The sequence below is a fragment of the Lygodium microphyllum genome, chromosome 22 (genome assembly GCF_053477565.2).
Source record: "Lygodium microphyllum isolate KBCC chromosome 22, Lygodium_microphyllum_v1.1.10, whole genome shotgun sequence".
NCBI classification, from domain to species: Eukaryota; Viridiplantae; Streptophyta; class Polypodiopsida; order Schizaeales; family Lygodiaceae; genus Lygodium; species Lygodium microphyllum.
Genome location: NC_141156.1, coordinates 51,462,555 through 51,606,733, shown reverse-complemented (window position 1 = coordinate 51,606,733; position 144,179 = coordinate 51,462,555). Strand labels below are relative to the sequence as shown.

Sequence of the window (144,179 nt, the reverse complement as noted above, 5' to 3'; positions counted from 1 at the left end):
CACAAACATTTGAATGAAAAAGAGCCAAAGACTTACCCACACGCATAGAGCTAGAATTTTTATGAAAGTTATGTTTATTTGACATATAAACAATTATCATAAGAGCCAAAAAATGAGTATTCAAGAGGTGGAAAATATTGCAAACAAGTGAGTACTTTCATTCTTTTAACGAACATATGCTCAAAACAGTGATGCCAAAGAGATACATGAGGAAGATCAATCATGGCCAAAATGTGATCGAAAAATCCAGATACAAGCAAAGGATAGATGCTACCAACCTTGGCACCTCGAGCGAATATAAGACTGCCATGAGTAATTTTCTATATAAAAACTTCAAAAGTGACATGGTACCTATCATTATCTAACTATCATCTAGAAATAAGGCTTTAAATCAAATCCGGTACATGACATACATCATGAAGCACAAATGGAGCACCAATACTAAATTATAATCTTACATTACTTATGCCAATAATATCCAATGCAATGTCATCTCCTAGTCTAACTGAACCTATAATAGTATGGTAGGTATAAAATTATTGATGATGGAGGGTAACATGAAATGAAGCCTCCAAATTAAGAAACCAACACTGAGAGTAAGAAGAGGGATCCATCGGTCAATTGAGTCGCATCATGTGATGAAGCATCAAGTATGTAAATCATCTAAACTATACTCCAAGGCACTTATCTCTTCTATCTTAACACTGGACTTAAGGAACATTTCCTTTTTCGTACTATCATTGTGCATCTTATGGGTAACTTGCTCCCCACAATAATGACAAGTAAGAGAGAACTTAGAACCATGGGACTTATTGTGTGATTACCCATAAGACTTAGACTTGCCCTTGTTGGGATGTGAGTCTCTATAATAATTATTATTCCCATTACCACCTAGTCTATCTCTCATTGTAGATGCATGAGAAGTGAGACTTAGACTTGCCCCTGTTGGGATGTGAATATTCAATATGTCTTTAAGCCCACATGTGAAATCACTAAAGCAAATGGGCATTGCAAAATGTGATGAATCAAGCTCAAATCCAAGATGTAGAGATCAACGTAAGCATGTCCAAGCATAAACAACAATGCCAAGCATCAACATAGCCATGTAGCATACTTGAATAGCATGTATGTGTTCAATACATAGGCATTCACTGTGAATGCTTGTTGTCCAAAATTTGTTACAACAATAAACCCTTCTAAGGTCAAGCTATTTGAACTCTAATCAATCCAAGAAGGTTTCCATGCATCAAATCAGTATCTGAGAGTTGCAAAAGTGTCCCATAAGCATTACATGAACATGAGGCATTCGAATGCATGCTGCCCACAATGTATTGCAACAAACTTGATTTGTTTACATAGACAATGTGGCTGAGCATAAGCACCTCAAAGGGAGCTCAAGACTATGCCTCCAATGTTAGGAGCAATGCCCAAGAGTAGGAGCAGCACCTAGAACCCAATAGAGGACAAGAGGAGGTGCTATATACTAGAGACAAGATGCTCAAAAAATAGGTGCAAACAACGTGGGATGTTCTTGGGTTTTCATAGGTTTGAATGACTAAGAATGACACAATAGGGCACTTACCAATGACCAAGCACTCCTTAGAAGGGCTCAAATTAAGTTTGGAACAAGCTAGAGTAGACAAAAGCTTAATGGAATTGATGCATACCTCAGTGTGTGGTTGCCATGAAAGCTTCAAGCAATCTCTCTTCCTATGCTAAATGCAGTGTAAGTGAAGAAGCTCCTCAAATACCCACTTTGATACTAGTTGAAAGGTGGAGAAGAAGTGGAAGAAAGAGCTATGGAGGTTCAAGAAAGAGAGAGCAAGACGATGTGTGGTGGGAACTCCAACAGTCACAATGTGTGACCTACCTTCTCTTGTTCTATTGTCATGTGAAAATATATGATGAAGTGATAGTGATGAGTGGCCACCACCTACAATGTACAAGTGTGTAGGTAGCAAGTACAAGTAAATGTAGGTGGCTAGGTATAGGCAACCATTAACCCCCAACATCTAGCCACCTCTCAGAAATTTCATAGGCCTCAACCTGACCACAAGGCCATAAGGCCTTGACCAAAGTTTTATAAAGTCTCGTCCTTATCCACCTCAAGCCATAAGATTTAATGCTCCTTCATTGTGGCTCAACTACACATGATCATAAGCCCTTTATCCCTTTGGCCCTTGGACCCATCCTCCCTCAAGGTCTCCAAGTTTTGATCTCGATCAATAAGGTTGATTGCATGCTAGTTGTTAGTCTTGATGGAGAGTCGAGTGGCACACCTTGGCCTCTAGGTTGCCTTCTCCTTGCTTGGCCATCTCCTTTGTCCACATGGCCTCTAGGTTATTTTCTCCCCCATTTAATCATGATATTTTGTGCCCTCTCCCCTCCCTAAAAAATCACAACCAACATCTTCACTTAGGAGCAACCGATTGATTGAAATTTGCACCATTCCTAGCTTGGCACCCTTGACCGTTGTCCATGTCATGCCTTGTTCTCTCATCATGCTTAGCCTCCTTCTTGGCCACAACTTCTTGTGCCCTTCCAGCTTGTTGTTGTAGGCCAATGCCAATTAGCTTCCACCATGACCCCTAGATTGGCTGCCATATTCCCTCATTGACCTACTCCTCATCCATACTCTTCTCCTTGGACCCACCCGACTGCCCAAAAATGGCTACCACCTGTTGAGAAACCTGACCTATCACAAAAAGACCACTATCCTTTGGCAAGACGATCATGATCTTATGATTGGTCCATCATTTAATGATTCGGCCAACATATTACTGCTAATTATGTGCTTGATCAACACATGATCACATGTGCTTAACTCCAATGTCATTTTTGTGCTCAATTGGAAGAAAACCATGTGATTGAATTGAAGGTATAATGAGCTTGATTAGGGTATTTGAGGTGGCCAATTCACCAATCAAGTGCTCAAGTCAGACGATTGACTCAAAGTGGTCATGTGAGCATCATAAGCATGAGAATGTCTTATAAAAAATGTGTGCCTGATGAGCCCTATGCTTGAGTTCTCAATGAGGAGAACCATGTAAGTACAATTATTGTGCTCAATCTAACACTCATGCTCTTGAGCGGGATTGTGTTCATGTGATTGACAAGCCCTTAGCATGCTTGAGTTGTGAAGAGAGGGTGTGCTTGACTAGTAGGCCCGCATGCTTAGCACCTACATGCTTGATCAACATTGATCATTCATGCTCAACTCCATGCTAGCCACATTCGCAATCCATGTTAATATCATGTACTCAACCTTGTGGTGCTCAATCAGTCCACCATGTGCTCAATATCATACAAACCATGCACTTGCCTAAGATGCTCCACATGCTTGATTGGGAGGATATCAATGTGTTTAATTCTACATATAATAGGGTACGGTGGCTAATAGTTGGTGCCTATCACACACACACACACACACACACACACACACACACACACACACACACACACACACACACACACACACACACACACACACACACACACACACACACACACACACACACACACACACACACACACACACACACACACACACACACACACACACACACACACACACACACACACACACACACACACACACACACACACACACACACACACACACACACACACACACACACACACACACACACACACACACACACACACACACACACACACACACACACACACACACACACACACACACACACACACACACACACACACACACACACACACACACACACACACACACACACACACACACACACACACACACACACACACACACACACACACACACACACACACACACACACACACATTGTGACTAATAACAAACTCAAACTCGAGGGTCAAAAGTTATGAACACATAATGCACCCTCACACTCATAGATTGCAAGTGTATAATTCTTGAAACATCAATAACTTGGGGGTCATTGGGATACCTTAAATCCACTCTAGGATCTTGGAGCATGGTGAGCTTGTTGAAAGTCACATTATTGAGTGTGGGAGGGGCTATAGCAAGAACTAGGATCTTCTTGCAGTTGAGGTTGCAAAAGAAAACTTGTGTGCATATTATAACCTCATGACCTTGCCATGATGCTTTGGAGACAACCACCATAAGCCATCTGACCTTTGTACTATTACACCTCATTGTTCAAAACATGAGGCACACTTGTATCTTTGGCATTTGGCCTACTCACATTTTAACACCACAATCAACTACATCTAAAAATCATAAAAAGGTTGCTGGCATTTAGGACTATTAGCACAAAGGGAGGACCTAATAACAACATAATCAAACAAGAATAGAGAGAGCCTAGAGATTATAACAACACAAAGATGGAAGAAAAGTAGCAAAAATCATAAAAACAAGTGTCCTAACTTTTAGAGGGAGACATAAACTAGTGCTACCATAGCTAAAGAAGGGGAACCACCTCTACAAACCATCAAGGGTACTTGACAAGCATCATCACATCAACAATCTACACCTTGGATCACAATTCTTTTATGTCATGTATACTAATGGAACATATTGTTGCTTCACATGAATAGCGTGGATAGAGCCAAGCATGTTGAACTTTGACCTTCCTAGGATAAGGGCTTTAGTTGCTTGAGATAAACTCACTTGGAATATTACTTAAGGAATACTCGAAGGCTCATTAAACTTTGTACCACATCCCTTGGAATCTTGGCCTTGCCTTAGAAGGAGTTGCATAAAGAGTACCTTGTGGAACTAAAAACATTGCACTAGGAGAGGCCATGTACCCTTGAATGAGCATGCTCAAGACATTATCATTCCAAGAACCCTTGCCAAGGAAAAGTGTTGTGCTCACATAATGGAGGTGCCTCACACCTCTTGCCCAGAAGCATCTCAACTTCTCCAAGCTTCAAGAGACTAGTTGGATGAAAGGCACTAATTGTGTTGCTCCCACCACAAATCACAATATTGATTGAATCTAATTTTCACATAGAATCCCTGAGCTACCTAGCTACTTGAGCAAGTGATGCATGATCTTAGCTTGAGAAACAATCCCTATCTAGCAGCAAGTAGAGAATCCTTGGTGTGGGGCTGTGATTGTGGCAACATAGCATTTCACTCAGCTAGGACACAAACTCTATGAATAATCATAATCCCTTTGAATTCACTAAAAACCAAGGCATGCTAAAATGATTATATGACACTAGAAGCATCAATATCTTGGGGGGTAATTGAATTAGACTAGTGAATGTGGCAAGAACATTGGAGAGAAAGGGAACTTGTTGGATCCACATTAGCACAACAAAGCGGGAATTTCCATAGTCATAGGGACTATTTTGCAATTGAAATTTGTTTGAATTAGGCAAAGCCCATGCCTCATTGAAGAGCCACACTCAAAAGTCAAACTTCTTGAATCAAAAATTACTTGCATGCCAACAAACACTCCAAAACCCCATGCTAGAATATCACCATCATCAGTAGTGCTTGTAACTAGGCTTGATTGTTTTAACTAGCCAAATTAGGCTTGGGGGTGTTGCATTTCAATGAAGATTTCTCAACTACGACCAAGGGGACCGCACTCAAGTGAGAAAAAAAACATGTTTGGAATTGAGGACAATAACCACATTATACAATGCTGAAAATTTGGTCATGCATAACACAATATTGATAAAAACAGTGGAAAGTCAAGATGAGCATGAGTTGCAACTAGCATGCTTGAATTGACCCAAATGACTTGATTAAGAACAATGAAAACCCTTTTTGTACACACAAAATTATCATAGGAATCAAGGGAAAAAGAACGATAAACATCACATGTCTCACAAGAGAAAACATAACAAAGAGCACAAAAGAGAACGACTTGTTATCACATCAAACAAAGCAAGCATGGAAAAATAGGATGCACAACTACAAAATGGCAACAAAGGAACAACAAGCCATATTGAAACCCACATAGTTACAAGAGAGACGATGGCATCATTAAGAACACACAAGGAGAATGAGACAAATAATGACTAGATTGGAAAGAAAACAAACCTAGAGATAAGTCTAATAGCTTAGATAGAATGCAAAAGGCCAAGAAACATTCCAATACAAAGGAAGCCTACACACAATGGCTAAAAACAAAGACCATAATAAGCCACACTAGCCATCAAGCAACTAGGCCATGTAAGAACATTTGCACACTGCAGTCAGATTACGCTTAGTCTAAATAGAATGCAACACCGTCGGAAGAACAACATGAAGATGGTAAAGGAAATATTCCTTGAAATATTCCCTAGTCAACTAATAAAGGTTCATAATATGGTTGAACATGTCAAGTAGACTATCTTCTTGGGATATAAAAGGAAGACCTCTCCAAAGCCATCGTTAATCTATCTTTCAACCAGTTAGAGCTCTTCCAGCTAGCCTTAAGCTCTTCACCTATCATCTATCTAGATCACCATCTAAGGTTTGCAATGGAAGCACACGAGTGGGTAGAGCCATCTAGTTAATTTGAAATTAAAATAGTTTCTATTCTGCTCATATTTGTTGTATTCTCTACTCCTTGCTTAGATTTTGTCCATTGCACTGTGTAATTTCTACATGGTATTAGAGCCCATGGAGCTCTGAGGAGTGAAGAGTACACGAGAGGTAAGAGCTTTAAAAGCAAAGAGGAGAAATATTTTCTATTATATTAGGTAGCAGTGCTAGTGTATCAGGTGGTGCTACTGATGTATTGACCATTCAAGCACTAAGGATTCATCTAACAGACTTCAGTGAAAGGCAAGTTAGATAGTAGACCTTTATATTCTGACCTATGAAGCATGGATTGGAATAGGCCAACTAGAGCTTACTTTGACCAATGCAATCCTCAATCCCTATGAGGGAAAACCATATTCTCTAATAGGAAAATGAAGAATCCTCACAATTATTGAGACTAAAAGCTTATCCATCCTATTCCATATACTCTTAAATCATGAGGACATAGAAAAGGAAATACTTCTTACTAGAGCTTTCAAGAGAACAACAAAATGCAAGGTTGACTAGAAATGCAAAAAATACATTTGAAGCTCCTAAATATGAGGATAATTATAACATTTAGCAAGGGTAATCTTGATAGTCCTCAAAGGAAAGGTGAGAAGTAAATCTTTGACTCAAAAGAGTTGTCAATTAGTGAGACAAGCAGAGAAATACTTGAGGAGTTGCCTTGAACACACAATGAAGAGAGAGAACTTGTTAGCACAATCCTTCTTGAGATAAAAAATTTGGAGAGAAATACCAATGATACAAGGTAGACTTACAAAAATGGTAGGAAACCATGAAAAAGCCCAAACTGCATTGGCAAAGACATCGGTGGAGAGCTAGTATGCATCGATGGGTTTCAGGATCCCTTCTGCTTGCTATGGATACACAAACCACCTACAAACCACCTTCATCACACCATACATAAGTGCCTTCTCAATGGAAAAAGCAAATCTAAATGCAAAATCAAGCCTAAGAAGAAATACTTGAGAGAGGCAACATCATCTGTGGTCCCTAAAGATTGTAAAAATGTCAGATCTAGAGCATGGCAGGAGCTATGGATATTAGAAGATGAAGACTAAATTCATGTTGACATGGATGGATCTAGAGCATGGCAAGAGCTATGGAGATTGGAAGATGAAGACTAAATTCATGTTGACATGGATAATGAATAGACAATTGTTACACAAGTGAATTAGGTTCCAAGTTGGAAGCTTGGACTCATAAAGACAATCTTGTGTATTGGACTGACAATGACAATGACACTAACTGAAAGAGGAAAGTATCATTATATTGCATTCATTGTTATGGAAGTGATAGTCAAGTACAATGCTTTATAGAAGTTGGGTTGTTCCATTCTCTTCATTGTGCATATGGGATTCACGACATCTCTTCCTGGAGCATACATCATTTGTCTCAACACCCCCCCTCAAATGATGATCCCCACACTTGCTAGCGGCCCCCCCCCCCCCCCCCCCCGCGAGATGTTAAAAGCTAGTTATAGAACTCACGATTATACTCTAGTGTATCATATGCATTGAGAAGTCATGGAATCTTTGCTAGAAAGGATAAGTATTGTGCAACATTGAGTAGTATCATTCCTTGCCCTAATTTGGTAGCAACATGGAGCTCCTCTTCTCTTAGAATTTTGTCAAGCAAGGGATAGTCTAGGATGGGTCCTACATACCACGAAGAGTAGCAATTACAAGGAAGGAAGAAGGGGCTACATACGTTGAGTCTTTTTGAGATTGCCACATGGCATGTCACTCCTTTGAGATAGTCATTAGGTGGCCTCCAATGCTTCTCAAATTGGCTTTGTCTCGTAGCTTGTTGTTTGAACTCGTCAATCCCAAGAATACACCATGCTAACAAATCCCTTTGCTAGACATAATTGTTAAGAAATGCTCTTTGGTTTTCTCATCTAAGATGTGTCGTATAAGATTATCTAGAAGCCCATCATAGTGCTCACCAAGATGTTCTTACTTCTCCCAAGTAAGCAAATATCCTAGGTATTCCTCGTGTTCTTTAGGAAACGTACCCATGTCAGTGTGGAGCAACTTCAACCTAGCATTGAATTTTGTGAGACACTCAATGGCATTCCCATTTTCTAAGTGTAATTGCTCTATTGCCATTTCTTCTAGGATTCCTCTATTGCCATTTCTTCTAGGATTCTAACAGTTCCTTTGGGCTTTAACAAGGCAAGAGGTTCAGAGAGAAATGGGCAAGATTGAAGGAGTGTAGGACCACTTGTGCTCTTGGGATTCTTTTGATTATCTAGAGGCTCTATGGTCACCATGTCTTGTTTCTAAATTGCATATTTTACAAGCAAAGGATTGTCGAAATCAAGGTGACTAGAATCAAGGTCAAGAAAAATGGACTCAAGTGGTACTTCTTTTAATAATAGAGCTCTACTTATGGAGTTTGAAGCATGCCAATTGCATGTACTCTCATATTTTTACCAAATGAATGCAAGGTAATACATGTCATTATGTGGATTGCTAGATCAAATGTTCAAAGCCATCAAGGACTAGTGTTCCCTAGAAGAATTACCAAAAGCACCACCCAACAATGAAGGCCTACCCAGAACATAACGTTGGAAGAGATTGCAAGGATCTACCTACAAAGATCATGCTCCATATACAAGTGTGCCTCCATAGGCATTCTCTACCAAAAAACAAGGCACACAACCAAAATGAGAAGACAAGCTTATATCGATGGCAAAAGCTCCTTCATCAACCAAGCCATAAGTTTGGTAGTACCTTGCATTGAGTCCCATGAACCACTTCATCACTACTTCTTCGATATCAATTGGACTATCCCTCCTTATAAGAGAAATCTCTATCTCAAGTTAACAAGCTCCATAATGACCAACTTCAACTATTCCACTTAATTTTGACCCTCTCTCCCTAGAAGACTCTAATTCGATGAGTTGCATGTAGTCCCCATTACTACAAATTTCTTGACATCGAATGTGCAAAACAACTCCAATTCTCATAGTGATCTCCCAGCAACCTGAATATCCAAATAGGTCTTCAAGGATGGCAATTATTGTCCTTGTTGCAAAGATCCCACAAGCATCCCTAACATTCCTTAACTGTCGGTGTAAGTTGAAGCATGAAAAACACAAAGAGTTCCATGGAACCATCACTCAACTAGGAGGGGGTAATATTAACCATAACATGAAAATGTGAAAGAATGGAAAATAAATTACTAAAGGAGAACAAAGGCAACAAGATCAAAGAGAAGTGTAAATCATGAGAAAGGTATAAGTGTAATAATTTTAGATCGAATCCACAATTATACAATTATTTGCTATATTATTTTGAGGTCGAGGCATAGTGCCCTTGCAAGTTGTAATATTTTTTGCCAAGAGCAAATACCCACAATTCAAGAAGGGTGCAGGCAATAGCTTTAATTCACTTTGGTAACAATTGATGTAATCTAAATATGTATGCATAAACCAAAAAAGACTGGCCAAGAGCCAAATAGGAGAAATGAGTGCGCAACTTAAGTGGTGGAAGCCCAAAATCCAAACCCCATATGTAAAAAGATCGGCCAAGAGCCAAATAGGAGATATGGGTGCCCAACTTAAGTGGAAGCCCAAACTCCAAACCCCATATATAAATACTAAAAAGTGAATGGATAAGCTCATTCTTATGGTGTGCAAACTTGAGGGTACGATTCTTCTTCTTGCTTCTATTCTATCTACTTGTGCTGCATCTTGAGAGTGAGAGAGAGTACGAGTGTGAGAGTGAGGGACTTGAGAGACGAAGCTTCTTTCTTGCATGTACTCTTCTCTTCTTCCCCTTCTTGGGTGAGAGGTGGATTGGAGGAGAGATTGGGTGGTCTTTATTCTTCTTCACGTGAGCTTCACATTTCCTCTCATGGATTGGGATCGGATCAAGAGATATGGAGTAGAGGATGTGGATGGAGTACCACTGCATAGATCGTGGAGCCACCATTGAGACTTGGCTTCGTGGCATTGAGGAGAAGGTAAGTCAATGAGTTCATTACACCCTTGTCAGTTTGTTTGTTCTTGCTTTCCATGTGGTTTGGGAGAAGAATGGATAGATCGATGAGTTTGGAGGATGTATAGGCTATGTAAGATGTAGTCATTGCCAAATTGAATGAAGTGCGTGAAAAAATAAGCATTCCATCATCTGACGGTCAAGCTTGCAAAAGCTTTGAAAACTTCTTAATCCACAATTTCAACATCATTGTACTAAGGTAAGACAAACGACCAATTTTAAAGCACGTTATTTGCAAAACATTTCAAGCAAGCATTGGCATTACTTGCCCTTTCAATATTTAAAATCAATTATAGCTCATTGAGTTTGCTCAGTAATGTTTGGGATTTTTGCTATTTTAAGTAATGCTAATAAGGCTAAATTTGTTGGTTTGTAGATCCTCAAGGTTGGTTGGCTAGTGACCAGAGCTTTTTGTAATGGGCAAATGGGAACTAGGACCAAAAAAGTAACTAGTTTTGTGCACTCTAGTTGCTAAATGTTCCAATTGGGGTGCTCCTCCAATGTAGACGAGGTGAATAAATGTGACTTTCTGCACTAGTTGTGGATGGTATTTCTATCATTTTATTACTTAAAACTATGCTACTTATAGTTGGATCTGTTTTGAATGAGAGTGTTCTTGATCAAATGATCAAAACAAAGTTATGCACATTTTCATGAGCAATAGTATTTGTAGTCAAGGAGAGGATAGTTGCAATCATTGAGATGATTTTGATTACTCCTACAACTTATCATGGATTTTCTCTCTATATTTAATAGTTTTAACTTGTCCAAGACATAGTTGGATCCATTTTGAAGCAAATGGCTCTTGAATCAGATTGATGGATTAAAAAATTACATCCATTCTTGTGAGTAGGGGTCACTATATTTGAGGAGATGGTAATCATAATCGAGGCACAAGGGTGGGGACACTCACAGATATGTAAGTGTATCACATGGATTTGACATAATGGAAATTTAAAGTCTCTTTCTAAAGGTAAATTTTACACACAAAAGCTTATCATTTATTAGGGGTATTCATAAATTGAATATGTAAAGGATATGCTTTAGATGTGAACAATTAAAAAATAAGTGATTTTTAAATTAGGCCTTGAATGCACATGATAGTAAGGGGTCTACATATTCTAAGCCCCCTAATAGTTGAGGAGATGATTTGATGACTCTTAGAAATTGCTCTGAATATTCTCTCTACACTATTATAGCTTTACTAGTAGAGGATTCAACCCACTTTGTTTCGAATCAGATAGCTCTTGAATTGGACTTTTGGATCAAAGGGTATATTTGTTTCCATGAAAAAGGGCACTCAAGAAGATGACAACCATAATCAAGGAGATGTTTTGGGGTCTTGTGGCTCTAGATGTGGATCTTGCTACTAGACTCTCATTACTTGGGGAAGTGGTGGATACAACTAGCTAGGTCTTAGTTTAAATGGTTCCTCAATTGGATCCCTAGATTGAAAGTTATGGCCATTTTTGTGAGATATGTTACATACACTCCTTATTAGTCACAGTGGTCTCCTTGGATCCACACAACATGACTTGAAGACCATGTCCTAGTCTCTCGATGGGGTCCACCTTTTGTGTCTATTGCCTTGAGGTAGCAATAGGTAACTTGGTATGCTATGGATGGATGACACTTAATTTGGCTTCTCCTTATGAACTCTAGAGACAATTCTATATGATAGGCCTTGTTGATCAACATGGCCATGAGAGCCAATCAACATGATTGAAACTTAATCCTTTGTAGCTATTTTTAGGTTCACTAGTGGTGTTTGAGATTATGAGCCTATACTATCCATTAATTGTCCTACTTATATTTAGATGGCTCCTCGATTGAACTCTCAATTAAGACTTAATCCTTTGTAGCTATTTTTAGGTTCACTAGTGGTGTTTGAGATTATGAGCATATACTATCCATTAATTGTCCTACTTAGATTTAGATGGCTTCTCCATCGGACTCTCAATTAAGACTATAAAGACAAACTAATCATATAGGTCTTTGTGAGTCTCACACATCTAGAAATGTTTACGAATTCACTTGATCTAGTCCACATATCGTGTCTTTGTCACAAGATACAATCAATTTAGTTGATTATGAATAAGCAAGATTATAGTATGGATAGTTTAGGCTACTATAATCCAAATAGATATGAAATCAAACTCTTAGGGAGGATTTTGAAGAATTTCTTGTAAAGTTACTCTTGAGCTAACGTGTGGGATTTTACAATTTAGCCTTCTTTGATGGCATTTGCTTTATTATTGAGCTGGTTGATCTATTGTTTACCCTCTAAGTGGTTTAAGGTTAGTATTTGAGTTATGTATGCACACTAAAGATGATATATGGGTCAATCAAACTATTTTTAGTCAAATTTAGACTCCTCAAATGAGGTAGGCTTTGAGTCAAATTTTAAGTGCTTACACTTTGCTCACTATAGATGGTCTCCAGTGTTAGTTTCTAATTGCAGATATGACTTGGATATATCATATCTCTAATCATCATGGTTGGCTGCTTCTAAGACTTAGTCAAGGTTACTTCCATGCTCCCATGATACAATCATGAAGATAAAAATATTGCAAGATTGGGATTTTTGATCTATGGATTGATAGGTCTAAGTTGTATGCATACAATAAGAGAAGGCTTGGTGAAGAGCCACAAAGTAAGGTATGGTTAGACTAGCTAGTCATAGTGAAATGACTTAAAATTTTATTTGTAACAACTTCTAGCAAGTGCAACAAATACAATCTCATGTATTAAATCTTTTCATTAAAATTCAATAGCATGCATCAATCTACAAATTGCATACACTCAATTGAGATTATGTTTTTTTTTGGCACAATTATCTCTCAAATTGATGCATGTATGATTTTGAGATGCAAAAATCTTCACAAATGATTCCACAAGAGGAAGAGAATAGTTCTTTATGTAGTTGTGATTATTCAAATGCAAGGAAGCATGTAGATACAATCAATCTACACACATGCAAAGGCTCCCATTAATCAAGTGATTCACTTCTTTACCGTTTCAATTGAAATTTAATAGTCATGACATAGCTATTAACAAAATAGGTTGCAAATAGCTTGATACATAAATCTGGTAGACAAGTTTCTTGTAGCTTATTATCTTGTGTGTAAATGATCAGAACTATGCATATAGGTTCCTACAAAAGTAGTCATTTGCGGTCTCAGTTGAGCTCTTATGAGAAGGGTAAGATGTAGAGAATTGGATGCCACAACTACCTTTTGCTTTATTTCAACTTTTTAATTAGTCCTTGGGACAATGAAGGTGACAATGTGCTAGTGGTGGAGATTTAGGACTCCTTTTAGTCTATTTTGGCTTCTTGATCAAGTGGTATACATGCCATTCTTTACCACTAAGGTCCAATAGTGTCCTATGTCTTTAGATTTGTTAGTTTGATGCACTAGAGGTGATTTGCTATGCCCAAAGATGGCAAGGTTTATATTCTTTAAACAAAAAAATGTAGCAAAAAGATGAGGCACCTTCCAAAGGACTCTTTTGGCTTATCCTAGTTGAAGGGTGCTCTCTTGAATGCAAGATATTTGCTTACAATGATTGTCTATTCTTCATTCTTAAACTCTAGATGTAGTAGAAGTGCTTAAAGTATCTTGGGAAATTTTATTTTTAAGGTCTAAGATGCTAATTAGTGTGATTTGATCATCTTCCAAATGGCATAGAAAGCTCTCCAAAAAGTGGTTTGCACTTAATGGATGTAGGTGAGGCTAAGTAAATACAATGTGCTTGTTTAGAGTTGGTCCTATATGCATGCACTACGCCTCAATTGGAAAGTTCCAAGTCAAGATGGTTATGCTTAGTGTTCGGAAACCTTTCATGTGCCTATGAACGCCTTCCAAAAAGTAGACAACTCTTATAGGAATGTGATGAGCTTTGATAAGAGTGAAGTTTCTATAATTACGAAGCTATCTAGGTAATGATAGAGATGATGGCCCCGGTCAATGTCATCAATAGCCTGATATGAAAAGTACACTTGAGATGGATCTACAATTTAGGTGTTAGAGTCAAAGACATGAATCTATCACCTTGAGTGAGGTCCTAAAATGGTTTATGTGGATTATATGTCCCCATATGTGGGTCACTTTGATGGGTCCAAATGCAATCAAGGAGATGGAACTCCTTAAGTGGGAGTCAAGTAGATAGAATTCCTTGAGTGTAGTATACAGTGTGCAACTAGTCTATGTGATGCAATGGAAGAGGTCCAATGTAAACGGTAAGTCATAATCAAGGAAAAGGATCATTGAAGGTAATAGATAGTCAAGGTGTTCCGATCGAAAGAAATCGACATGTTCCAACTTACGATTTAGACATGTTCCTTTTCCATTAGATGATCCCCATTGGGTTGGTGGTGGTTAGTGGGAGTTTCCAAGATATTTGCTATATGTAGTGAGTGTCAGTCATGCATTAAAAAAGTATGTATGTCAAAAGTTGTAGCCGAGGAGATCAACCCTGCAATCAAGGAGATGAAATTCAGCCTTTTGGATATAGACAACTTTCAAGCATATGCATGTATGGTGTTTGATGAGTAGAATGCACTATAGTGATGGTTCCAAATACATGAGAAAACCCAAATAATGGTCAGTAGGTGATTTTTAAGCCAAATTTCAATGATCAAGGAGATGTAGACAACACCCTCTGGCATGATGTAAAAATAACATTCATAAACTCTTTGTGCCAAGGTGCTTTATAATGTTTGTTCAAGTGCAATAAGTAATTCTAGGCACTAGGTTGTGATGTAGAAATCAAATGTATTACTAAAATCATGCAATCAAGGTGTTGTAAGTAGCAATCAAGGAGATATAATTGTTGGAGGTAAAGGTGCATGTGCCTAACTGCTCATGTATTAGTTACATTGATAGTACTTGCACTGTGTATTAGTTACCCGCACACCTGTACATTGCAAGTGGCAAGCATCCATCACTGTTACTTCATTCTTTATTCTTTCAGTGATATTTGAATAAAGGGAAGGCCCATCACACATTTTGACTATTGGAGTTCCCACACCTTGTGTGTGTCTCTCTCTTGCTCTTTCTCCTTCCACCATCGCTCTTGCTTCTGCTTTGTGCTTCTACTTCACAGGGCTTACTCCCTTTAGTTGGTATCAGAGCCATCTTCCTTGAGAGCTTGAGCCCCCGACCTGGCATTGCTTTAGCTTGTGGAAAATACCTTTAACTCACACTTTTAATGGTAGCCATGGATTCTTCAATTTGAGGTGAGCTTTTATCTCCTGCTTCCTCCAGCTTGTATAGGCTTCTTCTTCCAAGCCACATGTAGACTTATTTAAGTCCTGTGAGGTGCTTTCCCAACCTCATTCCCATCTCAGCAGGAGTAGCAACAAAAGCAGTAGAAACATCATGAATTGCACCTTGTTGTCCACTTCCTGACACTCTCAAGTATATCCTTCAGCTCCTGGTATTGCTTCCACCACTTGGTAATCTTGTGGACTCTTCCCCAGCATTGGTCTTGTGATTCTAGGCATCATTTGAAGCTCCTAGGATCAGCCATTGATTCACATTTTGTGATAGTTTGCTATCACATAGTTCATGACAACACTTACCTCATTCTTTGGAAGTCACTTATGCTTCATGGGATGTCTATTTGATGTAGAGTCATTTGGGGATGCTATGCCAATGTATTGGAATGCTATGGGACTGATTTGAGCACTCATTTGCTTAATTTTATAGAGTTTTTATTAGGGATCTTGTATGCCTATTACCATTGGATGCTTCCTGACCACTTTGGATGTTACACTAGGATATACCATTGATATTACATGCTTGGTTATGCTCTTTACATACTCTTAAACTGAGATTGGAGCTTTGACTCTTGATATTGGTTGTCATTCACTGTTATGTATGGCCATTTGATGCTACAGCAAGAGCTTCGCAAGTTACTTGGGTTGGATGCTCTCAGATATATGCTACTGGGATATTGGATGTATGGATACCTTCCACGTGATGTTTTGAGCTTTGTTTGCTTATCTAGCATTTGAATTTTGTTCCAATGGGAGCTGCTACTTGACACTTGGATGTTACATTGAGCATTTAATTATGAAATTAAGCTTGAGGGTCTTACATTGAGACTATGGGACTTGGTGACATATACATGCTCTAGTCATGCTTTATGCATGCAATTGATGCTTAGTGGGCTGATCTGACATTGCTTTTGCACTAACACCTATCTGTGTCACATTGTTGTTAGTGATGTATGCATCTTGGTTCTCTATGTATTGAGCTTTCATTACAATGCTCAATCTGTTATGCCTCTTTGATTGGTCTCTTTTGTTACCTATGGGACCTACTCTTTGATAGTTCTCGATCTAGTCATATATTCACTCACTGCCAGTTTGCAGCTATTCCACAATGGTTGCAGTTTGTCTTGTATGACGACCGATTGCCCCTCTTTGGCATTGATTTCTTATTGTTGTAATTCATTTTCAACATACTGTAATTGTAGTTTACCACATTATTTATGTGAGAAATAGTGGTTTTGGGTATGATTTGTAGGTTATTATAGCAACCTATTTTTCCATTTTGTTCACTTTTCTTGGTCTTATTCTAGCTAGTGGTTCTAATGATAGTGCTAACTTTAATACTAGCAAGTTGGATGGCACTAACTACAACTATTGGAAGGCCCAAATTTAGCAAGTTTGAGTGCAAAAAATACAAATTAAGCCTTTGAAACATGAGGATGTCAAGCCCAAACATATTGATGCAGAGAATTGGGCTGAACTAGATGAGCTATGTAAGTCCATCATTATTTTGTCCCTCTCTAAGCATGTTTTCTATAATGTTATCTCTAAGATGGGCAATTCGCCTGGGATGTATGGGATAAGAGTCCCGATGTCTATGACAAGCAAAGCCCCACTTCTTAGATGTATTGGCTGCTAAAGCAACTCATGGACCTTCACATAAACAAGGGCACTTCCATGTTAGCCCACTTAAACAAGTTTCATTCTATTCTCAGCCATTTATCTTCCTAGGCGATTGAATTCAAGGGAAATTTTCCCCCTTTCTTCCTCTTGGTTACACTACTTGAATCATGGGATACATTTCATACTGCTATGTATGTAAATATACCTACTAATGGGTTGAAGTTACAAGAGGGTGCACTCTTGAATGAAGAGGATAATAGAAAGAATATCAATGCTTTCGAGACCTCTCATGCTTTGACAATTAGAGGAAATAATGGCAGGACCAATAATGACTGCCGTGGGAGAGACTCTTAGCAGTCTCATTCTTAGTCACGTGGATAGTCTCCCAGTAAGTCCCATGGTTGTAACCCCTCATTGGCTTGTCATTACAATGGGAAAGCATGACATATTTGGCCACAGTGCCATAAAATGCACAAGGAGAAGCACAAGGAAAAGGGCAAGGGTAAAGGTACATGACAAAAATGATGATTATAGCATTGTCCCTAGCAAGTCCAACATCAAGATGGAAGAGATGAATGTCGTGCAGACTTATTGTGATGATGATTTCATACTTGCAGCTTCTTTCCTTGATACTTCATAGCTTACTAATGCTTTCTCATGGTATACTCGGTGTTGGCTGATAGATTTAGGGACTTCCTTTCATGTGACCCCTCATAGAGAATGGTTCCAATCCTATCATAGTTTAACTAGATTTGTCTGTTTAGATAAGGACATGGCATTAGAGATGGTTGGTATTGATTTAGGTAGCATGTTTACTCTTCATGATGTATGTCATGTATTGGCTCTCAAGAAGAGCCTTATCTTTGCTGGCACTTTGGATGATGTAAGTTATTTAGTTTCTTTTGATAATTCTTCATGGAAGATTACCCATGGGAATCTTGTCATTACATGTGGTACTAAGTCCAACACTCTCTATCCTTTGCTTGTATATGGGCCAGTTGACCATGTTTTGGAAGTGAATGCAGTTCCACATGTATCTCTTTGACATCGTCGCCTTGGGCACATATTCTTGAAAGAAATAAAAATGAAGAATTATAACTTGAATTCTCTTTATTGTTGTCAAAATTTAATTAATAAACCCATTGGACATGGATAATCATTTTGGTTCCAGAAAAAAAGATTCACTAGCAATAGTGAACATTTATAAAAAGACCACAAAACACTATAAGTTACTAAGATGACAGCAAACCAAGATTTTGATAATAAAATATAAGGTCAGGTGCCTGCCTATAAGTCCCTTTCATCTAATGGTTAGGACATCACATTTTGTTATGAGATGGTTGTTTTCCATGAACCATAAAGATATAGGTACTTTATATCTCATTTTCGGTGCACCTAACTTCAAGCCAGGTGGTTAGAGATCCCAATACACCTAGTGCCAGATAACTAGTAGGGGCCAGATTATGATCCCGAAATAAATAAAAATCCTCATGTCTGCGTATTTGTTTGGACATAAAATGAATTTGTTATCTATTTGCAATATCTTCTACCCCTTAACTATAAGTGCTTTGAGTCTTGCGATCATTGTTAAAATGGCAAGCAGACACATAATACACATAACAAGTTTGGTATGACAAGCATGAGTGAGCCTTTGGCTCTTGTCCATTCGGATGTATGTGGTCCCATGCCCTGCAAGTTGTTAGGTGGTGCGAAGTATTTTGTTACCTTCATTGATGACTATAATCATAAGGTCTCGGCATATCCTATTAAGCAAAAATCAGAAGTCTTGGATACCTTTAGTGTTGGATCACTGTGGTTGAGAACCAATCTAGGTAAGGCTAAAATACCTACAGTCAGATAATGGGGGTGAGTATGTCTCTAAAGCCTTTGAGCTTTTTTGTAATGAAAGTGGTATTAAGTGTCAGTTGACCATCCCATACACCCCACCCTAAAATGGTATGGTTGAGTACATGAAAGGATAATTCAAGAGCAAGTCCACAATATGCTTAGCCAAGCAATCTCACTATAATATTTTTAGACTAAGGTAATTACTATTGCCATACACTTGATAAATTGGTTCCCATGTACTGCTCTTAACTATCATGTTGCAGAGGAGGTATAGTTTGAAAAACCTCCCTCATATGCTCATTTGCGTGTCTCTGGTTGCAAGGCTTTCTACCATGTTTCCAAGGACAATGCAATAAGCTAGATCCTAAGTCTAGGAACTGCATCTTTCCTAGTTATGGAGATGCAGGTGAAATGGGATATTGCCTATGGGATCCACAAGCTCAGAAGGCTATCCACAGCCATGATGTTGTTTTCCATGAGGATAAAATGCATAAGCAGCTTGAGCATGCCGTTGAGGTATGTAGAGTGATATTTCAGGAGGAGCCTCCTACTACCGTACAACTAGCTAGAAAGGCTACAACAAGGACTCATGCTCCACTGGCCCAGGACCCTGATGCTCAATAGGACATACAAGCCCCATAGCCTATTTTGGGGTGGTCTACTAGAGATAGACGACAGCCTTTGCATAGTTTGCATCCTCTATGGATTATGTTATGGTGACTAATGTTGGTGAGCCTCTTACCTATGATGAGGCCATGAGTAGAGGCAATAGTCACTCTTTGGAGAGGGCCATGCAGTCAGAGTATGGCTCACTATAGAAAAATCATATGTGGGACTTGGTTCCTTGCTAGTGGAAAGCACGCTTTACCATGCAAGTGGGTGTATAAGTTACCCCTAGATGCCCCAAGTTAGCATACAAGGCTAGATTGGTTGCTAAGGGTTTCAAGCGGGAGTATGGTGTGGACTTTGATGAAGTCTCCTACTATGAAGATGAGTATCCTATGCTTGGAATTGGCTTTGGTTGCTCATCTTGACTTGGATCTTTATCACATGGATATCAACACGACTTTTCTTCATGGGGACTTGCATGATGAGATTTACATGGAGCAACCTAAGGGATTTACATAACCTAGCAGAGACTACCTAATATGCAAATTGAGAAAGAGCCTTTATGGCATTAAGTGGGCACATAGGAAATGGTACCACAAGTTTGATGCTTTTATGCATTTACATGGAAATTCCTATAGTGATATGAATCTGTGTTTATACACAAAGAGGCTCGTGATGGCAACCTTATGATTTTGATCCTCTATGTGGATAATATGTTGATTGCCGAGAGTACTCATGATGAGCTGGATATCTTGAAAGGTCAGCTCAAGAAGAGTTTTGAGATGAAGGACATGGGACATGCCTCACGTATTCTTGGAATGCACATTACGTGCAATCACTCTAAGGGGCTCCTTCACTTGTTACAGAAGGAATACATCTAGAAGGTCATTGAGCAATTTCATCTACATGATATTAAGCCCATTGGCTACCCTTTACCTTCTCATGTGAAGATTAGTTAGGCAAATTGTCCACAATCTAATGAGTAGAAGCCTGAGATGACCTAGATCCCTTATGTATTCACAGTGGGGGCAGTTTAATGTAGGCCATGATATCTGCTTGTCCTAACATAGCATTTGTAGTGGGATTTGTGGCATGATATATGGTTACACATGGCAAATGACATTGGGATGCCGTCAAGGGTATCATGAGGTACCTAAAGGGCACAACAACCATATGGATATATTATGGTGGCTAGGATACAAGAGTCGTGGGGTACATAGAATTTGATTATGCAAGACATGCAGACAGTTGGAAGTCCACAACAACTATATGTATCTGTTATGGTGGCTAGGATACAGGAGTCATGTGGTACACTGACTTTGATTATGTAGGACATGCAGACAATAGGAAGTCCACCTCTAGCTATGTCTTCACCTTTGTTGAAGGTGTTGTTTCTTAGATGTCTAGGGTGTAGAAATGCACAACCCTATCTACTAAAAAGACAAAGTATGTTGCAGTCAAGTAGGCACCCATCATTGCCACTTTATTCTTTATTCTTTTAGTGACATTTGAATAAAGGGAAGGCTGGTCACACATTGTGACTATTGGAGTTTCCTCTCTCTCTCTCTCTCTCTCTCTCTCTCTCTCTCTCTCTCTCTCTCTCTCTCTCTCTCTCTCTCTCTCTCTCTCTCTCTCTCTCTCTCTCTCTCTCTCTCTCTCTCTCTCTCTCTCTCTCTCTCTCTCTCTCTCTCTCTCTCTCTCTGCCATAGCTCTTGCTTCCGCTTCAGGGCTCGCTCCCTTCAGTATTTGGAGACCTTTCAAATGATAGTAAAAACAATGCTTTATGGCATGATGACCTCATATGCTTGGAAATAATCTCTACCATGCAAATTGAAGTGTTTCAAGTGGATGAAAAAGTGAAAAATATCAGCAAAAAAAGTAGCGATCAAGGAAATAGGAGATGGAATTGAGGAGAATGTGAAAAATATGCTCTTGCAAGGATGCAATGCCCAATGATTGTACTTAATGCCTAGAAGCAAAAGTGATACTTTCTAAGTGTAGAAGGATTTGCAATCCAAGATTTTAGGTCAGAAAATTTGCAATCAACTAGATGCCACATGCATTTTAGGACATAGAATGAGCACTTTTTGTGTTGGTTAGATCACACAACAAGCATCTAGAAGCACTCAAGCAAAATGAATAGTCACTCTACTATATGCAAGCACCATCTTTGTTAGTTTCTCTACCATGGAGAAAATATCAAGAAGCATAAACAATAGATCACACAAATTCTTACATTATTAAGGTTCCATATTCTTTCGATTCAAGCTCTATAAGCAAGGTGTACATGAAAGTGCTACAACCCAAGCATCTAGAAGCACTCAAGCAAAATGAATAGTCACTCTACTATATGCAAGCATCCTATTTGCTAGTTTCTCTACCATGGAGAAAATATCAAGAACCATAAACAATAGATCACACAAATTCTTACATTTGTAAGGTTCCATATGCTTTCGATTCAAGCTCTACAAGCAAGGTGTACATGAAAGTGCTACAACCCATGCAATTATCCAATCCGATGGATGTACTAGGGAGCATAAACTCACCCTAGATTAAAAATGGAAAATCTTATAGTTTTTAATGGTTTCCTTGAAGAAAATAACAAGAGGGAAACTCCTAACCTACTCTCTTTCCTTATCAATGTATAACGAGCTGCTTGTATCCCAACTTAGCCTTTCTATCGAGCCCTACATGTTCTAGAAGGAGCATCTATTTTGAAAAGCAAGAGCTTCGATCCTTTCATCTAGGTCAATTTCTTAATGCGCTACTATAGGTTTTCCTAATTTAATGATGTATATTTTGGATTAGCGATAACTTCTCTAATTAGAAAGCAAGGCTTAATCCTTTTTCGAGCAATCATGACCTTCTATTCTGAGTGGGCACCCTTGCATAAGTACATATTGTACAATTATATATAAGTGAAGATAACAAAGAATAAGGGTACCATTCGCTCACCGTGCCCTAAACTCTCTTGTGTGCTTTTGCACTCCGTAGCTTCTACATTGCATCCCACCATTGCTTCCCTCTTAACTAGTATGAGAGTAGTGTAACCTCATGCTTGGACCAAGAAGGAAACAGATCAAGCTTCATGATTCTCTTGCAAAATTCATGCTTGTTGTTTGAATTTGAGCTTTTGTTGAAACATTCATGCTTGCTGTCTACATCTCTTGAAAGAGGTACTATTCTCATTATTGAGATCTAGATCTAAATCAAATGGGCATTTCAATTTGAGGAGCCTTTGAAGCTCAATTTGGAGGTTACCATAGCCCATGTAGATGTATTTGGAAAACCAATAGTAGCCTGATTCAAGGCAAAATAGCTTGGTTTTTGAATTCTTGGGAAGAGGTTTTGGTTAATGTACTTAATATATGTAAGCACAAGGGTAGCTTGTTCTTCATAAAGTAGAGGGTCAACTTGTTCTCATAATTTAAGCAGGGGGCTACTTGCTAGATAAAGCAAGAGGCATGCTAAGTTCAAGGTCTAGTTGCATGTGGAAGCACATGGCTTGCTTCTTTTTTTGAAAATTTTAGGAAATAGAAGAGATTGAAGATTTTGATACTTATTGTGACTTGATAAGTATTTTTGATTCTCAAATAGAGCACAAACTTCTTCTTGGATGGCATGGATTGTTTTCTATAAGTTGCTTGTTCTCCTTTTCATTACCTTTATCTTTTTACTAAACCTTTACACTAAGGTCTAAACCCCTTGTTTAATTTTCCAACTTAAACCCCTTGCTTTATAAGCCCCATTTACACTCAATTTTTGAAGTGGTTGTTTTTGGAAAAACTAGTTCAAGTGTATTCCATTACATTATAGTAAGGAAACTGGTAACATTGGAGACAAAAAGGGGACTCATGCACGATTATTTTGGGCTATTTATTTATGGAAAGTATAGAAAAATTACAATAAATTCATATGACTTTAGGTGTAGTCAGTTGGTCTCTTTTGAGCTTGTAGTTGGGTATATCTTGGTATTTTTTCCATAGGATATATTGCAATCATTATGGATTCCTCATCTACTTCTAAAATTGTATTATTTAATATTAAAAATTTGGATGACACCAATTTTTCTTATTGGAAAGGGCAAATCTATATTGTATTGGCTCAAAAGAAGTAGATATAAAGAGAATTAAATGCAATGGTATGAATCCTTAGGCATTAATTAGATGTATGGGAAGAAATGGATGATTTGGCGTGTTCCACTATCATGTTGACACTCTCAAAGTCTATTTGTTTTAATTTAAAAGACACTGTAGAAGGTGCAACATCTAGTGTATGGAAGAAGCTTTGTGATGACTTATATGAGAAAGAAAGTGCTACTTTGCAAGTTTATGGCTTATATGAAAGAAGTTTTGTGGCTTACATGAGAAATAAATTGGTACTTTGCATGTTTGTTGGTGGTTGAAAAAACTCATTGATCTCCGCATGGAGGAGTGAACTTAGTGGACTTCTATGTCCAACCATCTCAATAAGTTTAAATTCTGTTCTTAATTAGTTGATAGCAAAGAATATCACTTTTCACATTTAGTTAAGGCTATATTTTTTTTAGTCACCTTGCATGAGAGTTGAGATACTTTTAGGATAGCCATTAGTAGCTCTATACCTGTGGGTGGTCTTACAAGTACTAACATTGAGAGTAGTTTGCTCACTAAGGAGGTGAGTAGAAAGAACAAGGAGGTGAATAGAAAGAACAATACATATTCACCAATTAGTTTGTTCTTTCTATTCACCAAGGAGGTGGATAGAAAGAACAATATATATTCAAAGAACTCTAGTGCACTCACTGTGTGAGGAAGATCAAATGACAAGGGGAACTCTCTTGAGAGAGGCAAGTCAAGGAGTAAGATTTGTAGCAAAATAGATATGGAATGCTTCTTTTCTAATAAAAATGGGCATATAAAGAAGGATTTCTATAAGTGGAAGAAGGAGCAAACTATGCAAAAACTATAATGAGAATGATGGCAAAAAGGAAGAGAAGTGTCTAAGGCAAAGATAGAAGAGACTAATGCATGCAACAATGATTATGGAGATCTCTAGTATGTATCCTATTTTTGTGATGCATTCTTGGTTGCCATGGATAATGGTACTTGGAGTATCATTCCATGTCACCCCACATAGAGAATGGTTCAATAGTTATGATGCTAAGAGATAAGGATGCATCTATCTTAGTAACAACTATATGAGTGGCATTGTTGGCATAGGGAATGTAAATTTCTCACTGCTTAATGGATCTTGTTTTGTTTTATAGAATGTACTAACATGTACTAAACTTGATTAAGAGTCTAATTAGTATTGGATACATTGATGATCATGGCTACTGGAAATATTATACTATTATCCTTGGAGATACATGTATGGTTACAAAGAGTCTATTGTTATTTCCAAAGGACATGAATCTAGTACTTTGTATCATTTGCATATTTCTAGGGTTAAGGACCATATTGTAGCTATCACCAAATAGCCAGCAATTTCTTTATAGCATCACCATTTGGGGCACATGTTAGTTACATGAATGAAAGATTTGTGTTTTTTAAATTATGTTCTATGTTTGAACTTTTCTAATCTTGGTTTTTGTGAAAATTTTCTTTTTGGTAGAAAAACTAAATTATCTCATAAGAGAGGTGATTGTGCTAGAAGATCGGAGTGATTGGATTGGTTCATGGAGATTTGTGTGGGACAATGCCTACAATCTCATTGGGTGGCTTATCCTCTTTGTAAGAAGAGTGATGTGCTAGATATATCCCAAAAGTTATTGGCATTTGTAGATAATCAATTGGGCAAGAAAATGAAGTGCTTAAGAATTGAAATGGTGCCGAATGCTCTTCTCATGTCTTCACAAACTTTTATGCAAGCCATGGTATCAAAAGAGAGATGATGGTAAAAATACTACTCAAAATGGTGTGGTTGAATAGATGAATAGGATCATTCAAGAAAGGGTTTGTAGTATGCTTTCTAATGTTGGTCTCACTAATGGGCTTTGGACTAAAGCTATAAAGACAACAATGCACTTGATTAAAAGGTCTCCTAGGAAGCCATTAGATGGAAAGTTTCCAAAGGAATTTAGGGCTATAAAGAGACCTAGTTATGATCACTTACATGTCTTTGACTATGAAATGTTTATATATGCACCTAAGGACAAGCGGAGTAAGCTTGCTCTTAAGTCCAAGAAGTATATCTTTATAGGGAGTCAAGAGAAATAGGCTATCATTTATGAGATCCTGAGCCTAAGAAGGTATTATGTAGCCATGATGTCATTTTTAGTGAGGATAAGATGCATAGGTAGCTTATCAAAACACATATGTAGGGTAGTGTTCCAAAAGGATGAACAACCATCATATGAGCAATAGTGTAGTGTTCCAGAAGGATGGGAAACTATCACATGACTAGTATGTACGGCTTGTTCCATATGATTCGAGGCTTGAACAACTAGTTAATGTGGAAGTGGAAGTGCTAGAAGTAGATCGACAACATGATGCATTACAAGATAGATAGGTGGCGTAGCTAAAGACTTCTATTGAGTTGGTTTTACTATTATCTATGAGGATTTCTAGACCACCAAAGAGATATGCATTGTCTCTAGAATATGTATGTTGTGGGGTTATAGATTGTGGTGAGTCTTCTTACTACGCTGATGTCATGGTTGGGATGATAGTCCTAAGTGGAAGAAGGCTATGTAGCTAGAGATAGATTATTTGGTGAAAATTTACTTCTTGGGACTTAGTTTCTTTGCCTTGGGAAAAATATGCATTGTCAGGCAAGTGGATTGATAAGTTAAAAATGTATCTCCATTTGATACATTGCCTAAGTACAAGGAAAGATTGGTGGCCAAAGGATTCAAACAAGAGAACAAAACTAAGTTTGATGAGATATTCTCACCACATGGAACCCTATGTTTCATGCACAGACAAAGCACATTGAGGTGAAGTATCACTTATTAGAGAGATGCTTGAGGACAAGCATATTGAGCTCATCAAGATCCATGCAAATGATTATTCTACAGATCTTCTCATGTAGAGTCTAGCTTCTAAGCTCTTTGCACACTACAGAATGTGGGCATTGATAGGATCTTCAATTTCTTATTATAGTTCCATAAAGGCACATTGGCCTTTAAGTGGAAAATTTTTGGGGTAAAGGCCATTGGCCAATAGCCACACAACCCTTCCTTGTATAAGTACACATTGTACAATCATATATAGGTGAAGATAACAAAGACTAAGGGTAACATTCATTGTACCCACTAAACTCTTTTGCACAATTCTCTCTCTTTCACCCCTCTTGTGCTCCATAGCTTCTACCTCACACCCCACCATTGCTTCCTTCTCATAGTGAAAGTATGAGATCTCTCACAAAGAGGATCCTATCCTTTGTCTAACAATAAAACCAAAAATATTAGGTTCAAAGAGAGCTTAGCAATGTGGAACTTTGGAAGGACACATATTCTTTCGTGTGCCTACTCTATGCTTGAGACAAGACTACCTCTCACTTGGTTAACTCATACTCTAGCTTAGAGCCACCAAGCTTCTCTCTCTCTCTCTCTCTCTCTCTCTCTCTCTCTCTCTCTCTCTCTCTCTCTCTCTCTCTCTCTCTCTCTCTCTCTCTCTCTCTCTCTCTCTCTCTCTCTCTCTCTCTCTCTCTCTCTCTCTCTCTCTCTCTCTCTCTCTCTCTCTCTCTCTCTCTCTCTCTCTCTCTCTCTCTCTCTCTCTCTCTTTGTGCGTGCTTCATGAAAATGAAGAAACAAAAAAAGACTTGAAGTTTATAGAACACTCACATGTTACCCACCTTCTTTTGTTAGTCCATTGCCATCAAATGGAGTAGTAGATAGCCTCCCGATTCAAATTTATATTCCACATGTCAAGATCTTTATCCACAACTACCATGCTCCAATCCATGTTGCCAAGCGGATGTAGACAAGTGAAAGGAGGAGAAAAAGCTTCCCCTTTGTAGTCCCTCACTCTCTCACTCTCTTATAAGCTCTCAAACAAATATGGATGACATGAAATGCCCACGTGTTGCAGAAGAGAGGAGGAAGAAGAGAAGCAAATGAATAGGGGTCTAGATTCTTGATTTAGTTCCACTAACTTATTAGTGCGGCATTAACATTGACATGAAATTAGAGATGAGGAGGTTGCCCTTTTGAGAGAGATATTCCCTTTGATATACCAGGTCATCCAAGGCTTAGATGGCTACTCATATCATGAAGTTGTGTTTGACATTATAGAATATGTAAGAGAGAGACTCACTTTCCAAGTCCCTCATATTCTTTCTTAGACACACACACACACACACACACACACACACACTCTCTCTCTCTCTCTCTCTCTCTCTCTCTCTCTCTCTCTCTCTCTCTCTCTCTCTCTCTCTCTCTCTCTCTCTCTCTCTCTCTCTCTCTCTCTCTCTCTCTCTCTCTCTCTCTCTCTCTCTCTCTCTCTCTCTCTATGGTGGAAGTAAGAAGGAAGAGAAGAAACTTAAACTCACAAATTGCACCACAAGAATGAGAGTTTCTATTTATTTTACATTTCATATATATAGGGTTTCTCTGTGAGAAGCCTCAACCCTTGACCTCTTTTCCATATCCCAAACTTCATTCTACATGTCAATGACTCTATTGGATGGGCAAACTTACTTTTGCAAATCTTTGTTTCATTCATGCAAGCTTTTGCATGTACACATGTGTAGAAATATATAATACAAGATGTGAATCTAGAGATTTTACAAGTTGCATGAGAGTGAGCATGGATTTCACTTTTATTTGAAAATGTATAATAATGGTTTAGAATAATGACTAGGTGTGAGATTTCAAATTTTTGTTGCTTGGGACTTTTTAACGCATGTGTTATGTCCTTAAAATTCTCCAAAAAATGTTTCATCTAATTGTCAAAATGAGATACAGAATGCTACATTAGATTACTCATCAAAATTTATTGTGATTTTAACCCTAAATATCATTATTTATTTATGTCCATTTACATGAATAAATCAAGACATAGATACCTTATTATGGTTTTCATCTAGAAATTATTAGTGCTACTTATGAGGCTTTAACAACCAACATTGTACTAGTATAGAATTAAAAAATGCCATCAATGCAGATTAATTATAAAAATCAGATAGTCCCAAAAATCGCTCATAGTTGTGAGATAGATTACTTCGAAAAAAACTAAGATTAGAATCCAAAAATAAGAAATGGGCATTCATTAAGGTAATAGTAACAATGGGCATTCATTAAGGAAACAACCTTGCATACTAATTGTTGATGCTCATAAATAGGCAAGTCTATATGATAATACCTAGGCTCTAGACCTATAAGATGACCAACTTTTATGCTTAATTATAGGATTCTTTTTAAGTGTTTTAGCAAGGTCAAGGATCTGTAAGGTCAAAATATTAGTCTTACTAGCAATTATCTATGCAACCCTTTATTGCATTGTCTTCTCAAATATGCAATTAGCTACTCTTTATTTTTCAAAAAAAAAAAAACACATCAAAGGTGTAACTAGCACCATATCATACATTGTGCATTTCCCCAACTTATCAAACGTTGAGTATGTTATACTAGTTAATATTCATATACACATCAAAGATATGTAAAGTTGACGCTAAAGCTATAGGTCATAAAAGTCGAATATTAGAGCACTAGTATAAATATATCATAGACCATACATGCAAAGTATTAGACTATGCATTAGTACCCATGTTCACCACTCCATAGAACTTGATTATACCAAATCTCATTGGATATATACAAGTAGTTAATCCATCAAAATTGTGAAAGCAAGAAGGGTTTATTGTTTCTAATAAGGAAATAATTTAATGAAGGCCAAAATCTAGCTATCGTAAGCAATCCTCATCAATATACTTCTACTAGTATTCATTTATTTTGGCAACTTTTTTCCAAGCATGAAGACAACATAAACAAGAATATGGAAAAACAAGTCAATTCCACATCAAGTTAGCTACTATTATTAACTCAAATGTGTAGATGTTGCGAAAATAATGTTGAAAATAGATCAAACATTGCAAAAGTTCTAACATGTAGCCAATAATATACCAATATGAGTCTATGTAACCAATTGTATACTAATATGAGTCTATTAGTTCATACATAACAACTTTTTGCGAGTGGACTAGTGCATAGAACTATTGTCTTATATAGCAAAGTATGCCATATTGTAGGTGTTTTCAAATAGTCTTTAACAAATCATGGCATATCTTACTAGCAATTTAGATCTATAAACCATCACTTTATGAGGTGATGCTTGCCAATTAGATGTTGCAAGTAACTAGTCATTGCAAAATCATTCAATTTGTAATCAACAATGAATCAATTTGAGCTTGTAATGGTAGATGCTTCAAATAGACCTATGCATTTGGATTTTGCCATGTATATCACTAATTTTATGCTCTTTGAAGCATTGTGCTAATTAGATATCTTCTATTGCATTGCATCAAGTTTTTCTTTAAATTATGCATTTTAATATAATGCATTGATTTACTTTTTTTTCTATAAAATTTAAAGCATATGATCACTTAAATGATAATTTTGTTGGTAATGGGAGCTTATAGCTAAAAACTTATAGAAAAATACATACCATTTGCCCAACATACATATTTTATAGGAAAAATACATGGCTTCAAAATATACTTGACATGTAAAGGCCAGCTACCATTTTTATAAGCTATGTAGTCGTTAGTTGCCAAGCTTGTCTAATTTCTATATAATTTTCAACTTTTATAAGGCAACTGGATGCATAATGTCAAAATTGAATTTTTAATGCACTTTTCTTCCCACACTCCTAATATTTGCAATTTTTTAACTAACTTGATGCAAGGTCTTGGATTTTTTTGTCATTGATTTTTTTTTTTTTTTTTTTTTGCATCAAGTTGGTCGCCATACTTTCCTTTTTGTATATAACTCGTCAAGCTTGGCCATTGCACTCATAGAAAATTTCCAATCATGTATACCAAAAATCCACACGACTTGCAATCACAACCCTTTATACTAATGAGGCATTAACACTTTTCATAATGAGTTGAATGGATGAATTCATGCATCACATTGAAGTTCTCATGTAAAAATTATAAAGGCCCTTTATGCAATACTTAATTGCACATATAAAAATTAAAACCTTGAAAATTGGGTGACTTTTCCTTATGCATATTCTAATGTTATTCTCTTCTTGAGGCACATTGAGAAGTTTGGATAAACTTCTATCTTTTTTCCTATAAATTTAAATAATGTAGTAGAAGTCAATGGCACAAAAATAATACTACAATAACATACAACAAAATTGGAGTAGAGATATAGACACATGATGTGCCTTGGCAAGTGCATTTATTTTTTTGTGAAAACTCACTTGTATATACATAAGACTCATAATGACAAATGGTAACATAAACACCAACTTGAACAAAAAAAAAAGTATTAAATTTATCATGATTATGAATGCACATTTACTGGCGTTTTCATTAAAAAGCAGCATCTCACTATTTTCAACTTTCCTCTTGTTGAATGAAAAATTGAACTTGAACAAAAACAACACACACACACACACACACACACACACAGAGTCACTAAATTGATTGCTTACTATGCATTCTCTATTTAGTAAATTTATGTCAATAAATTAATGACTCACTTTTCTTTAAGTGTTGATGATGATCTAGCATGGCCATGAGACCATTTAGAGACTAGTATTCCTAGTGCATCACTTAATGGGGTGATCGTAGCACTGTGACAAGGATATCTGGTACATGCAGTATAAGTTATGAAGGGGGGAGGAAGTGTTTGCCAAGTGTAAGAGTGTACACAAGAACCAATGAGTTACACATAAATGAAGATGGATTGAGTTCTAAGAAGAGGAAGTGCATTAGCATTGTGTATATGTATTTATGTGTGCATTCCGGGACACCTGGGAATGTTTACTTGTGTGTAATGAGCATTGTATTCATTTACAGTCATCCTCTTCCTTACAAGTCAAGGTTTAAGGTCTATTCTCTCTTAATGAATTAAGAGAGAAGTAATTCTTTCACTAAGAAAGACGAGAGAAGTAATTCTCTCACTAAGAAAGACGAGAGACATGATCCTCTGGAAGTGAGGAGAGAAGTGATTTTCTCTTTCTAAAGTCTAAGATAACACAAGCTTTTGTGTGGAAGTCAATCTTAAGGTTGAGGCCCAATGCAATCTAATAAAATCTCCTTATCTATGGCTCAAGGTAGTTGCATGGACCATAAGTTAAGAATAGAGTTTAAAAAGATGCTTTTCTTAAAATAGACATGGTGAATCCATTTTTAAAATATCTCGCGATGGAAAGCTGATCTCTAAAAATGGCCCTACAGATTATTGAAAATGGAGAGATCTACAACTTTTGTGTTAGACATTTTTCCATTCGAGCAACTCACAGAGAGATATTCCAAAAATGGTGCTGCAAAGTAGGTCCTAGAACAACCACATCTTGCATGAAGATCAACCTTTCCAATCTTGGCACTGAAGTCTCTCTCCAAGAAGAGAAGCTCTTGGAGCCTATAAAAGGGAGGCTCTCCTTGGGTGTGGAGGAGGTGAAGGAAGTATCACTTTGCATTCATGCAAGAGGAGGAGAGAAGGTGGTTTAGGTCTCACGAAGTGCTGCAGAAGCTTTGCTGAAAATCAAGCACCAAGAAGAGAGCCCTACACATATTGTGTAGTAGGAGAGAACAAGAGAAATCAAGAAGATCAAAGGAGCCAACTTCCAAGTTGTGCAAGGATCTGTGCAAGTTCAAGTTTGCAAACCCTCAAGTTGTGCAAGTGCTGCAGAAGCTGTGCTGAAATCAAGCTCCAAGAGGAAATCCCTACACATATTATGTAGGAGAGAAGGAGAGACTCAAGAAGGATCAAAATGTGCCAACTTCCAAGATATACAAGTGTTAGCCAGTTGTATACCATGCAAGGAACCGTGATCTTGTTCCCAAGATCTACAAGATAAGAACTAGTTTATATGTAAGGGAGGAGCTTGCTCCTTGTCAATAATATAACTCCACAAGGAGGGGGACTGGCCCATCTTCTAGTCCCTAGTGTGTTGTCTCTTTATCTCTCTCTCTTTCTCTCTACATCTTTCTTTTCTCTCATCTGTTCTCTCTCTATACTAGTATAATATTCACCCTATATCTTTTAATTATATAATAAGGTCGAGTGCGTATCTCAAATCTTATAACAGTGGTATCAGAGCAAGTCTCTTTACTTTTCTCAAAGTAAATGCGATCCTTACAAGAAGAAGGTAAAGATGGCAATTGATGAAGTGCCTACAAGTGAGCAATTACAGGCTCAATTGATAGAGTATCATAGCTTGATGGAGATTCCCAAAGTATGTCAATTGATTGACAGCTTAAGGGCAAGGGAAGAAGATACTTATGAAGGACCACATCCTCCAAAAGATGGTGATACTGGAGGAAACACCATTGCACCAATTGATGGAGAAGGTGCAAAGCATCCAATTGTCAAGAAGCTTCCTAGAAGGAAGAAGGACTTTTGGGTCAAGGAGAGTAAAAAGACCTCAACTCGAGTGAGGCAGATAAGGAGTCATCTACCTTAACAACCAGCTACTCCCCCGATTACTCAAGTTCCTCCTCCTCCTCATCTTCTAGTTCCTACTCTCTTGGTTTTAAGTCTCATGCAATCTGCAAACTGACAAAGAGGAACCATAAGAGGAACAAGCTTAAGAAGACTAAGACTTTCAAGTTAGGGGATAAGGACATAAAATTTGTTGACCCTTACTCCGGTAAGAGAGATCCTGCTAAGGCGTTAGCCTTTGTTAGGCAATTTGAAGTTGCTTTTTCTGATGGTAATTTCTCAAAAAAGTTCAAGCTCATGCATGTAGGCATGCACTTGAAAGGCACCGCTAGCAATTGGTGATTGACTCTCATTTTGGAGGGAAGGAAACCTACGACTTGGGAAAAGTTCAAGAAGAAGTTTTATACTCAGTTCTTACCTCCTGATTTTGAGAATGATGTCAAGAAGGAGTGGGATTGGCTAGGCCCAGAAAGAGCACGAGGAGGTCACTAGTTATGTGGACACTTTTGGTCTACTCTTCTCAAGGTTACTCCTTTCATGGAGATGAACGATGAAGAGAAGAAAAGGAAATTTGAAGATGGCATACACTTGGTACATCTCGAAAGTTAGAGATGAGTTTTTATAGAGCTAGACAAGAGCATGTCTATGATCAACCAAGAGACAGGACAAATCGAAGAAGACCTACCTCTACCCATGACCAATAATCAAAGCCAAAGGGTAACAAGAAGAAGCACAAGTATCTCTCACCCTCTGAGATACAAAAGTACAAAGAGGAAGGAAGGTACTTTCTTTGTGGTGAGTTAGGACATATGAAGCCTGATTGTCCTCCCAAAAGGAAGGAAGCAAATGTGATTAAAGATCCTCCTCCGCCATCCTCAAATTCTATTCCAGATGTGCAAGCTAACACTCATTCAAATGAGAAGAAGAGACAACTCTTAAAGGCTTGGGGGACACTCAATAATCAACGAGTTTTGATACTCTTTGATCTAGGGTTCATAGATAATTTTGTGTCAGCAAATATTTGCTGAAAGGCTACAAATTCCACTAGATTGATTGGAAACACCAATTGGATCAGGTTTGGCATTTGAAGGACTTACAACCAATTCTACTCCTATCTGGGGGAAGTTGAATCTTAGAATTGGGGATTATTGCGACCAAGAATCTTTTCTACTTGCACCCATTGGTAACTGTGATGCTATCTTAGATATGCCTTGGCATTACAAGATTAGACCTCTTCCCGATTTTGTTAAGAAGATCCTTGCATTTCAATTCAAGGGTCGGAACATAGAATGCATTGCTGATGCTGGAGATTAATCTGTGCCAATGGTTAGTCATGTTAGCATTTCTAAAGAAATAAAGAAAGCTATTTCTGCGTACATGATTTTTGTGAGAGAGTCGAAAGAAGGTAATGATTCAAGGGCACTTGATGCCTCTAATGAACACACAATACCAACTAATGCTTCTAAGTCTCAGACTTTAAAAGAACCCCTCTCTTTGATTGATCAAGCCAGATATGATTTTGTTAAACAATATGAAGATTGTTTTGGTGATTCACTCCTAGGAGAGTTACCTCCTAAGCGCCCAAAAGATCACACAATTGATCTTATCCCAGCCAGTTCACCACCTAACCAACCGCCTTACCGAGTAAGTGCAAGTCAACAAGAGGAGATCCTAAAACAAGTAAATGAACTATTGGAAAAAGGGTTAGTTCAACCTAGCTCTTCTCCATACTGCTCTCCAGTCTTACTTGTTCAAAAGAAAGACGGTTCTTTTCGTATGTGCATAGACTATAGATCTTTGAACAAGATCACAATCAAAAATCGTTTTCCTATCCCAAGAATAGATTATATATTGGATAAGTTGCAAGGGGCTAGTATCTTTAGTTGCATTGATATCAAGAGCGGCTATCACTAGATACGGGTAGCACCTGAAGATGTTCATAAGACAGCTTTTCGTAAACGTTTGGACTATACAAGTTCTTAGTCATGCCATTTGGTTTGAGTAATGCACCTGCCACATTCAATCGAATGATGGAGAGAATTTTGAGACCTCACTCAAAGTTTACAAGTGTCTTCTTTAATGACATTCTAATATTTTCACGGTTTGAAGAAGAGCATAGAAAACATATATCTATTGTTTTTCAAAAGCTTCACAAGCATAGACTATAGGTCAATGCTAAGAAGAGTGAGATTTTTCTTTCAAAAATTCATTACTTGGGCCATATTGTTTCCCACAATCTGGTGAGAAGGGATCCTGAGAAGAGCCATTGTTGAATGGCCTACACCTACTTCTATACATGAAGTTAGAAGTTTCTTGGGCCTATGTTCATACTACAGGAGGTTCATACGAGTTTTTGCATATGTTGCATCTCCTCTACATGATCTTACTAAGAAGCAAATGCCTTTTCGCTGGGGATCAAGGCAACTACAAGCCTTTGAAAGAATTAAGTTTCTTGTGACTCAAGAATCAGGCCTCATAGTTTCGGATCTTCAAAAACCTTTTGAAGCTCATTGCAATGCTTCTGGGGATTACATTGGAGCTGTGCTTAACCAAGAGCATCATGCACTAGCATTTGAGAGCCGAAGCCTCAAGGATCATGAGCTACGTGCTCTAGTATATGAGAAAGAGCTTATGGTAGTGGTACATGCTCTTCAAGTATGGAAACACTATTTACTTGATGTAGATTTTGTTATTAAAATAGATCACCAAAGTCTAAGATACTTCCTCACTCAAAAGAAGCTCTCAGAGAAACATATGTGTTGGGAAAATTTCTTATATATGTTTCACTTTCAAATCCTTCACATATCTGGAACTAAGAATGTAGTAGTAGATGCTCTATCACGGTGACCTCGAGTGAATGCAATTACAAATGTTTACTATAACGAATTCATGGATTTACCCAAAGTGTATGCAATTGATTCCGACTTCTCAACCATATGGGATCAGCTTAACTCAGGTCAGTCGATTACACCTTACTCGATTCAAGATGGTTATTTGTATCATCATCAAGCAATTTGTGTAGCATTACCATTGCAACACAAGGTAATGGATGAAGCACATGCATCTCCATATGCTGGATATAGGGGTATTCTACCCACTACTTAAGCATTGGAAATATATTTCTTTTGGCCCACTCTTAGAGCTGACATTGAAAGATATGCCCGCGAGTGCAAGATATGCCAAAAGTAAAGTATGACAAGCATAAATCACCTGGTCTACTGAAGCCATTACCTATTCCCAATGAGCCTTTCGAGACAAATTAGCATAGATGGCAAAATAACTTCGAGACAAATTACCATAAATGGAAAAATAACTTTGAGACAAATTAGCATAGATGGCAAGATAACTTTGAGACAAATTACCATAAATGGGAAAATAACTTTGAGACAAATTAGCATAGATGGAAAGATAACTTCGGGACAAATTAGCATAAATGGCAAAATAAGCATGAGTGGCAATACCTTCCAATAGTCTTCATGGACTTCCTCTTCCTTGGGGATTAGTTTGGATTGAATTTAAGCAATATACTTGAGGATAACTCCCTTGGAGTTTCGTGGGTCTTTGCCTACAATAAAAGAATAATCTTGGCAATGCAATCTGGACTATCATTGATAGATTCAATAAGCAAGCACACTTTACACTTGTGCACGAAAGACAATCAAAGCCAATCATATGGCTAAGCTATTCATTGCTCATATTTTCAAGCATCATGGCATGCCTAAGTCCATTATAAGTGATTGAGATCCCCGCATGACCAATCTCTTTTGGCAGGCTCTCTTCGAGAACCTTAGGACTTCGTTAAAGTTTTCATCCTCTTATCATCCTCAAACGGATGGGCAGAGTGAAAGTACTAATTCTACTGTTTTGGACCTTTTGAAATCCTATGTCTCTAATAATCAAAGATAATAGGAAAAGTATTTGCCTTTAGTAGATTTTGCATACAACAACACAGTGCACTCTAGTACTGGTAAGGCACCCTTTGAGATCATCTATGGTAAGACTTATTTACCACCTATTCTTCTTACGAAGGATAATATCTTTGCAGTAGATGAGTTTGTTAGAGACATTGATACAGCTTTGACTCAAGTAAAAGCTGCTATCCAAAGGACACAAGAGAGGCATAAACGCGAAGCTGATAAGCATCGTCGTAAGTTAGATCTCAAGTTGGGACGGTATGTTCTTCTTAAGTTTGAGAAGGCTCGCTTGAAGAAGCAGAAAGTTCAAAAGGGTAAAGTGATTAAGCTTTCTAATCACTATTATGGCCCTTTCAAGATCACAAATAAGATAAATGATATGACTTTTTGTTTGGATCTACCAAGTCATTGGAACATTCATAATGCTTTCCATATAAGTTTGCTACGTCCCTATATTGGAGAACCTCCCATGGAACCAATCAAGGAAGATTTACTTAACATAGAAGAGTTTCTTGTGCTTGAAAGAATTTTACACCATCAGGACAATACTCTAAGGTCAGGTAAGGTATTACAAAAGTATCTGCTTAAGTTTAAGAATTATCCCCCATTGGACGCTCAGTTTATGACCGAGAGAGAACCACAAGACTTTCTAGATCTTCTTAAGGACTATGTATCCCCTCTACAGCTGAGGTCAACTATTTAAAAGCCAGAGGGATGTCACCAAATTGATTTCTTATTATGTATTCTCTATTTAATAAATTAATGACTCACTTTTCTTTAAGTGTTGATGATGATCTAGCATGGCCATGAGACCATTTAGAGACTAGTATTCCTAGTGCATCACTTAATGGGGTGATTAGAGCACTGTGACGGGGATATCTGGTACATGCAGTAGAAGTTATGAACAGGGAAAGAAGTGTTTGCCAAGTGTAAGAGTGTACACAAGAACCAAGGAGTTACACATAAATGAAGATGAATTGAGTTCTAAGAAGAGGAAGTGCATTAGCATTGTGTATATGTATTTATGTGTGCATTCGGGGATGCCTGGGAATGTTTACTTGTGTGTAATGAGCATTGTATTCATTTAGGGTCATCCTCTCCCTTACAAGTCAAGGTTTAAGGTCTTTTCTCTCTTAATGAATTAAGGAGAGAAGTAATTCTTTCACTAAGAAAGACAAAAGAGATAATTCTCTCACTAAGAAAGACGAGAGACATGATCCTCCAGAAGTGAGGAGAGAAGTAATTTTCTCTTTCTAAGATCTAAGATGACACAAGATTTTGTGTGGAAGTCAATCTTAAGGTTGAGTCCCAAGGCAATCTAATGAACTCTTCTTATCTATGGCTCAAGGTGGTTGCATGGACCATAAGTTAAGAATAGAGTTTAAAAGGCTGTTTTTCCTGAAATAGACATGGTGAATCCATTTTTAAAATATCTCCTGATAGAAAGATGATCTCTAAAAATGGCCCACAAATGTTATTGGAAATGGAGAGATCTACAACTTTTGTGTTGGACGTTTTTCCATCTGAGCAACTCACAAAGAGATACTCCAAAATTGGTGCTGCAAAGTAGGTCCTGGAATAGCCACATCTTGCATGAAGATCAATCTTTCCAATCTTAGCACTCAAGCCTCTCTCCAAGAAGAAAAGATCTTGGAGCCTATAAAAGGGAGGCTCTCCTTGGGTGTGGAGGAGGTGAAGGAAGCATCACTTTGCATTCATGCAAGAGGAGGAGAGAAGGCGGTTTGGGTCTCACGAAGTGCTACGAAAGCTCTACTGAAAATTAAGCACCAAGAAGAGAGCCCTACACATATTGTGTAGTAGGAGAGAATAAGAGAAATCAAGAAGATCAAAAGAGCCAACTTCTGAGTTGTACAAGGATCTGTGTAAGTTGAAGCTTGCCAACCCTCAAGTTGTGCAAGTGCTACGGAAGCTCTGCTGAAATCAAGCTCCAAGAGGAAATCCCTACACCATATATGTAGGAGAGAGAAGGAGAGACTCAAGAAGGATCAAAATGTGCCAACTTCCAAGATATACAAGTGTTAGCCAGTTGTATACCATGCAAGGAACCACGATCTTATTCCCAAGATCTACAAGATAAGAACTGGTTTATGTGTAAGGGAGCAGCTTGCTCCTTGTCAATAATATAACTCCACAAGGAGGGGGACTGGCCCATCTTCCAGTCCCTAGTGTGTTGTCAATCTCTCTATCTCTCTACATCTTTCTTTTCTCTCATCTGTTCTCTCTCTGCCCCAACATAATATTCACTCTATATATATTTAAGAAGGTCAAGCATGTATCTCGAATCATATATAACACACACACACACACACACACACACACACACACACACACACACACACACACACACACACACACACACACACACTAGAGCTTTCAAGAGGAGTTGCAGTGAAAGAAGATATCACAACTTCTATTGAAGCTTACAATGTAAAATTTCCATTTTTGTTATGAATGTCTTTTCTTGTTGTTTGCATGAGTATGAAATACACCATCACCACAAGGTTAAGGGATGTCATTTGTGTAGGCAAACACAAGCATTATTGTTTCTATGAACATAGTTGATTCAAAAAAATGCTATTATATGCAAGTATATAAATATGTAAGTCATTGCAAGTTTTCTCAAAACTATTAATGTCATTTTACATGTGATTTTATCAAGTTAATTAATACATTAGGGCTATTGAATGGGCTAGAAAAGTATTTTTCCTTTCTTAAATATGATTTTAAAGGGGTTTTTACTGAGCTTGTTGTCAAGAAGTGAACTAGAGAGAGAGAAAGAGGAGACAAAAGACTACAGAAGAGAGATTAAGAGAGTGACGAGGAGAGAGAAAGACTAGAATAGATGAGAGAAAGACAAGAAAGAGAAAGAAGCCATTGAAGTTGAGAGCAAGGTAAAGACAATAATATATTAATGTGTCAAAAGATGAGAAAAATTACATTTCCTCCTTTTATACCTATGTCAATGTGACATGGCATCTCTATTATTTACCCCATAAATCCTTATTCTTCCCAGCTTCTTACAAGATGGATAGAATAGAGTACTACTCTATTTTCCACTTTACAAATGGGAAGATGAATGAAAGATAAGAGACATATAGACTAAAATGAAGGAATTGAAGTAGGCCTCGATTATATACATTATCAAGAATGCTTCAAAGATACTTGGAGTCTTAAAGTCTTCAATTGATGAGCTCAAAATGAAGTAGATAACTTGTTGTATAAATAGACCTTGTTGAAAAAAATCTACCATAACTTCTGGTAGAAGTGTCCAAATGAGGCGTGCCACATGTCAAAATGTAGATCTTAAAGAGTAATTTGACCGTATATAGGTGGCATAATTTTGAAAATTAGGCGGAATAAAAATTGTTTTAAAACAATCTACTATCAGCTTGTCTGCACCAAAACTGGCTCCATAGTTAGTAAGCTTTAGCCACCCATGTGTCCCTTAGGAAATGAAACTCATCTAATATGGAATCAAGCCTCCAAGAAGCTTCCTTAAGTGGTAAGCCTCTCCATTTGATCAAATATTCAATGATGGAATGAGATCAAAGCTTCTTCTCACATTGACCTATGAGAGGAGCCTCTAGGATATACTGAATAAGATCTTCTTCATCAATAGGTGGCAGCTCATCAACTATATCAATAGAATCACCATAAAAAGACTTGAGCTGACTAACATCGAATACATTATGAATCTTAGTGGAGGAGGGTAGCTTCAATCTATATGCCAAATCTCCACCCAATGTGCTTCAAGATGATCTGATAGGGGCCATAAAATCTATGAGCAAGCTTATTACCGGATCCATCTTTCAAAGTAGAGTACCAAGATTTGAGCACCTTTAAGAAAATCAATTCTCCATCTTGGAACTCTAAAGATCACCTCTTCTCATCTGCATACATCTTCATTTGATCGTGAGTTTTCCTAAGATTCATCTCACACTATTGAAGAAGGGTCTGCACTCTTTCCAATTCTTCTTTCCCATGAGGATTGATTCTTTTATTAAAGATGATTGTGGGTAAGGGCACCTTATAGCCATACATAGCTGCAAAGGGCAAAACTCCAATGCTAGCACAAGTGGAGTTATTGTAGGCAAACTCAGTCAAGTGTAATCAAGAGTCCCATGAATTCTGGACATCATAATAGAAATGGTGAAGATAAGTCTCCAACCACTTATTTACCCTTTCTGTATGTCCATCAATCTGTGGATGATAGGCCTTATAGGGAGCCAATTTAGTGCCCATGGATGTGAATCCTTGCCAAAATCTACTCATGAACTTTGAATCTCTATCATGAACAATCACCTATGGTAATCCATGTAGTCTAAAAATACGCTCCATGAACTGACTGGCCACTTGAGAAGTAGTAAACTGGGTCTTTGTTGGAATGAAATGGGCTGCCTTGGTGAGTCTATCCACCACCACATATATACTATTCCATACCTTTTTGGTAGTAGGCAAGCTAGTAATGAAGTACATGGTAATGTACGTCCATTTGCCTATATGAATGGGTAATGGTTGCAACAAACCACCTGGCTTATGGATGCTGTTCTTATTTTATTCTGCTAACAAGGCATACACTTCATGAGGAAGTCTTTGACATATTTCCACAACCCTTTCCAATAAAAACTTTTTATCATCCTATCATAGATTTTGAAAACTCCAAGGTGTCCATCTAAAGGCAAAGAATGCAACTCCTCCATAATTTTCCATATAAAAGAAGAAGTCGAAGGAATGAAAATCTTGTCATTTAACCAAATGAGGCCATTTAGAAGCTTATAATGCAAGTTATCTTCCATGAGACCTTGCTGTAATTTCTAAAAACTATGGCTGAGCTCTTCATCCAAAAGATAAGCCTTTTCAATCTAATCACTATGTAGCTCAGTTTGTTGAAAATTTGCAAGCCCACATACAAGAATTAGCCACTACATTGTCTTTGCTCCTTGTATGAGTGATGTCAAAATCATAATTTTGTAGTGTAGCTACCCACCTACGCTGCTTAGGAGTAAGATTGGACTAAGTGAGAAAACACTTAAGGACCATGTGATCACTTTGAACTCTGAAATGGCTACCATACAAATAATGGTGCCATTTTTTTATTGCATGCAAGATAGCCAATATCTCTTGGTCATAAACATTCATATCCATTTCCTTATTTGTAAGCTTACGGCTTTCAAAAGCAATCACTCCATGCTCCTATAGCAAAATAGTCCCAATGCCTCGGCCACTAGCATTACACTGTATGGTAAACTCCTTTGAAAAATCCGAGCATACTAGAATAGGAGCAAAAGTAAGGAAATTCTTTAATTGGTTGAAGCTACTATTTGTAAGAGCATCCTAAAAGAATGCTTTCTTCTTCAACCTATCAGTCAAAGGAGCTACAATAGCCACATAATGCTTGATGAATCAATGATAAAATGAAGATAGACCAAGAAATCCTCTAAGTGAAGTAGTAGTAATAGGTGTTGGCCAATCTTTAATACACTGCACCTTCTTGGGGTGAGCCTGGATCTCTTTTTCCCTAGCAATATGTCCGAAATATTCCACTTCAGTCAACATGAAAGAACATTTCTTCTCCTTAGCAAAGAGTCTATAATGCCTCAATATATCAAAAAAATTTCTCATGTGTGATAGATGGTCTTGAATGGTCTTGCTATGAATCAGAATTTCATCAAAGAAGACCAAGACAAACTGAAAGAGGAAAGGCTGCAAAATCTTGTTCATCGGACTCTGGAAGGTAGCTGAGCATTTGTAAGTCCAACTGGCATCACTAGGAAATGATAGAGCCCTCAATCAATCATAAAAGCGGTTTTAATTTCATCACCCTCTCACATACGGATCTGATGATACCCTGACCTCAAATCAATCTTCATATAAAGAATCTAGCCCCCTTGAGCTCATCAAGCAATTCATCAATCTTGGGTATTGGGTGTTCTTCACTGTGATCTTGTTAAGATCCCTGTAGCAATACACATCTTGAAAGATCCATCTTTCTTTTTAACTAACAAGACCGAAGATGCATAGGGTGAATAACTAGGTTCAATGAATCCCATCTCAAGAAACTCCTTGATTTTCTTGGCTAATTCTTCCCATTCACACTTGGACAATCTGTAGGGTGGCTTATTGATTGGCTTTGAGTTAGGCTCTAAATCGATGGGGTGATCTACTACTCTCTTGGGAGGCAATGAAGTAGGCACCTCAAACAAGTCCCTATACTCCTCAAGAAGAGCTTTCAAGGCTGGGTGGCTTGCTAAATTTATGGACTGATCTTCAATCTCTTTATTCAAGTGCAAAACAAATATCTGTGAGCGCCTCTTATACTCCTTTTTGAGTTGTTGAATGGTGATAAGCTGAAAATATGATCTACCAGGAATTCCTTGTAAATGGATGAGCTGTCAAAGATAAACTCCATATATAGCTATGAGAAATCCATAGTGATTTTGCCTAATGTCATCAACCAATCACAACCAAGTACAATATCTATAGGCTCCATTTCCAAGGTAATCATGTTTACTTTTGCTTCATAATTTGCAACCAACTGTAAAGAAACATGTGAGCATATTTGGGTGCTAATTTCTTCTTTACCGTTGGCCACATGAACTCTTATGGGTTGTTGTAAGTCAGTGGCAAGACAATTTAGCTTGTCCATAATCGATTTATTCACAAAACTATGTATACTACCAGTATTTATCAAATGAACATGGCCTTCCCATGAATGTTACCTTTCATATGAAGTGTAGTAGGGCTCTTAGAACTTGTCCAAGCATCCATGGAAATGGAACTAGTGGCAACAAGTGGCTCATCATAAGTCCCACATGGGTCCAAATGAACACTCCCACTTGTCAAGAAGTGAACGGGAGAGAGAGAAAGAAAAGAGAGAAGACTGCAAAAGAGAGAGAAGTGCAGAAGTGAGAGAAAGAGAGTGATAAGGAGAGAGAAAGACTAGATAGGTGAGAGAAAGACAAGAAAGAGAAAGAAGCCATTCAAGCTGAGAGCAAGGTAAAGAGGAGAAGGACTGTGATGTACTAATGTGGCAAAAGATGAACAAATTTACATGTCCCCTCCTTTTATACCTATGTCAATGTGACATGGCATCTCTATTATTTACACCTTAAATCATTATTCTTCCCATCTTCTTATACTTGTTGATTAAAATGAATATAGGCCAACATGCTAAATAATAGCCTTCATGTATATAATAGCAATATTCTTTCTTTCAAAGCCTATATACATGATACAATGAATCTTCTTATTCTACATAAGTGCAAAACAAGTAACTTTACATACATATAAATTATTATATGATGAGAGAGAGAGAGAGAGAGAGAGAGAGAGAGAGAGAGAGAGAGAGAGAGAGAGAGAGAGAGAGAGTGTGTGTGTGTGTGTGTGTGTGTGTGTGTTGGAGAGTAAGAGACCATAGGCTATGTGTAGGAGTTGGCTATGTGCAAGCCAACTATAAGCACACACTAAGTATAGGCTAAGTGTAAGTTAGGTTAGGCTTTGCTAAGTCAAATCTAACAATACATGTAGGATAAGATTAGGCTAAAATATGCCAAGCTAGGCCTAACTTGCAAACCATAGGATGTGCTATATTATTAAATATCTACCATATCTACTTGCCACATCATCTTCTAGGCTAGGCTTCACTAAGCCTATGTGAAACATAAATGCAAGCTAAGTGTAGGCCATGTTATGCCTAATGATGCTAGGCTTGGGTATATTCATCTATACTAAGTGTGGGCAAGGAAAGCCATGTTAGGCTATGTTTCATTAAGCTTAAGCTAAGTATAGACATAGGCTAACTATAGGTCAAGCTTGCCAAGTCACTATGATTGGCTTTGCTCATCTATGTTGAATGTGGGCAAGAAAAGCCATGTTAGGCTAGGCCTCAATAAGTTTAGGCTAATGTTAAGCCACTTGGATTGGCTGAGCTTACCTATGTTAAGTGTGGGCAAAGCACTGTTAGGCTTGGCTACACTTGGGGGAAGTGATACTAGACTTAATTAAGCTTACCTATGTTAAGTGTGGGCAAAGCACTACTAGGCTTGGCTACACTTGGGGGAAGTGATACTAGGCTTCACTAAGCTTACATTAAGCATAGTTGTATATAACTGTAGCTCAAGCCATGCCAAGCCATACTAGCACTACAACAAAATTAGAGTAGAGAAGGGATACTAACACATGAGTTGATAAATGAAATGGGATCAAAATTTATATAGTTCGAGGAGGAAGTGAATAACCTTGATTGATTTAAGGAGAGTATTGCACTCTATTAAACATACAAGAAATTGAAAGTAGCATTTTACTTATCCTAAGCCATCTAGTTGTTGAACTAAATAAATATATGATTCAATTATTTAATTACCAACTTATCTAATTATTACTCTCTTATGTATTTAGGGTGCACCATTTGTGTTGTTTGTTCCTTAAAGAAAAAGAAAGAAAAATCATCAACTAATCTAAGTTACGACCATCTATATGTACTTTGATGTTTGGTTTATTCTTTTATAATGATGGTTTGCCATAGTAATAGTTGTGTTTTTATACTATGTTTTTTGTATATATTTCTCTTCATTTTAATGAAAACTTTCATGTGGTGGGGTCATAATCTCAAGATCCCAACCTTGAGGATGAGATAGCAAGAATGATGGCTCAGATAGAGGCCTTTTGTGGGCATCCTCCCACCCCACTCAAGCTATATGAATACATGACCACCCTTGGCCTTCTCAACTATGAATAGTTGCACAATCCCTAGTAACTCTAGTAGTATCAGCTTTGCCTCTCCAAGATGCAAGCACTTCACAATCCCCAAAGCATGAGCCATCCCATGAGAGTGGTAGTAGTAGTAGTGGCCATGGGCATAAGTGCCATGGTAGAGGTTGTTTTGGTAGAGGCTACTCTAGTTGTGGTTAGAGCCCCTCTCCACAGTAACATAGAGAGAGACTAATAGAAGCCCAACATCATGAAGGTATTTAAAAAACCCTAAATAATAGACTACTCCATGGATTTGAGTTGTTTAAAAACAATAAAAAAGTTGTAAATGACCAAAATAAACGTATGCAAACCATAAATCCTATAGACATTTGAAAACGAAGTCAACCTTGGATGTTCTGAATAGAGGGTGTATAAGAGCCCCAACACCTCGTAACACCTTCGATCAACACACACACAGAGCTCTATGTGTGTGTGTGCGTGTGTGCGTGTGTGTCCATTTACTTTCTGTTTTCCCTAGAAGGTTTTATTTTTTTGCTTTTCGCAATGCCTAATATTGTTGTATCTGTCTTTTAAATGGTGTCAAATGTAGTCATGTGTAAAAATAACAAAAAAATGGTTGTATAAAACTTCATGTTTAAAATTGCAAATTGAACTTTGAGCATGCCATGATTGTGGAGACGATTTTATCTACAAAATTTAACTCATCCTCTTTTGCACGTCACCCATCCACATCTCTGCTTCCATTCTATTGTAGTGTGCACACTTTGGCCATTCAAAACTACTAAGAAAAGGCTAGTTTATCAACATATGCTTCTATAATCTAGTAGAATATGCAAAAGTAGTTAATTTGGACTTATCATAAAATGTATGTTCTTGCTAAGACAATGAAATATTATACATGATACTTTCTCCTTTGAGTTTGCTAGCACCCATAATGTTTTTGTCTATATGTGGCAATCATGTGGGAGTGCCCTCTTATTATTTTTAATTTTCTTTTGAAGAATAGGGCCAAAAGAGTTCAATGCAGAACTATCAAAGGATTGTTCTTAATGCACAATAATACCTATATTTCACATTTTTTTACTAATGAAAATTCTAATATGTTTGAACTTGATAGAGGATCAATTTGTAATTTGTTGGAGGTCTACAAACCAATCTCCAAGCTTCATGAGTCTTTGATTAGCTAGAATAATTTAAACGATCTACTTAAGCTAGAATGATTTTAAGCCTTGGCTCTAACCACAAGGCTTCAAGTAGTTTGGATTGGGCCAAGTATTAGGTACTTGGGTTGTCCTTCAGATGTTGACATCCCAATGAAGCAAATAGTAAGCTAGCTAGAAGGTCATTGAAAGAATAAGAAAATGAAATACTTACTCCCTTGTCTTTATTGGTTTGTACTAGTCAATGAAGATGAGGTTCATGGCAATGCTTAGTTATCTTTCAATGATTCACCGAGACTAAAATGAGCATATCCGTGACCTAAACGGGTTGAACTTTGTTTTTACAATAGCGAATGTGTAAAAAATAATAGGCTCCATTCGATGAGATTCCGTGTAATTTACATACAACTTGTATAAAGAGCTTGGTACATGTTCTTTTCTCGCACCCAAAGTTACTTTATTCCCTAGGATATACCCATTCCATTCACCAACCAATAAAAATCAAATTATCTAAGCTGCCTAAAGCCTCTGCACTTTGACCTATATGGGTCCACTTTACCTTATTGATTTGGCAAAAAAAAGAGAGAAGAATTTGGTTTCATTTTGTGTGGAATCAAGAAAGCAATAGAGGATATACATCCATAGCTTAGCTAATCGTGACAACTCAAAGGAATGATGGAGGCTTGGGTGCCTAAACCCTAAACCCTAATCCCTAAGTCCTAACCATAAAACCTAAACCTTAATCATAAACCCTTAATCATAAACCCTTAACCCTAAACCATAAATCAAAAACCCTAATTGTTAAATGCTAAACCTTAAAACCCTAAACCCTAAAACTAAGCCATTCCCAAGCTAAAGAAAAATCATAGTTTCTTCTATTTCTGTGCCTCAGGGCATCTTGATAGTGCACATTCTTAGACCACTCTTATTAACAAATTGTTAGCAAAAGTGAAGATGAAAGGAGGATTGAAGGGGGTTGAATGGTATGACATGATTTTTTTGGGCTAGAAGATTTAGATTTTGGAACTACATGTTGCTCAAGCCATGGTATCCACATGGAGAGAGGTTTTTGATGCTACTAAATTGTTTGAAACATTTGATAAGAGAGGTGACACCTTCTTATTACAAGTCATTTGTACTTTCAAAATTCACTTTTGGTCCACCATATTCCTTGGTTGAGAAGAAGATTAGCTCTAAAGAAAATCTAAGGTGGTAGGATGTCTGGGGATAAGAAAAAGCTCGAAATGTTATCAATAGACAAGATAGTGGACACCTATTGTTTGGAAGACAGTGACACATGATGATTGCTACAAAACTTGAAGAAAAGGTCGAATTGGCAACTGCATGTAGGGTCTTTGCAAACACATTTTCCAAATTTTTTATATCCCTAATGGGCATCTTGCTTTAGAAACATACGAAGACAAATATTTTCTACAAGAGGAGAGAAAACTTTATATAACTCATTATGCTTCTAGAAAATGATCTAAATATAGGACTTGGTGGAGCAAAAACACTAGTTGATGGAAGGCCACTCCCTCTAAAAGGCTTAATTTAGTGCTTTGGAGGCTAATTACAAACAAATTCTCTATCATTATGCAAATGAGAGGAAGAAAATGTTAACAATTTTTTTTTGGAAGTGCATGAAAGTTAGTAATGTGAAAAATTTACTAAAGGATTGGGTTTGTAATGCAAAATTTTTTTATGGCATCAATACGAAGCAAGCATTGTTTGGTGAGTGGGGTAGTCTAAATGAGGACTCCCTCAAGTGTAAAACCCCGAGATTGGAAAGAAAGGAACAAGAATTTGTTTGGTAGAAATCATCAAATGATGTCATTGAGAGAAGACTAGTCTAAATTGACGAACAAAGCTCTAATAATTTTGTAGGGCTCAAAAAAGGAAATAGAGTTTTTGGTGTTGTTTATGAAAAATTGTAAGTTGATGTTCCCTCAAGTACTCGACAATTATCTTTGAATGAGGTCTTGTAAATATTTACACTATTACATATTTCATATGTTTTTTGAAAAGTGGCAAGTACTTGTGGAGGAAAAAATATGCAAAAGGCATTGAAAGGGTAGCATTGAGAAATGTCTCATAAAATGGGTGTGGTCATGTATAAATCTCATCATGTCATGTCATGGACATATACCTAGTGATGCTTTGATGTTTAAGTGAATCCAACATCTCTCTAAAATGATACTCAACATTGATGCAACTAATCCATATCTTATATGTAGATCTTTTACATAAAAGCTTCAAGGTATTACAAATGGATGTCATGAAATAAAATAAGCATTTTTCAAACATAATTGCATTAGTTAATCTTAGTATGGAGGATGCCAATATAGAACTAGTTATGTTTTTAGGAGGAAGTGAATAAATGGCATTCAGAGGCTTGCTTGAAGGTGTTTGTTTATTTTGATGTACACAAAAAAGGAGGAGGAGATGCATGTAGGACTCTAGAAACTTTAGTATATACTCCATCAACAAGGAAGTAAAAGAAGTAGAGTAAGAAAACACACTCTACCCATAGTGACTTGCACTCAGAGGTATCAAATTAAGTGCAAGGAAAAGACCAAACCTATTAGAACACTGGTACCAAGGCTATTTGACATAGCTCTCCACTCAAATGCATTAAGGGGTGTCACATATAGAAAGGGCAATGGAATCTCTTGGTCAATGGCTTACTCATATGTAAATCATTAAATAAACTTTAATACAAGTATTTCAAAACATTTATTTCTTTATGCTTGGCTGCAATATGTTGCTACCTTCTTTAACTTTTGATAATACTAGAACAAAATCAAATTCACCTTCTTCCACTAGCCTATGCATATAGTAGTGTATTTTAGGGGTTGATTGATGTCTCACTTTAAGATTCCATTGTGCTTAATGTTCCTAATGACCCTTGAAATTTTTGTGAGAGTGTTTAAATCTCAAATTTAATAGTCCTTTTAGGTATAATGCGACAATATCTTACAAAATCTATTATATCTTACTTAGTAGACCTCGTCATTGCCATGTTATTGAAGGGAGATAGCCCCAAGGGGGGAGGGGGGATTCGCCTTATAGAACATGTAAGATACCATGCGAGTTCAAAAGAAAGGATATTATATTTAGTAAAATTTATAAGATTATATTTACAAAAGGGATTTGTAAATTACAATTAAAATTTTCTCATAAGTTTAGTAAAGTAAAAGAGGTCATTTTAAGGTCTTCCAACATGTAAAGAAAATGTATTTCTTAATATCCTTTGAACTCCAGTTATATAGATGATTTCTTATAAGTGGAACCCCCCTGGGAGTTAGGCTTTTAACTTGTCAGAGAGAGACTAGAGAGAGAGAAAGAGAAGAGAGAAGACTGTAGAAGAGAGAGAAATACTGTAGGAAGAGAGAGAAGAAGAGTGACAAGGAGAGAGAAAGACTAGATTTGGAGAGAGAAAGACAAGAAAGAGGGAGAAGCCATAGAAGCTGTGAGCAAGATGGGAGAGAAGGACTGTAATTGTATTAATGTGTCAAAAAGATATGAAAATTTACATGTCCTCTCTTTTTATACCAATATCAGTGTGACATGGCATTGTTGGGGGTAAAGGCACCTCCGCCTAATCGCCCGTGTATTACTACACTGACAGTCACCGCCACTGCACACTACAGGTGGTGGGCGCCCGTCACCGTCACTTTATTATTTATTCTTTTAGTGACAGTTTGAATAAAGGAAGGCCCGCTCACACATTGTGACTGTTGGAGTTCCCATTTCTTGTCTCTCTCTTTATTGCTCTTGCTCTCCCGCCATAGCTCTCGAGTGCAAGCTTCGATCCTTCTCACCTTTCAATTGGTATCAAAGCTCGGCTTCCTGAATCTTGAGCTTGGCTCGTGGCATTCTCAGCTTCCCCTCAACTCCCTACTTGCATTGGGTCTCCTTCCCGGCAGCCATATCCGACTCCTTCGAGCTCCCATCACTCCCCGGCTTTCCAAGCTTCTTCCCGGCATTGTTGGGCACCCTTAGGGCATTACATCAAAGGTATTGCTTCATTCCCCACAGGGTTTTGTATTGTTTTCAGGTCACACAGGCTGTGAACAGTTTCGGGCAGGTACCATTGATGCTCCCTTGCTTCATATCTACATTGCCCTTGATCAAGACCCCTTGAGGCTTGTTGTGTGCCCCCTTGGGCACCTACTTGAGCCCCTCCTCCACCCCATTTATGCCACATGGGTTGTAGGCCACCTAGGACAGTAGCACACTGTTTGCGCCTGATTCTAGGCTGGTCCCCATCTGCATCACAGGGTACTACTCAAGCTCCAAGCCATTGGGCACTTAAACAGGCTTCATTTGAGGCATTTGCACATGCTTTGATGCTTGGTATCAAAGGTTTGAGCATTAACATTGCTTATGGTCTGATTTAGCACTATTTTGGGACTGTCATAATAGTCCACAAGCAGTTTATAACAGTGCTACAGTAACATTTGATGTTTATGCTTGCCCGACATTGTCATTTGATGCCCGGTTGGTCCCGTATGATGCCTACATGTTAGGGGAATGTATACCTATTGTTTGGCAACCATTTGGAGCTGATTTAGCATGCTGAAATTTCTCAGTTTTGACAGTCATTCTTGGCTGTAATAAAGTGGGCTGAAGCTATTACACATGCCTTGGGTTATGCCTATTGGTTCTAGCCTATGTCTTGGATATATGCCATGAAGTATTGATCTTCGGGGTACGACTTCGAGCTTGGATTTCATTCCGGATGCTTTTGGAAGAGCTTTGACATTACGCACTCATTGACATGGTTCATGCTTGACAGTGGTATATGCTTTGACAGTGATGCTCCTTGGGTTTATGCATACCCGTTGCCTACGGCTTGATGCTCATGTCCCGGTTGATTACCCTATGCATACGTTGAGCTTGAGTACTCATTGAAGCTCTACCTTGGATGCATTTTGGATTATCTGGAGTTGTCTTGGATGTTACTTGGCTTGTCAGAGTTTGGATTGGGATGTACTTGATGTCTTATACCTGCTTATTGATGCTACATACGAATGCTCTACTGCCTACATGTTCGAGATGTACTATTGATGTATTGTCTTGGCCTTATGTCATTGGCACTATGTCTTGCCTTGGTTTGAGCTCTTGATCTCCTACATACGGCTTTTGTGCCAGTGGGAGCATTCTTGAATGCTTATCAGACATTGAGCAGGCGGTGCTTTTATGCATTGAGCAGTTACATGCTATTGAGCAGTTAGAGACACTTGAGACTTTGGGATTTCTTACCCTTTGGGATGATGCATGGTTTATATGCCTTGGTTCTTTGTATGCTTATGAGCTAAGTCTCAAATTTTGGATCCGTATCTTTGTGAGCTGACACCTACTTGTGTCAAGTTTTGGTAGTGGCAAGAACACTTTGCCCCGTTGATTGGGGGGTATGCCTACTCACTGGCAGATGTTTGTATGATATGTTTGGGTGTTGGATTCATACTTATAGACTGTCATATGCCTATGTTATGCCTGCATGATGCCGGCTTTGGTCTTGGCAGTATCTGATTGACTTGGGATCCAATTTTGGCACTATTAGCTCTCATTTACTGAAATCTGTAATTTATTACAGCAAGCATATATGTATGGACTAACATGGATTTTTCATGCTGAAATATTCTGAAATGATTGGCACTATTAGCTCTCATTTACTGAAATCTGTAATTTATTACAGCAAGCATATATGTATGGACTAACATGGATTTTTCATGCTGAAATATTCTGAAATGATGTACTTTCATTAGTACTTGGTGGGTAGCAGCTTTGGTTACACTTTTCTCGCCATTTTCTCTTGATTTTGGTGATTTTTTTATCATTTTCTGCCGTAAACAGCAAGCAGTTTTGAACTGTCTACAGTCTTCCAGCCTGCATTATGGCGAGTTCGTCCACTGATCATGCTATTTTCAACATCATTAAGCTTGATGGTACGAATTACTCTTATTGGAAGAGCCAGATTTGGCAGGTGTTGGTGCAGAAATCACAGATCAAACCTTTGAGGTTGAGCAGGCATCCACCTGCAACTATGCCAAATGAGAAATGGCTTGAGCTTGATGAGTTATGCAAGTCCACTATTGTATTATCTCTCACAGAACAAGTTCACTACAATGTATTTGAGGAAGAACAGAGTGCATGGTAGTTGTGGGATAAAATCAAGAATCTCTATGATAAGAAAAGTCCAGCGAGTCAGATGTATTGGTTGAAGCAGCTTATGGATCTGCGCATGAAGGAGAATGTGACCATGTCTGCTCACTTGAGCCAGTTCCATGCTATACTCAAGAACTTGACTTCACAGGACATCACTTTTGCAGAGGATGTCACTCCTCTTTTCTTGCTTGGTACTCTTAATGAGTCATGGGATGTATTCCGCACTACATTATGTGCCTCTACTGCTATCTTGAAATTATCTAATGTTGAGAGTCCTCTTCTGCAGAGCAGGAAGAGGTTAACCGTAAGAATTTGGATGCCTCTCGTGTGTCGTATGCTATGACAGTTAGAGGCAAGAATGATGGATATAGAAAGCATGGCAGTGGCAGTGGCCATGGACGGGATTCTCAGAAATCTCAGTCCAAGTCTCGTGGGAAGTCACGTAGCAAATCCCGTGGCAGGAATGCAGATGTTACTTGTCACCATTGTGGGAAAAAGGGCCATATTAGGCCACAATGCCATGAACTACGCAATGAAAGGCGCAAAGATAAGGGGAAAGACAAAGTGCAGGATAAGTCTTCTGATCGCAGCATAGTGCCTGCAAAGTCCAGTGTTAAAATTGAAGAGATCAATGTTATGCAGCCTGAGGATGTTGATGATGATGATTATATCCTTGTAGCTTCTTCTAGTGCTTCGCAGATGACAGAGATACACTCTATGTATGCACAGTGTTGGCTCTTGGACTCAGGTGCGTCCTTTCATGTGACACCTCGCTGAGAGTGGTTTCATTCATACCGTACTGTTTCCGGTTTTGTGCGCTTGGGTGATGATAGCTCTCTTGATATTGTGGGCATTGGTGATGCTAGGGTGCAGTTTCCTTCAGGTAGTAGTTTTATTATGCAAGATGTACGTCATGTACCTGCTTTGACACGCAGTCTCCTGTTAGCTAGACAGCTTGATGACGCATGATATCATGTATGTTTTGGAGACTCTGCATGAAAGATCACTCGTGGCAGACTTGTGATTGCGAGAGGTGCTAAGGCTGGCAGCCTCTATCCCTTGATTGTATCAGCTTCTTCCCTTGATCATGTTTTGTCTGTGGGTTCTATCCCACATGTATCTCTTTGGCATGCCCGTTTGGGCCATATGTTTTTGAAGGGAATGAAAATGCTTTCTGGTTTGCAGTACTTACCGCCCCTTGATTATGCATGTTTTGATTCATGTGAGCATTGTCTTTATGGGCAGGCAGACTATGTCTATGCATAAGAAGTCTGGTAGGCCACACATGAGTGAGCCCTTGGCATTGGTACATTTGGATGTCTGTGGGCCCATGCCTTGTCAGTCTATGGGTGGTGCCAAGTATTTTGTTACTTTCATAGATGAATTTTCACGGAAAGTTTGGGCTTATCCCATTAAGCTGAAATGCGATGTCTTGCCTGTGTTTCAGAAATGCCTATGGACAGATAATGGAGGTGAGTATGTCTCACGTGCTTTTGAGCAGTTATGTGATGAGAGGGGTATTAAGCGTTAGTTGACTGCCCCCTACACCCCCCCTGAATGGTTTGGCTGAGCAGATGAATAGAACCATCCAGGAGCATGTACATAGTATGCTTAGCCATGCAGGCCTACCACAGAGCTTTTGGGCTGAGGCAGTTAGTACAATTATGCATGTCATAAGCAGATCACCTTCTAGTGGTTTGGATTTCCAGGTTGCAGAGGAGGTATGGACTGGAAAACCTCCCTCTTATGCGCATCTCCGTGTCTTTGGATGTGAGGCATTTTGCCATGTGCCCAGGAACAAAAGAAGTAAGCTGGATCCTAAGAGTATCAAATGCATTTTCCTTGGTTATGGGGATACAGGCAAGATGGGTTACCGTCTCTGGGATCCGCAGGCGCGGAAAGTCATCCGCAGTCATGATGTAGTCTTCCATGAAGACAAGATACATAGGCAACCTGAGAGAGTTGTTGAGATCCGCAGGGTCATATTTTAGGAGGAGCCGAGAGCTCCCGCATAGCCAGTTGGACAGCCTACAGCTGCAACAGATGCTCATGGTCAAGGTGTTGGATAGGCAGCTGGGCAGGCAGCAGAGCCTACCGTGAGACGGTCTACTAGAGACAGACGTCCACCTGATAGATTTCAACCCTCGATGCATTATGTCTTGGTTACAGATGTAGGAGAGCCTTTCACTTATGATGAGGCTATGTGCAGGGGTGATAGTCACTCCTAGGAGAGGGCTATGCAGTCTAAGATAGACTCCTTGCATAAGAATGACACTTGGGATTTGGTTTCCTTGCCTACGAGCAAGAAGGCTTTGCCATGCAAGTGGGTGTACAAGCTGAAAAGTACCCCTAAACACCCCAAGCCGGCATACAAGGCTAGATTGGTAGCAAAGGGTTTTAAGCAGGAGCATGGTGTGGACTTTGATGAGGTCTTTCCTCCTGTGGTTAAGATGACCACCCTACGCTTAGTCTTGGCTTTGGTTGCTCAGCTTGACTTGGATCTACCAGATGGATATCAAGACGGCTTTCCTACATGGGGACTTGCATGATAAGATTTATATGGAGCAGCCTAAGGGCTTTGCAGAACCTGGCAGGGAGCACCTAGTGTGCAAATTGAAGAAAAGTCTTTATGGCTTGAAACATGCACCTAGGGAGTGGTATCATAAGTTTGATGCCTTTATGCAGTCACAGGGCTACAGCACGAGTGCTATGGATCCGTGTCTTTACAGAAGAAAGCTCGTGATGGTTCTTTATTGATTTTGGTCCTCTATGTGGATGATATGCTGATAGAGCAGGGAAAGCTCATGGTGAGCTAGATGCTCTTAAGGCTCATCTCAAGAAGAGCTTTGAGATAAAAGATCTGGGACAAGCCGCTCACATACTTGGTATGCGCATTAGACGCGACAGGCATCAAGGACTCCTCTACTTGTCACAGAGGGAGTACATTCATAAAGTCCTTGAGCGCTTCCGCATGCAGGACGTAAAGCCTATTGGTTGTCCATTGCCTTCTTATGTGAAGGTATCACAAGCTGATTGTTCGCAGACAGATGAGCAGAGGGCCGAGATGGCCAAGATTCCCTATGCATCCGCAGTGGGCAGTCTTATGTATGCCATGATAGTCACTAGTCTAGATATTGCCTTTGCAGTTGGCGTTGTGGCATGCTATTTGGCTACACCTAGCAAGAAGCATTGGGATGCCATGAAGGGTATCATGAGGTACCTGAAGGGCACTGCAGATATGATGCTATGGCAGCCAGGATACAGGAGTTGTGGGGTACACTGACTCTGATTATGCAGGACATGCAGATAGTAGGAAGTCCACTTCCGGCTATGTATTCACATATGTTGGAGGTGCTGTTTCTTGGATGTCTAGGGTGCAGAAATGCACGGCCCTTTCTACTACAGAGGCCGAGTATGTTACAGCCACTGAGGCTTGCAAGGAGGCCATTTGGTTGGGTCGTTTGGTTGCTGACCTTGGCATTGATGCTCTCCCTATACTGCATTCGGATTCTATGAGTGCTATTCAATTAGCCAAGAATCCGGTCTTCCATGCAAAGACGAAACACATTGAGGTGAGGTATCACTTCATACATGGGGTTGTTGAGGACAAGCCTATTGATCTTGTTAAGATCTCGACTGACCAGAATCCTGCAGGTCTGCTCACAAAATGCCTCTCTACAGAGCGCTTTGCCTTCCTCAGGAGGTTGATGGGTATGGGATGAGATGACGTCTTTCCTCATCCTGTTGTACATGTGTACATGTTGTACAATCTTTTTTCTTTTTCTTTTCACTCCTCACTAGGGTAGATTCGCCTTTAAGTGGGAGGTTGTTGGGGGTAAAGGCGCCTCTGCCTAGCCGCCCGTGATTTACTACACTGATAGTCACCGCCACTGCACACTGCAGGTGACGGGCGCCCGTCACCGTCACTTTATTCTTTATTCTTTTAGTGACAGTTTGAATAAAGGAAGGCCCGGTCACACATTGTGACTGTTGGAGTTCCCATTTCTTGTCTCTCTCTTTCTTGCTCTTGCTCTCCCACCATAGCTCTCGAGTGCAAGCTTCGATCCTTCTCACCTTTCAGGCATAATATCAATATTATTTACACTAAATCCTTATTCTCAGCTTCTTACAATCCATCCCTTCCTAAAAGTTTTTGTCCTAAAAAAAAAACCTGGAAGACTAGAAAAAAATGGATAGAACAGAGTACTACTCTGTTTTTACAGGTTTATAAATGGGAAATGAATGAAGTATGACCAACTATATGGACTGAGATGGAAGAACGGAAGTAAGCCTCAGCTATATACATGATCTGGAGTACTTCAAAAGTATATGGAGCCATAAAGTCTTCAACAAGTAATCTCAAAACAAAGTAGACAGCTTGCTGTGTAAACAAACCCTGCCGGACCAAATCTGCCATAACTTCTGGTAGAAGTGTCCAAATGAGACCTACCATATATCAAAACGAAGCTCTTGAAGAGTATTTTAAGCCCATGTACTGTGTCCATTGCTATCCATAGTGCAGGGTAAAATCTGCTTTGAAATAGAGAGCTGTCTGCAGTCAATCTAAGAAAAAGCAGTGCCATAATTAGCTAGATTTCAGCCAAAAGAGTCTACCAAAAAGATGGATGTTGGTCTAAATGAGATCCCAAGCAATCCATTAACCTCCTGGGTCAAAAGGTATTCTGTCATAATGATTGTCCAAGAGAAGAGAATGCTCATCAACCACATACTCCAATCCACCCGGATCAAATGGATACAATGAAGTATCCCCATAATCAAGTCCATGATCACATCCATAATCTCGCGGATCATAGGGAAGCACAATGCCATTGTCATATTCATGTATGACCAAATCATGTATTATATCATCATCGGGCATGTGCCAGTCATCATAACCACGATCAAGGTACTCATTATCAAATGCGTTCAATGGCTGTTGTAAACCTTGATTAAGTGTAAACTCATGCTCAAGAATATCATCATGAGATTTCTCTAAGAGTCTAAAACCTTCAGCATAACCATCTACATCTGTAAGTGCCTCATGTGATTCATCAACGAAGATGCCATCAACTTGTACATCTTGCTCTTCATTGTTCCCTTCTTGTACATCTTCTTAGTCTTCTTGCTCATCTTCTTGTTGATCATGTTGTTCATTATCCCAATCTTGTTGTTCAGCTTGCTCATTGCTCTCTTCTTCATCATCAGCACTTGGAAAAGAACTCATCATTACATTTGGGTAATCATGAGGTATGAACTGATTGGGATATGGGGTACCATGGTAGTTATGAACTTGCTACTGATCAAAGCTAGAAGGGTAGTGATAAACATGACCATTATTGTCACGTCCATAAGAATTGGGCTGCTCAATTAAGAAAGGTTTCCATGTATAATCATGACTATGTTGCTGAAAAGGTGGATGCTCATAAGCATAAGCATGTTGCCTATAATAGCCATTCTGCTGCCAAGGTTCAATGGAATGATACTCTACATTATGACATGGTACATCATGTTTATAAGCATTAACATGCTGTCCAGATGTACTTGCATACTGCTCATGTTCATTTGCATACTGCCAAGGTTCAATAGAATGATACTCTGCATTATGACATGGTACATCATGTTTATAAGCATTAACATGCTGTCCAAATGTACTTGCGTACTGCTCATGTTCATTTGCATACTACCAAGGTTCAATGGAATGATACTCTGCATTATGACATGGTACATCATGTTTATAAGCATTAACACGCTGTCCAGATGTACTTGCATACTACTCATGTTCATTTGCATGTTGTTGTTTTTCATATTCATAAGATGCATGCAGATCATAGTGTGTACCATCAGCATATACATGTTGGCCATAAGCATATGCATTTGATTCAAGTCTTGCTCCTTTTTCTATGTCTGCCTTCATAAGAGCAATACACCGATCAATTAAAGCTCCAAGTTTGTCAATATTAGCCTGTGTTTGAAGCCAACCTTGTTAATTAGAGCTGGAGCTATTGATCTCAGCTGCCATTGTAGTCAAGTTGCTTTCAAAATCTTCTTGTTTGATGAGCATCAACAAGGTTGCATAACTTCTCTATTTCTGTTCTTGTCTTCCACAAGGTGAATTGCATCAATAAGCTATGTCAACTGCTAAGATCAGCATTGATGCCTCTAGTAGCAGCTAATTCATCTCTTCCTTGGAATCATTGAGGCCATTATCATGTCTTTTCTCTAAACATGATAATCTTTTCAGTCAGAGTCTAAAATGCATGCAATAGTGTCTAAGCAGCTTGAGATCCTTGTCTCTGATGCAACCCAAATAGATATGAAAGTACAGCAATCTCCGGAGGGGGGTGCTGTAACTTAGATACCTAGCTCCAACATAAACTTTTCAAGCCTAGTTCTCCAAGCAAGCTAAACCCATAGAGGCCATCATAAGCATACAACAAATCTGGTACTTCCCTCGGATAATTGCTAAACCACCACCAAACTCACTTTGACAGCTTAATAAAAAGGCACACAATGCATTGGTGTCCTAGAGATGCCCAACTCCAAGAAGATTGAGTACGCCACATTCTGGCAGTAAGGTTTTCATTTGTGTTATTTCAAGTCTCCAAAGCTAGTTGATGATACCCAAAGAAGGACATCTGAAATGGCCAAGTCAATCCTTTCAGCAGGAAAGTCTCTTCAGTTGTTACAACATGTGCATCGTGATGCATCAGATGAGTTTAGTAGCAATGATCAAAGACTTGCCGCCTCATCTTTGTTGCCATTAGTGGTCTAATTACAATGCCAAACCTCACACCCTAACAATCCTTGCAAAGAACAATCTTGAAGCAGTCAACAGCTCATCTTTCAGCATTTATGAAGTATTCTAGCCCAAACATTTCTGGGAATGCGTTCTTATACAAACTAGTGCAATTGCACCAACTGTGTTTTAAGTCCATGTACTAGAGTTTACATGTGCCACACATTTGGGGACCTCAGCATTGCCTTGTACTGTGCATGCACTCACTGATTTAATGCAAGCTTTTGCAGCATGTCAAGTGGTCTGTGTATGATCCATCCCGGTGCATTACATGGGTAATGCCCAAAAGTAATGTATGAAACTGACCTTCAAAGGATCCTTGTTTTAAGCACCCCATTGTACAATAAGGGAAACTGAAGTTTTGCTAGCTTGATCATAATCCTTATCTTTTCATATGAAAAGACCAACAAAGAAGTCCTCAATCTCTATAAAACCTTGAAGACTAGAAGGTTTGTATAGTCCCCAATTTGCCATGTGAATAACTACTAAAAACCTCCTTCTATGAACTTCCCACATGCATCATGACAATAAAAGGAGCTCCTTGTGCCACCTCCTAGATTGTAAATGCTGAATCAAACCATGATGCCGATGCTAACAATGTAACTTTCTTAAGGACTCCAAGATCCTAGATTTTCAATACTATAATGACATTATATGAATCTTTGATTACAATCAATTAGAAGCATCTGTTATTGATATCTAGCCACATGTACTGCTTCTCATAGGGATTTCAAGGATCAACCTTCAGTAATATAAAAGATTACAATCAATTAGAAGCATCTGCTATTGATATCCATCCACGTGTACTGCTTCTCATAGGGATTTCAGGAATCAACCTTTAGTAATATAAAAGACACTTGTAGCACATTACATTGCCATCAAGGCCAACCATATTTATGTAGTAATGTAAGATTGATGTCTAACCAAACGCATTTCAAACTCATTATCCTTGCTCAGGAAATCTTCATGACTTTTTGTAAGGATATCTCCCAGAAGGGTTCCATGTCAAGGAAGTCACTTGTTGATTAGGACACTAAAGCACATCTACCAATGCCCAGCGTGCACCAGTGCTGCCACTGGGAGATCCAAGGAATGAAACAATGCTTGACCTTACAGGAGCTATGTTTTTCCAGGATATGACGTTGTCCATAAGCACACTTCTAATAATCCATCTCTGCTTAGCACTCTGGGAGCGAGTATGATGTTGATCTTGATGATCTTCTCTGATAGGAGCTCTGACGTAATGCACAATCCTGAGACCCTTGGAAAAGAAAGGAAGAGAAAGTACTTTGGAGAGTCTGCTCTATTAACAAGCAGAGTCTATACGTGCTTAAATGCAGAATGTCCTGATATCTCTGCTCAAAACTTGCACCAACTAGGGTGTGTATACCGGCAAGAAGCAAAGCATGTAATTGCGCAGATCCTTGAAGATTTTCAAGGAACTCTTAATGCTGTTGTTTTTGGACATTGTACTCAGAAAGATTTGTCTGTAGAAGCAACATTCAGTTGTCAGCAGGGAACTGAAGTCACAATGCAAGGAAATCCTCCTACTGTCATATCTGAAGGACAGTCTTTTTCACAGTCTTTAGCTCAGATTTGTCGTACCATGCAGCATTGCGACCAAGAAAACCGAGAAAGTAGCAGGATCCATGATGAAATTATATTGTTGAGACAGGCTCTGCGAAGGCCAAGAAGGATGCTGCACTCATACTTGAAATGTGCTATAAAGCTTACAGAGAGTTCTAGTTATCTAGCTAGCAAATCACAGTTGTTAACTTGCTTGTAATCTGTCGATCTCTGCCTGGACCGGATCCACAAGTCGGCAGACAACTGCATGAGGCTTCAAGGCTTCCTAGTTTTCAACGCTGTTGGAGGTGGAATGGGATCAGGTCTCAGATCCTTGCTCTTTGAGCAACTTTCTATGGATTACGGCAAGAAGTCCAAGCTCGATTTCACCGTCTATCCATCTCCTCAAGTGTCAACTTCTGTTGTAGAGCCTTACAACAGCATTTTGTCTACTCACTCTCTCTTGGAACACACTGATGTGGTTGTTCTGCTGGACAATGAGGCAATCTACGACATCTGCAGCAGGCACTCTTTGGACATCGACAGACCTACGTACACCAATTTGAACAAGCTTGTGTCACAGGTCACTTCGTCCCTGACAGCCTCCCTCCGTTTCAATGGAGCCCTGAATGTGAACGTGACCGAGTTCCAGACCAACCTGGTGCCATACCTGAGGATCCACTTCATGCTTTCATCCTACGCACCGGTCATCTCTGTGGAGAAGACGTACCACGAGCAGCTGTAAGTGGCGGAGATCGCGAACAACGCATTCGAGCCGTCGTCGACGATAGTGTAGCACTGATCAGCTCCTCTGGATGACAGAGCTGTCTATAAGTGCCAGTGCGCACTTCATCAATTTCTACCACTCCGAGTGCGATATCTCGGCTACCTCGTGGAGATCCTTCTGCGAGTGGACATAGCCTTTCTTCTTTCTCCCGCCTTCTTCTTCGTCGTCATCCTGCGCTTCCTTCAAGGAAATATCTGCAAGCCTGAAAGGAAAAAGGCAACATACCTTTTGCAGCTCCCCTTCTGGTTCAATGCAAGGTGATCTAAGAACTGCAGGCACAGATAAAATGATGGCCTATGAGCCATAAGAGTACTCTCTGAAAAGCTTAGAGCATGGAGACTTAAGCTCTCAGGTCCCTGGGAGGCTGTGGTAGAAGCCTTTTGATCAATGGAGATGGGAGAGAAGAGATCTAGGGTGGTTTTCCTCCATGGAAGCTTGGCTCAAGCTTGAGAATGAAGAGAGAGAAGACTGTTCCTGAAAAGTAACTAGGACTTTCCCCTCTTCTACTCCATTTACCACTGTCTTTTAAGAAAATACCTTCAAAATTGGCCTAAAATGACCCACGACTTGCTAAATGTGGTGTTCCAGCCTCCAATCTTGGTCCAAGGACTCCATTAATGCTCCTGACTGTTGTCCTCTTAGTCCTTGACCTGTGGCTCTTCAGTGCTCCTCCATTTTTTGTGCATGTCACTATGTACCTAAAGCTTCTTGGATTTTAAAACTGAAAATGATGGTAACTGAGCATGTAAAGTAACTAAATGGATCAGAACTAGAGCTCTGATACCACTTGTCAGAGAGTGAACTAGAGAGAGAGAAAGAGGAGAGAGAAGACTGTGCAGAAGAGAGAGAAAGACTGCAATAAGAGAGGGAAGAAGAGTGACGAGGAGAGAGAAATACTAGATTTGGAGAGAGAAAGACAGGAAAGAGGGAGAAGCCATTGAAGCTGCGAGCAAGATGGGAGAGAAGGACTGTAATTGTATTAATGTGTCAAAAAGATATGAAAATTTACATGTCCTCTCCTTTTATACCAATGTCAGTGTGACATGGCATAATATCAATATTATTTACACTAAATCCTTATTCCCAGCTTCTTACATAACTTTAATTTGGAAAGGTAATGAGAGAGAGAGAGAGAGAGAGAGAGAGAGAGAGAGAGAGAGAGAGAGAGAGAGAGAGAGAGAGAGAGGAGGGAGCAAGGGATAAAATAAATGATTGATTGACTACGAATGTGTGTGGGTGGGTGGGTGCATATCTGTGTACACATGTGGATGTAATGAAGCATGTGCTACCCAACATTTTGAGATTACATTTGTGGTTGTAGACAATAACAAGGGGTATTAGAGGAAGGAAATAAACATAATTTGTAACACATTAAAATCAACCAAAATACCCTTACATATTTGTTAAACACACAATAGTTTGTCTTTTACAATTCCTTGTGATACCCCTACATATTTGTCAATCAATATATCAAACATACAATAGCTTGTTTTCAACAGTCTTCTTAACAAAAATATATTTAGTTAGGAATTCATACTAATAATAAAGTAGTATTAAGCATTGAAGAATATCTTGTGCCACCCCTTAAGAAAATGTTGAGCACATTAGTTCCCCATGCTCAACATCTTTGCCGTGGTACTTGTGCATGGATCTTTTGGGCTATTGTATATTTAGTAGTAATAACCTTCCAAGGCAAAATCTCATTGATAGCTTACTACGTTTTGTGCATTAGGCCGTTTCATGGTAGCTTCCACAAAGTGACAAGCGAAGTTGTTGTGCTACCATATGGCAACTTCGCTCAACAATCCATTTGTCTTCTTTCTCCTCTCCTCTTTTTCCTCTCTATTAGTAATTTTTTAATTTTCTCTTTCTCTCTCTCTCTCCCCAATTCCTTGTGTTTAATTTTCTCTCTCTGCCTTTTATTTTAGTTTATTTTCTCTCATCTCCTTGTTTTCTCTCTCTCTCTCTCTCTTATCCAATGTAAAATTCTCTCTCCTGTTCTTCTCTCCCCCCCTTTCCACTTTTCCTCTCTCTCTCTCTCTTCTTCTTCTCTCTCTCCCTCTCTTTCTTTTTCTTCTCTCCCTGCTTTGCTCCTCTCTCTCTCTCTCTCTCCTCTATCTCTTTTCTCTTTTTTTCTTTTTTCTTCTCTCTTTTCTTCTTTTTCTTCTTCTTCTCCATATCTCTCTCCCCTTTTCTTCTCCCCTCTCATTTCCTTCTCTCTCTCTCTCTCCTCTTTTTTCTATTTTTCTCTCCCTCTCTTTTAAATTTTATATTTCCTCTCTCTATAATTATCTCTATGTGTGCTCATATTCTATTTTTTTTTCTTTTTTTCTCCCTCCTCTTTCTTCTTTTTTTCTTCTCTTTCTCTCTCTCTTTTAGATTTTATATTTTCTCTCTATATAATTCTCTCCCTCTCTCTCAAAACATGTGAAAAATGATGTGAAAAAAATTTAAATAAATTTTTAAAAACATTTAATTAAAAAAGAGAGAAAAAGATAAGGAAGTTTAAATTGAAAAGTTGAATCTAACTCTAATATAATAAAGTATTTGTGAGCATTTCATTGCTTATTATCTATATCTTAAATATTTTCATTGCTCCTCACTTCCTATCATTGCATCACTTTACTTTTAGAAGAGATGCTTCATTGTATTTTCTTAAGGAAAAGCATGTTCATTCATATCCCTGTGCATGCATTGTACACTTAATCTTATTGAAGATTCCAATTTATTTACTTCTTATTACTCTATATCCTTGAGAGAATAGAATCATGCTCTACGATTTATATTGTTTATTGTACTTGCTTATCAACACTTTCTCAACATTGTAGATTTGTCCATTGGCCTTAAGCCTATTTAATAGTGGCACTAATATAGATAAGTAGGTCCAAAAGCCTTGTAAATGGTCTAGATATCAATTGGTTGAGATTATTTATTGCTTTCCATGAAGCATTAATGTCTCCAAAAGCAAGTTTTCCAATTCATGGCTATCTTGAACCTGTATTTGGAGTAGGTTGACACTGTGGATGGAGATTAGACTCGCAAACAAAGACATGAAGAACCTCCTTTGAGATTGAGAATGTTGAAAGAAATATTTACATTGATGGGGTCCAAAAGTCTCTATTAATGTTTGCAAATATTAATTTTGCAATTCATGTATAGCTTGAAGCTTTGTCGGGAATAGATAGCTTGGTCATTATGGATGGAGATAGTTGGATACATTGATGAACACTAGAAGGAACTCCTTGTATTTTGATATAGTTAATAAATTGAAGATACTAAAGTTTGGTCCCTTAGGCTTGCAAGGACCCATGTTGATGTGTTGAGCCGACATTGGCGGTTCATTATTCCTCTTGCCTAGATTGCATTTTCTTTCTCCTCTCCCATTATTTCGTTTTGTTCCGCGTCCACGTCACGTTTGCTCGTTCGTGGTAGGAGCCATTGCAAATTCTGAACTCATGCATGTCCGTGATACCTGGACTTTTTGCCTGCCCGCCCTGCGCAGGTCAATGGAGCAAGTTCAAACATGGCAACTGCCACGTGGCGGTCGCCACGGGCAGCTTGCCACCTACGACGACAACCAGGCCTCTTTCGCTGCCTGCAGCCCCTCTCCATCATCGGCCACGTTTGCCATCGCTGTGTCAATTCTAGTCTCCGTTTTCCTGGAACGCAGGACAAAGACATTTGCCCTTTGGTCTCGTTTCCTCTGCAGCACCGTCCATATCTTCCAACCGTGAAAGGGCAACGCCAACCTTCTCTTCAGCGTCGTAAAGAGCAAATCTCCGTATCGCACTTGCTCTCCAGCGTATGCCTCGTCAAATCAGTCACAGCAGCTTTCAGCCATGGCTCTTGCAAGAAGAATCGATGTCAGAAGCTGCTCCTCTGTCATCATCACTATCCGCTATTTAAGCACTCGGTAAAAAATTACCAGGCATGCCAGTAGCCGTTTATAAGCTTCTCCTCCCCCATTGAATGGTTGTGGCGGCAACTTTCGCTATTTAAGCACTCGGTAAATTACCCGGCATGCCAGTCGCCGTTTGCAGGACTTTTCCTCTTCCATTGAATGGTTATGGCGGCAATTTTCTCAGGCAGTGGAGCCTTGCAGTGCCGCAAGGTTTCATTCTCAGGGAATAACTGGTCATGGTCTCAGCGATGGAACATTTGATCTCCCAGGCCTCTCCATATGGTGAAAAAAGGGCCATCGTAGCCCCGTACTCAGTATCACTTGTTGCAGGCTTTGAGTGTCGTGATTATGTCTAATCCTTTGGCTCAGCTCTTGAAGCTTTGAGTCTCGTGATTATGTCTAACATTTTGGCTCAGCTCTTGGAGCTTTAGTTATTGGCAATATTTTCTCAGTATGGGAGACTTGAAAACTCGTCTTTTGAGGTCTCGTCCTGGCATGCAAGATGGTTCTCCAGGCCCTGGACGGACTCTCTTCCCTGCTCTAGACCTCAAAAAAAGAGGACACGGCATCCGATCATGGATCAGAATAGACAAAGACGGAGACTCTCAGGTATTGGAATTGGACAAATTCACTGTCATGAAGCGCTGCAATCTTCCTGCTCGGGACCTGCGCCTACTTGATCCGTTATTCGTATATCCTTCCACCATTCTAGGTAGAGAGAAGGCTATTGTTGTGAATTTGGAGCAAATTAGGTGTGTCATTACTGCAGAGGAGGTGCTTCTTCTCGACTCTTTGGATGCATGTGTGTTGCAGTATGTGGCTGAGTTGCAAAGAAGACTTGCAGTTAACAGTGAGGGCCACTCAGGTTTAACAAGACAAGTTTCAGACCACTTACATGCCTATGGTAAGCAAGGCGCTGGAGCTAGCAAATCTGCTTCTGGTTTTGCCTGGCATCGGCTTCCACATGATGGCAACTTGACATTCACAGATTATCTGCCTTTCGAATTCAGAGCATTGGAGGTGGCTTTGGAAGCAGCTTGCACATTTTTGGATAGTCAGGTAATGCTGAAAGCAGGCATTTTAGTAATGATAAGCATGCTCTGCACCTGAAAATTTATTGCGAGTTTAAGCATCCAAACTGACTCATAAGCAGGGATCATATCAAAGATTTGTTCATGATTGTGATCATACTTAATTGAGTTTTTCTAGGTCATTTGCATGTGTATGTGGCATTATTCTTCAAGGTTTTGTTTGAGCATCTCCCCTTACCACTCACGGTTTGAGTTGATGAACATTCAAGAGAAAACAGATAGATTTGAAGATGATTTGAATTTGTACATATGTGCATTTGTAGTGAAATTTTGTGAATCGTGATAAGCAAGGGTGGAAGTTGGTCTTCCTCTTTTGATTGTATATAGAATAGTGTACAATTGTTGCAGCTCCAGAAATTGAGTCTATATTAATTTGTAAAACTGATTGATCAGACTATGTTAAAGAAAAATGCATTGCTACTGCATGCTAGGTGTCATGAAGGAATCATTCACATATAGAGTCAGTCTTTATGCATATTGATGAGGAGGAAAAAGTTCACCTCCAAAAGGCTCATTATTTTGCATTTAGACCTGCTCAAGGAGCTTTACATATAGCAAATAGCTTTCCAAAATTTCAATCCAATAAGAAATTGATCACAAGTCCTGGCTGCATAGCTGCTTAAGGGTTTTTGCAGAAATCCAATATTTACTAATGATAACCATTATTTGTGTGCATATGTCATATGTTGTCACATTTTATGAGGCTGAAAGCTGTAAGAGTTATTATTATGAATGGGTGTTTTAGAGTCTCTTGGCAGCACTATGTAATCTGCCGTAAAGACATATGCAAATGAGGTAGTGGGTGCAAGCAGGATAGATCTCCTCAGGTCCTCTTGGATGGAATTTGATGAAAGGATCCCCGAATCCTGCATGGTCTATTGGTACCAACGAGGTAACTGGTCCTAGGGAGGAGGCCGGGGTATAGAAGATTTGTAGGTGGGTCAAGAGTGGGTAGTAGACCCGGCTCAGACGGCACTATCTTTGATGAAGTATGTGGAGGAATTGGCTCGGAGGCTAGTGTAGTGGACTGTACTATATCCCTCTTAAAAAAAAAAGGGTATCTCTCTGAGTAATCACCTTGGTTTTTCGAGGATTGAACAAGCAATAGGCTTTTGCCTTGGAGGAGTATCCTACAAAGATCAAGAGGGGATTGAGCTTTCCTATCTTATCATCATGTATGTGCATGTAAGCACGATAACTTGAAGACTTTGAAGTGGGAGATGAGAGGCCGCATGCCAAAGAATGCCTCAAAGGGGATCTTCTGAGAGTGATTGCCACAGTCAAAGCAGTCAGGCACCTATTGAGGATGTACATTGATGTGTTAACAACCTTAGTCCAAAGGTGTTCAAGAAGCTTTCCTACAAATAGCATGGAGCAGGCCATGTCTATCACAATTCAATTCTAATGCTCTATGACTTCATTTTGAGAAGAGCAATTGGTAGAGGTGACTTGGCGAGAGATGTCATCTTATGCAAGAACTTGAAAAACTTGTAGGAGGTAAACTCACCACCGCTATCACTCCTCATAGTTTTGATATGACATCCATTTTGATTTTGTACAAGATGCACCCATATAGAGAAGTATATGAAGGTGTCAAATTTATGCTTTAAGAAATATGCCTGCATGTACCTCGAACAGTCATCCACAATAAAAAAGTACAATGTACCATTAATGGGAGTGGTGGATGCTGGCCATCAAAGATCAACGTGAATAAATCTAAGGGCCACTGGTTGGGGGCCTCAACCATCTAATGGCAGGGAAGGCTCTCCACCATCTAATGGCATGATAGCCCTTAGGGAGCGTCATATCCAAGGTATTGTTAGCCGTTGGCTTGACACTACATTTACCCTTAGAATGGTGCATTACCTTAGTTATTACTATTTTCTATGTGAAGCAGCCTTTATATGTCTTATGAAGTTTACTGCCTCATGAAGTGCAGTTTTGGGGGCAGTTGAAAAAACGTGACCTGATGGGGCATTTTGTGTGTTCTTCTTGTGTATCTGATCACTGATGATGATCACGCCTGATGTATGATGTTTCTACCTAATTATGAAGAGGATCTGGCAGTTGGCGCCATCATGGCTGGAATCTTGATCTCGTTTGTAGCATGTCTTGTGTGATTCATTCTATGTTTTCTGATTAGTAGTGCTGAATACAGTGTATCTATGCTTTTATATGGTTAGTTTTGAGTTATTATGATTTCTGGGTGTGAGATTAGGTATTTGCTTCATGAAGTATTTCTCTGTTCTTTTATGTATTCTGCATAGAAAGGGCAGCAACACGTTGGCGATCCTGCCATTGCCTTCTTGGAACCTCTGTGTCGAAACATTATTCAGAATGATGAAGGTTAAGCCCAGATGTTCGCAGTTGCTGTATGAAGCAACAGTTTTCTGCGTGAAGCAGAAGTTTTCTGCATGAAGAATCAGAACTAGAATCAAGACAATTTAACACTCTTTATGTGGTTTTTATTTCTGGATGCTGAACCATAGTCGAAATATTTTTCTTTGATGATATATATCTGAAAATCTAGTTGCTTCTTGGGGCAGTGGTATATTGCTTCAAGCAGCATGATGCAGATTACAGGTTTAACTTTGCATTTCTTTACATATGTCAGCGAATTACCCATACCGATCAAATGTTATTCTAACCCGAAGCAAATCCAGAGAATTACGGGAGTTATTGGCAGGACAACAGAGGGAGTTATTGCAGAATGACAGCCGGGAAGCAGGAGGAATTGACACCCTGGATGAGGGGGAGTTTCCATCTTTTGGAGAGGAGTTCCAGGATGTTGGTACCTCTGCTGGTACCGCTACTGTGTATCATTCCCCTGCGTCGTCTACTGAATCTCCCTCAAGTTCCCCTGATGAAGCAAAAGGAGTACTTAACTTACAAGATCTTTCAACTCCTCCGGATCGTGCAGCACAGCGATTACAGCATTTGGTGCTAGGAAGTGCAGTCCTGTTAAGGAGACCAGTGGGTACTGCTAGGAAGTCTTTAACTTTTGATCCCTTACCCCCATTGAAGAAGAAGAAGTTCCGAATTATGAATCCTAATCCACCACTTAACCCTAAGGTTAGGGCATCTAAATTCTCAGGGAGGAGGAACGAAGACCCGGATTGTCATGTCGCTCAGTTCGAGACAAGGTGGGTGGCCAGTGGCTTCAACAATATGTTTGGGGATCAAGTTAAATTACAGTAGTTTGCTGCAACTTTCAAGGGTAAAGCTATGGATTGGTATAGTACTTATGATGCTGGATACTTTACCACATATGTTGACCTTAAAACCGCTTTCTTAAGTAGGTTTAGAAAGCATAAGACAGCTACTGATGTGTTGAAAAGGTTGAAGCAGATCAAGCAGAAGACAATGTTAGTGCAGGATTATGCACAGAAATTTAAAAATCTATTAAATAGGTTGAATCAGGAAGATAGACCTTCTATGGAGTTACAATACTCTTATTTTGTTAAGGGTTTGGACAAAGCTATTGCAACGGCAATTGCTAATGCAGAAATTGGAAATAATAATAGTATAGATCGGCTGGTTGAAGCAGCCCAGCGAGTGGAAAAGAGATTTGGTAAGAGTCGATCCAAGAAGAAGAGTAAACATGACTCTTCAGACGCTGACTCTGATGGTTCTGATTCAGAGGATAGTAGTGAGGAGGAAGATACTTCATCAGGCTCTGAGTCGGAAACCGAATCAAGTGACTCAGATGATGATCGAAGTAAGCGTAGACAGAAGAGATACAAAAAGAAATCCAGGAAAGATAAAACCTCTTCTAGGGATAGCAAGAAGGGGAAAGAGAAAGAGGAAAAAACGGCCTTGGAAAAAAGGTTGGAAAAGAAAATTAAGAAGCAACTGTTGGAGATGGGAGTATTGACAACTTCCAGAAGTGTAAAGTCATGTACCATTTGTCAAAAAGTGGGTCATGAGGCTAGAGAATGCTGGTATAATCCAGTTGTACGGAATGCAAGGCAGCAAACGGCATCTCCGGCGGCACCAGTTAACCAAATTGCACCTGAATTGGCACAGCAAACAGGATTTAGAGGCTTTGGTAGGAAGGGTCAATCACCTAAGCAATGGGGTACTGACCAGCCAAGGCAGTGGAATAATGTTCAACAGAGGCAGCGAGGACCTTGCTATTACTGTGGCAGGCAGGGACACATGTCTGGACCTAACTGTGAGTTATGGGTACGCCATAGGGCTGAAAGGGGAATGCAGACCGGGGAGCAGCAAGAAATGCAACCGGTAGGACTACCCCGTGGACAGCAACCATCGGCACCCGGAGCAGTAGTCCTAGTAGAGTTACCTGCAGAAGTCATGGAGAGTGAGGCAGTAAGTCATCAAAAGAACCAGCAAGTTTGTGAAGCTATACAGAAAGAAGTGCTATGTAAGGGTGTGTTAAATGTTACTAAGCATGGTTTGGAGCCGCAGGTGAGCTGTGATTGTTCAAATTGCATAGTTGTGGAAGATTGCCCGGATGAGACAGCAGTTTTGGCCATTACCAGAGCAAAAGGTAAGCAAAAGATTAATTGGGAAGATCAAGAAAAGGCTAGGGAAGTGGCTTCCAATGAAGTTATGAAGTTGCAGAAAAAACAGACTTCAAAACAGCTTAAAGTTGCAGAATTGCCTTATGAAGTTCAAGACAGTCAGCTGCTTCATGAGGAAAATCAGAAGGATATGTTTGTGTCAGGAATGCAGTTCAGTAAACACTCACAAAGTTTGAAGCCTTATGAGGCATTGCATGGTTCTCATGAGTTGTTTGCTGCACTAGCCAAATCTTCATTACAGTTGACTTTGGAACAAATCCTTGATTTAATTCCAGGGTTTAAAGAGAAGCTTTTAGCTAAGATTATGTAAAATCAGGATGCAAACTGTTTGCCCCATGAAGCAGGACAGCGACTTCATGGAGCAGAGTAGTGATTTCATGCAGCAGAATAGTAATTTGGTGGTGGAAAGTAATGTTACTTCTAAGGGAAGTAAAAACAGTGATTTGGGAACACTTAAAGACCAAAAGAAGCCTTCTTTGGATGCAGAGGAGGATTTAGACAAAGTGAGTCAGCAAGCTATTATAGATGCAGAGCTGAAATATGAGTATACCATGCATAAGTCAGCTAGAGTCTTTGAGGATGATGTCCAAGAAGTGTATTTGGAAGCTGAAATAGGTTCTAAGCCGATAAAGGTGAGTATTTTCATTGAGGAAGATTTCAAACAGCAATTAATTAAGTTGTGTAAGGACTTTCAGGATATTTTTGCTTGGGAATATACGGATATGAAGGGCTTTGATCCAAAGGTGTGTCAGCATAGAATTAATTTAAAGGCAGATGCAAAGCCGGTTATGCGGAAACGGTATCGTATGAATCCTAATTATGCTAAACAGGTGAAGGAAGAGATTGACAAACTTTTTCGAGTGGGTTTTATCCGCCCTGTTAATGAAGTGACTTGGTTGCCACCAATTGTGGTGGTGCCTAAGAAGAATGGCAAAATACGGGTTTGTGTAGATTATAGAAAGTTGAATGCAGCAACTATTACTGACCCATTCCCTCTTCCATTCACGGATTCTTTATTGGATGATGTGGCGGGCCATGAGATTTATAGTTTTTTGGATGGTTTCTCTAGCTATAATCAGATTCGTATGCATCCGGAAGATATGGATAAGACAGCTTTTGTAACCGAATGGGGTGTTTTTGTGAGTACTGTCATGAATTTTGGTTTGAAGAATGGACCCCTAGAATTTCAGGGTGCAGCTCATAAAACCTTTGATCCTTATCTTACATCTTTTATGAGGGTCTTCATAGATGATTTTTGTGTATTTGGTAAGAAAGTGGATCATTTGCAGCATCTTAGACTTTGTTTTGAAAGATGCCGTCAATTTGGCATGTCCCTTAAACCTTTCAAATCTGTTTTTGCTGCTAAAAGAGGAGTTCTGTTGGGGCATATTATTTCAAAAGAGGGTATGGCTATTGATTCAAGGAAGATTCAAGCAGTTTAGAAGGTTGTAGTACCTACAATAGTTCAAGAAGTGATGCGCTTTGTGGGGTAGGTCAAATGGCATAGCAGGTATTTGAGGTATCTAGCTCATATTTGTGCTCCACTAACATTGTTAACCAAGAAAGGGGTTCAGTTTGTGTGGAGGCATGACTAGAATAAAGCTTTTGCTATATTGAAAAAGATGCTGGTTGTAGCACCAATTTTGCAACCACCACAATGGGATATTCCGTTTCATGTATTTGTCGATGCATCTGATATTGCAGTAGGTGCAGTCTTGATGCAGGAAAGGGTTGCTGGTTGGTTCAGACCTGTCTATTATGCAAGCAGACGGCTTACAATAGCTGAGAAGAATTATACTGTTACTGAACGGGAAGCTTTGGGGATGATCTTTGCATTGCAAAAATTTAGACATTACTTGTTGGGGAACCAAGTTATTTTTCATGTGGATCATCAGGCTTTGTTGTATCTTATTAACAAGCCACAACTTACAGGAAGATTGGCAAGGTGGATGTTATTATTGCAAGAGTTTGATTACAAAATAATACATACACCAGGTAAAGAGCATGCAGTGGCTGATTTTCTGAGTAGAACTGAGTCAGTGGACCCTGTATTGGGGGTGAATGATCAGTTGCCCGATGGAGAATTATTCAATGTTCAAGTAAGTCAATTTAATTCCTTCTATGATGAAATATTACAGTTCTTGCTTCATGGAGTGATGCCTCCAGATTTGTCTAGAGACCACCGTAGAAGATTGGCATTACAAAGCAGGAGTTATCAAGTTATTTTGGGAGTTTTTTTTACAGGAGAGGCATTGATAATGTGCTAAGAAGGTGTGTAACTGTTCAAGAGCAGCCTGCAGTTCTCCATGAAGCACATGCAGGAATAATTGGAGGGTATTTCTGTGGTCAGATTACAGCTAGAAAGGTTCTTCAAGCGGGATTGTGGTGGCCAACTGTGCTCAAAGATGCTCATCAATATGCTAAAGAATGCATTACTTGTATGAAGGAGGGTCAACCTCAATCTCGAGATCGAATGCAAGATCATCTAGTTTTACCTTTGGAACCATTTCAAAAGTGGGGTATTGATTTTGTGGGCCCCATCAAGCCAGCTGCTCGTCAGAGTAAGAATCAGTATATTCTGGTCTGTACCGATTATTGTACTAAGTGGGTTGAAGCCAAAGCATTACGGGATAATAAAGCGGCAAGTGTAGCTCAGTTTTTGTACTCTAATATCATGACCCGTTTTGGATGCCCCATAGAGTTGGTAAGTGATCGGGGTAAGCATTTTCTGAATGAAGTAATCAAAGAGCTTACTGCTAAGCATATGATCCTTCATAAGAAGTCTACACCTTATCACCCTCAGGCAAATGGACAAGCTGAAAGTTCAAATAAGACTTTACTCCGAATTCTTAAGAAAATTGTGGCTGATAACCATAAGGATTGGGATACAAAGTTAGATTCGGTGTTATGGTCCTTTCGTACAGCATATAAGGTGTCAACAGGCTTAACTCCTTTTAAGTCGGTTTATGGACTTGAGGCAGTTGTTCCCATGGAATTTTTGGTGCCTAGTTTGAGGATAGCGGTTGCTTATAGGTTGTGTCTGGAAGAATCACTTCATGATAGGCTCCTGAAGTTGTTCCAGTTAGAGGAAGATCGGATTATAGCTCACTACCTTCAAGGGGTGGTGCAGTCAAGAAGACAGGCATGGGTTAATAGGCATATTAAAAAGAAGATAATCAAAGAAGGGGATTTGGTTATGGTGTATAATTCATGGCTTGGGAAGCACCCAGGGAAGTTAAAGTTAAGGTACACCGGTCCCTATGAAGTTTTGAAAGATGTTGGTCAAGGCACTTTTGTGTTGACTACTTTACAGGGTGAAATTATTAAGCTTGTAGTGAATGGATTTAGATTAAGAAGGTTAGTTCAACCGGATTATGATAAGGTACTCTATGGAGTTGAACAAGAACCAGTTGCACTAAATTTGGTTCAAATTCCAGCACTGTTGCCTCATGGAGTAATCTGTGGCATCTTACCTCATGGAGCACTTTATGATTCTATGACTCTCATTATTGTTTTTAGGGTGTCCTGGCTTGGTTTTTGGCAAAAAGAACTACTTTTTTATGGTGAGCAATTAGCTGATGATGTTATCTTGTGTATCACTCGTGGTGAACATGAAAAAGTGAGGCAAACTTCAGTAGTGCTCTATGAAGTGCAATTTATTTGCCAATTGTTCTATCTCATTGTAAAGGTTCAATGGCACTACATGAAGTGGTGGCAATATATGATATTCAAAGTTGGCTCTTGGAATTTACTTTATGAGGATTATCTTTTTAAATTTCTTTGTTCTGCAATCATGATTGGGCAAAGTGGTATCATGGCCATGGAAAATTGTGCTTTGAAAAGATATCTACCTTTTAACTTGGGATGTTTATGTGATCGTTTAGAAGATCAACTGTCTTTAACTCCAGTTCTGTTGGTATTTTCACTGTGTGAACTTATCAAGTTTCAGTTGCATGAGGTGGGTTTGAAGCAACAAGACTCTCATGTTCAACTTAGGGGGAAGTACAAGTGGCAATCAATATGTTACCATGTCTGTGTTTTCAAGGAGTTTAACTCATGGTTAGGTAAGGCAAGTGGAAAAAGGGCAAATTATGGCTAAGAAGACTTGTGTGCTGTCGCCTGCGCCAATTCGGCAGCGTTTCTCTACGACTTCACGCCATCAAGCTTCATCGTTTTCTTCATCTCTTTTCATTCCTAATTCGCAGCAGGTCGTTCGCTGATGCAGCCATGGTGAAGACAAGACAAAAGAAGAATTCGAAGCTACCTGTTAAGAGGGCACGACAGCAGCCGAGAGCAGTCCAGGACCAGGATGATGACTCTACTGATAGTCCACCTGGCACAATGCCATCGAAAGTCAAGAATTCCACGCCAAAAACGCCTTCTGTTATGTGGAGTGAAGATGACGGTGAGTTGCCTACTCCTATGCTTGATTGCTCTATACTCATGGATACCAAAGAACCCAATACCAGGGGCTGGTTAATGCAAATTGGGTTGCTTGATTATGCGGAGCTACCATGGGAGGCTTGGGGAAATAATATACATGCTCAACAGCAGTTACTTATGATTCGAGAAAGTGGCAAAGTTAACGGAAGATTGGAGCTTACTCCTACTTTACTAGCACATGTTTTCTCTCTTGCGCTTAATGATCGGCCAAAGCATTGGCGGTGCACAGATGAAGCTATGCAGCAAGAGTTTGGGCTTCCTACAAGTGTTAGAAATTAGTATGTGTTAAGGCATGCAGATGCAAAGAGGAGGTTTTTCATCAAATGGTTCATGCAGCGGTTTTTATTGTTCATAAAGGCTGATGTAATAACAAAGGATACCTTTGGTATTTTATGGTATGCAGAAAATGTTGGGATTCCAAATTGGTCAGGAACTTTATATGACAAATTGATGCAGGAAGTTCATGTGCCAACAATTCGTAAGCAGCAGCAGAAAAGTAGGCTTGAACCTATGTTGGCTGGTCTATATGCTCATTTGCAGGTTGTATGTTCAACATTGCATCCATCACTTTGGGAATCTCTAAGTATGGACAAGGTTACTGCATTTAAAAGGCAGAAATTAGTGGATGGGATAATGGTTGACTGTTATGATAAAGATTTGTCTCATGATCATGCATTGAATGATCTTGAGAATGTTAAGTCAAAGGAGTTTGTGGATCCTTTGTTTATGACTTTTTCATCTCCTGAAGCTTCACATGCTAGTACTTTGGGATGCACTGTGCCTTTAGATATATAAGCATGGTTAAATGATGATGTCAAGAATGACAATGCTCGTGAAGATGTGCTCATTACAGGGGTTAAGAAGAAGGTTAGATTCTCCAAGTTGAAGATGGAGACTATGTCTATACCAAAGCACAGTGATGCTATGCAACAGCATATGGGTTTGTCTTATGACAGGGAAGTGATTCATGATGGATATGTTCCTCAAAGTCTTGGTGAAGCTTGCTCTTTGGTTATAGGTTACATCGGTTCATGAAGGATATGCATGCTAATGGTGCCGTTAAGTGTGGTGCAATCTTTGCAGGAGCAGTTAGAGTCCATGAAAACTAAAAGAGATTCTATGCAAGTTGAAATGGAAAAAATGAAGGAATTACATGAGAATGAGGTGGATGCTTTGAAAAGACAAATTGATGAGTATGCCGATATGTTGGTTAAATGTAAATTGTCTTCTGTTGCATTTAAGGAATGGACAGCTACTTCTGAGGATTCTAACTCTACTGACTCTAGGTCTTCACAGTTTCGTTATTACGTCTTTTGAGAAAAGTTTCCAGCTAACCGGGACCACCCTTCCGACGGACCCAAGTCACGTCCACTGCACTTTCCTTGATAGCTTTAGTTGTCTAATTAGGTCCTACCACATTTATGTGCGACATTTAAAATCAGCTTCATTAATTAAGCCTTTTAGGGCACAGAGTTTGTTCACGTAATTTACAACACATACACATACACAAAAACAAAACAAGTAGTCCTTTTATCAACATAGAGTTTGTTCACGTAATTTACAACGCTTATCATTGCATGTTGTTTTGATTGCCACCCAGATTTAACTCCACCTTACTTGTCTGTTGTGTTGAGTCCATCAGCTAACTCAACTATCACCCCCAAGTTCATGCATTATGTTTGTGCCTAGATTTCTAGCATACCTTCGTGATATAAATGAATATGTGCTTCCACAATCAATCGAAATTTTAAAGGGTTTACCGTTATAGGTTGATGGTGTTTGAATCACCAATATCTATTGATTTGGTCCCTTCTTGTTGAGAGAGGCATGAATTCTTGCTCTCTCCATGTCAGTTTCCAAGGTGGGACCTTCATCATCTTCTACTTCCTTGAGGCTTATGCCAACAACTCTTCCTCTAGCTGTGGCTGTCAGGCTCTAGTCGTTACGCAACTTGCGTTGGCGTTCATTCTGACAACAAGGATAAGTTTGGTGGTGAATTGGATTTGTTGGCTAAAGAAAATGCTAAGTTGAAGGCTGAAAGGGTATTATTGGATGCCCGTTTACAACCTCTTCTTAAAGTGGAAAAGCAAATCTTGAGAGATATGGAGGTTGATCTTGATGGCTCTATTTTTATGCAGCAAGATTTGGCATCAATGAGAACTACATTGACTTCCTTTATGCATGATCAGTGGGTTGGCATAGTTGCTAGAATGTCTCAAGTTATTTCTCGGCCATATGCAGTTTTGCAGCAGACATTTGTGTCTGAAAACATGGAGAAATTGATTCATGAGAAAGATATGTTAAAGGAAAAGTTGGATGGTATGTAGGTTGACTATCATAGGATGATGGATGTAGTGTCTGGATTGCAGAATGTTAAGCAAATTCAAGGTTCTGAAAATCTGTCTGTGGACGCAGTAGATATGGTCAAAGTTGATATTAATAATGTTTTGTAGGATATAAATCAGCAGATTAAGATTCAAGATCATATGGTGGATACAGTTCATGATATTGCATCTTTTGGATTGCAGGAGCATCATGTCCAGGAGCAATCTGTTACGGATTGCAATGATGCTCATGAGCCTCATAGTTCATAAGTTCTTTTGGTGTAGAACTGTCAGATCTGATTCTCTTTTTGTTCATCATACTTACATCATATTTGATATGTATGCCTCTAGGATTATGCCTTTATGTTTTCTTTTGACTGTCTTTTGAGGGGCTTATGCAACTGCAGTAGAGGGCTATAAGTATCCTACCTGAGAGGCTCTACTTATGGTTACTCTTTGTGGCTTACTTCACGGTGAAAGGCTGTGGGTAAGGCATAATCTTTTTCACTAGATATGTCGGGTTTTGGATAATGCATTTTGACTTCATCGATCATTCAAGGGTTGGAGTCATGGCTGTGCCAGCCATCCACCGGGCTGTGCCAGGTGTTAGCCGTTGGCTTGACACTACATATACCCTTAGAATGGTGCATTACCTTAGTTATTACTATTTTCTATGTGAAGCAGCCTTTATATGTCTTATGAAGTTTACTGCCTCATGAAGTGCAGTTTTGGGGGCAGTTGAAAAAACGTGACATGATGGGGCATTTTGTGTGTTCTTCTTGTCTATCTGATCACTGATGATGATCACGCCTGATGTATGATGTTTCTACCTAATTATGAAGAGGATCTGGCAGTTGGCGCCATCATGGCTGGAATCTTGATCTCGTTTGTAGCATGTCTTGTGTGATTCATTCTCTGTTTTCTGATTAGTAGTGCTGAATACAGTGTATCTATGCTTTCATATGGTTAGTTCTGAGTTACTATGATTTCTGGGTGTGAGATTAGGTATTTGCTTCATGAAGTATTTCTCTGTTCTTTTATGTATTCTGCATAGAAAGGGCAGCAACAGGTATCCAAAGTGAAAATGCCAGAGATGCTCATTGTTTGTAAGCTCCCATGTGGTGGCTAAAAGCTCGAAAATGGTGGAACTTAGAGTTCTTAGTAATTGGCTGCGAAAGAAATGGAGTCATCATATAGAGGTGAGTAGGTGTGACTTGTCATGAGCAATCACTAAACTAATCTGAGAGTCCACGATCTCAATCGTGGTTATAGTGAAGAAGATTGCTTGCCCCATTCGGTTATGGTATTGAACGGATAAAAGGTTCATGCCAAGCTGGGAGACATAGTAAACATTGTCCACTAGCGAAGCGAGATCTCGGCCCTTGTTAGTATCAAGCTTGATGCGACCTAGACCATGGATCTTGACTGAGGGGTTGTTTCCATATCAGACATTTCCAGCTGCAAGGACTTGGGAGACAAAAATATATTGGAGGGGGGTCATGTGATGGATGGCTTCACTATCCATTATCCAAACAGGTGAAGATATGCTTGGTTAGATAGAGTGGGCCCTTTTGGTTACCTCATCAAGAGGTAACTCTCAAACATGGACTAAGCGTGCATTCTCTGATGTCTCCACAAAGCAGGGGTGGGTGGTTTAGCAAACCAGTCATACATGCCCTTTGGAGTTGAGAATGAAACTGGCTATGATGGTTGACCGGTGGCAGTGTGTCTGAGTCCTCCACTGCCCTTGATTTTGATTGCCACCATCTTGCCCCCCCCTATTGGGGTTTACTTGACTAAGAGACAAGGGTTTGATTCTTGGGTTTAGGTTGTGTGCCTCTTGCCTTTGATCAATACTCGTCATTAAAATAGCCAACCTTTTAACAATATTGATAGTACCTATTTTTCTTAGGCACATTTAACCATTTGGATTTGAGAGCAAATTGGGTGTTCTGTCTCATGGAGACGTGAAATTTTGAGATACTTTAATCTAACTGATAACATTTGATCAAATGTGCAAGGTTGTTTAGCACATGCAATGCCCATGGTAGTTATTTCATGGTAATAGGCCAAGGACCCCAAGGATGCAGTGGGTGTCAAAGGAAAAAGTTGTGATAACTTATGCCATATGGACTTTGGGGATTAGCTGGTGTCAATTTTAACCCTAGCATAGTTACTTGGCCAATAAGTGTTAATGGTGATACTAGGGACTAGCATTAATCTATTAATTAATGCCAGTCTAAGGGTCAAGAGAGGTGGGGACCACTCCAGGTTGCAAATGAGCTAGCCAATTTAATTATGGATAGGCACATTTAATTTTGGGCATGGTTAGAAGGGCTGAAATTAATTTTTAGGATGATTTAATTCTGAAAATTAATTAAATGATTGGATATTGCTGAAAAATCGATTTAGAAAGCTACCACTTGGCAAAAATACCCATGCAAACTGTGAAAACGTTTTTGAGGGTTGAGTCTTAAGCCATTCAATTAGTTTACAGCCTAGGAGAGAGAGGGAGGGAGTTGTTGGTCCATTTTCTGATCAGAGAACAACAATTTGCTGCAAAAGACAGCCATCTAGGGGCTTAAGAGAACAACAATTTGCTGCAGAAGACAGCCATCTAGGGGCTTACTAGGCAGAGGACACCAAGGAGACACCTTTCAAGGGCTGGCAACAACATTGCTGATTAGGTGACAGCATTTTGGAGGTGCTTGGCAATAGGTGAGTGCATTAAATGTAGGCTGGTGTAACCAGCCTTCCTTCTGTGGATGGGTGGTAAATCCCTGATTACAACTTAATTACAGTAGAAAACAATTAATGCAAATTTGAAAATATAAATTTACCTACTGATCTTGGATAATGCACACCCGATTGGCCCCAAAATTGGTGCCCCTTTTAGTATTCCTTTAGCTTTATTGAAGAAGAAGTTGATTTACAATGGGATTCTCCCGATCCCCTTCACAATCCAAACTCCCCTTGAAGTCCGTGTAAAATCAGAGTTTACAGCAAAAAGAATGTGCACAAGAGGGAGATGAGAGCTCAAAGTACAAGAACAAAATATTGCTTACTAAGTTACTCAAAGTACAACTTGGGTACACTCTGTCTCACACTTGATAGTGACCCATAGGCTGTTTATATAGCCTCTGCCAAGCTAGGGTTAGGGTTTTCCCGGCCCCTCAAGGCCGTTCACATCCATCTGCCCTCATAGACCCTTGCTTAGGATGAATTTCCATGCCTATATTGTAACACCCCCTCTCAATGCCAGGGTGGCATTGCATCACAAGATATGTTAAAGTTTGTTAACCCTCAGACGAACAAGGTGGGAAATCAAGAAAATCTAAAGTAGAAAATAAGGCCAAGGCAAAAGTGAAATGGGAGACGAAGGAGTGCCAGGAGAAATATGGAAACACAAGAAGTGCAAAAAAGTCCTGAATCAAGGAGAAAGACGCACAAGAAAAAGCGCAAGTCAATGCTTTTGTAAAAGAACACAAGGCGCACCATGATTTAGTTTAAGAGTATCGGGCTCTCACCAGTGCAAATTGTAAAGGTAGATGGACAGTAGGAAGGAAGCTAGGAAGATAGGAGGACATTGGAAAAAAGGACCTAGGCTATGGCCGGCCATGTAAAAAGGAGATGACCACCCAAATGGGATTTAGGGCTTTTGTATATAAAGTTGAAAGGTGAATGAGAAGCTCATTCTTGTGTATGGCCAAAAGTGGTTCTCTTCTTCTTCTTCTTCTTTTTCTTGTTCTTACTTGCTTGAGCTTGTGCTTGAGAGAGGGAGAGTTAGTGTGAGGGAGTGAGTGTGTGAGAGTGAGGGATGGTGGTGGAGAAGCTTTCCATCTTCTTCTCTCTTCTTCTCTTATTTTCTCTTCTCTTGTCTTGCTCGCAGCGATGGAGCTTGGAGCGTGGAGCTTGCTTGAAGCTTGCACTTGGATTGTGGAGCTATCGGAGTGCTTGGGAGAGGAGGAAACTCGATCGGGCATGGAGGTAAGCTCACTATACTCATAGGGATGGATAGCGCGTCAGCTATGTGAGAGGTAGCCATTAGTGCTTGGCTTGGAATGCTTGAAGTAATAAGCGGTCCGTGGGTCTTGATCGCCTCCATAAAGTTCCCCTCCTCAATCAAATGGGATGTCTTTATAAATCAGGCTACAAGGATATTCGTAGCTAGAGGATATTACAAGACTCAAAAGAGTCGGTCATCTGTGGATTGGGAGGCAAAGTTGGCCTCCAATTCCTTAGATACTGGTGGAACACTGGGACACTTAACTGGTGATATGCCTGGTATTTTTGCATTTGTTGCTTCATTTTGTCAGGTATTTCTTCAAGCAATTGCTTACAATATGCCCTTTTTTGTGACAGGAGCACTTAGTAGAAGTGGTATGGACTAACACTTGCTCATGGGAAGTGTTTGCTGACGTTCCTTTAGTATGGTTTCTCTTCTCTTCATCTAGGCAAGACTGGATGGTACTTGCCAAGGTTGGGTTTGGGATATTAGTTAGGGTAATCACAAGGGTTGGAAAAACCTTATTCACAGACTTTAGCAGGATGGCAATGGCATCTTTATCATGGATGGGTGCTTGAACGGAGGCAAGCTATGCCATAAGCCCCTTCATATGTGAAATAAACTTGCTTAAATCTTCTCCCTGTTTGTATTCCAAGCTGAAAAACTCAATCTTGAGAAATATCTTGGAGTTTTTCCCTGTAGCAACGTAGAGCCTTTCAAGCTCATCCCACTTTTCCTTGGCAGTGGAGAGTTGGTCAATATGATGAATTAAAGATTCATCTAAATGAAGCATGATAATGTCTTGAGCCCGTTTATCATCTTCTACATCAAGGGGATTGGATGGGTCAATTACGTTGGTTCCTTTTATGAAGGGCCAGTAGCCTCTTTCCATAATTTTGTATTTTACCAAGACTTGCCAAGGATGGAAATCTTTTCCATTAAATTTGCAAATTTGAGGCCTTACATCTGTATAGGCCATGGCCATTATAGGAAGGTCTTACCAATTGCCTTAAGCAATGGTAATGTCTAGTTCTTTACAGGTGGCCAAGTACAACTGAATAGCAGAACTGATAGCCAAGTTTTAAAGTTGTAGAGTTGACAACGGTTGGAATCATACATATGCAATATCTCAAGATAGGATTTAGGAGGTCCTGTTCTTCGAACAACCCTTGATTTAGGCTTTACTGTTTTTCTAGGTTTCAAGGAGGTGAGCTTTGATTGGACTTCAGGCTCTTCCCAATAATGTGGCCTATTAGAGGAGTTCTTGGTGGAGCACGGCTTATCGATCAACTCTATGCTCTTGGATGAATCAGAGGAGAGTACAATAACACTCATATCTCCGATGTATCAACAGACTAATATTGGGATATGGTCTATGTGTTTATAGTTGTACACATAGCCTTACAACCAAGCAAGAAGAGATAAATGTTATAAAGCACTTGATGGATTTAATTTTCTGATAAAAAACCAGATTGAGTCAATATCCAGCTAGCAACACGATTGTAAAATGCAACATTAGTGCTTACAAGCACTCATCTCAAAGTTTATGCCACTTGAGATGTATGATGTGAATTGTTTGATGAACTAAAGAGATCCAGCGAGGTTAAGAACTTTGAAATAGAGCTTTCAAACTTTCAACTAACTTTGGAGAAGATCAATCGGTGATTAGAATCATTGTTAGTGCTCTAAAATTGAAAATTTGAAGAATGGAAAAGCTTGAAGCTTCTTGGCTATGGCTGCCAGGAAATAGGCAGTTAGGGTTTGACTGATTGCAACCACCACAGGAGGAATTTCACGAAAACCTCTTAGAGGGAGATAGCCCACTGGGGGGGACTTTGAAAGCCCTATGGTGGCCAGGAAGATTGTGCTGCCTGCAGATCACGCCATGCACTGGAACTTCACGCTGCCCAATATTTGCGCCGTTTTCTAGAACTGAGCAATGCTGCCCTCCATGTCGACTAATCCTTGTGTTTCACATGCCATGATGAAGCGCCTTGTGTTGGAAAAGAGGTCCTCAGTCGAAATCAGGAGCTAAAATGCTCTCCTTTGGCTTCCCCAGGTCCTCCAAGGTTAGGGGGTCAAGCTGGCTATGGAGGTTGAAGACCCAAGATGAGAGAATGAAGCTTTTCTTGTGCACTTAGTGAAGCTGAGGTTAGAGGAAGCTAAAAGGATCAGAGGAGGCTTTGATACCATGTGTAAAATCAGAGTTTGCAGCAAGAAGAATGTGCACAAGAGGGAGATGAGAGCTCAAAGTACAAGAACAAAATTTTGCTTACTAAGTTGCTCAAAGTACAACTTGGGTACACTCTATCTCACACTTGATAGTGACCCATAAGCTATTTATATAGCCTCTACCAAGCTAGGGTTAGGGTTTCCCCTGCCCCTTAAGGCCATTCACATCCATCTGCCCTCATAGACCCTTGCTTAGGGTAAATTCCCATGCCTATATTGTAACAAAGTCTTCAATCTATTTTTTTCCTTGATTCGAGCACTTAATTGGCCTTTACCCACTTCATAGACAATGGAAATGCCCCAAATTCAATGGATGGCTAGTCCTCCACTTGAATTTAGTTGAAATTCACATTTAGCCCTGTTGAATGTAAGTCTTAAAGCTTCCAATTTCTAGCACGCTTCCCAAGGCTGCTGCTAAATCCTAATTCTGGCATAAATTAGGATTTGCAGCATAGAAATTTGCAAATTTTCAGCCTCCAAGGGTCCAAATGCTAAGATCTTCGAAGCAAGGCTGTGAAATGGCTGGGAGATGAGAGAGAAAGCTGTAGAGAGAGAAAATTTAGAGTTTTGTCGCGAAGAATGGCTGAAAATCAGTCAAATGCAGCTATTGCTCTGCCACAACAGCTTGTAGATGCAAAGAACTAAAGAAATCAGTCATTTACTGCTGCTGCTCTTTTTCAACAGCCTGTAGATGCTATCACCTACTGTTGATTGGTCTTCTCCTGCCCCTGGTTGTCTCAGAAGGTTCTTCAATGGCTGCGAATCAGACCAACAACATCTCCTCCCTCTCTTTTGTAAGTTGAATATACTAAAAATGTCTCTCTCTAGCCTTTAAAGATGTTTTTCAGTCTTGCATGGGTATTTTTGACAAGTGATAGCCTTCCCAAATGGTTTTTTCAGCACTATCCATAATTGAATATTAATTTTCAGTCTTTGAATACTAAAAATTAATCTAATAATTATTTTGGTGCCTTGAAAAATAATTTGACTAGCCAATAATTAAATTGGCTAGGCAACTTCCATTCCCGAGTCTCTGCGCCATCTTTGACAATCAGATTGGTATTAGGTACCATTAAACACCACTTCTTTAGTATCACCAACTGACATTTATAGCCAAATGAATGACCTAGGCCAACAACTGGCACTAGATACCACCAAGTACCTGTGCGGCATAACTTATAGCAACTTTTGCCTTGACATCCCATGATTTCTTCAGGTCTCGGGCTCGTAAATTTACTTTAATCCCAGTTGCACCTCACATGTGCAACATTTACTTAATCATGTGATTAAAAATTAATCCACATGTTAAGTGAGGTTTCAGAAATACATGTCCTCATGATAGCCCTTCCCCTTGAAATCGTTCTCGATTGCACTACCAAATGCATCAAAAGCAAAGTACTACATTGGAATTTCCATAGGGCATCATAGTCAACACAACATTGCGCACTATTGTTCAACCATTCCATATGCCTAACATATGTTGAAAATTACCAGCCAACATAACATAGCATAAGACTCAAAGAATCTCAAAAACATTGTCAGATTATCATGTGACATGTCCATTTCTCGTGAGCTTAAATCATCTAGCAAAACCAAACCATAGTATAGCGAACCAAGCATAAACCATGGCTGAAACATCAATGGCATCATAACATATGTTGTTGTCCATGGAACTAGATGTAAACCATTGAAAATTGAGCATAATCTGATGATAAACTGATCACTTGCTGATTTGAGAATTGATCACAAATTACTGCAAATGTGACCCCAAACTGATCACAAACTCATTGCAAAAAATGACCAACAATTAGTGCAAAAAATGATGCACAAATGATCCAAAAAGTGACCATAAATGGTTCTCAAGCTAATTAAAAACTGAGCTGAAACAGATCAGAATTTTTGTCTCAAAATTGAGGCAAAATTCATGCCAAATTGATCATAAGCTGATGCAAAAGTATAGTTCCAGTGTCCGGGTGAAACTCATACTTATCTGCATACATCTCACAGTGACTAGTACACTAAGTAGTGATCTCATGGCAAACATATTGTCAGTGCAATACCTTGGATGCATGGTGAATACATCCGAGATCCACTACATATGAGAGTTGTCCATAACTGGAGGAGGGGAAGTGCTTGTCAAAAGATGACGTACCAGCGAGACAGTAGGGTTCGCGGGGAGGAACACGGAGTGAACTCGGCAAACATGGAGAAGAGAAGAGAAGAGAGAAGAAACTCTGAAAAATGAAATGATGAAGTTTTGAATCATGAAGTGAATGTGATACAAAGGAACAAGGGTGCCGTAACACAAGGAAGATGATGAAGACAGCGACGAACCACGAACCGCAATGTCCTCTTGAAGGGGTGTGAGGGTAGTGGAGAGGCTGGAGAGAAGTGGTGACGGACTGAATGAATTAGCCGTGAGGAATGAATGAGAGAGTGGCCTATAAATAGGCATAGTCAGTCTAGGATGACGTTCCTTTTTGGGGCTGCAAACCCTAAACGCAAAACGCAAAAACACAAAAATGCAAATTGCGGGTGAGGGTTTCTTAACACCCCTTCTCAGGCCCAAAAAGGGGAACAAGAGAAGAGTGAGGTGGAGATGCAATGCTACATGCTAAAGAATGCTCATGCAGTAGGTGCCACTTGGACAGTATCCCTCGGGGGAAAATTATTCACTTGCCCAAGCGTCCTAGTACAAAGATGATGAAATCATGCAATGCATAGGAGAAATGTCGGACTTTGTGTGGTGCCGAGAACCATAAGGATATGCATGTACTTGATCTCGGGAGGTGGCTCCATGCTGACCAAGGGACGAAGAAGATCCACCCTGTAATCTGAGAATACCACTTGAAAGGAGACCTTTGAAGATAGTGAGGAGACTGGATGAGCTATAGAACCCGAAACTCAATCTCGGTAGAGAACCACTAGCTTTGTGACTCCATGCTGGAAGGAATACGAAGGCATAGCCGCCAAGTCGCTGCTGAAGATCCAAGGGCACCGATCTAGGTAGATTCTCTTGATCCTGGGTATAAGTAGAGAAAATGACTGCTAGATTGGCCCGTTGAGGTTCTAGGGTCTCTGTTTCTCTCTGTTCGGGTATGGGCTTTTGGTTGCTCTTTTACAAGTGAGGATCCATGCTCGTGTAGAGCCATTATTACACTAGGGTCTAATTTGGAGGACCTGTCACGACGCGCGTTTTCCCTCCAACCTACTTGGGGGAGGTGCGGAGGGGGCAAAGCCCTCTCTGCGGGGGTCTGGGGGGGGACAGTCCCCCTCCGGCCCGCAGGGCCGTTACGGTAAAAGCCATGCACAATTTGGAGGACTGTCTATGGCCAAATTTTGAACTACGTGCTCTAAATTTTAGCCCGGTGATGGATCTGTGATGTGCCTTTAGCTCTACGTAGCCTTTGGGGTCAATCTCGGGGTTTAGATGTGTCAAAATTTGTGTTCGAGACACTTGTCCGATTTTGACAGTTTTCTGTCCGATTCTCAGATGTCCGATTTTCAGGAGTCCGATTATCAGAATCGGATGTCCGATTTTGGGTTGGTCCGTTCGGCCCCGTGGTCCGATTTTGGTCACATCCGATTCTGGGAGTCGGATCGAAAAGTGGTCCGATTTTCAAAGTGGTCCGATTCTGGGAATCGGATCGGACAGGGTGGTCCGATTTTGGACTGGTCCGATTCTACGATTCGGACAGGGGTGGGCCCGATTTTCTCGATCGGACAAGGCGTCCGATCGGACAGGTTGGTCCGAGTGGTCCGAGTCCCAAAATCGGACGGGTTGGTCTGATCAGACGGTTGTCTGAACGTCTGATTCTCAAAATCGAACGTCCAATTCTGAGGCTCGGACATTGAATCGGGTATTCGATTCCGCCAACCCGAACGCACTTTCGAGCATGAAATCGTCCAAAATCTTAAGGTATTGCTTATTGTAAGCTACAAGATTCCACAGGAATGATGCTGGAGTGATGGGGAAGAAATCTATATACCTGGGATAGCCAATAAACTCCCAAATGCAAATCAGCAAACGAATCAAACCCTTATGCCTTGTTATGATAGCAGAAACCCTGATGCTTGTTTTTCTTATTTTTCTTTTTTTTTTCCTACCCTAATGTACCCAAATCACAAAGTAAATACCTACACTACTTCATTCCACAACATAAATCTCAAGAAAGCAAAAAACCTACTTGCCAAGGAGATCGAATAACATCTTCAACCCTCTCCCTTCCTACCTATCTCAACCACCGGTTCGGGGGAAACCCCTTACTTTGATGCTCGATTCGAAGCGCGCAAGCGCTCAAGGCTTGAATCCGTTGGTCTCGGCAACGGAACCAAAATGTGGGAGCTTTTACTCAACCACCAAGACCCATGGACCGCTTATTGTTTCAAGCGTTCCAAGCCGAGCACTAATGGCTACCTCTCACATAACCGACGCGCCATCCATATCTAAGGGTGTAGTGAGCTTACCTCCGTGCCGTTCGAGTTACCTCCTCTTCCGCGCACTCCGGTAGCTTCACAATCCAAGTGCAAGCTTCAAGCAAGCTCCATCCTCAAGCTCCACGCTCCAAGCTCCATTGCTGCGAGCAAGACAAGAGGAGAAGAGAAGAGAAGAAGAGAGGAGAAGATGGAGAGCTTCTCCTCCTCGGTCCCTCACCCTCACACACTCACTTCCTCACACTCTCACACTCCCTCTCTCAAGCACAAGCTCAAGCAAGCAAGAACAAGAAGAAGAAGAAGAAGAGGAGAGCTACTTTTGGCCACACACAAGAATGAGCTTCTCATTCACTTTTCAACTTTATATACAAAACCCTATTCCCTTTTGGGCGGTCATCCCCTTTTCCTCTTTTTTACATGGCCGGCCGTAGCCTAGGCCCTTTTTCCCATTGTCCTTCTATCTTCCTAGATTCCTTTCCATCGCCCGTCTACATTTACAAATTACACGGGTGAGAGCCCGGCGCTCCTTGAATTAAACCATGATGCGCTTGCGCTCTTTTACAAAAGTTTGACTTGCGCTTTTCCTTGTGCGCCTTTCTCCCTTATTTAGGACTCTTCTCCTTGTGAGTCTTTGTCTTCCATTTCTCTTTGCCTTGGCCTTTGTCTTTGTCTTCTGCTTTAGCTTTTTTGGATTTTTCACCTTCGTTCGTTTGAGGCCTTCACTCAACCGCCAAGACCCACGGACCGCTTATTGTTTCAAGCGTTCCAAGCCGAGCACTAATGGCTATCTCTCACATAACCGACGCGCCATCCATATCTAAGGGTGTAGTGAGCTTACCTCCGTGCCGTTCGAGTTACCTTCTCTCCCGCGCTCTCCGGTAGCTCCACGATCCAAGTGCAAGCTTCAAGCAAGCTTCATCCTCAAGCTCTACGCTCCAAGCTCCATTGCCACGAGCAAGAGAAGAGAAGAGAAGAGAAGAGAAGAAGAGAGGAGAAGATGGAGAGCTTCTCCTCCTCGGTCCCTCACCCTCACACACTCACTCCCTCACACTCTCACACTCCCTCTCTCAAGCACAAGCTCAAGCAAGCAAGAACAAGAAGAAGAAGAAGAAGAGGAGAGCTACTTTTGGCCACACACAAGAATGAGCTTCTCATTCACTTTTCAACTTTATATACAAAACCCTAAATCCCTTTTCGGCGGGCATCCCTTTTTTCTTTTTTTTACATGGCCGGCCGTAGCCTAGGCCCTTTTTCCCATTGTCCTTCTATCTTCCTAGATTCCTTTCCATCGCCCATTTACATTTACAAATTGCACGGGTGAGAGTTCGGCGCTCCTTGAATTAAACCATGATGCGCTTGCGCTCTTTTACAAAAGTTTGACTTGTGCTTTTCCTTGTGCGCCTTTCTCCCTTACTTAGGTTTCTCTTTGCGTTGGCCTTTGTCTTTTTCTTCTGCTTTAGCTTTTCTGGATTTTCCACCTTCGTTCATTTGAGGGTTAACATTACCCCCCTCCTAGACGAGTGCCAATCCCATGGCACTCACCGTTGTAGGTAGTAGGCGTTAGCATGCACCGAAGACGTGGGTGGCAAGGACGTCTGCGGTTGCCATGATGGAGTGTTGGTAGTGGTGGGGAGGAAGGTCGTTGGGGGCACGTTGGTGGGTTAAGTGGTAGGTGGTAGGGCAAGGGGAGTTGGTGGTAGGGCTGTTCTTTGAGGGGGTTGTACTGATGGAGTACAAGTGGCGGTTTGTTTAGGGATTCTGTACATGATGATTCTTGGCAGGCTTACAGGGTGATAAGGATAGGAATTCAGAGTTGAGTGTTAATGAACACAACACCACCTTCGTTGGAGTCTTGAATATCTGCAATTGGAAAACCTCTCATGTGGTCTCTCCTTAAGGGGTAGTGCTAGTCTTCTTATCGTGCACAAGACATATTTTGATTAGTTTGGGAGACACGTCGAACTCTAAGCAAGCCTGGAGTATTGTCTTGCACTTGAGGACCCAAACTGTGTATATACTTCGGTGCAGATATTATGTGAGTGCTCGTGCATACTTAGATATTACGTAGCTAGAAGACCGCGGATTAGTTTTTCGTAACAATGCGTGGATGAAGCAAAGTTGTCCATGTTGAGAAGAAGTACACGTGAAGGTATATGAGACATCCTTTGCATTGTGACTACACGACGTAGCATAATTGAATACAGGGACACCGCACTTTTGGTAGCTGGAAGCTATTGGACTCGCTTGATGAGGACGGTGTACTTTTCATGGCCAATCGTGCGGTGCTTACCACCACTGATTGCAACGGTACTAAGGCAGAGTGTAAGAGAGAAATGTGCAAGTGGGTCAGGGTGACAGGTCTAACCATAGGCGAGACAAGCTCCCTAGGTATGTCCTGCCCTTGATGTGCCCTGAACAATTGTGGGTGATGCTAAAGGGCTAGGGGACTAGGGATGGAGCCAGTCGACCAAGGTCACTGGACGTACCTAATTTGAGGACCCCTAGGTGCTATGCTATGATTGTGGGTGCTTCTTATCTTTTCGTTCGTTTCTTTTTTTTTCTCTCTTTTTTTTTTCTTTTTTTTTGCTTTTTTTTCTTGTGTTTCTTTCTTTCTTTCTTTCTTTCGTTTTGTTCTTTTTTTTTTTTTTTTTTTGGGACTTGCTTGAGTACAACCATTACAATATGTTGAGGCTATTAGCCTTTCAATGGGTTGGAAAATGTCAAGCTTCGAAGGCTTAGGAAATGGATATTACAGTGATGATTGTGCCCTAGCCTCGTTGTTAGAGAAGCAGTTGTTGAGATGGGGAGATACACTTGAGATATTGCAAACCTCCTTGCGACACACGCGATGTTGATACAATTGAGGTAACGACTGCCGTGAGCCAACTATAGAGCTTGACCCAGAAAGAGAGTGTAGCCCATGAATATGCTTTGGGCCATGCGATGTGGGCGGTCGGCAAGGGTGATTTTTGCTTTCGGCAGCGTGGCTTTGCCGCGGCTCTTTGTGGGGTCGATGGTCTTGCGGTGATCGGGCGTTGAACACTTTCGCACAAAGATCTGCATCATCCTGCATCCACTCGTCACTTCATGAGAGTACATGCATGGTATATGCCGCAACTATAATAAACCAGTGCAACGCAAGGAGACATCACTTATCTGAATTCTATGGTGTTGACTTAGATATTTATCACCTGCGCTTGATTAGCTTTTTCTTTTGCTAAAGACGTGAAATACATTAAACGTAGATAAGAAAAGTTCGTACAATTGGGGAACATGTCAACACTTAACCATTTGAAGACAAAGAGTCCTGGCCAGGTAGCTTTTAATAAGCCTTTATACAACATGGGGCTACTCTATTTGTATGAGGCGGGGCGAGTCTGGGTGGTCGGGCGATTGGGGCTCTGCTGGTGCGGGGCTCCCGTGGGGTTGGGCAGGGAACATGTCGGCCGGGACATGAATGGTGTAGTCCCGGGCCGCCACCATTTCCAAAATGCCTCTAAATAGTTCATTGAATTCTTCCCTGTCTTGAGCTGCCCTTTCTGCCCTTGAGCATCTGGTGCCCGAGCGTACGTTGGGGGTCCGTGCCACTGGTGTTGCCACATTGTGTGCGCCTCCTTGAGCGTCCACTCCCCTGGCCCGCGGCTTCTTCGGCCTCCGTCCGGGGCAGTGTCGCTTAGGGCCGCATTTCTTGGCGTACCTTTTAAGAGTGGGCACGTAGTGCACCGGCGGAGGGGCATGTGCTGCATGTTCCCGTCAGCTGCGGAGAGCATCCTTGCAAGCTAGCTGCCCTTGGTTCTCCATGTTTTCCTTGCGGGGGGCCTGTAAGATGCGAATCAAGGATTAGGATTTGTCACATGATAAGACCATTCATATGTAAGGGATTATAGTGCAGGTTATCAAGCGCATAGGACGAGAAGGGGAGGGGTGGGGCATGCAGTGCTTGTTGTAGAGGGATGGCCCCCGTGATGTATATTTAGCCTCCTGCCATTAGCAGATCTTGGTTCACGCTGAGTTACGTCGGCTGGCGGTCATGGATTTAGGCAGGGCTCCTCCTCGGAAGGATAGACCGGAAAGGGAAGAAGGTGTATAGAAAGGGACTACACCCTGTCTACACTATCAGAGTTGTTGGTCAAGGCTTCCTATGGCGGTAATGTGGGTTGCATGCCCTTCACTTGGAGGTGGGGATGGTCACACGGCTTTTAAATGCGTGATGAGAGGAGGACTTGAGAAGCTTAGCTTGTTAGACTCAACTCTTCTCCCTGCGCTTGACTATCATTGCTTGTGTGTGTTGATATTGTTTATACACAGTGACACAAAAATCAGTGTTTATTTATATACATATTTATGAATCCATGTCACTTCACGAGGATAAGAACCAATTGTAGAACTTGGGGTTGTACTGGAGCGTGGCACACGCATCCAGCACTCGTGGCAGCTTACTTAGTACCGATAGATATTTTGCCACATCAAGCAGCATGGACCCTTGTCCGAGTCTACTGGCAACATGTAGCTCCTCCTCAGTGAGAACCTTATCAAACAGAGAGTTGAGCTCACAACATAGGCACATTCTACATTATACTCCCTCTTCCATTTGGATTGTCCATTGGTATACTAGTTGCACTTTGACTTCCATTGGTCAATACCAAATGATTTTCAAGACCTAGACTCAAATTTAGGTTTGTTCTAGATGCATACACTTGTAAGCACGACTCTACCTCCTCTTCTCATGTAATAGTAGTGTCTATATCAACGAGAGAAACACTACTCAACTACACTTGGATATTGAAGTCTAATCAATGTAAAAAGTACTATAGTTGGGCAATATGTGAAAGCCAAGTCTGTACCCCGAATGGCAGTCATCACTCGAAGGGAAGTTGGTGCCACATAGGTTGGGTCCCTTTGGGATCGCCATTTGGCCAATCGCTTCTCAGAGACTGTCATGATCTGAGCCCCTAGTTCGGCCATTACAACGCGGTGTTCGCACCAATGCTGCTTAAATTGACTCTGGCCTGTTGACAGTCGCTTTAGTTGCTCTATGTCTACAAGATTCGGTCGGCAGAGCACTTCATTGAACGTGACGGTTAAGCGTAGTTCGTCAGCCTCCTCGTCAGAGATGAGTCGCATGCGTTCATGTAAGAGCTTGTTATAGTGCTCGTCAAGATGTTCTTGCTCTTCCCAAGATAAGGGGAATGGTAAGTATTCTTCGAGCTGCTCCTTAGGGAATGCGCCCATGTCCGCAAGGACGTAGACACATGCGAACACTTTGAGCTTAGCATCCAACTCAGTTAAGCATTCTGTGACACTTCTATGTTCAACGAAGGCTTGCTCGGTTGCTATCTCATGCAAAGTTCTAAGAGTTTCCTTAGGCTTTAGCATAGCTGGGGGCTCAGGCCTAGATGAGCAAGATTGGTCAATGCTAGGATTGCTTATGCTCTCAGGGATTGTGCGTTTTTCCTGAGGTTTTCCTGCTATTTTGTCATGGTTCTTCTCGGATGTGATTGGTATAGATTTGTCACCCTGTTGTGACGACATTGTATCCACTCTTGATTGGTCGATGTGAGTTCTATTGTCGGTGGATTGAGTGTTGAAAGCAACTGTTGATGGCAACGGCTGCTTTTGATTTTTCAGAGCACACAGATGTGACTGAGGTTTCACCGCTATTAGGAGAGACATCAATGGGTTCATTGGTAGATGGACTTGATGCTTTATTCCCTAGCTCTCCATCGCTCTTGGTCTCAATGCTCTTGGGGTCCACAACCACCTGTGATTGCTATTGTCTTCGTTGTTTTCTCCTCTTTTTTCTAGTCAGTGAAGGTGCATCTCTCAATGACTCAGGACCCTGGGCTAGGTCAATCGTTGATGTGCTTGGTTGGGCCTCAACATTCTCTTTCTCTAGTGTGTCCTTATGGGACATGGCCGTGGCCTGCTGAATAGCCTCGCTAGGTTGTGAGAGTACAACTACCTCCCTTTTCGAAGAGTCTATCTCTTCAGCCAACTCCCTTGAGTTTAACTCCTCCAGCCTAGGCTTTAGGTACTTTGAAAGTGCTGGAGCTGTCGAGGAAGTTGGTTGTGACACCTCCTCCACAGGTAAACCACTAAGGACACGTTCCGCAAGGGGTGTTGTCACGGCCAAAGATTGTGACTGTTGTGGTCCCTGATTGGAAGTAGTGGTGGCTAGTTCAGTGGACTGGCTACCATTGGTAGACTGCGGTGTTAAGTCCTTGGGCAGATCAGAAGTGGCCATGCCTTTTGTTGCCCTTTGCACATTCACTTGTGTAGGTTGAGCAGCGGCACGAGGCTGCTGCTGCCGTGTTTCCCGTGTCCATTTAGGTGAAGAGGATGTAGGAGATTTGGGACTCCTACGTGGGCTTGGCACTGACTGGAGAATTTGCTCGTGATTGTTAGATGATTCTGTCATTAGCTTTGTTGAGCAATCAGCCTTATCATGAGCAATGTTGTGCCTGTGGTGCTCATTATCCTCTTGGGAAGTCAAAGGCTCCTTGGGCACTAGTGGACCTTGTGCACGCTCGACAGTTACCTCTGATATCTGCTTGCTAAGCTCGCTAGACTGAGGATCTACTTTTTGATAGGTCATGTTTGGCTTCTTGATTTCAATCGTGAGGGGCTCAATCACTCCAATATTTTTGGTTCGAGACGTGGATTTTCGTTTAGGTTTTCCCCTACACCTCTTTGCTTTTGACATAATTTGGGCTTCTGATAGAGGTGGTTTAGCAGGGGGTTTTGGTACCCAAATCCATCGGTTGCCTGCATAATACCCTTGAGCACGAAGCAACGCCTTGGATATCCATCGTGGCATTGTGCTAGCTCTCCATCGATGCCTTCGTCTATAAGGCTTGGGTTTCTTTCATGGTCTTCTACGATATTTGTAAGTCCAAACCCTATCCCTGGCCTTGTCTCCCGACCTTTTTGTTTCAAGTATGGCCTCACTCACTAGTTCTCTTCGTTCAACCTGCGCTTGCATCAACTCCTCCCACAACTCCTTACTCTCATTACTAGGCTTGGCTGTTACGTCAGCGCCTTTCTTGCCTTTCCCCAGAGGTTCGATGAGGTCACCCTTGCTAAAGGTTGTGACTATCCTCACACCCGGTAGCGTCAGGTGTATCCTCTGAGCTGCGTAGTCGGCCTCACATTTGGTCACCCTTTTGAAGGGTCTTCCTAGGAGGGTTTCTTTCCCGTAGCTAGCACTATTTGGAGGAACATGAAATAGGATAGGCAAGCTTTCCGTTTCAATTGTCGCAAGGATTTTGCACTTCCCTATGAGTGCTTGTGGGTGTCCCCCATAAGGGCTAAGAGTTGCACTAGTCGGTGTGAGCTCTGGTTGGCCTAGCAGGGTCCATGATTCTTAGGTCAAGATGTTAAAATCTGCTCCTTCATCAATCAGAGCATCGATAGTATGCTCTCTTTTCGCGGTGAGTTTGACCCTAAGATAGGCAGGTGGTACTATGTCTTCATCTTCCGGGTCTTGGCTTGTAAATTTAAGCCTTCTGACAGATGCCTTTGAGTCCCTAACTGCACAGTCAGACGTGGATTCTCTACTGAGGTCTTGGGTCATTTGTGCAGCGCTGCTCAAGGTACATCTATCGTCAGGACTGTCATGTCTAATCATCCTTGCATTGATAGCTTGATGATGTTGCATTTTGCTTCTACTAGACACAGTTTGAACACAATGTACATGTGTTCTTGTGGTGTGGCCTTTTTGCCCTAGATGGCTAGATTGGCCCGTTGAGGTTCTAGGGTATCTGTTTCTCTCTGTTTGGGTATGGGCTTTTGGTTGCTCTTTTACAAGTGAGGATCCATGCTCGTGTAGAGCCATTACTACACTAGGGTCTAATTTGGAGGACCTGTCACGACGCGCATTTTCCCTCCAACCTACTTGGGGGAGGTGCGGAGGGGGCAACCTCTGCGGGGGTCCGGGGGGGGTAGTCCCCCCCGGCCCGCAGGGCCGTTACGGTAAAAGCCATGCACAATTTGGAGGACTGTCTATAGCCAAATTTTGAACTACGTGCTCTAAATTTTAGCCCGGTGATGGATCTGTGATGTGCCTTTAGCTCTACGTAGCCTTTGGGGTCAATCTCGGGGTTTAGATGTGTCAAAATTTGTGTTCGAGACACCTGTCTGATTTTGACAGTTTTCTGTCTGATTCTCAGATGTCCGATTTTCAGGAGTCCGATTATCAGAATCGGACGTCCGATTTTGGGTTGGTCCGTTCGGCCCCGTGGTCCGATTTTGGTCACATCCGATTCTAGGAGTCGGATCGAAAAGTGGTCCGATTTTCAAAGTGGTCCGATTCTAGGAATCGGATCGGACAAGGTGGTCCGATTCTGGACTGGTCCGATTCTACGATTCGGACAGGGGTGGGTCCGATTTCCTCGATCGGACAAGGCGTCCGATTAGACAGGTTGGTCCGAGTGGTCCGAGTCCCAAAATCGAACGGGTTGGTCTAATCGGACGGTTGTCCGAACGTCCGATTCTCAAAATCGGACACTGAATCGGGTATCTGATTCTACCGACCCGAACGCACTTTCAACTTTATATACAAAACCCTAAATCCCTTTTGGGCGGTCATCCCCTTTTCCTCTTTTTTACATGGTCGGCCGTAGCCTAGGCCCTTTTTCCTATTGTCCTTCTATCTTCCTAGATTCCTTTCCATCGCCCGTCTACATTTACAAATTGCATGGGTGAGAGCCCGGCGCTCCTTGAATTAAACCATGATGCGCTTGCGCTTTTTTACAAAAGTTTGACTTGCGCTTTTCCTTGTGCGCCTTTCTCCCTTATTTAGGACTCTTCTCCTTGTGCGTCTTTGTCTTCCGTTTATCTTTGCCTTGGCCTTTGTCTTTGTCTTCTGCTTTAGCTTTTCTAGATTTTCCACCTTCGTTCGTTTGAGGGTTAACATGGGCCGTGGAAGCCACTGTACCCGGAAGTGGGTGAAGAAAACCTCCACATAGGGGAGTGGTCTCCAGGAGGGCTTATCGCCTCATAAGGTCTTAGAGCCTCTGTGTGCTCAAAAGGACTTAGTGCGTGTCGGGTGCGTCTTATTGCCTTGAGCATAATACTTTGATAGCCGATGCAGAACGATCTTCGTGGCCTAGAAAGGAGAGGTGGCAGGAGTGCGTAGTGGAAGACGCATATACTTCGGAGGGGTGGGGAGCAAAGGTCGATGTCGACAGCCTACGGTGGGATGGCCGTTCGTGCCGCAGTAGAAACACCCAGTAGAAGAGAAATCTATCGGGGGAGACGCCATGGTACCGGTGTGGTAAACTGAATAAGGGAGGGTGGGAGGGAAAAAAAGGATATCTCCCAATGCACAATAGAAATGATAGAGAAATCAAATGTTGATGCCGAACCTGCCGCCGGTCTTTGTCTTCTTTGATGAGGAGGAGAGAGCAGTAGCAATCAGTATACTGAAATCAGCTCTGAGCAGTGTGTGGTAGGCTGGAAACAGGCACCAGACTATTGTAGACAGCAATGGCTAGCTTGGACCGTGATGTCCTCCGCGTTCGGGGTATGGGCAGTAAGGTGAAATACCTGAAATCTACAAAAACGAAATTGTTTTTTGAACGGAGAGTGATAAGCAACAGTCGCTCTGCTGTAAACAGCTACAAATTGCGGATGGAAGGCTGGAAACAAGTGCTAGACTGTAGATGACAGCAAGAGACAGTTGATTGCGATGTTCTCCGCGAAAGGAGTGTGAGCAGCAAGCTGAAATCACCTGAAACCTGCAAAAACGAGATTTTGGTGCGGTGGAAGAAGAAGAAGAGAAGTGGATGCTGAATCTGCCACGTCTTTGCCTTCGCTGGAGTGAAGGATCTTTGTCGTTGTTTGAGCAGATCCAACTCTGATACCATGTCAAAAGATGACGTACTAGCGAGAAAGTAGGGTTTGCGGGGAGAAACACGGAGTGAACTCGGCAAACATGGAGAAGAGAAGAGAAGAGAGAAGAAACTCTGATGAATGGAATGATGAAGATCTGAATCATGAAGTGAATGTGATACAAGGGAACAAGGGTGCCGTAGCACAAGGAAGATGATGAAGATAGCCACGAACCATGAACCGCAATGTCCTCTTGAAGGGGTGCGAGGGTAGTGGAGAGGCTGGAAAGAAGTGGTGACGGACTGAATGAATCAACTGTGAGGAATGAATGAGAGAGTGGCCTATAAATAAGCATAGTCAGTCTAGGATGGCGCTCCTTTTTGGGGCTGCAAACCCTAAACGCAAAACGCAGAAACACAAAAACGCAAACTGCGAGTGAAGAGTGAAGGGTTTCTCAACAATGCTACCTCCCCCTTGAGTATTAGGCAATACTCCGGACCCTTGCTTTGCTGAACCTGACGGAGCCCAAACTAAAGTCGGCTCCAACTGAAAGGCATCTAGCTAAAGTTGTAACAACTGAGGATGGTCTACTAAGTCATCCTCTTCCATCCATTTGGCATCCATTGGTGAATAATTTTGAAATTTCACCATTTATCTCTTGGAAACTTTACCTTTGACCTTTCTTTCCTTATGTGCCAAAATTCGCTAAGGTACCAAAATCTTATCTAGCTCCTCAACCTCAAGCTGAATTTCAGCAGACATATCCTTTGGCACATCACCATGAAAAGGCCTCAACAAATTGACATGAAAGGCATTGTGTATCCGCCAATATGGAGGTAATTTCAGCTGATATGCCACATCGTTGATCTTCTCCAACACCTAGAAGGGCCCATAGTATCTCATACTCAACTTCAAATACAGTCTTTCTCTTCCTTTTATCTTTTTCAACCTTGCCTTTTCAAGATGCAGCAATTCATAATCACCCTCTACAAATTACAAAGTACGTCTATGGCGATCAGTTGCCCTCTTTTGCTTTTCTTGCGATCTCTGAAGTGCATATTTTATCTTTGCATAGGCTACATCCAAGTTTTCCACACAACGATCAACCTCAAAGATCTTATTCTTAGTTTGCAGAATACGTGGTACCTTCTTGCCACCCTCAACCACCTCAAATGGAGCTTTGCCCGTAGAACTATGCACTGTATTGTTGTAAGCAAACTCAACCAAGGGCAAATACTGCTCCCACTGTGTCTTGTGGTCTGAAACATAGCACCTCAAAAGATCTAACACTATGGAATTTGCTTCCTTAGACTGACCATCTGTTTGCAAATGTAAGGATGATGAGAATTTCAGCGTGGTACCCATATTTTTAAACAAGCCCTTCTAAAATAAACTGGTCATCCGGGGGTCTCAATCACTAATGATCGACTATGTCATACCATGATACTTAAAGATGTACTGCAAAAACAATCGTGACATATGATCAACCTTTATTTTCTTCCTCACCGAAATGAAATGGGCTTGTTTGCTAAACCTGCAAATGATAGTCTATATCCCATCATTCCTTGTAGGTGTCTTAGGAAGCTTTAAAAAAAAGTCCATTGCAATGCTCTGCCAAGGCCCATTTGGAATAGGCAAGGGCTGTAACAAACCCGGCATTTTTTGCCTATCATGCTTTACCTTCTGGCATACGATGCATGTCTTAACAAATTGTTCTGCATCATGACTCAAAGCTGGCCAATAAAAGAAATGCTCCACTGCCTTGACTGTGGCATCAATACCTCTGTGTCCTGCATACGGAGGAGCATGACTTTCAGTGATAACTCTGGGCCTTAATTGCTTTATGACACACAATCATCCATGCATCATCAGAAATCCATCTCTTAGCACAAAGCGTCCATTCCTTTGGCCATTGCAAAGCTGATCATAAACATTAGCAAAATCTGAATCAGCAACATATCGCTCTTTCATGGCATCCAACTCAGTGTGATAAACCATACTGACAGCTGAAATTTGTGGCTTACGTGATAGTGCATCAAAAACAACATTCTTTTTACCATCAATATGTACAATCTAAAAATGAAACATAGAGAGAAAATTTGCCCATCTCATATGCTTCTCTGATAACTTTGTTTGTGTCAGAAAGTATTTCAAAGTTTGATGGTTTGTCTGCACTGTAAAATCAGCCCCCAACAAATAATGTTTCCACATAGACAGTGCATGAATTACGGCCAAGAGCTCTTTCTCATAGACCTGCAAATTCTTTTATACACCGTGGAGAATTCGGCTCTCATAAGCCACAACTTGGCCGTCTTGCATAAGAACAGCCTCAATGCTGTTTCACATGCATCACATTGAACTATGAACGACTTTCTTAGATCGGGCAACACAAGCACATGATCTGAAGTCATATTTTTCTTCAACTTTTCAAATGCTGAAATTTCCACTGCTGTCCATCTAAATGGCATATCCTTCTTCTGCAAGGCATGCAATGAAGATGCAATTTCAGCAAACCCGCGTATATACTTCCTATAGTAAGAACATAAACCCAAGAAGTTGCAGATCTCATATAGGTTCCTCAAAGGTGGCCATAATCGTATTGCTTCAACCTTTGCAGGGTCCATACAAATACTATCAGCCGATACAACATGCCCCAAAAAGTGGATTTCATGCAAGAAGAATTCACGTTTCTTGTAATTGATAACCAGCCTATGGTCACACAGTTCATTGAACACAATATCCAAGTGTTTTCTATGCTCTGCCTCGTTCTTTGAATAGACAATCATGTCATCAAAGAAAGTGCCCACAAATCCTCTATGTGGCCTGAAGATACGATTCATCATCTGATTAAAAGTGGCAGGAGCATTCGTAAGTCCAAAAGGTATAACAAGAAACTCATACAATCCAAAAGATGTCCTAAAAGCTATCTTAGGCACATCTTCTGGTCTAATGCGTATCTAATGATACCTACTTTTCAAATCTATACTGCTAAATATGGCTGCCCCTTGCAATCTATCCATAACATCATCGATCCGAGAAAGCGGAAAATGATTCTTTAGTGTGATCTTGTTCAGAGCACGATAATCAATGCACATACGTCACGAACCATTCTTTTTCTACACCAAAAGCATTGGAGAACAAAAAGGAGATGAGCTAGGCTGAATCAACCATTTTTCTAACAGCTCATTTACTTGACTCATAATCTACTCTTGTTGGGCTGCACCAACTCTGTAGGGTGGCTTATTAGGTGGGCTACTTCCAGGGATAAAATCTATGCCATGATCTTCTGGCCTTTCAGGTGGTAGCTGCCCTGGAAGTGATTGAGAGAAGCAATTAGCATACATTTTCAGAAATGACATGCGATCCTTCTCTAACTTAGACATGTTTTCAACATTCTCACTATCATCTTTATCCTTAGTAAAAACCAAGTACGCTGAAAGATGATTTTTCATTACTTTGGAAATGGCAGTTGCAGATACAACAGAGACAGATTCACCTTTCGACTTTACATCAAGTGTGAGTAGCTTTCCTTTATGTTGGATAGTAATCTTTTTGGCACGAGAATCAATCGCTGCGGTTGTTAATGCTGATTTGCAAGCTGAAATGCCAAGACAACATGCTGAAAATGGAAATTTGCAGGAACAGCCAGCAAACAATGACTATTGGGTTAGGAGATCGTCTAGGGCTACTAGACAACTTGACAAATTGGTTCGTGGTGCAAACAATGTGGCTGATTATGTCATGTTGATAGACTGTGGTGAACCGTCTTACTTCAAGGAAGCAATGGACAGATAGGACAACAAGAAATGGGATAAAGCCATGTTGTCAGAGATGGAATCTCTTGAGAAAAATAACACTTGGGACTTGGTGCAGTTGCCTAAAGGGCAGAAAATACTTCCATGCAAATGGGTTTACAAGATGGTTACTTCTGGTTCCTCACCAAAGTACAAAGCAAGATTGGTTGCAAAGGGGTACAAACAGGAGCATGGAATTGACTTTGATGAGATTTTCTCTCTTGTAGTTAAGATGACTACATTGATTTCGGATGGTGGGCCTTCAGGGGAAGACATGGTGACTGGACCCCTATGTTTTTTGGAAGGAGCTCAGGGAATGGCGCCTTTGGATCTGGGAGGGTAGACCACTTGATGAGCTAGAGTGGGATCCAGGAGAGTGGCTATGGCCGGCCTCTGCGGTCGCCAAGAAGCCACCCAGGTTCGTAGAGTACAGTGCTAGGATAGGCAGACATGTACTGATGCAAGAGGATATAGACTGGGCGCCGTCACATAGCAGACATTGGGCAGAGCACAGCATCATGGAGCCCTTCTGACGGACCTTCTTGCGCCACCTATGGAATAGCTGGAGGTCAAGGAGGGTGTCGTGCTTCTTATGGCTGGTGGCACATGGAGACTTGGCGGTGGGAAGTTGGCTTGCCCAGATGCAGGAGGAGGGAGGTTGTAAGCGCTGCACACAGCAGCCTCTGGAACCCCAAAGTACTGCCTTTGGTCAAGTGAGAAGGCGCAGCTTGTGTGGAGAGGAGCATGCCGTATCCTTCGCCGTATAGGACCCAACCTTGGATGTATCTCATGGGGAGCTTTTTGTTGGTAGGCAGTCAGCCAGGGCTGTCACCTTTTGTATGAGGCCGGGATGCAGAACACGATATTCATTATTGAGGCAGGGTTGTGTGCAGTGGTTAGTTTGGAGGCTCTACCCATACGCCAGGTACCAGAGCCCACAGCAAACCGCTCGGAGGTATGGGAGATCATAGGAAGTCTTATTGGATGGCATATCTGGAAGGCGCGGTGTCAGGAGGCCTTCGACAGAGAGAGACTTTCAGTACATGCGACCTTAGCAGAGCTTTGGACCTCCATCATCCACTCCCTTCGCAGCCGATGGAACCAGGTGCAGGGCGAGTCAGGAGCTCCGAGGTCACTTCATGCACACTTGGGGCGGCCAAGGTCTATTCTTCGTGATGCAGGCAGGCAGTCCTAGTTGGCGATATACTCCCCCTCCCTCCCCCCCCCCCCCCCTCCCCCCCAAAATGGCTGCTTGCCCCCATCCCCCCCAGACTGCCTTGAGAGGCTTCTATATATGATGTATTGGTGACTTTGCATCTGCTCCAACTAGTCTATTGAGCATGAGCACTCTGTTGTAATCAGTTTTTTGAGTAATATAATCAGCCACATTTTACTTGAAAAAAAAAAGAAAAAGAAAAGAAACTGCAAAAATTATCACCACCTGGTGATAGGGAGTTCTTGAAAATACTATTTTCAAATATTGCTTATGCTTTTCTTCATCTTTTGGATGAACCAAAATATCATTAAACAAAGTACTTCTAAACTTTTGATGTACTCGAAAGATTCTTTCCATCATTCTATTAAAGGTTGCAGGAGCATTGGTGAGACCATAGTTGTCAAGTAGGAAAGGTACGATACGGTACGGTATGATAAAATACGGTACTAATTGGTACCTTATGATTTTATAAGGTACAGTACGATATTAGTAAGAAAAAAATTAAGATGCTTTTTTAAATAACAAAAATCATAAATCATTAAATGATAGATCATAGAATACATATTTAAAGTGAAAATAGCCATTTCATTACAGAATAAGATGAATACATGAGGGTGACCATCGCGGTCGCATGGGCTAGCCGCTACGCAAACATGCGATACAACTACAGTCTAGTATATCTGATACAAAAAAAAGAAAGACCTATGTCATATGAATCTATGATGAGGCATTACTATCATTATCATCATCATCATCATCAGAACCATCTGAGTGCTCATCAAGAGAGTCTGAAGATGACTCCTCGGCATCCGATGATGAGACACACATATACTCATCCTCACTGATGAGGTTACCATCATCATCAAATGATGGCTCCCTAGGTGGCAGCTGTGTAGGCAAGGGGGGGATGTCATCATGAGGTACAGGATGTGAGCTACTAGAGCCCCGCCTTACATATGTTTGCAAGCCACTCGAACCACCCCTTCTCAATAATGGAGGGCGTCGAATGACCATGCCCCTGCTACCATCTACTCAAACTCCTCACCCACGAGCACGCTGACTGTGAGTATCACGAGTATCTCCTGCTATAAGCTCTCTATAGAGCTCTGCAAAAATCATCTCCTCCTCCTCGCTCACCTACTTATGTATACTCGGAAGAGTGTCGCCCGTCAACTTGAATATATCAACATTTACCTATACAACGTAGTGATGCACGTAGGATTGATCATTGTAAATGCTAAAGTCTAAATTGTAAAGTATAAAGTTTAAACTTCAAAGTTCAAAGTTTAAAAGTTAAAACAACAAATTTTAAATGTTATGGTGAAGTGTTTAAACTTTACCTGCTTCGGACTACCCATGCTCATCATAGCCCTCATCATGCGTAAGTTAGTGCGGCAATAAACTAGCCGCTCTAACTGTCGTGTGCTAAGCCGATTACGAATCTTTGTGTGACTGAGAGAATAGGCACTCCAGTTTCTCTCACATGCACCCGAAGAGCAATCCTCGGTAAGGACCCTCATGGCTAAGGATTGAAGGGTCTCCAGTGCGTATCCAAAGTTTTTCCACCAAAATAAAGGCTTCACAAGCAACTCTCTCCTCCAAAAAGTGAGAGAAGCGAAAGCCACATGCCCTCTCTGATCTGCATAGCATAGCATCCTAGCTCCTCTAGCACTGCATTGTGGTCATCCATAGGAACCACACAAGTCAAATAAGCAAGCTGGTCTGAACGGAACTCTTTATCATCCATGACCACCGGTGACTTGTAAGCCGGATGTACCAATACGGCAAAACCATGGATGGGCTTATGCATCTACGCCCATCTCCTCTCTGCTATCTCTAAAACATGTGCACGCTGTCTCTGTGATCATTGTACAAGCACGTGCCTCCGCCAATGCCGCTCTAAAGAAGTGAACGAGAAGGCCCATGGTAGACCCCTCGCAATCACTCATACGTAATATCCTATAAAAGGGAGTCACGACAATGACAATGGCACGGACTTTTTGCCAAAACTGCTCATCAAAGCACAAGCGTTGCATGGCTTTGGCCTCCTCTGTGTCATGCTCATCCCACTCATTCCATAGAGTAGACACCATTGTCTGGCGCAAGGCAGACCCCACCTCATAAAGGCGCTCCAACAATAACCACATGTAAGCAAAGCGAGTTGAAGAAGGCTTCTTCAACTCCAGTGTGCTATGCTTACGATACATCATAAGCACCTTTACCTTTACCGTGAAGAATGTGACAATTGATGTAGCTTTGCGGACCACCCTCTTCACCTACTTGAGCTTCCCAATGTCCCCCATGAGCAAGTCTAAACAATGACTTGCACATGGAGTCCACACAATTGTAGGGAACTCGGCCTCAAGCAAACGGCCCACGCCGACAATTCGATGCATTGTCGGTAACAACTGGCACCACATTTGAGGGGCCCACCTAGAACCACAATTCACAAAGTACAAGTTATGTATAAATCAAATTTCAATTATGAATCATGATATTATCATAATAAAAGAAAGTGAAACAAATTTAAAACGCAAATTGCAATGTATACCTTAATGATGGCCTGTCAAATGTGGCGGTAGATGAATGCGCCCGTCGTTTTTCTCCCCCTCTTGCCGGTCTCTACAGCCCACAAAAAGTAAGTGCCGAGTGGACATGAGACGAGTATGTTGATGATGCCCCGTTTCTTATGATCACTCCATCCGTTGATGAGAATAGAGCAACCATATTTTATCCATGCGGCCTGAATAGGATCAAGGGCTCTATCAATCCTCTCCTTCTCTTCATCAATCTTTCTCATTCTCATGTCGTTGTATGTGACACCGGTCCATCCTTCACATGGACCCACATTGACAATGGCTTTAACCATCTTCTTCCATTGCTCTTGCTTTAGGACATTGAATGCAAGGTTGCACTCAATCACCATGCGTGCAATTTCAATGTCTGCAAGTCGTCGTCTTTCTCTAAGAAAGGCAACCGATCCACGCACATGACCGGGAGCTTGAGAGAGGGACGATTGTCTCTTTGGCACCGCATGAGCCTCCACTCTTTGTCTTTTACCGGAGCTGGATGCGGATGTGGAGCCCCCACCACCAATGGTAGAGGCCTCTCCCGCATCAGTTGAAAATATGCCCACGTTGGATGCTTCCTCGTTAGTAGGCATAGGAGTTGGTACCGATAAGCCACTTCCTCCTCTTGTGGATTCCCCTCTCATCTTGGCGAGAATCTCCTCCGCAATGTTTTGAGGGATCTCCTTGCATGGAGCAACTTGCCCCCTCGTCTTAGAAAGATGTTGGAGAAGCCGAGTTGCACCACTTGTATAGCGCTTCCCGCAATACTGGCATGTCCAATGGTGGGATTTGGACTTCTTTGTGTCCCTCTTCACATGGATAGCATGCAAATTGAAGGCCTCGTACTTCTCACGAGTAATGGTGCCAATGACGGATAAAGAGGCCTGAGAGAGAGAGAGAGAGAGAGAGAGAGAGAGAGAGAGAGAGTATATTAACGTCTCTAAAAGGCCAATGTGGCCTATGAGACCAAAGCAGTACATACAATGATGGTGTGTTTCTCATCTAGAACGAGAAAAAAGATGAAAAACATGCCTATAAGACTGAAAAGGAAATGAAATAGTGTCCCATAAAAGGGAAACATGTCAATGATCTGAAAGTGAGAGTAGAGAAAGGAAAACTCTCCATCAATGATATGTCTGTTCTCTAGGGAGGTGTATCTCTGCATAGCTAAGGCGTCTTGGCATCTGTCTCCTGTGGCGCTCAATGATGGCTTTAATTTGTCTGTGGTGTGGATGTCTAGGCCTTCGTCCGGGTGGACGTGGGCGCCTAGACCGGCTAAGTGCCACTGCTCTATCCAAAGGGACACCTACAGAAGATGAGGTCCAATGATGATGTACTCCTGTAGGCTGTGTGGCAGTAGTAGTGGTATCTGCCATACTCTGTCGTGTATCCATGAAAAAGTCAATGACTGCTCTCTGTCTATGTGAGCCGAGCTGTGGGGGCCTCCTACTCCGTAGAATTGTTGCTCTGCGCCTCTGGAGCTCCAAGAGGAAAAATCCCAAGCATCTCTGATCCTCATACTGCATGATCCGTCTCAGGGGTCCAAAACCCTCTCGAAACAGACAGTGGTATCTACCTCGTATGTCGTAATATACAATGCATCGGCAGATGTAGTGTTCCTTTGTCTCTGGCTCTCTGTCGCATAGTGGGCATATGCGTTCTTCTGTCTGTATACCCTCCCATCTGCCTGTCTCAATCCTCAGGTGGTGGGATGAGGTGCGGATTTGACCAATAGCTGTGCGTAGTCCATGAGGCAGCTGTGTGTCCATGTAATTGGGTCGGGTGATGAAACCATCCTCAGATACCTGGAGGAAGTGGGTCTGGTAGTGTGCCATCCTCGTGCCATGGGGCGAGGGGGGTCGGATCCAGGTCTTCTCCGTATCTAACTTCAGTATGTCTGCTCTGATCACATGGTTTAGCTCTGATCGGCTTAGGTCAAGTGTAGGGCAATCCAGGCTATAGTCAAAGGGGGGTAGTCTGTCAATCTGCAGACCATGTAGACGCATCCATGTACTCATCTGAGCATACCAACAGTGTCTGTCACCGTCTGCTGCTAGTTGTCTAGAGGAGGCCAGGGCTAGCCGTGGGTATCTATCTTGGGGGAGCTCCCATAGTCTATGTATGAAAGTCACTGCCTGAACCAAGGCCTCAGCCACCATGGGTGATGCCCCCAACTCAGCTCTGATAATCTCATGTGGGGTCGAGCTCTTCGCTCGTATCATGCGTGAGATCATCATGACCAGTGGTCTTTCCATATGCTCCCATCCATCATAGTATTCCTTCTCTGGTCCATCCTGGTCTCCCAAAGGCTGTCTCCTCGTGTGAAACAGACTCGGACCCCAAATAGCTGCCCCATATAGGAGTGTGGGTGTAACCAAGGTGTCAAAAAGCCACAGTTTGGTGCGCGGCTCATGAAATTGTATATGAGCACATTGCCTCTCCAATGCCCCTAAGGCTGCATATGCTTTTGCCAAACGAGCCTCTGATGTCTCTCTCCAAGAGAACTGTGGTCCCTTCAATGTGACCCCCAAATAAACATACTGCCTAACCATCTCCACTGGCTCTCCGTCAAAAGTAAACTGGTGCTCAGCTCTTGTCACCCAAGCAGCTGAAGTGTTAAATACCATAACTTTAGTTTTCCCAAGGTTCACCTTAAGATCTCTATCTCTGCAAAAAGCTGATAATGCATCCAAGTGTCTATTTAGTCCCTCAGGTGAGTCAGATATAAGTACAATATCATCGGCATAAAGCAGTAATGGTATCAGCACTCCAGCTAGGCTGGCTCCGGCCCCACCCGTCCTATCCACATATTCTGAAATTTCATCTATATACAGCCCAAAAAGTGTCGGTGAAAGTGGACAGCCTTGTTTCACCCCAATGGTGCTATTGACTGTATCTGAGATGCCCTCAGGTGTTCGTACTCTGCCTGTCACTGTCTCATATAGGGCATAGATACTCCACTGTATCTCTACGGGCACATCAATGTTTTGCATTCTTTTCATGAGTCTAGCACGTGGCACTGTGTCAAAGGCCTTGCGAAAGTCCACAAAACAGCAATAGATCTTTTTCTTGAATGCCTTGCCTTCTTCAATGATTGCCCTCAACGTAAAGATATGGTCTAGAGTTGTATATCCCCTCCTGAAGCCAGCCTGGCCTTTTGATCTCAGGCCATGCATCTCGGCCCATTCACTCAACGCTTGTTCCACGATAGAGCCATATATCTTGGCCAGCATGTGTCCAATCATGATAGTTCGGTAGTTACTAGGTAGCGCGGGGTCTCCACTCTTAAAGAGCGGCACAATAATATGGTCTGACCAACAGGTTGGAAATCCCTCACAAACTGCCCTATTAAAGATGTGAGCCAGCGTTGGTGCCAGAATATCACAGGCATGCGTGAAGTGTTCAGCCACTAAACCCTCATGGTCTTGGGCTCTTCCATTTTTCAGCTTCCATATGGCATTCCTCACTTTTTTTTCTGTGAAAAATCTGCAATTTGCTGGTCGTGAGGTTGAGGGGAGTGGCATAGGCTCTTGGCCAGGGATATCATAGAGTGTGCAAGCATATCCATGCCAATCATCCAGTCTAGTAATTTGTAGGGGTGGCTGGCTCTCATGCATCTTTTTCCATGCTCTCTTGCTGTCCTGCCCCAAGAACATGGAATACATTTCTGTTTCTAGTCTGCTCAGGTATTCCTGCTTCTTTTTGCGTACCAACCGTCTGAAGAGTGTTCGAGCATGCTTATGGGTGCATATACCAAGTGCCAGCTCTCGCTGAAAATGTGCTCGTGTCTCTCTGCACTCATCATCATACCAGCCATTCTGTGGAGCATTACCTCGTGGAGGTTTATCTGACGGTGTAGTGTGTGGGAAAGCGTATGCTGCTGAAGTGTGTATTATCTCGGCCAACTGTCCTGTAAACTCATCCAGAGAGGCCTGTGTGTCTAGCTCCCTCAATGCATCTTGCACAGTAATGCTGTATATGTGTGAGGTCGCTTCCACAAAATCATAGCGTGGTAATTTTGGTATATGTGACTGTGCTTCATGTATATGCCCATATTGCATTGTGAAAGCTAGAATAGCATGGTCTGCTACTAATCCAATTGGTCTGTCCGAGATTTCAAAACTTTTTATGTCAGGTAGCAAGTTGGGTGATCCAATCAAATAGTCCACTGTGCTTGACCCCTTCTTGTTATTCCAACATGTGAAGCCATTAGATCTTGGCCACTGTGTTAGCCCGTTAAGGATGGCCAAACCATGTGCACTTCCCAGTGCCAGTAGGTGTGTTCCATATTCTGTTATCTCTCTATCTTGGGCTGATCTAACTAATCCCACTTCATCTAATGCAATATCTCTGAACATCTCATCACTAGTGTCAAAGAAAGCAGATTGGTTGTTTCCTGTGCGTGCATTAAAGTCTCCTGCTAGTAGAACATCCCCAATTCTCATGTATCCCATTATGTCCTCATATAATGGTGTATACGGGGATGCCTCTTTAGGGGCAAACTTAGAGTATGCAGGGGGAAAATAGCATATGGCAATATACATGTCGCGAGTTCTGCTTGTACGTAACCTGATCCACATGTATCTTGCCTCTACATCTCTATGTACCACTTGGACTGTATCTCGGAGCTCTTCTCTAAATAGAATTGCCACACCTCCTGATCCCCTCGTCCCTCCAGGCCGTCTAGGCTGAGGGCGATATACACTTTCCCATCTATATCCATATACATCAGGTAAACGGCTGTCTTTACATTGATGTGTCTTAGTATACATAGCAATGTCTATACCTTTGAAAGTATCCTCAAAATAACCTACATCTGTCTTAAGGGAGCCATTGCAATTCCAGAGTGTGAACTTCAGGGTCTCATAGGCCGCGCACCGTCATGCCGTCCTTTTCTCTGTGATGATGACTCTTCCATCTCTGTATACAGCCCATTTACCTGCTTTCCGTGCCTCTAGAACACGTGGCATATTTTCCCTCCTGTGGGCTAACTGGGCTGGGGTGAGGTCTTCATCTAGGTAGATCTTTTCTCCTTTGAGAGCGATCCTCTTAGAGAGGAAGGCTCTCTTCTTTTCCAGGTCTCCAAACTTCAAGATGAGGACGTTTGTTTTTGTGTCAGCCTTCCCGACTCGCCAAGCCCCAATGATGGGTACATTTGTAGCTCCAATTTTGGTGGCAAGAGCTGTAGCATCTTCAATTGGGGAGCTTTTCTCGTCTAGTCCAACCACTCTTACGTGGAGTGCGCGTACCCGCCTTTTTGCCTCTTCTTCCAAGGTGGCATTCATGACTTCCACTTTGTTGCCATGCATTCCTTTGTTCTTTTTTGCCACATCTATCCATTCTGCATTTTCTTTGACGGTATTCTCAACATTCTCCATTGCTTTCGTGCACCTAGTGGGTCACATGATCCTTTTCCAGAAAAGTTTCCAGTTTGAATGCATGGCCTTGTCTTTTAGGCCATGGCTGGAGGGTTGCCTCAAGGAGGTGCTTTGCAGGAAGGCATGGGCATGCAAGGCAACTTTGGCACTGGAGAACCATTTGGGATGTAGGAAGGTATGCACACAAATACGTGGAGGCATGCAGCCCAGAATGCATAGAGGAATGTATGTGAATTTGGGAATAGGTACATAGGTGAGATGCACAAAATGCTAGAACATACATTTGGAAGTCTCTTGAAGTCTCTTTCTTATTATAGTTTAACATCTTAGGAAAAGCCAAAAGACTACAAAGAAGGTGGACCGTCCATGAAGTTTGAAACCTTTCTAAATACCAAAACACACTCATATTATGCAATAGATTGATGCAACACTATGGTGGCAATTTCATAGTGTCTTCCAAATTTTGCAAGGTGGCATTGTTGAGCTAAATTACCATTAGCTTTAATTAAACAGCCCTAAAACTTAAGTAAATTAATGAGTTTTAACCATTCCTTTAAACCAGGAGCGGTTTGAGAGAGTTTCAATGTCCCACATGTAAACCCTAATTGGTTTCTATAAATAGAAAGCTTGCCCTTCCATTCAGCCAATCCTGTTTTTATAGGTGTTAGGCACTCTAGCTTTGTTGCCATAGCCCTTTTGCAGAGAACATCTCAGCCGAGGCTGCCTGACATTGTCTCCATCCATTTGACACTTGTTTACAGCCCTCCGATACGGCCTACACTCCTTCTTCCAAGACTTGGGTTACGTTCCCTCTTGAACATCTTTGAGCTACCAATTGAAAGCAACATCCTTGAGATGCATTTTAACCATCACCAAAAGTAGTATCAAATTGTCTAGTAAAAGATATAGCTTTCTGAGAATCTCTATTACCATAGAAAATATCAAACTTGATGCTCTTCTCTCCAGGCTTGGAGTCTCTTTTAGCATTGTTTTCCTTTGCTAAAAGCATCCTTGAAGATTTAGCTACCATGGAAATAGTTGGCTCTTTGACTTTCTCCTTACCCTTCTGAGTTCTCCATGGAGGGATTCTTGGGACAAGAGGAGACATCTTGTGTATGATGAGACTTTGAAGTTAGCGCTTGGGTGGATCCTTGAATGATAGGTGATGTATTATCTCTCATAGAATTAATTGCATCAATAACATTGATACCTTTTATGTTGAGATAGGCCTTCACAATCGTAATGTCATATGTCTCAAGAGTCTTCTCAATAAGGAAATCTTCAAAGAACTTTACTTCAGCCCGTGCTTCAGTCCTTCTCTCCATCAAAGCTTGAATGTTTTAACTCCTTGTATCTTTGTATCTTCTCATAATCAAAGAAGCATATAGATAGAGTGTTGGGAACCTTCTGGTTATTCACCAAAATTCTTCTCTTTGTTTCTTAACATAGTAGAAAGTTGGACCCAAAGATCTTGTCTCCATAAAAGTTTTTGCAAAGAAGAAGTCCTTGCTCAGATACCAATGTAAGTGCGGGGAAGAACGTGAGAATGACAATACTTTGAACTTAACCAACTTGATTAATTATCACCATGAAAATTAGAAGATAGAGAGGGAGAGAGAGAGAAAAGAAAAAGAGTGGACATCACATTAAGAGGGGAACTAGCCCCTCTTCCTTTACAGGAATTTTATCGAAACAAACCACATGCACGGAGTGCATGAACCATATACAAAAGGGCTAATTTGTTGCAATTTTGAAAATTAGGGTTTTCAAATCCTAATTTTTGCAAACTCCATACAACAACCTGATTTTCTTCTTTAGTTCTTGGATTAGATCAAACTAAGTAGAAAGTACTTCTTGGATGAGAGATAGATAGAAGAGTACAAAGCATGCGGCTGAAATTTCAGCATGAGAGCTTATTACAAATAAATAGAGAAACCTCCAATATGTAGGTGTGGGACTTGGGCACTCAAAAGTGAAAAGTAGAGGTTATAAATGACAATTGTTTGCTGAAATTAACAAGTGTATACTCTAAAAAACTCTTAAATGATTAAGAATTTGAGATAGTTACTAAAGACAAAATTGTTCCTTGCAAAATTTCAGAGCCTTTGATGTGAACAAAATTTTCATTTGAGCAACTTCAAAAAATAGTAACCTCCTAAATCTTAGGAGCCGTCAAATTTAACTTCTAGAGAGCTTCATTATATAGGTTCACCAGTTCATGGTTTGTTTCTTCAATCATGAGCATCTAGTTTCACTTTCTGAAACCACTCATTATATGGCTTTTAGTCATTGTGACTATTTGAGTGTAAAAGTCTTAGTCATTTGAGCTTTTTGGTCAATCTGACCGCCCGACCAAACTTTTAATTTCTCTTGGGCATCTCATTAATGACGATCCAAGTATAATCATAAGGTATTTTGGCCATTGGCCACCCTTAAATAGAAAGATGAGTACTTAATCATATTTTGAAACACTCAAATAATGTAAATCGCCTTTTAAAGTATACGAGCATCAAATTAATTTGGAATGATTGAGCCAGTATATCTTGGTAACAATTTATATACAAAAGGTTTGTTATAGTCCTAATAAATAGCAAGTTGATAAGAATGATAGCAAGAGAAAGAATGACAAAACCTCAACTAGTTTAGTATTTGTTATAGTGGCAGATCAATGGAATGATGATAGCATTGAGCTTTGTAGAGCAACAAAATTAGAGATCGGGATGCACTTATCTTCCTTGATTCAAGACTATGATCAAACTTTATCTCTATTGACATATGGTTGTTCGGCCGTCTAGGCATCAGAGAGGATGAGATGGGGCCCATGGTTAAGATTGGCATGGCATGCAAGGGCCATGTGAGTCCGTCACTCCTATCATTGGAAGGCTTCATTTGCAATTCAAAGCTAAGTGGATAGCGAAGAGTTTTTTATTGCACCTTTGAAAAAATGTGATGTTTTGCTTGGGATGCCTTGGTATCATCATGTGCATGCAGTTGTTGATACTCATGATAAAATTGTGACGCTTTATTATAGAGGCAAAGTTTATATTTTCGATGTAAAATTCAAAGGGGAATCTCTCTCTCTCTTGTATCTGCTTCTGTCATTTCCAAAGAAATGAAAAATCATCTTTCAACTTGGTTTTCACTAAAGATAAAAGTGATAATGAAAATGTTGAAAATGTGACTTCATTGGATAAAAATCGCATGTCATTTCTAAAAATGTATGTTGATTATTTTTCTCACTCACTTTCGGGGCAAGTACCGCCTGAAAGACTTGAGGATCATGGCATAGATTTGATCCCTAGTAGTAGCCCTCCTAACAAGCTACCTTATAGAGTTAGTGCAACCCAACGAGAGGAGATTATGATTTAGGTAAATGAGTTGTTAGAGAAAGGGTTGATTTAGCCCAACTCATCTCCATTTTGTTCACCAGTGCTTCTAGTGTAGAAAAAGGATAGGTCATGGCACATGTGTACTAATTATCACGCGTTGAATAAAGTCACAGTAAAGAACAAATTTTCAATCCCTAGGATCGATGACATCTTGGATAGATTGCAGGGGGCAGCCATATTCAGCCATATAGATTTGAAAAATGGATATTATCAGATTCGGATTAGGCTTGAAGATGTATCTAAGACAACTTTTTGAACATCTTTTGGTTTATATGAGTTTCTTGTCATGCCATTTGTGCTTACTAATGCTCTTGCCACATTCCATAGAATAATGGATCACATTTTTTGGCGGCATAGGCCATTTGTGAATACTTTCTTCAATGACGTAATTGTCTTTTCGAAGAATGAGACCGAGTATTGGAAGTACTTTGCAATAGTATTCAATGAGTTGTGTAAGCATCAATTGTTGATAAATGATAAGAAAAGTGAATTCTTTTTGAATGAGATCTACTTTTTGGGGCACATTGTATGAGCTGATAGCTTTCGTATGGATCTTATAAAAGTTGAGGCAATTCATTCATGGCCACATCTCAGGAATGTTCATGAGATTCATAGCTTTATGGAACTTTGTTCGTACTACAGAAAGTATGTATGGAACCTTGCTGAAATTGCCTCTCTGTTGCATGCATTGCAGAAGAAGAATGTGCCTTTTAGATGGACAACAGTGGAAACTTCAGCATTTGATACATTGAAAGGCAAAATGACTTCGGATCCTGTGCTTGTGTTGCGTAATCTCAAGAAGTCATTTGTTGCGTAGTGTGATGCATGTGGAAATAGCACTAGGGTTGTTTTAATGTAGGATGGCCGTGTAGTTGCTTATGAAAGTTATGTTCTCCATGGTACAGTGAGGAATTTGCAGGTTTGATCTCAAAGAAGAGAAGATCTCAGCTTGTAGTGGTATAATCACCTATTTTTCTTATGTTTATATAAAAACCAGCAACATACCTTACTCTAAATGGAGTTACAAAGTGACCTAATGGATTACCAATGCCAAGAGGAGAAGATTAGTTGTTTTCCACACTACATTCATGCTATTAGGGTATATTCCACGGCTAAAACTTATAATTTTGCACCAAAGAAGACAAGAAATGGTTCTCTCCAAACTTAGGCTACTTAAACAAGAGAATAGCAGCCCCAAATATCAATCTTTTAAGTGAGTAACCAGTTGCTTCTTAATCCAATCTTGTTTTTAATGAAGAACTAATTAATGACTTGCTCATTAACCATAAGTGAGCTATTATTGGACCAAACTCGATCGTTAATTATAAGTGAGTTGTTCATTGGACAATAAGTGAGTTTTTTATTAGACCAAACTTAAACTCAAGGCTTGCTTGATAACTCAAGTGTTCTAAATGAGCTGCTATTGGGCGAAGCTTTCAATGTAACTGAATTCTAAGATGTAAACTTCAAATTTAATAAAAGTTTCACATTGCACCTTGTTACTTTTCCTTGCTCTTGCACCACATAGCTTGTACACTTGTCCATTGCATGTTCAATGTCAAATCCTTTACTAGTGGTGCAAGGGTCATCATGAGAAGAGCTAGGAGTATTAGAATTAAAATTAATTTAAAATAAAATTCTTCGTGAATTTGAACTAAGTCATTAAGCTCATTTCTCATTTTGGTAACACCTACTAGGCCGAAAAGGATGTGTGGTGATGGATTGGGTTGACCCACATGGCCCGAAGTCAAACGAGGCAACTTGGGTCAACCCCAGTCAAGGTTGAGACAACTCAATAGCTTAACTGAAAGTATTATGCATAATCGTAAGGCATGGCACCTTGGCAAGCCTTAAAAAGCTGCATGCCAATGGATGGGAATGACCCACATGCCCCCAAGTCAAGCAAGGCTATGTTGATGGGTTTTCTAGCATCCCCAACATAGACTACAAGGGAATGGACATCAGACTTACCGCCCAGCCATAAAGCCAAATGGGCTCACCCTTGAGCTTGGAGCCAATAGCATATAGGGCTATGCTCATATCCCAAGAGTTGGTGTTTGATACCACCAATCCACGCCGTCCTAGTGTATAGATATAATAGCCATTGGCCTAGAGTCCAAGAGTAGCGATCACACAATGAATGTGTGCAAATGGGCCTCGAGTCTTATTTATATTATTCAATTTCCTAACCCTAAAGTGCCCTTAGTTTTCCACTCTAATCCATTCATGGCCCAAGGTTGTGACCAATGTTGTAGGTGCCCATCCTGGATGTCCAAGGATGTAACATGTTTTTTCTAGTGAGTGGGTTCCTACTGAGCGGGCTTGCACCCACGTTCACTTTGCAGCTTGATGTTTGAAAGTGTAGTATTAGAGACATTGCATAGGCTGCCCCATGGGAAGGATCTGCTGACTGATTAGGGATTTATCGGCTCCAATCTCCATATTTTGGGTATTTTCTTAACATCTGCCATTGCTACTCATACCTTTGGCTCCTTGCTTCTATCACTACATTTGCAAACAATGTTGGAAGCACAGTGCCAAAAAAGTTGACAGATGTCCTCCACCAAATGATGGTTCTCTACTGCACGGCTTAGGAAGAGGAGAATGAGAGGGTACTTGGGGAACTTGTGTTGAGACCTAAAGGTGGAGAATGTGAAGCTACTATGCCAAGGAACCATCTAGATGATCCCCTTTGTGGACATCACAAGGGAGTTATTGACAAGCTCCTATGCTGCCTCCATGAAGGTGAGACAGCCCATGAAAATACCTTGTCCCATCAGCATCGCCTCTGCTATGTATGAGGTGCCAAGGTGTAAGGCAGAATTGAGCCCAATCTTAGAGATGTGTGTGGGGAGGGGAATGATTGCAGTCTCTTTGAACTTCTCCTTTGTGGCACAACCTGTGTGGAGTTATTCCTCCGAGAGAACCACATGTAAGGAGTATGATTGAGGTACACACATAGATTGCACTGGACCAAAGGTGGTTGTTGCATACATACCTCTTGGGACCTCCTGCACAAACTGCAACTGATCAAGAGTGGGGGAAATTCTGCTGCAAAGAGAGGGAATCACAAAAAATCTGGTTGGTTGAGAGGAGGGGTCGGCAAGCAGTCCACATGGCAGTGAAACAGTGGAGACAGGCATAAGAGAGAGGAGATGGCAACAGTAGGTAGAAAAAGGGGGGCGGTAGGTGAGGGAGAGTGGTGCTGACATGCAGGGGGCTGGGGAATAGATACCAGCAGTGTGGTAGCAGAGGGATGACTAGTAGCATGCCGAACAACAGGAGCAGTGGCAGTAGTGAAACAAGCAGGCATTTAAAGCCAGCCAGACTAGTGTGACCAACGGCTGAGGAGGACTGGTGAGAGGTGGTGGTGGTGCAGGCTGAGGCAGAGGAGGCGCGCATGATAGAGACGGCAGATGCAGTTCAGAGGGAGGCTCTGCTTACTGAATTTTAGGCATGCACTACATTTCTTTCACATAGCCCATCCCTCAATCTCTGCCTTCTATGATGTAAAATTTGAGCACAGATTTCCTCTTATGCTTCAGCTTTGCATGGCAAAAAGCAAGCATGTAACTCTTCCTAGACCTCCATTTTCCACTGTGTCATCTCCTTGGCCATTTCTTTTTTAAGGCTTTGCATTATGACAACATGGTTATTGTAGCTTGTGTATTGCTTGTGAATTCCTCCATTTCCTTTTTGCTACATGGCAACCCCAACTCAGCATCCTGCATCGATCTTTCTCAGAGCACATCCATGCATGTCTGTACCCACTTTATAGTACAGGTTAATGCAGGATAATAATAATGGTGGTACAGGCATGTTGGTTTGGGAGGGAGAGATTTCTGATCTCAATTTACAAAATCCAGCAGGCCATGGAATTAGAGGTTGAGGCTTACCCTATGCTCGATGAATTGACATCCAAAGTCAGCATGCTGAATTTGGAGCGTGTGCGAAGACTGAAAAGCAAGCTTGTTGCTCTAACTTGTCGTGTGCAAAAGGTAACCTTAATACATGCTTTACCCATGTGACTTTGGATTTTGATTAACTGATCAAAACTGCTCTGACAATTCAAGATACGGTATAGACAATAAATCCTTTTACATGCAGGTAAGAGATGAGATTGAACAGCTAATGGATGATGATGGAGACATGGCTGAGATGTATCTTACTTTGAAGAAAGAGCAGGAGTTTGATTTTCCTAAAGACATTGCCTCATTTGGAGCTGGAGCATCCATTTCAGCTCCTGTTTCCCCTGTTTCTTCTCCTGGAGGAAGTCGCAGACTTGAGAGGACAGTTAGTAATGCTTTCAGTCAAGCAAGAAGCAGGCACAGTGTCAGAAGTTCAGAGAATGACAGCGAGGATGTAGAAGAACTAGAGATGTTGTTGGAAGCTTATTTTGTCGTTATTGATGGCACCCTTAACAAGTTAACATCTGTATGCTCTCTAGTCCTAATGGATCTAAGTTTTTGTACATAGCACATAGGCGATTGAAGGCTATGGCTTGTTAGTGTACAATGTTGCAACTTACATGTCTTCAACTTGCATATATTTAGAGAGGATAATGTGCTTTTGTTTTTTCTTCTGTTTCTCTGTATCACAGTTGAAGGAATATATTGATGACACTGAGGATTTCATCAACATTCAATTGGTAAGTCAGTGGATACCTTGTTTGATGCACCATCAGAACCCTGGATGCCTTGCCAGTAGAGCCAAAAGTCTGTCCTGTCTGCAAATATTTTACTAATTTGAAAGTTGGTTTTATGACTATTGTCAAGAGTTGGGTCAAGGCAGTCTTGCAAATAAAGAGGTTACATATTGAAATTGTACTATCAGTGTAAATTGGGAATTCCTTGTAGTAGTTTTGATCATTGCAGAGTGTATGTACCAGATGTGTCTCTCTTCTTGATTATTATGGTTCCAGTGCTCCAAAATACATGTTAAACTGTTTAAAGAACAGGATTTGGATTAAATGTACTATATTTACTTGACCAACCAGCTTGGATGACTTGGTAGTAGTTGACTTACAAGAGGCTTGGGTGACATGTTCGAAAGTTATCACAAGAGGCTTTTTAGAATCTTGCCTCTAATGACATTAGACTCTGGCAGGCTGCTAATTATCTATGTCCAAACATTTATGGCCCCGTTTTGCAGTAAGCGTGCAAGTGAATTTTCTGTTGGCTTCTGTTGCTATTTGCACAAGAAAGTTTACTAATCTACTTGACTGCTGTCTGAGATATTTCTTTTTACCTGTCTTCAGGTGCTTGTAATTTCAGACCTCTTCCCAAGCTTTGCATGTCCGAGGAACATGTGGAAGTCAAACCTTGTGATCCAGTTAATAACTAGGAAATTTTACAGGCCAATGTGATGCAAGCTGCATTCTGTTATGACTAAAGTCACTTTTGGGACTTGCAAAACCTGTGTGTCCTGTGTTACTTCACAAGACTCAATGAATGTGTGTGGAATGAATATTTTCAGTGACAAATGCAGCCTCTCAAATTTTTTTGAAAGCGGTTCTTGTTCATACTGTAAGTAGTGTCAGAGGAAAAAAGGAGGAAAACAGTGTGTGTGAAAGAGACTGGAACTGGAACTGTGGCTGAAATTACTGACCATCTGATAGTGGGCAGTACTGCAATAGATTCTGGACTTTCCTCAAACAGAGTGGGCATTGCTATGAATGAAACCTTGTGTCTAGCAACCATTTCTTAGTACATCTACTTTCCCCAAACATGCTAAGAATGAGAGCTCATGTCTAGTAATCATTTCTTGGTACATCTATGTTTCTCAAACAGACTTGACATAGTTACAAATGAGAGCTCATATCTAGCAATCATCGGTTGGTACATCGATATAATGTGAGATGTAAAGCCCATAGAGTAGCAGCATATTACAACATCTGAGAGACTCGTGAAGAAATGCTAGGGCACAGAAAGAGAACTGACCCTATTTATAGAGGATTTTGGTGCATCTATCCTATTGTTAAAAACTAAACCCATTTATTTTTTGTCATCAGCATTAATTGCTTTTTTAAGGATGTTTTAAAGAGAATAGAATAGAGATTAATGCGCTGCAATTTTAGATTATTGATAACCCTAATTTTAGTCAATCAATGCCCCCCTTCAGCCCAAAAAGGTCCCAAGGCTGAGAGAAAGTCCCTTGACCCTCTTTTGTTCCCAAAAGGTCTCAAGGTTGAGAGAAAGTCACCAAGGTATCAGACCAAGGGTGCCTAGATGGACTGCCCATGGGCTCACCATGATTGTAGAGGCAATGCTTTTCTTTGAGTAGTCCAAAGGAATGGGGCATACATTATTCTTTTCATTTCTTTTAATGGCAATATATGAACAAGAAGACATCAAGATATTCTCCTCCTTAAAAAGAATCATTGCAAGGCAAGGATGGGGATGATGAAGAATAGGAGAAGTAATGAGGTAGGTGAGGGTAAGCTATAGTGGTAACTAACATGAATGTGACTGCCAATGGTAATTGCGATGAATATGGTGGATCCAAGTCAACCACTCTTTGAGGAGGTAAAAGAGAAACAGGTGTATATAGTGCAAGGAGTTTTCACCTTGAATGGACTTGCTTTCATAAAGTTTTCCTCTATTCCAAGGTCCCCGTTTCAAATACCTAATGCATGGAAGATGCAAGGGGTAATGCAAAGTGTCATGCTATATAGAATGAAATGCAAAGTAGTGGTACCACTTGAGCAATGCCCTCATATGAGAATTGTTCACTTGCATAAGCATCCTCTACAAATATAATAATAAAGAAGATGCAAGATGGATGATGATATAAAGACACATAAAACAAGGATGAAAAGGAACGAAATCTTGTAAGCACCAAGAGAAGAAGTGGCCTCCTTTGACCCCTTGAGAAAGCTATGGAGATCCCATTTCCGCATATGCTAATGTCAAAGGGGAGGGTGGACTAATGCTAATCTTTTGATACTTGTGATCGCCCATTGTTCATGTATTTCTAGAGAGATCGGTCAATGGGTTCTTGATCAATCTCCATGTACTACAAGGTTCAACCAATACAAGCCAAAGAAATACTGCAAACTAGCTCTTGCGTCATGCCTTCTCGTAGATCAGCGCATGGGTGGCCAGAAGTCGAGTTTTTGATAAGTGTTCTAGGTGTTAGGCCAATCGGTGTTGGTTCTCTCTTATTAAAGTGGTAATGTGCTAATCTCAATTTTTATGATATTTCTTGTTGTAATTACTGGTTAATCAGGTTATTAACCACCCTTCCCAAGAAGGAAGGCTGGTTTCAATACCCCTCATGTAAATGCCTTTGTCATAGATTCACCGAGTGTCCTTCTATTCTCTTGTTTTTGAGAGGCCTGGTCTCATTAACAAGAGTATATCAAGTCATATGACTCCACAAGGAGATTGGCTCTAAGATCTTCTTTCTCATGAGGGTACTATCACCCTTGTGTTGAGATGGCAAGCTCAACACGTGCGGATATTGATGATGGACCGCTTGGCTAGATGAGTCCGCACGTCTACACTTAGCACGTTGGTGGTCATTATGATATTCACATGGCCACTGACTTATATTTATTATATTTAGTTTGTTACACCTACCTACAGTTGGCAAAGATATAGCGCCAGTCAATTGGTGTAGTCTATTATGCATTGTTTGACTTAGTAGGCCACTTTCCTTTATGTTGTATCTCATCTATACTTTGTGTACATTGTATAGTGTATGGAAGAAGAAGAAGAAGAAATCAGTAAGAAAACGTTTTGGCCTACATCTCTCTTTTTGTGTTCTTGAGTGAGCTTCCTCTTGTGTATACAGTGTGCAAGTTTTGAATCAAAAGTCCTACATGTTCTGGACTTGGACTTCCATCTCTTCTCAATTCATGGCCTCTCCAAATTGGGTACTTTGAGTTGTCTTCATCGAGCATGCTATCTTCATTGAGGATTCTTCATATGGAGCCATTCTTGCAACAAATTGGTAGGGGAGGGGATTATACAAGCTCTATTCCTCGTCCAAAGTGATGGGCCCTTTGAGTCCAATTTCTATTGTTGCATCCTTTTCCATTTGTACACCACCCATCCACAGGTTCTACCCAATTCCTCACCATCTCCTCTTAGTTACAAGGACACACCTAAGTTCATTATTGCGGTCAACAAGCGAAATACACTTAAGTGTTGATAAAATATTTCCACAAAAAAAAAAGCAAAGCCCACAAAAAAATAAAACACTAGGCTTTCAAGGGAAGATAACCATGATCTATGTAGTCTTGGCAAGTTCTTGGATAGTTGATGTGCATTCATTGACCAATCCCTTCACTGCTTTGGGGTGGGACCTCTTAGGGAATCCTATAGGGCTTTCTCATTGTCTTTGTAGTCTTGGTAGGTTATTTGGCAACTAACGTGTACCCTTTGTCCAATTATTTGGCTTTCTGATCCCTCCTGCTTTGAGTTCTTGGGCTAAGAGGGGGTGTTAAGCCACAAACATTAATTAACCTTAATCCCCTTTTTCAGCTCATTAAAACATATCTAAAACTGAAATATTAAATGTCCCAAAGTGTCCGAGTACCACCCAGGACTGCTTGGGCACTACTCAATACAGTTGGTTGGCTCACGTGTATATAAATAGGGATCTGCTTATCCATTCTGCATATTCCCACATCCATCGACTGCACCTTCACCCTTGCTGTCCACCTACTATTTCCATCTGTTACACCTGCTGCCAAACCTATTCCCACCCCCAGATCAGCTATGTTTGTTGTGTGCAGCCTGCCCTGCTGCCATACAGCTGCCACCCTACTACCTCAACTTCTCCTAGCGACTAATTACTTGTTTGGAGCTGTCTACTCAGTGTTTCAGTGTCTGAACAGCTGTGTCTGCTGCTGTTCTAACCAACTTGGCTGACATCATCAATGAGACAATCTGCTGCATGTGTTTTCTCCTGTTCATACTGCTGCCAGCTTCCTAAACATCCAGACAGCTGCATTATTTCCTCTAGAGGTTGTGTTTGCTACTGCCCACATCTCTCTTCTTCTTCAACGGCAGTGGCATCTTTCGATGTCCAAGCTTTGGTGGTGTGCTCTTTGGGATCGTCTAAAGCCTATCTCTATATTGACCCCCTCCACTTAGCCCCCTCCTAGAGAGAGAGTAGTTTGAGTTTTTCTTCGCTCTTTGGACATATCTGATTTTATTTGCTTCGTTGAGTTATTTCTTCACTTTCAACTTTTGTATTTTGAGTTTTCTTCAAGTTACTATTTGAGTTCACTTGTTTTAGTTGAGTTTGTAAACTTTGTATTGTGTACCCTAACTTACTCTCCTTACACTAACTGCTAGACCACCACCTTTGGGACCACGCTTTCATCCTCATGCACCTTTGCAGAGACAAGATGGGCTTGTAGACCAAAATCCATCTGATATCCTGTTCAAAGTTAAGGAGGGCACAGACTGATGGCTGCCCACATGACCTTGGGGCCTCCATTGGCCTTGGGCTAGAGGCTGGTCACCACTTTGCCTCCCTTGAGGGGGATTATCGGCATCAGGTGGGGATAAGGTCTGTGTGGGCACAGTTTTGTGTTGTGTGCCCTTGTTGGGCAACCAAAATTAAGCTAGTATTAAATATTATTTACATGCATTAATTCCTAATTATTGCTCCTTAATTCAGCCCCAAAAAGATTGAAAGGCTTTTATGTACACGGTAGGACAAATGAACCAAAATCATGGACATCTCTATTCTCTCTCACTTTCAAATCATTCTCCTAAATAATTTCCCTCTCCTTCAACTATTGTCCACTTCCTCCGATTAGCACTTGGTGGATGCTATCACAATAGAGTTGCTGCTGCTTTGTTTGGTGCATTCTGGAGGTGCTTCCATCTCAGATTGGCTGTCATCTTTGGTGGCATGTTTTCCACCTGCTTTCAGCATTCAGACTCCTCGATATTGATCCATTGCTGCATTTTCTAGTGTTGCTCATGCTGCGGCCTGCCAGTTACCTTCTGGAGCATTCATCTACCTTCCTGGAGGCTTTCCAGCTAGCAAACAATTGCATCTTTGTTATCACTGCCCTTGGAGACCTTCCTATAGACTTCTTTAACTAGTAGACATTTGCGTTTTTGCTTCAAAAAGATTCCAAATGGCAAGGCAAACTAAGATGAGAGCAAAGTGAGGACAAACTGTTTCCTGTAAGTTTAGTTCTAGATTTTTCTTCTGATATAACCATAATGGGGATATCTTTGCGGCATTAATGATCTAACTCAAAACTTACATTGGGAATGGGAAAACATACAGTCCAATCTCAAAATATCGAGCCACTTGGAAAGGCCACTAAGATTGAATATAGTTGGTTTTCCATGAAGTGTATGTAGAGTGTACAATGTTTATGGTTTTTAACCCCCCTTCTTTGGGTTGCCTTTCTATGGAGCATTGCCAAGTGGTAAGGCATTGATTTTCTATGGCAACAACCAAAGATTTTCAAGGTGCAGTGGAAGCTGATGCACGGGCTGAGATAGAAGATGAAACACAAGAGGGAGAGAGAGTGTGTGTGCGTGCACGCGTGCGTGCGTGTGTGTGTGTGTGCGCGCCCACACACGGGCTCTTATCACTCTTAGCAAACTTCACAATCTCTCGCACAAGATTGAATAATGATGACCACAATAGGCAACTTATAAATAGGCAATAAATATAGCCAGGTTGGCTTGGCAAACTAGGTTGACATGCTGTCTGATTAACTGAAAATGCTGCGCACACTAGTCCGATTGCTGCCCACACTGCCCAACCTGCCTTGCTTGATATCCCAAGCCTTACCACTTGCCTACCTGGCTTATCTACCTGCCTGCCCAGCCTATTCGCCATGTTTGGCATGTCTATTTGCTTGCCCCCAAAGGCACTAATCCTCTAACACCCCCTCTTAGATCCTGAACGAGTTAGTACAGATGTAATGCAGCTTGGGGAAGAGCTTTGCTGAAGGGATCCACCGAATTGTCTTCTGCCTTATAATATTCCATTATGATTGTACCATCCAATATCTTCTCCCATATGTAATGATATTGTATCTTGATAGCTTGGTCCAGGCATGAAACACTGGGTTTTGAGTGATAGTTATGTAACTCTAGTTGTCGCATAGAATGGTTGGGTCTGAGGACACTCCATCTTTCCTGAAGCATGTTCAACATTTGGTGACTCAAAGCCACGTGTTGAGTTTCTTTGAGGAGGGGACACCTATTCCTAACTGCTATTACCACTGTTATGTGACATCTTTTACTGCTTGCCCTTCACTACACCTTTTTTAGTGAGTAAAAAGCTACATGTGTTTGCTCCTCGAGACAACCACAAGCTCACCTCTTTTAGAAAGATAGTGATGTCTTGACAACGGACCATGAAGCTTGCCCTAGGGCACCCAAAGGGCAGTAAACCACATTCAAGCAAACGCTTGATTCAGCATAACAGTAAATTTCAGTAACTTAGTTTCACACAGAATTGGAGCTAGAGGGTTCTTGCACCACATATGATGCTTATTGGTTTCAAAGCTTGGGTGCCCCTTTTATCATTTCTTCAGATTATGGAGAATCCTCCAAGTAAGATACAAATGCCTGGTTTCTCACAATACAATTGATCCACAAGTGCTCAATGATTTCCTCGCCTTGGTTCTAGACTCAAACCAACTCTAGACTATTTAGACATCCACTTGAAAACTTCAACCCGCCAAATCCTAGAAATGATAGCCAGCACTTAAGCCCAAATTTGTGGAACATTCACTTACATAATTGTCTTGCACAGTCCCTCTAATCCTTGCATTGTTCCTTTATAAAAAAAGGTATTTCTCATTACAAAAATGTCAGAAAACCACTTTCTTTATGACAAAGTTGTCCAAAACTGCACAAAACTCGAGATCTCAAAGAAGAATGGAGGATTTCAACCTGTAGTGTGACAATTGTTAGCATTGTATAGGGTTTGTTTTGTGATGGGGAGCTTAGAGGACACTAGGTCAGCCAGATTGGGAGCACTTCTCCTTGCATGGGTGGGCGCTTTTCAGTTTGGCTGACCTGCCTTTTGGGGCTTGTTTTTGGTTGGACAACCTACTCATTTTATGACCCCATTTCAGCCTATTTATAGGCTATTTCTCCTCCTCTACAGATCATCTTTGCAAGCAACGTGCTGTTGGAGAGAGGAAGGCTGAAAGCACTCAACTGGTTCCCTGTAGTCTGTTTGGATTTGTAGACTCTCTCATGCTTCAATATATGGATTCCATTTCCCGAGTTCATTATCTCTGTTTTTACCTGTTTGTGTTCTTGTTTCCGGTCTGAGTTACCCTGTACAACTGCACCAAAGGTCTTCAAACTGTTGCATTTTCACTGGTGTTCATCCTCAGCCAGCTGGGTGCATGCATATAGCTGCTGGGAGGCCTGTTTAGCCTATTTTGAGTGCTTCTGTAACCTATGTTTACACAGCTATGCCTTCGACTTGGTCAGCCCTAAATTCTAGTTGTGCAGTGATAGCCAGTGACCATGAATCGGTCTTCTAGCCCTGGTGATGCTATCGTCTCTCACAACTCTCCAGATCTAGAGAGGGAGTGTGAGTGGGTAGTGGAGGTGGGGCATGCTAGCCTCATCCATATGCAAATGTGGTGAACTCTAAGCATGGCTTTCTGCATGCATCGATGAAGTTTGGCAGATTCAAGTTTTGGAGCTAGTTTGCCTTTCAAGTTCATCATGGGAGGTGAGATAGAGAGTGGTCTTTGCTCCTACTCTATTCCCACCTAAGGGGGCACTTCAGTGATCCAGCGGAAGTCAAGAAAATCATGGTCATGATGTGCTTTCCATAGGGCTAGTTGGTGAAAAGCGTTGAGATTCAATCATTTGAACATTCTGCGGTCAAGGATTGGTACAACGCCTATGACAATAGTGTTTTTCCTTGCACCTTTGTGGTGGCTTGGTCAACCATTGCTTGGGTATCCATGGTCCTCTTTGTTTGTCATTGTTGCATGTACTATGGTGGGTCTCTCATCATTGTATATTCTTTTGTACTTGTTACCCAATGATTTGGGAGAGGGCATTAGCATTGTACATGGAGTTTATGTGGTTGCATGCACTTTTGTGATGGGCAGCTAGATTGGACACACTTCTGATTGTATGGGCAGACCATTTTCAGCCTCGCCCACCTTCCTTTTTGGGCCTATTTTCAGCTGCACGACCTGCTCACACTATGGCCCCCTTTCAACCTATTTATAGGCTCTCTCTCCTCCTCCATAGATCATCTTTGCATGCAACATCATATTGAAGAGAGGGAGTTTGGAAACACTCAGTTGCTCATAGCATATGTAGATTTGTACACACACATGCTTTGGTTTGTGGATTCCATTGCTGGAGTTCAATGTCTCTTGCATGCATCTATCCTCATTATTTTGTTTAGTTAAATATGTATACAATAATTTCATTATCATGCTTCTATTGCTCTATGTCAGAACAATAACCTAGTTTGATGAAATCTAGATTAAAAATAGCAAGACTTGTCGGTTATGGAATTCTAGAGCTTCCTTGCTAATTGCCCACACCGAGAGAAGAAGAATGGCCATTGCCTTATGAGTCCCACACATCCTATACTTACATTCTCCATAGCTAGAAAGTGAAAAGGAGCAACAAACTAAAGAAGAGCGGCAAGAAACTGGGTGTTCTAAGTTCCAAACTCTCAACTACAAGATTTCCCACAAATATACTACATATAATGTGGCAATTATAGTATTCCAACTTGGCATTTCAATACAAAGCCTTTGTGGATGATCAATACTACTGTTAATCATGATGTGAGCAAAATTATGGAAATACCCATGATAAGTGAAAAAGCAACAAACTGAAGAAGAATGTCAAGAAACTAGGCGTGGACTGCCAAGAGGGGAGAGCAAGAGAGAGCTGCAAATGGTGGTGCATGCTTTTCCCTTACATAACCCTTGAGCTGCCTTTAATCACATTATGATTGCTTGTTAAAACTGAATGGGGCTGCTAGGTGTTCGATAGCTACTCAACTTTCAATGTATGTTAATTCTAAGGTCCAAACTTTCAATTTATTGAACATTTGACATTGAACGCTGTTCCTTTGGCCCTGCCCTTTTGTATCACATAACCCTTACATTGGTCCATTGCATACATGGTGTCAAATTTTTCATTGTCAATGCAATAGTCACCATGCCAAGAATTAGGGGTACCACAAGCAAAGTTCATTTCAATAAAAAAAGTTTGATAAAATGATTAAAGTTCATCTCCCATTCTGGTGATAATATGTGGCAAATGCTATGAGAGAGAGAGAGAGAGAGAGAGAGAGAGAGAGACTTTTACGAAAAAAAAAAAAGAGAGAGAGAGACTGAACATCTTGGATTGAACAGGACAATGTTCGCAATCAGCTTATTCAGTTTGAGCTTATTCTAACAACTGCAACGTTTGTTGTAGCAATTTTTGGAGTGGTTGCTGGGGTATTTGGCATGAACATTGAGATTGACCTCTTTCAGGATCCAGGGGCATTCAAGTGGATTATTGTCATAGCAGGAATCTGTGGTGTGTTAGTTTTCTGCTTATTTCTTTTGTTCTTCAAGTGGAAAGGATTGATGCCTTTGTGATGCTCAAGTTGACACCCAAAGTGGTAGGGTTTTGTTTTGGAACATACATGAATTGTCGGTGCTTATTGTTCTAAGGCTGACAGCTGTTTACAGCACCCAGTCTACTTCTCAATCTGGAAATAGACTTCTCGGAAGAGGTTCTTTTACAGCTAGAGGCCATAGATTAGAACAGCAAGGATGTATTACATGGATTGTTCACTCAGTGTGTACTGGGCATTTACACTTGCCCAGAAAGACAAACACCTGTACTTTGTAGGCAGGGCAATAACGTACTGTTTATGAAGATCAGATATGCCATTGGCTGGACATGGTCAAAAGCATCTACTGATGTATATCCCATTGGTGGTTATTTAAGTATCCCCTGCAAGCACTACATCTCAGTTCTATATTGTCCATTTGCTATGTTTTTGCAGGAAACTTTTATGAGAACTCCTAGTCTTGATGGTATTCTCTGTGCAGTGGTCATGAAAAAATGAGGTTTAATGTAAAATGAATCGCAAAAACTTCGAAAAGACCTTCAAAATTCACAATAAGGTTTAAAATCTTGGAACATTACAAAAACTTTAGTTATCAAAATGGAAAATACAAGTAATGTAATTTTTAAAAAATTGAGTTAATTTTTTTTGTAGTTGCTTTTCAGGAACACTATTCCCATGTATTTTAGCTAGGTGTCATCCAATATCATTTAGTTATTGTAATTTTCTTATTTTATGAGTTGAAGGTTTTTGAATTTTATATTGAAAATGTTTTTTGTGAGCACTATTCCCATGTACTTTAGCCTTGTGTCATCCCAAATCATTGAGTTAGTGTAATGTTCTTTTTCTTCAAAATTGGTATTTTTCTTATGTATCTTGAAAATAAATGATTGTAGTGTGAGGACTTTGTAAGGCACTTCTTGGAGTTCCATGCACGTAGATGACAAAAGCCCTTTCTAACAAGATTGGATTTAGTTGCTTGTATCTTTTCAGTCCTTGTCTCATAGAAGGGGCCTTTAGCTTACAAAGATTGGTGGCTACTACTTGGGATCCTTAATGCTTGTGATGAAGCTACTATTAAAGAGCTTTGGAAGCTTGGCATTGTATCCTTCCTTAAAAGACTTTTGTGTTTCCTTGATAGAGGGTATCTTGATGTAGGGTAAGGGGGTTAGTAATATGGAGTCTCCTATATTGTGCCATTGGCACTCCCTTATGCCAAATTCAAATGTACGGGAGGTGTAGCAAAAGAGCAAGAACCCAAAGATTTAGTTGGATCATTCAAAGCACTGGAATATTTGACTACCACAACCTAGCACACATTGTGCCTCCTAACTAGCTTGGACCTACCATTCTTCTTTGATTGATTTTTGAGATACTTACTAGCTTTCATCGTCAAACAACTCTCTTTTCTCTCTTTCTTTGTCCTTTTGCTACCTTAGGGGGCTTCAAAAGCTGTTTTCAATACTGAATTGAAGTGCCCTTCTTTATGCTTATTAAAATTAGCAGCCATCAGTGACAATATATCCTTTCAAATCCAAGAAAGTCGAGAAAAGTAAAGTATTTTCTTAATTTTTCACTTCATGCTAACACTACTTGTTTTTTTTCATGTGAGAAGGGTTCAAGAAAAATAATACTAAGAGAATACAAAAATGGGTAAGCAATTATCATTTAAAAAAGCTAAAAATAAGTAAAGAGGACATGCTAGTAAAGAAGTCTCTCATATTGGTAACTAATTTTGTATTTTAAAGAACTAAAACAAAGAGAACATGTTTGTAAAGAAGTCTCTTATATCTTGAACTAATCCTCTATTTATTTGTATTTTATAAAATAAATAGTTGCATATGGAAACAAGTTGCATACCATACAATTATACAGAAGGGAAAATGTCTCATGTATACTTGAGAAAAGAATTCGATTGTAAGAATTGAAATACATGTGTGCATGCATGTGCGTGTGTGCAAGCATTGGATTTTTAACATCGAGATTACATTGCACAAATCATGGAAGAGTCCAATTTTGGATAGTAAATGCAACATATTATCTTTGTTTGTGAAGATAATGAAGGTCCCATGCTTTAGAATGAGCTTTGTTTAAAGCATGCCTTTTTTTTTGGAAATTGCTATGTCAATGTCCAATTCAACTATCATAGTTATACTAATGGCCACCATGCATTCGTCAAAATTTTACACATCCATTCTTTGCATAATGATGTTAATAATGATTTGGTACTTTTTAGCACGTGTGTTTTGTGATCAATAGAAGGTTGACTTTGGTATGAAGGTTGGAATCATTTGCAATACCCTTTACTTGAAACATCCTTTAGGTCACTTAAACACCTAGAAGTGATGCAAAACTATATTTAAATGTCTAATATGTTTTGAGTGGATGATGCAAACATTGTGTTAAAATGCCTCAAGTGGGTGATGCAAAAGCTAAGTTATCTATGAGACTTCATATACCTACTCCCAAACATTGCAATAAATAGTTGTGGCTTATGCCTATATTTTTCTTAATACTTACAATTTGATTAAAAGTACACTCTAATACATACATAACATGTATATGATAATTTAGTACACGTGGCACTTGTATGTCTCTTATAATGAAAGTATGGGTGGTCATATTCAAAGTGAGATTAGTGGCACCAAGGTTGAAAAAGGGACCAAGAAAAGTAAAAAGACACCCAATATCAAATAACAAAGGAAGGATGGAAATCATCCCACCTCATCAATTAAGATGGTTTCTCCAATCTTATAAGGTGCCACGAGCATGCGTGGTGGAGACGGTGTGGAAGGACATAGGGAAATTGAGTCCACCCAATTCCAATCCATAGTTCCAACTTCATCAAAAATAGGACATGAGAGTAGCAAGGGCATGGAGGATGTACAAAGTAACATTGCTTACTTTCTATGTTTTCATTCTTAGGATCCAAATCCAAATTTTCAAATTAAGATTTGACTTATTTTATTTTGGGATGGCAATGGAAACACCAAACCAACTAGTATATACTATCAACATGATATAAGAATGATTGGTTGGTTGCAAGATATAATGAAACTTCCATGAGAGGCTAGTACACGTTCCCTTACAGTACACGTTCCCTTACATTCATACCAACTAAGAGGTGATTTTTAACCTATTATATATTATAGCACCTTAGTATTTATTGTGTATTTTTTGTCTAATGCATGCTACAAATGACATGGATTTTTTGTGACAAACTTGCAAACATACACAAGAGAAGGAGACATAATTCTACATTGCAATGCAGGCTACAATGATCTTGCATTAGTACATTGGATTTTTGCAAGTAAGTTATATGGTTCTATGGCTTCACTAAATAGGAGAGACTTTTAAGAGTCAAGGTAACATAAATAACTCCATTTCTATAATGACAAAATCTATCAGTACTTTTCTTTCATGGCATTACATATATATCCTCACATTTTCCTATGTTCATCTATAGATATCATCGACAACGAGGAAGCTTATTGTGTTTAATCTAAATGATGTGCTTCTACATGGGGAACCCAAGCAATTGGGATCCTTACTAGTAAAACTCTTAGGGATAGGTAGATATTGGGTCATCTTGTAGTCAGGCCTTGCAAAGTTTTGAGAAATATACTTGGTTTGTTTGATATTGCTATAAACTTGAGAAAATTGCTTCATGTCATAAGGAGTGAGTGCATAAAGTAAGTAGCACAAGCATTAGTATTTGTCTTCCATTATGGTCAAGGCAAGCATTAGGAAAAAATGAACTCACAAATGGGCCCTTAAAAATAATATAGTTCAAGATGTGGGCCTTTTGGATTGTCCAATAGGAAGGTTAGATGTTGACATCCATGGAGGGTGAATCTTCTCTCTCCAAATCTTGGGTTTTTTATTTAAAAAAGGGGTAGTGGGGGATTTTAAAAAAGGGAGAATGAATAGTACACAAAATTTGAGTTTCTCTCACCGTGTATTTTTTCCCCCTCTTTTTTTGGAGAATTTTCAATTTTGTTTTTTTTTCCCTCTTACGAAATCACTTTAACCCAAAAGTTGAGCATCATAGCACTTTCCCTCTCTTCTCTATACTAGTGAATTTTCATCTCCATTGAAGCTCCCTAGTGAGAGTAATTAGGGTTTTGAGCATTTTGCTTACATCTGTACTTTTTTCTCTATGAAGCTCCAGATTTTGGGCAAAATACAAGTGCCCATCTCTTTGCATTTTCTCTTGTGTTTGCTATTTTTTCAATAGGATTTGATGTCATTTCTTACTGTTATTGTTGTTTTATTGCAGAGACTGTTTTGGGCAGGAGGCACAGGTGCACATCTCTCTCTCTCTCTCTCTCTCTCTCTCTCTCTCTCTCTCTCTCTCTCTCTCTCTCTCTCTGTTTCTTTTTTTTTAATGTTATCTTTTCAATACAGCATGATGTTAGTTCTAACCCTTGTTGTTGTTTTATTACAGATATCATTTTGGGAGACATTGCATAAGTGCTCATATTTCTCTCCCTCTCTTTCTCTCTATATATCTCCTCTTTTCTACTGTTTTTTTGGTATACCTTCGTGTAAATACTAACTCTTGCTATTGTCTTTTGTAGAGATCAATTTGGGCAAGATTGGATAGGTGCTCATTTCTTTCTCTCTCCCGCGTACTCACACACTCTCTCTTTCTTCCTCTCTGCATTTTTCCTTTTCTAATATCTTTACAATAGGGTTTGATGCTAATTCTAACTTAAGGATCAATTATTGTTGCAACACTTAACATAAGGTAGAGCAGAGATTCTGTAGCTCAATTTATGGGTAAATCTGCCATATTTTGTGGTGCCAAAATTTGATTAGTGACTTTTATGTTTGATGGGATTGATTTTTTTTTTGTCCATCATTTTCAATGGGTGTTGATCAGTAACAATTTAATCTTATCTTCAGCAAATCAGCTTATAGGTAAATTGGCCCTATTTTTTGTTGCTTCTATTCATGCAGTTATCTAGATATTTTTTGCTAAAAGAGATTCATGCATGTATTTTTTTGTACATGCAGGTATTGTACAAGGTTTAGGTGAAGTACATAATTCTCAATCGACTATTTTGCTGTGGTAAGTAATTCTTTTGTGCTAGATGATATGGATCTACTGGAAGTTGATGGTTCAAAATTCCTCTACTTTATTGATCCTGTGTATCCATTCGAATCTCCATGACAATTAGCAATGATCCATGAAACTCTTGTATCATATCATCCATATAAGGCACAATCTGTTGAGTCATAGAATATCTCAGGTGTCAATCCAATGTGCCTATTAAGATTTGCATAATATGTGGCTGCTATCCTTGTAACAACTACTCTATAATACCTATGTTTCATACAATGTATTGAGTCGAATCAATATTATAATGAAATTTATTTTGGCAAAAAACTCTGAGTATTCTTGTGCTATTCTTTTTATTATATTTCATATAAATGGTATGATTAAAGTGATGCTTTGAAATTGAGTCTATACTTTGTGTCAATGTACATATCGACATGCATTTCAATATCGATATTTGTGTCTATTTACAAAAGTGTAAACATCTCTTAATGCCATGTTGATTTGTATAGCATATTGGTGATTACTAGACATACTTTAAATGCTTATTGTTACTTCTTTACATCTAATGCCTAGGCTATAATCCTTGAGAGAAGAACAAGCATTCTCTTGATAGAAGTACGTAACAGAAAAGATGAAGAAGGGAATTGGATCAGTAATACGTATCATTACTTGTCTTGGGTACATATGCGTCCAAGTATGAAGGGAGCTTTTAGGGTGATAGCATCTGCAATTGCAAATGTATCAAAGCACTGGAAGGGTAAAATTTTAGCTCTCAAATAAAGGAAAGTTGATTCTCACCTTTTAACAGAGGTGTTGGTACAACATGTATTCATGCAAAAACAAATACATATTGCACCCACTATGCCCTTTCAACGAAACATTGCAAACAATAAGTATTTGTAACTCATTGAGAATGAGAAATTTCATGATATCTATGTAACTACTTATCTAATATTTACAGAAGTATACCCTTCAGATTGTTGTGAGTAGCAAAATGTCAAGAGTTTCATATGTTCTTTTAAGTGTTACCACCTTGAAATTGGTAGATTGCTCTTGAGGGGCATACAGCTAAGCAGCTTGCAAAGGACCTTGTTTTTTTCCATGACTCCAAGTAAATATTGCCCAAGGGGGGTCGAGAATATGGAACCGTTGGGTCTATGCACATACCGAATCTCAATAGCATAGAATGGCCATTGCATAGTAGCAACATTTTGCACGTGTAGCACAAAATTTTCAGCAAACATATTAAACTCTATGAAGCCAAGCACTGGCTCAAAGAATGTATATCTAAGGTAGTTCATACCAATTGCAATTTTTGCACATATGTTCAAGGAATGTAAGGGTTTGAGACAACATACCAAAAGCACATACATCATAAAAAGTGCATTTGAGGATTATGTAACAAAGGAATCCAGGCAAAACTTGGACATAAAAAATGACTCACAGTCCTAACACAGTGAAGTGTCGAGTAACAAAAAGGAAAATGGCTTTTAGGTTTAAAAATTTTCTCTTAGTTGACTATTATCTTACTTTGGGATGGATCAACTAACTTTCCTTTCCAATTACAAGTACTTTGTCACGTGACAAACTTTATGCCTAGTATTCAAATATCGTAGATGGAGGATGCTCAAGGGTAAATGGTTGTGCCTTGATCAAGACATGTGTGAAAGTGCAATTGTGGATGTTACTGTCATTTGTGAGGGCCGCAAGCCCCCAAGTGTTGCAAATGGAGGATGATTGGCCCTTGAGTATAATACACTCCGAAATTACAATGTTAATGTAGAATCCAGCTGCTAGCTTCTATTTTAAACTAGATGGTAGAAAAATTTGAAGCCGAAATTACAATGTTTAGTTCTTGTTTCATTGTTTCATTTCACACTTTCTCTCTTCATCTATTTACATCCACCACATCCCTCCTACCTACTACGATGGATGCTCACGCACACTTTGATGAGTGGATCTACGAGACTATCTTTGCTAGCCCCCAGGGTGACGAGATATTTCAAGTTTTCTCTAAAAACTTCAACCTTGAAAGTGTGCTCTCATCGCTAGATCCCCCCCTTTAGGTTTTGGAAGACTTCGTGAGCACCATTGTTACTTGCACATACTCCATTGAGGGATCCAACATGACTTGGCTGCCTCTGGAAGAGCTCATAGTAATTCAAGCAGGGAAGAATCACCAAAAAGTGGTGAATAGGTATCTGGCCCACATGGATCCTTCGCATAGAGTATGCATTGTTCCCATGGGCAGTGCACCAAGTACAGCACCTTTGGATCTCGTGGAGTGTGATTGCGCATTGGTAATTTATCTCTCCTTGCATTGGATACACACTTAGAGGAGGAGAGCGATGAAGATACAACTCCACGGGTTGTTGCTATCATGTACACAAGAGAAGAGCCAATTGAAGAGCTCATAAATATTGAAGGGGAACATCGGGTGGTGGCAAAGCAAGGGTTGGCTCTCATGGTGCCATCTTCTTCAAAACAAGTTGAAAAACCCAACCTTGCCTCCTTGATGCCCATTGAAGTAGATGGTGTACAGTACTTGCTTTTGTCGTACGTGCTACAATACTTGGAAATGAAGAAAGAAGAGTTGTTTTCCATCCTAGTCAAGGATCCGATGGAAGACATGATCGATTATGATAACATGGATGTGCATCCAATGATGGCAGAGATTGGAAGATATGATGGCACAAGCTTAAATACAGTGAGTACCATCATAGCAGCACAGGATCAGATTACCTAGGTTGAATAATATTTCCTTGTGCCGAATGCTGAATTTGAAGCACTACAACATGATCTATTCGGACCAAGGCCCCAGCTTCCTACCAAGAAGTTTGTAGATCCCTCTACCCAAAGAGGTGCCTCACTAACACACGAGGAAATGAAGATACAAGAGTCTCATCTTTTTCAATCGTCACTTGCTTGTGTAACCCAATTTTTGATAGCACTCGCTCCACATTCCTACACTTTGCAATGACTTCTTTTTTTTGTTGCATCCTATAAGCAAAGCAAATGTATTCATATACAAGTTTCTCCATGATTCTGACAAAAGCATGCAATGAACAAATGTGAATACAATCCAATGGAATGTTGAAGATGAGCTTCCAAGTGGGATCTTCTCTATTGTGCGTTAGTGCAGCACTTGTCACCCTTTATCAGTTTTTCTTTCTGTCCTTTCCTTTCACCCTCTCTATCAAGCAATATAGGCATGGATTCTTTGTATTTGCACCATTGGAGATTCCACACATGCATTTTAAAGCTTTCAAGTCTCTTGCAAGATGCCATTCAACCAAGTATTGACCATACCCTTCAACCGAGAGCATCTCACCATATTCCTGATGATCGACGATGTTTGGAATGCTTGTGTGCGTAAAGAACTGTTGCAGCACCTCAAATGTTTCCTTAGAAACTTCAAATGCAACGAGCCACCGCACATGGCACTCGAATTGAACACTAAAGTTCCATGGGTTATTCTTGTCGAATTGTAAAGCTCTATTCATCAGAGTTATACTAACTCTTTCAAGCTTTACTCCTTTAACGACCTCATTTTCATCCAATTTTATAACAAACTACAATTTACCATTACATTCCTCAACAGACATATTGTAGTACATTACCATTGTTGACTGCACCTTGTACAAATCTAAATAGTAATTGTTGAGTTTGATGAACTGATGTGTATTTTTTGTCCCAACCTTTAGTGTTTCCATGCATTGAACATGCATGGGATCTCCTATTAGCTCCAAAATCTTTATATTAAGTTGACGTCATGTCTCTATTAACTTTAGGATTGAGGAAGATGCACAATTCTATTTCTCTTCAGCACATGACCAAACCAAGCCTTCACACCTTTGAATATATTTTAGTAAGTTGTTGTGCTAATATCGGCCCTGTCACAAATGGATTGTGCATCCACAGCTGAGAACTCATTTGACACATCTTTTAATGTGCACTCAATCACCTTTTCCTTCACAGTCTTAAACTTAGGAATTCTTAGATTGTTTTCCAATGTGCTTGCCTTCAGTAATCTACTAATACATGATCCAACCTCACCCTCACCTAGGTTCTCATTCTGAGCTACCTTGCATGCTTTGATATGTAGCTTTGACTGGCCCCTATTCACAATTAACTCATTGATTGGCTTATTCTTTCATTTGCACTCTTGTGTTAGCTTGATGTTGATCTTTCTCAGGTTGTCCAAGTGTGTCTTTGCCTCCTCATATGAGATACCAATGTCATGGATAGTGTCTTGCATTAAAATAATTTGATTGTTTTGTTGAATTATAGTGTCATTCAGTTGTACCACTTGTCCTATGAGCCGTTGTATATGAAGTTGATGTGCAGGGATCACATCATGAAAATTTTTTATGGTTGCTTTGCAAGTTGTAATTACTTTGAACACCTGATCATTGAGTCGCCTAGTGTAACCAAGCAACCCATTTTCACCCTCGCACACATACTTCAGTAAATTTGTGATTCTTGAGAAAGTTAGAGGTCTATTGTTTAAGGGGTCAATTGGGTAGATTCCCCCATCAACCCACAAGTCCACATGTTTCAATCCCATTTGCATATAGCTCTGCACAACCTAAGGGTTGACACTAGTACGCTGGGTTCTTTTGAATAATGGGTCGTATTCAATCTCTACCTCAATATGAAGCTCCTTCTTTCATGTATTCATTTTACTATTAATAGAAACAAGGAGCCTACTTGGTTATCACATGAGGTAGACTAGAGATGCACAAAGAGGCACACAAAGGTTCTAAGGGAAGGAGGATGTAAGTAATTCACTCTGTTAATGAAGGTTGCATAAACACAGAGAAGAGGTCACAATAGAGCCATGAGAGAGTATAGATATGGGAAAAAATAGCTCAGAGAGTAGGGATGTCCAAGACTTTTTGCATTTTAGAAATTCCTATTTTACCTCCAAATTTTTTTTCAAAAAACGTGAAATTTGACCAGTTGGTTTTTTTAACCAAAAGCTAGAATATAAAAAATCCCCAAAATATATTAAAAAGAACTTCTAAATTTTCATTTTTCTTGTTCTCGATTAAAAAATCAATTACGTTGATCTACTAATCATTTTGCATTGAAAACGAAGCATCACACTCCCGTAACTAACTCCTTTTTTAATATAAAATTTGGTTTAAAAAATACTTCTTGAATGAGGAGAGAGAAGAAATCTAAGTATATCTTTGTAGACAATATAAAAAGACAAAATGAGATTGCAAAATTGGAGAGAGAATAGGATTATTTTACTATTCTTCTCTCCTCTTTTCCTTGTTTTAAGGAAGGGGGGCTAAAAGACCCATTTGTGAGTTCATTTTTTTTCCTAATGTGCAGTATAGTTGGTAAAAATCAATCCAAGGGAAAAGAGAGAGCTATATAAAATGTTTCAATGATACTGAGTGGCAATACTTTTGCCCTACAGCGATGCTATTTATGGATGGAAGCATGAAAAAGATGCAAAATAACCCATCTAACTCTTTTATATATCTGCCTACATTAGAGAAGAATCCTATGGACACTATTAGCTAGATGTGCTCAAATCCCCACTCTCGCAAGATACCACCAATGATTCATGGTGCTCTGAGTTATTAGGCCCCCATTATGACAAGAAGCCATGTGTGAGCCTGAACATTGATGGGGTCTTGACTTGTATGCCATATGATGTCAAAGTGACTGGATGGAAAAAACCTTTGTGGATCTAGCCTTTCAGTTAGATAGACTAGTTATGCTAATAGCAACTCAAGGCAAAATTCATTGAGTTGTGAGGTATGGGAGCTAATCAAGGACCCCTATTTTGGGGTCTGAGGGCTAGCCCTTGGTTGGGGGGGTCTCAAGGGGGGGCCAATGGTTCCCCTAACAAGGGCTCAAAGGAAACTCCCTCAGCTCGATGGTAAAGGGAATATTTCCTAGCAAATTAGGGAAGGTTATAATATAGTCAAACATGCCAACCAAACTATCTCCCAAAGCTATAGAAGGAATACCCCCCCCCCCCCCCCCCCCCCCCGAAGGCTTCATCACTCTATCTTTCACCCAGTCAGAGTTCTTCTAGCTAGCCTTAAGCTCTTTGGCTATCATCTGCCAAGTTTGCTATCTAAGTTTTACAGCGAAAGTGCAGAAGTGGACAGAGTTATATTTGTAATAGCTTGTTTGGAATTAAAGTTTCTATTCTTCTCACATTTATTGTGTATTCTCTCCTCCTTGCTTGAATTCTATCCTTTGTGCCATGTAACTTTTGCATAGCAACAGAGCTTAAGGGACTCTAAAGAGTGAAGAATACACAAGAGACAAGGGCTTCAACAACAGAGGGGAGCAGCAATGTCCTTTGGTACATCAAATAGCAGTGTTGTTGTACCCACAATTTAAACATTAAGGATTCGTCCACCACCAACCTTCAATGAAAACAAGTTAGATTGTAAAAACTACACTTTGTGGAAGTTTAAAATTACAACTATTCTTGATCCTTATGAGGTTATAGAGATAGTGATGGGGACTAATCTAGAACCACAAATCCCCCCCCCCCCCCCTCGATCCATCATTTTAATTGTTATGATTTCTCCAAATATAGATTTTCTATGGGCATGGAAACAAAGAATGCATATGCATTATGTGCCTTACCTACAAGCTGTTCTAACAGTGTTATAACTTTAATTGAGCATACAATCAAGGCATCAAAGGCTTGGAGTGTACTAATGAGAAGTCAATACGAAATGTAAAACCAAACAAGTATTCAAAACCTAGAGAATCAACTATGAGTGAAAAAGTTTACTGAAGGAGAGATAGCTAAAGCATTTATTACTCAAACGAAGAATCTACACAACCAAATGGCTGGCACTGGGATACAAACAACTAGTGAGGAGGTAGCTTAGAGATGTCTTCGAATTTTTCCACTAAAGTTTGATGGACTAGTAACTTCCCTAAACATGTAGGTGAAACCATAAGCTTTGACATTTGAGAAATTTGTGTACTACTATTGGAAGGGAAGTTGCAGGCTAAAGCCTAAGAAGGTAGTAGCAGTGGATATGTTGCTTGCTCTACCAATGCGAAAGGAAAAGGTGGTTCTACTACAATTAAAAAAAGGCATGAAATTGTAGATTGTCGTATTAAGAAGACAAATGAAAAGAATGGAAACCTAAAAAATAATGGAAAGAAGACAACCAATATATCTAAAGTAGAGTTAGAGTTATTCATGGAAACCATTGAGGAAGTATATTCCTAAATGCAAAAAGTATCTACTAGTGACTCATGGATATTGGATAGTGGCACCTCTCATCACATGACCAACAAGAAAGGTCTATACATTTCTATGCAACCTCTACAAGATCCATCATTGTGACACTTAGGAACGATGCAAAATATCCTATTGAGGATGCAAGTATTATTTCCTTTATTGTTGCAAATGGTGAAATCAAAAAGCTTTCAAATGTGTTGTATGTTCTAGAGATTAAGAGAAATCTATAATCAATTGCTTCCATAACTAATCTTGGCCATGAGATGAGGTTCACCAAATAGGTGTAGAAATTCTCAACAATTTTGGCAAAGTTGTTGGCACAAAGGAGAAAGAAGAAACAACCTATATGAACTAAGTGCTCTTGTAGTGACCATTAGTATGGGCATAAGTAAACTTTAGTAAGATTTGGTCAAGATGCATTTGCAGTGTTAAAGGAGATACATAAGCAAAGTATGGTTGCTCATCTACTTGAGTAATTGAAATAAAGAAACCATATGAAGTTTGTCTAATGGGCAAGCAACAGAGAAATGTATTTTTCCATAAGAAAGTAAGAACAAAGAAAAAGTTCCTCTAGAGTTGGTGCATCGCACATTAAAATGCCTACACAAGTCTTGGGGGAAGTTCTTATTCTATATTGATCATCAATGACAACAATAGGAAGATATGAGTGTATTTTGTTCATGATAAGACTTAACATTTTGGTAAGTTTAAAGAATGGCTAAAACTTGTTGAGAATGATACAGAGCAAAGTGTGAAGAAGTTTAAAATAGATGGCAATGGTGAGTTCAACTCAAATGAATTTGAAGTCTTTTGCAAGAGCAAAGGGATTAAGCATCAATTGATGATGCTTAATAAACCTCAATAGAATGGCATTATGAAATGTCAAAATTGCATCATCGTGGAAATGGCAAGGTGCATGCTTAAGCAAGGAATTATCTAACTAGTTTTGGGACAAAACTATCAATCCACATTCTCAATTGGAGTTACACAAAGGCCCTTAAGGGAAAAACTCCTCACAAAGCCTATATTAATAAGAAATTATCTATCTCACACTAGAACTTTTGGATTTGAATGTTTTGTACATATTCCAAAGGATAAGGGAAACAAGTGAGAATCGAAAATCACCAAATGGATATTCTTGGGATGTAGTGATGAGCAAAAGGCTTACAAGTTGGATGACCAAGAGGCAAAGAAGATCATAGAAAGCCATGATATGTTGTTTGAGAAGCAGCCACATATAGTAAGGAGGAAAATGCAAGTTCTTCAACTCTATCATCTAGCAAAGAAGGAGTCCACTATGAAGCTATCCGAGAAGAAGAGCCCTCAATGGAGACTAAAATGGAAAGAGGGATCATTCATAACACTCTTGATAAGAAGGGACTAAATCATCAATTCTCGAAGATTCAAACATCAGTGAACTACTAAGGTAAACCCTTCCGAGTCTGGATAGATTGTGTAAGTACTCATTCTTTTATTTCTCTAAAGTATGTACACAAACGAGGCATAGAGACTACACAAGCATCTAAAATCCTAGTAGAACTAGCTAATGGGAAAGAAGTTGTGTCATCATACCAAACTAGAAATGTGGATGAGCCTATAAACATAAGGTCTCATGTAGTGAATCTTAGTGC

At 40.3% G+C, this 144,179-nt stretch overlaps 1 protein-coding gene and 2 pseudogenes across 3 annotated transcripts; 2 read left to right on the top strand and 1 right to left on the bottom strand.

The window, feature by feature from the left end:
- Positions 1–61,976: 61,976 nt before the first annotated feature.
- On the top strand, positions 61,977–62,552 carry LOC148017144 (tubulin alpha-2 chain pseudogene; annotated as a pseudogene).
- A 3,574-nt stretch (positions 62,553–66,126) lies between these two features.
- LOC148017142 (magnesium transporter MRS2-1-like) lies at positions 66,127–130,641 on the top strand. 3 transcript variants are annotated; one of them, XM_087662385.1, is made up of 6 exons: positions 66,129–67,348; positions 67,433–67,503; positions 119,566–119,694; positions 119,804–120,130; positions 120,297–120,344; positions 130,041–130,641. In XM_087662385.1, exons 1-6 carry the CDS (start codon positions 66,898–66,900, stop codon positions 130,269–130,271), a joined length of 1,257 nt encoding a protein of 418 aa, XP_087518511.1. In that variant the 5' UTR covers positions 66,129–66,897; the 3' UTR covers positions 130,272–130,641. The 3 variants fall into 3 exon arrangements, with proteins under 3 accessions (XP_087518512.1, XP_087518511.1, XP_087518510.1); XM_087662386.1 differs by having other exon boundaries at positions 66,127–67,503; positions 130,105–130,641; XM_087662384.1 differs by having other exon boundaries at positions 66,129–67,503.
- LOC148017143 (uncharacterized) lies at positions 98,865–107,909 on the bottom strand (annotated as a pseudogene).
- Positions 130,642–144,179: the final 13,538 nt, after the last annotated feature.

Excerpts from the sequence above, each read along its gene's own strand:
- LOC148017142 (XM_087662384.1), top strand. The coding sequence starts at position 66,898 with ATGGGAGACTTGAAAACTCGTCTTTTGAGGTCTCGTCCTGGCATGCAA. Across the intron at positions 120,131-120,296 it reads CCCTTAACAAGTTAACATCT|TTGAAGGAATATATTGATGA; the intron begins GTATGCTCTCTA and ends TCTGTATCACAG. Across the intron at positions 120,345-130,040 it reads ATTTCATCAACATTCAATTG|GACAATGTTCGCAATCAGCT; the intron begins GTAAGTCAGTGG and ends TGGATTGAACAG.